The 123755-nt window shown below is 42.4% G+C and overlaps 2 protein-coding genes across 3 annotated transcripts; one reads left to right on the top strand and one right to left on the bottom strand.

Moving 5' to 3' along the window:
* Positions 1 to 14216: 14216 nt before the first annotated feature.
* Positions 14217 to 31376, bottom strand: COIL (coilin). 2 transcript variants are annotated; one of them, XM_007176161.2, is made up of 7 exons: positions 31114 to 31376; positions 22320 to 23424; positions 22110 to 22196; positions 21566 to 21613; positions 19604 to 19673; positions 16849 to 16937; positions 14217 to 15172 (listed from the first exon to the last, which is right to left on the bottom strand). In XM_007176161.2, the coding sequence occupies exons 1-7, from the start codon at positions 31356 to 31358 to the stop codon at positions 15062 to 15064; spliced, it is 1755 nt and encodes a 584-aa protein (XP_007176223.1). In that variant the 5' UTR covers positions 31359 to 31376; the 3' UTR covers positions 14217 to 15061. The 2 variants fall into 2 exon arrangements, with proteins under 2 accessions (XP_007176223.1, XP_057392419.1); XM_057536436.1 differs by lacking the exons at positions 14217 to 15172; positions 16849 to 16937 and adding an exon at positions 16944 to 17399.
* Positions 31377 to 41325: 9949 nt separating this feature from the next.
* Positions 41326 to 78832, top strand: SCPEP1 (serine carboxypeptidase 1). Its single transcript, XM_007176159.2, has 13 exons — positions 41326 to 41453; positions 44271 to 44419; positions 48955 to 49044; positions 51113 to 51268; positions 51958 to 52032; positions 63945 to 64017; positions 67752 to 67789; positions 68677 to 68805; positions 69401 to 69494; positions 70274 to 70387; positions 72832 to 72969; positions 73980 to 74143; positions 78033 to 78832. Exons 1-13 carry the CDS (start codon positions 41390 to 41392, stop codon positions 78093 to 78095), a joined length of 1347 nt encoding a protein of 448 aa, XP_007176221.2. The 5' UTR covers positions 41326 to 41389; the 3' UTR covers positions 78096 to 78832.
* The last annotated feature ends 44923 nt before the right edge of the window (positions 78833 to 123755 follow it).

Raw genomic sequence — 123755 nt, 5'->3', positions numbered from 1 at the left:
TTTTACGTTTTTTTCCCTGTAATTCATTTCTAATCTCATAGCGTTGTGGTCAGAAAAGATGCTTGATATGATTTCAATTTTCTTAAATTTACTGAGGCTTGATTTGTGACCCAAGATGTGATCTATCCTGGAGAATGTTCCGTGTGCACTTGAGAAGAACGTGTAATCTGCCGTTCTTGGATGGAATGTCCTATATATATCAATTAAATCTATCTGGTCTATTGTGTCATTTAAAGCTTCTGTTTCCTTATTTATTTTCATTTTGGATGATCTGTCCATTGGTGTAAGTGAGGTGTTAAAGTCCCCCAGTATTATTGTGTTACTGTCGATTTCCTCTTTTATAGCTGTTAGCAGTTGCCTTATGTATTGAGGTGCTCCTATGTTGGGTGCATATATATTTATAATTGTTATATCTTCTTCTTGGATTGATCCCTGGATCATTATGTAGTGTCCTTCCTTGTCTCTTGTAACATTCTTTATTTTAAAGTCTATTTTATCTGATATGAGTATAGCTACTCCAGCTTTCTTTTGATTTCCATTTGCATGGAATATCTTTTTCCATCCCCTCACTTTCAGTCTGTATGTGTCCCTAGGTCTGAAGTGGGTCTCTTGTAGACAGCATATATATGAGTCTTGTTTTTGTATCCATTCAGCCAGTCTATGTCTTTTGGTTGGGGCATTTAATCCATTCACGTTTAAGGTAATTATCGATATGTATGTTCCTATGACCATTTTCTTAATTGTTTTGTGTTTGTTTTTGTAGGTCCTTTTCTTCTCTTGTGTTTCCCACTTAGAGAAGTTCCTTTAGCATTTGTTGTAGAGCTGGTTTGGTGGTGCTGAATTCTCTTAGCTTTTGCTTGTCTGTAAAGCTTTTGATTTCTCCATCAAATCTAAATGAGATCCTTGCTGGGTAGAGTAATCTTGGTTGTAGGTTCTTCCCTTTCATCACTTTAAGTATTTCATGCCACTCCCTTCTGGCTTGCAGAGTTTCTGCTGAGAAATCAGCTGTTAACCTTATGGGGGTTCCCTTGTATGTTATTTGTCGTTTTTCCCTTGCTGCTTTCAATAATTTTTCTTTGTCTTTAATTTTTGCCACTTTGATTACTATGTGTCTCGGCGTGTTTCTCCTTGGGTTTATTCTGTATGGGACTCTCTGCGCTTCCTGGACTTGGGTGGCTATTTCCTTTCCCATGTTAGGGAAGTTTTCGATTATAATCTCTTCAAATATTTTCTCTGGTCCTTTCTCTCTCTCTTCTCCTTCTGGGACCCCTATAATGCGAATGTTGTTGCGTTTAATGTTGTCCCAGAGGTCTCTTAGGCTGTCTTCATTTCTTTTTATTCTTTTTTCTTTAGTCTGTTCCGCAGCAGTGAATTCCACCATTCTGTCTTCCAGGTCACTTATCCGTTCTTCTGCCTCAGTTATTCTGCTATTGATTCCTTCTAGTGTAGTTTTCATTTCAGTTATTGTATTGGTCATCTCTGTTTGTTTGTTCTTTAATTCTTCTAGGTCTTTGTTAATCATTTCTTGCATCTTCTCAATCTTTGCCTCCATTCTTATTCCGAGGTCCTGGATCATCTTCACTATCATTATTCTGAATTCTTTTTCTGGAAGGTTGCCTATCTCCACTTCATTTAGTTGTTTTTCTGGGGTTTTTTCTTGTTCCTTCATCTGGTACATAGCCCTCTGCCTTTTCATCTTCTCTGTCTTTCTGTAACTGTGGTTTTTGGTCCACAGGCTGCAGGATTGTAGTTTTTCTTGCTTCTGCTGTCTGCCCTCTGGTGGTTGAGGCTATCTAAGAGGCTTGATGGGAGGCTCTGGTGGTGGGTAGAGCTGACTGTTGCTGTGGCGGTCAGAGCTCAGTAAAACCTTAATCCACTTGACTGTTGATGGGTGGGGCTGGGTTCCCTCCCTGTTGCTGTGGCGATCAGAGCCCAGCAAAACCTTAATCCACTTGACTGTTGATGGGTGGGGCTGGGTTCCCTCCCTGTTGGTTGTTTTGCCTGAGGCAACCCAACACTAGAGCCTACCCGTGCTCTTTGGTGGGGTTAATGGCAGACTCTGGGAGGGCTCACGCCAAGGAGAACTTCCCAGGACCTCTGCTGCCAGTGTCCTTATCCCCACGGTGAAACAGAGCCACCACTCGCCTCTGCAGGAGACCCCCCAACACCAGCAGGTACGTCTGGTTCAGTCTCCCCCAGGGTCACTGCTCCTTCCCCTGGGTCCCGATGCACACATTACTTTGTGTGTGCCCTCCAAGAGTGGGGTCTCTGTTTCCCCCAGTCCTGTCACAGTCCTGCAATCAATTCCCACTAGACTTCAAAGTCTGATTCTCTAGGAATTCCTCCTCCCTTTGCCGGACCCCCAGGTTGGGAAGCCTGAGGTGGGGCTCAGAACCTTCACTCCAGTGGGTGGACTTCTGTGGTATAAGTGTTCGCCAGTCTGTGAGTCACCCACCCAGCAGTTATGGGATTTGATTTTACTCTGATTGCGCCCCTCCTACCGTCTCACTGTGGCTTCTCCTCTGTCCTTGGACATGGGGTGTCCTCCTTGGTGAAGTCCAGGGTCTTCCTGTCAATGATTGTCCAGCAGCCAGTTGTGATTCTGGTGCTCTCGCAAGAGGGAGTGAGAGCACGTCCTTCTACTCCGCCATCTTGGTCGGTATCATATTTTTTTCTAGATAGGATCATTTCTATTGATCTGATTTCAGGTTTACTAATCCTTTCTTCTGAAGTCTCCAATTTGCTGTTAATTCCCTAAAGTTAAATTTTAATTTCAGATATTTTATTTTTCCATTCTAGAATTTCCACTTGGTTCTTTTTTTATAGTTTCCATTGTTTTGCTGAAATTTACCATCCATCTATTCATTATACTATATTTTTCTTTAAGTCCATAAAAATATTTTAATAGCTACTTAACATTATTGTCTATTAATTCCAACATTTGGGTCATCTTGGAGTCTGTTCAATTGATTTTTATTTGTTTTTCTTCATCAGGGGTCAAATCTCTGGGCTTTTTCACAGTAATAATTATTTTATTGTATGCTGGACATCGTGGGTGATATATTTTTTTAATATTTATTTATTTATTTATTTATTTGGTTGCACCGGGTCTCCCTTGCGGCATGCAGGTTCCTTAGTTGCAGCTCACCACCTCCTTAGTGGCAGCACTTGAGCTCCTTAGTTGCGGCAGGCAGGATCGTTAGTTGTGGCTCTCTGGCTCCTTAGTTGCAGCATGCAAACTCTTAGTTGTGGCATGCATGTGGGATCTAGTTCCCTGAGCAAGTGATTGAACCCAGGCTCCCTGCATTGGGAGTGCGGAGTCTTAACCACTGTGCCACCAAGGAAGTTCCCATTGTAGGTGATATATTTTAAGAAGTCTGGATTACATTGTCTTCCTTTAAAGAGTATTGATTTTTGTTCTGGTAGGTAGTTAAATTACAGGCATATCCTTTTGGCCATTTTAGCCTTGGTTTTATTCTTTATTAGAGTGGGTGTATTTCAGTTTGGACCTTTTTTTTTTTTTAAATAAATTTATTTATTTATTTATTTATTTTTGGCTGCATTGGGTCTTTGTTGCTGCACGCAGGCTTTCTCTAGTTGGGGAGAGTGAGGGCTACTCTTTGCTGTGGTGCACGGGCTTCAGTAGTTGTGTCACGTGGGCTCAGTAGTTGTGGCTTGTGGGCTCACTAGTTGTGGCACACGGGCTTAGTTGCTCCACGGCATGTGGGATCTTCCCTGACCAGGGCTTGAACCTGTGTCCCCTGCATTGGCAGGTGGATTCTTAACCACTGCACCACCAGGGAAGTCCCTCCGTTTGGACTTTAATCTTAGGGCTCAGCCCTTAAACTAAGACATATTCCTGACTCCTAAATTATGTCTTTTCTGGAGTCTCACCTGAAAGCCCAAAGTGCTCATAGAAGTCTCTGCACTCTGGCTTGACCAGACACTAATACCTCTCAGAACAGCACAACCTCTAGTATCACCGTTCAGCTCTCAGCCCACAACAGCTCATCTTTGCTAGGCCTCACAGAGCCTCACCCTGTGCCTGTGCAGCCTAGCCCTCACCCAGGGACCATGGTGAATTCCTGTGCAACTTCCTCTTCTTTAATAACCTGCCCCCAATTTTCAGCTGCTTCAGTAGCCCAGTAACCCGCTCCCTGCCCCCTCAGCTCAGCAAGCCATCCTTCCACTTAGGATTCACCTCCACGCACCACAGAAGAAATCTGCGGTGACTGTGAGGCTTAGTTCACGTGTTTCTTGTCTCTCCAGTATCATACCCCTACACCAACCATCTTTTGCTTGAAAAAAGGTGCATCACATATCTCGTTCAGTTCTATAGTTGTTCAATGAGAGGGAATCTTGTGCCAATTACTCTGTTATAGCCAGAGGTAGACATTATTATGTCTTATTTTACTTTTTTTTTTAAATTTATCTTCTCATTTCTAATTTCTCTTTATCTATTTTATTTATTTGTTTTGGCTGCATAGGGTCTTAGTTGCAGCATGCAGGATCTTCGTTGAGGCATGTGGGAATCTTTCTTGTGGCACAGGCTCTTCATTGTGGCGCCCAGGCTTCTCTCTAGTTGTGGCATGCGGGTTTTCTCTCTCTAGTTGCGGTGCTCAGGCTCCAGGGCGTGTGAGCTCTGTAGTTGCGACACGCAGGTTCTCTCACTGAAAAGTGTGAGCTCAGTAATTGTGGCACACGAGCTTAGTTGCCCTGCGGCATGTGGGATCTTAGTTCCCCGACCAGGGATCAAACCCATGTCTCCTGCATTGGAAGATGGATTCTTTACCACTGGACCACCAGGGAAGTCCCCTATTCTGTCTTTTTTGACATCAGATTCTTTCAGAAATTTTTGTTTCTCATGTTTTTTGTTTTTGTTTTTTTAATATTTATTTATTTAGGCTGCACTGGGTCTTAGTTGCAGCACATTGGATCTTCGTTGCGGCATGCGGGATCTTTTAGTTGTGGCATGTGGGCTTCTTAGTTGTGGCATGTGGACTCTTAGTTGTGGCATGCATGTGGGATCTAGTTCCCCAACCAATGACTGAACCCGTGTCCCCTGGGTTGGGAGCATGGAGTCTTACCCACTGGACCACCAGGGAAGTCCCTGTTTCTCATGTTTTTGATGCTCCTTTCTACTGGGGCCCTAAGCTTAGGCCTAGTCCACCATTTGGATAATCCAGCACCACCCTGTCTCCTATTCCAATTTTTTCCCACTCTATCTTCTAATCCTAAAAATGGATTAGGATCAAGAGAATAAGGAGACAAGCCACAGAATGGCAGAAAATATTGGCAAAACACATAGCTGACAAAAGACTGTTACTCAAGATATACAAAGAACTCTTAAAACTCAATAATAAGAAAACAAACAACCCAAATAAAATATGGGAAAAGACCTGAATGAGCATTTTACCAAAGAAGATATACAAATGTCAAATAAGCATATGAAAAGGTGCTCCACATGATATGTCGTCAGGGAAATGCAAATTAAAGCAAAGAAATACCAGTCTACATTGATTAGAATGGCCAAAATCTAGAACCCTGACAACACCCAACAGGAACTCTCATTCATTGTTGGTGGGAATAGAAAAATGGTACAGCTACTTTGGAACACAGTTTGGCAGTTTCTTACAGAGCTAAACATAGTCTTACCTACCATTCAATTCAGCAATCATGCTCATTGACATTTACCCAAAGGAGCTGAAAATTTATATCCACACAAAAGCCTACACACAGATATTTATTTCAGCTTTATGCATAATTGCCACAACTTGGAAGCAGTCAAGATGTCCTTCAGTAGGTGAATGGGTAAATAAACTTTGGTACATCCAGACTATGGAATATTATTCAGTGCTAAAAAGAAATGAGCCATCAAGTTACGACATGGAGGAAACTTAAATGTGTATTACTAAGTGAAAGAAGCCAAGGCTACATACTATATGATTCCAATTATATGACTTCTTGGATAAGGCAAAATATATGGAGACTCTACAAAGGATTAGTGGTTTCCAGAGGATTTTTAAGGTTATGAAACTATTCTGTGTGATACCATAATGGGGGGTACATGTCATTTAGTAATACATTTAGTAAATGCATTTAGTAAAACCCATAGACTGTACAACACCAAAGTGAACCTTAGCATAAACTATGGACTTTGAGTGATAATGATGTATCTATGTAGGTTCATCAGTTGTAACAAGTGTACCACCGTGGTCTCTGATGTTGCATGTGTGGGGTCAGAGGATAGATGGGAACTCTCCCACAGCACAGTTTTTTGCTGTGACCCTAAAACTGCTCTAGAAAGAAAGTCTATTTTGAAAAATGGATTAGGAGTCAAAATGATGCTGGATTAAACAAATGCTAGAGGGAACTCCAGCTAAAGGAAATGTAACACACTTAGGGAATTTCCAGGAGAATGTGTTGTTTACATGGGTTATGAAGCCATCTAAAGCTAGACGGAATTCATTTATACTTAGAACATTAGCCCATTCTTTTAACTGGACTCACAGAGGAAGCAATAGGTCTATGAATTCAAAACATCAAATAATTGCTTAACAACAAACAAACACGATGGGCATTTTGGAGCCCAGGAGTTTATCATCCTGAGTAGTACGCTTTAGACTAATTTTAAAAATGAGTTGTATTTCTATGCACTTTATCCCCAGTGATATTCATTGTGGCTTTTTTTCATAATAACAGAAACCTGGAAACTATCTAAACATTTAGTAATAAAGGACTGCTTAAGTAAATTGATACATCCATGTGATGTGACAGTGTACAAACCTTCACAAAGATGCTAAAGGCGAATATTTAAGGACATGGGGGAATACTTTCATGATAGCTTTATTTTTTGTTTAGTTTTTGAGGTGATTGTATTTTTATTCTAGCTTTAATTCCAATTTAAGAAAACAGTTTGCTGAAATGTTTTATTAAAAATTATAAAACATTTGGGGAAAACATATTTTTACTTTGTTTCCCTATCTCTCTTTTTTTTTTTCTTTTGAGAAAGACCAAAGACACACCATCATTTTGCATCTGTTATATTTACTTATATTCTTTTTTGTTGTTATTGTTCTAGCCATGATGTGATATTCTAGGTGAAGTTTGTTTGTTTTTTTTAACATCTTTATTGGAGTATAATTGCTTTACAATGGTGTGTTAGTTTCTGCTTTGTAACAAAGTGAATCAGTTATACATATACATATGTTCCCATATCTCTTCCCTCTTGTATCTCTCTCCCTCCCACCCTCCCTATCCCACCCCTCTAGGTGGTCACAAAGCACCGAGCTGATCTCTCTGTGCTATGCGGTTGCTTCCCACTAGCTATCTATTTTACGTTTGGTGGTGTATATATGTCCATGCCACTCTCTCACTTTGTCACAGCTTACCTAGGTGAAGTTTTTAACCACTTTATAGCAACATCATTTGGGAGTAGGTTAAATAGCCATTTGCGTGTATTGATTTTATATTTCTAGATATTAATGTTTTTTCTTTTTTCCTTTTTGGTTTTCTTGAAGTATAGTTGATTACTGTTGTGTAATTTCTGCTATATAGCAAAGTGATTCAGTTATATATATATATATATATATATATATATATATATATATATATTCCTTTTTTATATACTTTTCCATTATGGTTTATCACAGGTTATTGAATATTAGTTCCCTGTGCTATACAGTAGGACCCTGTTGCTTATCCACTGTATATACAATAGCTTATATCATGATAACATTTTTAAGTGAACAAAGCAACTTGCAGATAACATTTTTAAGTGAACAAAGCAACTTGCAGAAAAGTATATACAATTTGATCCTGTTTCATTTAAATTTATTTGTGTGTAGAAAGAGGTTATACATCAAAATGTTTAGTTATTTGTGGGTAAATGTATTATGGGCATTTTTCTTCTTTATCACTTATGCATTTTCTAAATTTTTACAAACAATGTATATATTGTTTTTAAGAAGGAAAATATATAATTTTTAAAATGAGTTGAATGATATGAACAAAAAGGAGTTAATGTTAGAAATAGGGAAGATGGTTGATTTTTATCAACTTTATTTCCACAGAAGAATGATGGCTCATGACATTAAGCAAAATGTTATTACATTAAATTAGAATCATACTAATCTTCTCATAATGTGCCCCCCGCCCAAAATAAGGAAGTAGTAAGTGGAGAGTATTTTCTATAGTTTACCCTTCTTCTATAGGAAATGGCCGGGTATGCCTCTTATATACCAGGAGTTTTGTATCAATTTTTTAGGAACCCTCACAGCTCTGAGTTTGCGTTCTCCCGGTTTCTTCAGCTCCCCGTTTCTTCGGAGCTGTTAAGTGACTTGTCCAAGTTCATATATGACTTTTATATGAGACATCTGTTAAAAACAAACAAAACAAAAAACAAAAAAACCCCCAACAACCTACATTATAAGATTCCGAAATACACACTTAAGTGGCTTAAGATTCTTGTCGGTATAGCACAGTGGTCAAAGACACCAACACCAGCTCTGGAGCTCAGAATAGCTGGTTTCAAATCCCAAATCCGCCGTTTATTCTGTGCGTCTTCTGGACAAATTACTTGGCTTCTTGGTGCCTCCGTGTGTTAGCCATAAAAGGGAGGCAACATGACTTTGGGTTTCTGTGAGGATTAAATGAGTGAAGGTATGTAAAGCACTTAAAACAGTAAGAACTCAATAACTGATAAATGTCAGCTGGAGTCCAATGTCACATCCATTCTCTTCCATCCTAGGAGCCAGACAATTGCTCAGATGCAGTATTGTGACTGGAAAGCAGGCTCCAACTCTGCTGATCTATTGTTCTTAGCTCCTGTCTGCCAGGGAGCCCTCAGTAGTTTAAATCGCCATGGCCTCTGAGGGTGTGCGACCTACAAAAAGCCACCTTGAGGGTATGATTGGAGCATTAGTATACTCCTTCAGTTAAATGAGCCAAAAGAAATTCTCTAAAGTTGGAGTTTTTCATCTGAGGTCCTTGGATCTCCAGTGTTACCAAGGTATTTAAAACTGTGTTTGTGGCTGTCCTTCAAACCCACACAGTAAAATCAGGGACATTATATTATAGTTGTACCTCATTTGGAAACAAAGATGGTATCTCCACTTTGTCCACCAAACTTGGCTGTTTCCAGAAATTAAATCTGGAATTCAAAATAGAAGATTAGCCATATTTTTATCACTGTCATTACTGTAATTATTTGACTAGCTTTCTCTAGATTGTTGCCCAAAAGGAGATCCAAATAGGGTTGGCAGACTGGCAGCTTTAATACAATAAGTGTTTGTAAATCCAAGGGTTTTATAAGACAGCATTTGTTTTAAAAAATGGGAAGGGGGAGCATGTTACCTATATTTCTTCTATTTCTATATTGTTGTTAAAAATCTTAATATGACCACGCATGACACATCATACATTTGGATTTATATGGAAGGGGAAAAAAAAAACTAAAAATATTGCACTGGTTATTATCATAAAGAAATTAAAAAAAAAAAAGCAGCAAGACCCTTATTCATGTTGCACACAGAGCAGCTCATTCTAATTGTCTATTAAGAGGCCAAAAACACATTCTTGAACTCAATTGTGCTTGGCTTTTTTTACCTAATGATTTTGCAAGAGCGCATTCTTAAGAGATTTAGCTCCAAACCTTTTGCTCAGCTCCTAATGGTGGAATTTTGTTTGTTTGTTTCTTCTTGCTCAGCTACTAACCAGGTGATGGGGAGGTGGGACCCTGCACGTTTGGCCACACCCCCTCAGCCGCTGGCAACTGGCCACTGCCAGGTCTGGATGTCTGCGGAGGCACCATGATTGAGGCCCTGGGTCACATTTCCTTGGTGTCCCCCAGGCTCTCCACCCCCACAGAGGGTTATGCTTTTGGACAATTGCAGATCCCTTATTCTTTCCCCCGTCGCCTGGGGTAACTGTGGAGCCTCAGGAAGACAGAAACATCTATGACGGTCAAGGTTTGCTGTACATTTCTTACTCCATGTTGGAAATCCATCAGGGCCTGTATCACTAGCTGCTTCTGCATCTTCTCTCCCCACGCCCACCCCAACCCTACAACTTCTCTCCTTCCTGTTGCCCAGTAGTTCTACTTCCTGACGTTTTCCTAAGTAACATTCCTACTGATACCATATCCCTTTAAAACATACTACAAAATTATACAGGTATGGCATGCTTGTGGCAATACATTTACAGAGAGGAAGGATTAAAACAGTGAAAAGCCCCCCTCCATCAGTCCCTCTGTGCAGAGGTGACCACTATCAAGTTTCACAGAAGTCCTTCCAGAATATTTTTATCCATATCCTGTATCAGGAGCCTCTTTTTTAATGCAAATGGGAAATATACTCTATAAATATATTATGTGCTACAATTTGCATTTTCACTTAATACTACCTCTATGTCTTCCCTGGAATCTTCTACTGCTGGAGAGTTGGTAGAGCTTAGTGGTTAAGAGGACAGACCCTGAAGCGGACGACCTAGATCTGGACCCCGGCTCCTTCATCTGCTAGCTGTGTGATCACAGGCAAGGGACTTAACCTCTGTGCCTCAGTTTCCTCTTCTGTAGAAAGGAAATACTAACAGTTCCTATCGCATGTAAATGAATTAACACATGTAAAGTGCTTAGAAAAACAGCGGGCCCAGAGCTATCGTCATCATCTCTATTCTCCAAACTTCCCTGTCACGATTCTCATCTCCAGCCGTGGGTCTCAGTCTGGGGCCAGAATGGCAGCAGTGGCCCCTCCTAGGCTATGAGGATGACCAGGCCAGCATGGTGGTAGGGCTGCTCAGAGCCGCTCAGGCCATGCTGGGTCCATTTCCTGCTCCTGAATGAACAGCTGTGTCATGAAACAGCGTCCAAATGCGTGAGGTACCCAAAGGGCTCACGGCACCTGTGTTCCAAGACCTGGATCCCCACAGCTCTGGGCCAGCCAGAACCCATGGGTGGTCACCTCTGGCCACTAACAGCGTCATTTTCTCCTCCCAGTATGCCCTACCAATATAATTTTCTATGTGAGCCCCTGTGTGAGAAAGGTCACAAAGTACTGCTCACAGCACTCACTGAATAGATCAGTCCTGGCCCAAATAAAACATTCAGCCTCTGAAAGTCCTGAGCCAGCCCCCAGTTGGAGTAGCTGCATCACTGCCTTTTTCCTCTGCAATGAAAGAGAATCTCAGGTTTGCCAGGTCAGCCCCCAGGAGAAAGCTTCACAGCAGAGAGCAAGTGTAGTCAAGCAGAAGTCCCTCTGATTAGTCTGATGGGCAGGGCAGTGCCAGCGTTCCGCCTGTGTCCTCCTCTGCCTCAGTACTTGGCAGATCTTCCTGTGCACGCGTCCTCTGTTTGGTTGGGGTTTGGTTAATGCAACTTTCGACACAGCAGGTCTGGGGTGGGCGGAGACCCTGCATTCCTAATCAGCTCCAAGGAGGGGGCCGCTGCTGATGTGTGGACCCACTGGAGCAGCAAGGTCTTGGCTTAGCCCACTGAACCCTTTCCCTTAGTGTTTGAAACCCAGGAGCCAAGAGAGTGGCCTGTGCCGTTGACCCTGAGGCTGTATCTCAGTGAAACTGACCTGGTTCAGTGGAAACTTGCTGGCTGAGATGTGTAACCAACACAACCAATGCCTTTGGACTCTGTTATGATGGGTTTGTTTTTTTTTTAAAAAAAATTCAGACATTACTTTATAGCCACATTTCATATAGTAAAACCCTCCCCACACCCTGCCCCAATCCAGTCACTCAACACGTGGGGTAGCATTACTGTAAGGTTAACAAATTTACCAGCCTGTGTGTCCTGCAGAGCAAACTGCCAATCCCCTTGTATCCCAAATGCATTTTTTCTGGGGTTTCATTATACTTATGTTCCCATAATCTCTCACTGGTTCATCTCCGAATGACTTTTCTGTTAACAGAAACAAAACAAAACAAAACAAAAAACCACCTGAGTTGTTTTCTTAATATAACCACTTTGAAAGTGGAGATCATGTGTTCTAAGTGGCTAGAGCCCTGGGAGAAAAGCTGTACCACTCAAACATTAGAATAAGACACAACAGTTTGGAGATAATGGGTGGATGTGCAGAAATCTCCAAGCCTCCTATTCTAAAAAGCATCACTGATGAGAATTAGATGACTGACTTCCTCCTACCTGAAAGAGGAAATTAGAGAAAATCTAAACATGACAACTATGATATGAAATATGACACAAGTTATTTCTAACAGGTGAAAATAAATTAAGAATAAGGGGGTTCAAGTGCTACCAAAAATTTGGAGCAGGACCTTGGGCAAGTCGCATAATGGAAACATAAATGATAACTAATGTCTCATCAAGCGCTTACTACGTGCCAGGGCCTGTGCTAAATGCTTTACATGCATTATTATCTCACTCAGTCCTCACCACACTCCTATTGGTGGGTATTGTGATGAGGAAATCGAGGCTCGGAGAGGTTAGATAACTTGTCTTATGAAAAAACGACTAAGAAGAGTACAAGGCAGAACTGTACCTGGTTCATCAGACTCCAGCGCCCATGTTCTAACCACAAGCATCTCTGTTATTTCACCTACGCTGAGTCTGCCGTTTCAGGGTAAAATGGAGGTTGGGCTTCATTATTCCAAAGGTGGCTTCTGGCTTTAACATTTTGTGACCCTACAATGACCGAAGATTTTATGCTTAGATTCCAGTAAAGACTCACAGTTCAGACCGGAGCTTTATTTCTCCCTTGAGTCCACTGGGACACGGAAGAGATGATATTCTCCTGGCTGACCTATTCCCATGGGGGTGCCTGGACTATTTAAAGAGCTGGGTGCTCCCTGTAACCCCACTCTCATTTAGGCAGTCAATCTTCAGAATGAACATTTTAGAACAGGATTCCTAAATATTAACTTGAAAGTGAAATGAATCCACCATAAAGAATATCCAATGCTAATACTCAGTAGTGACTTTTCTTTCTGAAGGTTAAGCTGGAGTTTACTTCATTTTTATTTATTTATTTTCTGGGGCCGTGCTGCGTGGCATGGAGGATCTTAGTTCCCTGACCAGGGATAGAACCCGTTCCCCCTGCAGCAGAAGCACAGAGTCTTAACCACTGGACCGCCAAGGAAGTCCCAGAGTTGGAGTTTATCATTATTATTATTATTTTTTGGCCACTCCACACGGCTTGTGGGATTTAAGTTCCCTGACCAGGGATCGAACCCAGGGCCTCAGCAGTAAGAGCAAGGAGCCCTAACCTCTGGACCACAAGGGAATTCGCCAGAGTTGATTAATTAGCTTCTTTTGAGTCTTATTAAAGTCTTAAGAGTAGACCAATACTTTCTGAATGTAACATTTTCAAGCATTACTTTAACCTTTCATTATAAATCTAAGGGTGGGTTACTCTCATTCTACAAGTGAAGACACTCACCCTTTTGTTTTGTTTTTTTTTATTAATTAATTAATTTTTGGCTGTGTTGGGTCTTCGTTTCTGTGCGAGGGCTTTCTCTAGTTGCAGCAAGCGGGGGCCACTCTTCATCGTGGTGTGCGGGCCTCTCACTGTTGCGGCCTCTCTTGTTGCGGAGCACAGGCTCCAGACGCGCAGGCTCAGTAGTTGTGGCTCACGGGCCTAGTTGCTCCGCGGCATGTGGGATCTTCCCAGACCAGGGCTCGAACCCGTGTCCCCTGCATTGGCAGGCAGATTCTCAACCACTGTGCCACCAGGGAAGCCCCAAGGGGTTCCCTTTTCTGCACACGCTTTCCAACAATTGTTATTTCTTGTCTTTTTGATGAGAGCCATGCTAACAGGTGTGAGGTGATATCTCATTGTGGTTTTGATTTGCATTTCCCAGATTAGTGATGTTGAGCATTTTTTTTTTCATGCACCTGTTGGCCTTTACTATTTGTCTTGTTTTCCAAACCCTGGAAAGAAAGCATGCTTACACAAGAAACCCAGTGCCAAGATTCCATCATTCATGCTAATCTCACTCTTTCTGGAGTCATACCTCTCGAATCAATAAATACACACTTTGATACGTATTGATGTCATGCAAATTGAAACTGGACAGCATCTCCTTTGGTCCAATAGCTCCCAAATCTAACAAACTCCACTGGACTAAACCTTGCAACACCAGAGTCTTTAGTCAAGGCAAACCTTGTTCCAGAAATTTTTAATCTTTTGCATTATTATAAAACAATATAAAGCAATTTGCAAAACTCAACCGCACAAGATGACTCAGCACGGAAGTTTAGTTCAATATGACTTTATTTAAAAATCTGCAAAGCTGAAGGAGGGATCTGATGTTTTGTTAAAAGAAAACAATTTTCACACTATATATTTTAGCCTTTTTAGCTCTGTGCTGAATAATAACAGAAAAGGAAGTTTCTGTTCAAGATCCTCACTCCAGCACACTCAGCCAGGTGCTCGGCACCTTGTAGCAAGATAACCCTGGTCTGAGCCCACAGTAAATCCTCTCCCCCGAGTGGAGCCCCAGTTCTTCCCCAGGCACACATACTTATTTCCACTGCTCTCCACAGGCCCTAAGAATCCTTCATTTTACAGTTGAAAAGAGTATGAAAGGATTCCTTAACTCATTGCCTGCAATAAACCCAACTACTGGTTAACTCTTGACAATTACAAGTATAAAATACTTGAAATGTATAAGATGTTCCATATTGAATGGAACATCTTAAATGTTAAAAAATTAAGTCAAGTAACATGCTTTCACGTTTTAAAATGATACTTAATAAAACTTACTGAGACAAGATATGCAGCACTTTTTTGTACTTGGTATTATAAACGCCTACTGACAATGGCTACTCGACGGTCCAAAAAAATAAAAAAGAGAAGAAACCATACATATTGCTTTATAAACAATGCCTGAAGAATGTCATGTTTTGAATTTTGTTACTAAAATTAAGCCTGCGGAAAAAAAAGAGGTCTAAAAAAGCAACACCCATGTTATTTTAAATGATGAGGTAGATTTTTTTCCTATGCGATAAAGATAACCAAAAATGCATACAACTCTCAAATCTTCTTTAAAAAAAAAAAAAAAAAGGTTCAGGTTATAGTCACTTTCACAAATAAGACATCTATAAACCATGAGGTGGCGCGGTCATACTCAGGGAAGCTCCGCACTTTGTGTTACTTGGAGATTCGATAATCAGTCTTGGATCAATTAATTCTCTCCAAAAAATGGTGATCTGAGGAAAAACAGAAAATATGCAGTTTAGAGACTTCATTTTGAGGTCGTATGAATTGTAGTCATTTAAAAAGTCAATTTCCATTTGTGCAGAATGCTTGAAGACCTGGAGTAATTTGAGTCCCAGTAAACTCAGTTCAATTAGGGTAGAAGGTCTTTTTTACCTAGAATGCAGCTAAATTTTACATTAAACATATTTCATCTTTCTTTGATTTAGAGCTGGGGCTGTGCGGGGAGGGGTAGCTAGCTGGTTACAAAGCGGTCAGGAGGATTTGCCCAACAAGCCTCTGTGGAAAGGCAGCCCACAGATCTCCTGGGAGGCAGATGTGGCCCAGGAAGTTTATCACTATACTGTTGATGCCCTTTTGTGCAGCTCTGTAGTTCTCTTCCTGTGCTGCCTAAAAATAGGAGGTATTTCACATTTTACCAAGAGAAAGCAAAGCTAACATTGGCCATATGAATAATGAGAGCCATCTAGTGTCAAAAAAGGTAATTACAGGCCCTACTTCAGGCCGCTGTTTAGTAAGGCCTCCAAGAGGAAAGCCTTCAACATTTAATTTTCCAATGTAGTTTCCAAGAACACATTTCAACAAAAAAGTGGGGCTGCATATATTGCAAATGAAGAAGTACAGGAGACTGGGCAAAATCTGCTGAGCCTACCACAGACCCTAAAAATGTGCTTTTGGAGTAAATCCCTGAGTGTCATCTATCCCAAAGACAAAGCAAAACATACAGTCTGCTTAGGGTTTCCACAAATTCACGTTTCAGATAAAACGTGACTCTGCAATACTAAAACTCAGAATAATATCATAACATTTCAAGTATAAGCACCTTAAGAAGTGGTTTCTTAAATATAAATTCTCTTCCCTTTAATGCTACCATACTCTAATGAGGCAGCCATTCCAGCAACTCTGAAGTCTGGCTGCCTACAAAGCTCTAAACCATGTACTTCCTAAAATGGAAATTTAAGGACTGAAACAAAATCAAAAGACAGATTCATCATTTTACGTCATTCTTCAAAATGACCTGTGCTGTTATAAGTCAGAATCATGGTTAACATTTGAGAGGTAGTAGTAACTGCAAGGAGGCGTGATGGAGATTTCTGGAGGGGCTGCTCAGGTGCTATTTCTTGATCTGGGTGCTGGTTATTACATGGGGTATGTTCACTGGTGAAAATCGCCCAAGCTGTACATTTATGTGTACTTTTTTTTTCAATAAAAAGTTGTTAAAATACTACTCTTTTCTACTGACACCCTTATAAAACTGTGATTTGATCTGATTTGATTTGATATTGATTTTTGGCAGTGCCACATAGCTTGTGGGATCTCAGTTCCCTGACCAGGGACTGAACCAGGGCCATGGCAGTGAAAGCCCAGAATCCTAACCACTAGGCCACCAGGGAACTCCCAAAACTGATTTTATGCAACTGTACCCTCTTAAATAAGATTTATTTGTGCATCTTGTCTTATAGGCTCTCTGACATTCAAGATGGCATCCTAACTTGGCACTGGGCACTGTTACAGCCAACCTGTAGGCACGACAGAGATCCCCAAGGCTGAAATCCTTTATGATTTTAATACAGGCAGTTCAGGAAGCTGCAATGTCACCTTCCAGGCCACCAGTAGCCAGTCAAGAGAGTGGACGACCAAGCAATCCCAAGAAGAGAAGCGTGCCTACCCTCTTCTCCTGCGTCACAGCGTACTCCACTACCTCAGCTCCATTTTCGTTGTGATAAACCAAATCAAATTTCCCAGGTTCTTTCACGGCTGAAACCAGACAGTAGGAAGGAGAGACAATAAGTCATTTCCCAGTAGTGAAATGTTCCTCTACAGGGAATTCATATCATTAGAAAAACAACCACAAACACACTGTCCATTGATGTGGAGGCTGGGGACACACATGGAAGTATGGAGTGCTCAGTGACGGGAGAGCCTTCGAAAACCCTGCATCAACAGACAGGAGCTTCTCGGCTCTTGATCAGTGACAATCTTTCCTTCATCAAAAAGAAATGAGCTTGATACGCTACCACTAGTAATCCCGGAAAAGAACGTGTAACCACAAGATAATCCCCAAAATAGCTGGTATGTTTCAACAAGGGAAGGTAATGTGAATTCTGCAAAGTTCTTATATCTTGCTGTGTCCTCAGAAATCACACAGGCGTCCTACCTGGTAATACAGCAGTCCTCACTTTACATGGTAGGGTGGGGCCGTTAAAGTGACCATGCAGGCTGAAATCATGCAAAACAATCTTAATCAATGGGAAAACTTATGACTGTCTCATGATCTTTTAAATTTTTTGTCAAAACTTTAAAACCTTTACTGTATAGGGAAATGAAAAAATACTAAAACGGCTATTTATGTAGTACACTGATCTAATTTAAAACAGAAATACTGGGAATTAAAGTGTTCTATGTCTTTGTAAGAAATTTATCGAGGGTAGTTTGAGCAGTGCTCACCTTCTTGTCGTGTAACCACAGTACAGAGTGAGAATCTTTTCTACGCCTTACACAACTGTCATACTCCTCTCAGTCTGTTATTCTTCGAGCTTTTAACGCCACGCAATAGCTCTGAGAGTTTCTTTTTCACAGTTTTGCGAAGTTTTTGCTGATGTCACTTCTAGGACGTCCTCATCCCTCTCATTACAACCACTTTCCTCGCTGACGGCAAGAAGCTCACATAAAGCTCAATGTCAACATTCCCACAGTGAGCTATTTCTTTTATGATTTCACTTAAACTCGATTTGGGTGTCACTTTTAGCATTATCACTTTTTGTTTCTTTGTTGTGCTTTCATCTTTGTTGGCCAATTCCCTATTTCAATTATCCATTTTTGTGAACTGTCACGTGGGTTTATCACTGAGAGACAAGGAAGCAGCACAACGACACACCTTGCTGTGTTACGGGAACTGAGTAACAGATGCACAGTGACCAACCACCAACAGACTTTGAAAGAAGTGATGTGACTTGTCACTAATCATATGGCCATGTGTTATTTGTGCAGTGATTTGTGGACGGGAGAGCTAGCAGTACTCTATACAATTACTCACAGTTAAGAGTTAACATACCAATGTCACTGGGGAGCTGGTTTTATTTAACTAAACCATGGTAACTGAAATTCATGTATATTAGAACCATGCAAGGTGAGGACTACCTGTACTTCTGCTAGAAAACAGATAAAGTGTTTCTTGATGCTCCCAAAAAGACAAGTTCTAACTGGATGTCATCACTGTCAATCACCTGACAAGAAGTGATCAGGCTGTGTCCACAGAATTTGACCATGGACAAACCTCTGTCCACCATTCCTAAGAAGGGGGATTTCTTCAAATGAAACCTAATCAGAAGAAAGCTGGAAAACCAGTGGAAGTTTGTGTGTGTGTGTGTGTGTGTTTTCTGGCCGCACCGCAAGGCTTGTGTGATCTTTGTTCCCCGACCAGGGGATGAACCTGGGCCCCAGCAGTGAAAGCACTGAATCCGAACCACTGGACTGCCAGGGAATTCTCTGAAAAAACTTTTTGAATGATTTCTATGTACTGGAGTTTTGAATCTTTTACTCCCTACCTTATTTAAACACGAACAGAAAATAATTAATTCCTTAGAGTCTGCTAAAGAAAAAGAGATCTCCTCTACTCCCTGGCCAGGGACCCCTGCAAACACAACCCCAGTTAAGCCATATATAGTAAAAGCCCTCTTATTCCAGGATTTCAGAACCAATAATGGGTGGGGTGAATCAGGGATAAAGCAGGGAACCATTTAAAATAATGTGTGAGAGTGTGGATACACTTATACTTCAGACATTTTACTTTGACTTAACACACAGAAGTATGTTCATTTGCCAATCTTTTGAAACAGAGCTAGTAGGTCTTATGAGTCCACCAACTAGAGCTGTCTTTCTTTTATAAATCATATCCTTAAGGTAGATATGCAATTTCCACAATTTTTGAGTTTTGAGGGTTTTTTTTAAGTGATGCAAGAATACAAAAGCTGGCAACGCAATGCAAGTGCAGAATCTTCCCAGATTTTTACCAAATTCCTCCCAATCTCTTATAGCTAGCTGACCCACCACATATAATTCAAAAGGGAATTTTTCAGTAACAATCCTGAGTCAGCATTCAACTTAGGTTTCACAGACATAGTTTTTTTTGCCATGAATTTTCATCAATTTATGTAATTTTACGAAATTACATAACTACAGTAACAAGAACAACGTGCCTAACAGCTCTGGGAACAAACCCAACAACTCTTAGTAGACACGCACCTCCACTTGTGGGAGTGCAGCACCCACCCACCCGGCCACTCTGTGCTGACAGAGGTATGCAGAGTGCCAGGCAGCCACGGGGGCCAAGGAAGACGGCAGCGCCTGTGTGTGAAAGCTGTTTAGAAACCAGTGTAGATGTGAAGAGCCTACACTGCCAAATTCTTTTCTAGAACACTCACCAGGTAAAGATGAAAGAATTTCTATATCTACTTGCTGGGTCTCCGGATTATGGCTTAATATTTTTCCTTCCTTTCAAAAACAAAAGTCCAAGTCAAAAATCAACATGTGAAATATTATGAATATACTAAAACCACTGAATTGCACACTTTAAAACAGTTAAATAGTGAGTTTTGTTATGTGGGTTTTCTCTCAACAAAAAAAGTTTTTAAATATATCAACATGCATTTGAAATAAAACTCCCACATACCAAGCCAGCATCTCCCCTGGTCTCAATCATCCCAGGAGCAGGTACCAAACAGGGACAGCCCCTATAGCCCACAGCCTGCTACTTAGTCAAACTAGCCGATCCTAAGCTGTCTCCCTCACCCTGCCTTGCCTACACCAAGGAAACCCCAATAAAAGCTCCTCCCTCCTGCTTCTGCCTCCCAGCCACAACCAGGTGCTGTCACCTGTGGTCCTGCCTGGTGTGGCATCCCCCCTCTTCTCTCGGGAAATGTAAGTATTAAATTCCTTTCTCAGTAGCACCGACTTCTCTGTGTCATCACTCAGTCACCTCCATAAATTAAAATCCCACGGATACAAGTGAGACAGGTTAGGGGCTGAGGAGACTACATTCTTTGAAGGTAGATTTGACTTTTAAAGACAAGCTTAATGAATAAACCCGATGATCTAGCTGGATAACAGTACTTGACATCAAAGCAAAAAAGTGGTACTGATTTTCACCCTTGAAACGGTTTTGAAAGCAACTTCAAAAAAGTTCCAAAAATACTGGGAAATAAAGTAAGCAAATAGCTTTCCAAGATGATAACTATAATGACCAACATCCATTTAATGAGTTTTAAAAAAATCAATATCATCTACAATCAACAACTGGTAGAGGCTGTGGGACATACCAATTCATGTTTATCTCCATTTCCTCACGTATCACAGAATTAAATTAGTCATCTATGGTAGGGTGAAAAAACATCCTGGTTTGCCCAACACAGGTCCATTTACATTTCCTTTCAGTATAATTATTAATACAATATTAATCCTTTTCACTCACAAGTGTTCTGATTTATATAAGTTATGTGGTCACCTATATTAAGGGGCTAAGATGAAAAAGATGATAAAACACCAGTTACCCAGAACTAACCAATCAAATCCCTTCATGAACTGATTCTTCTTCTAGCCTGCTTTTGAAGAAAGATTCTTACCAAGATTTTAAAAGGCTACCAAGGTATCAACTCAGATTGAATCAAATCTTCTTATACCTTATCTGTATTACTATATTAACGTTATCAATTATTCCCTTAAAAAAATGGACTTACATTCTGAATCTCACATCAAAATAAGAAAGTATGCATTTTAACAAGATTTTCAACAAAATTTTGAATGGGTGAGAAAGGGAAGGAAACATGTAATTACTGATTGAGTCAAACTTTTACTGAAAACTGTGATAAAGTTCATATGCCAATATGAAGTCCCATACAAATATTAAGTGAGTAAATTCCAAGGATAGTATTTGTGAATTACCTGTGGTTAACTGGTAAAGCAAAACAAACCATATTAGACGATAATAACCAGTAGTAATTCACAAATATACGAAATAGGTTCCTATGCTGAAAATAATCATATTTTCTGGCTGAGAGCTATCTATTTTTCTCTTTCAAAGTTTAGGATCATAGGAGAGGGGTACTCAAATAACTTTGTGTATCTAAGCTGATTAGAAATAAATGAGTAATAAAAAAAAATTAAATTTGTCATTCTCATTCTATATTCTTCCCAAGTATTACGAAAAATAACACTGGGAGACTTTTTGATACTATCAAAAAGTTTACATTTTGAAAATATTTTTATTTTCTACTTTATGACATTATTTACTCCATAAAAATCCATGTTATCCATATTAGCAGTATTAAATATGACTTTAGCTTCTTTAATATACTGACATTTGATTACTTTCAAATAAAGAACCTTACCTTGTAGTCAGAAACATCAGGAGAATAATCGGATGTTAGTTCCAAAAGCTAAAAAAGAAGGAAAAAACTCACAAATACACTTGCCCTGTGGCTCCTTTCCCCTACTCCTGAGAAAAGAAAACACGCAGTATTGGGGTGCCCACTCCCCCACTGTGGGAGCCCTACCATGAGCCTGTGGCAACACAGGGGTTCCAGTAGGAAAGGTTTTTTTGGATTTGGGAGGTTTTTGGGGTGATATGTAGAGCCTTTTTTTATTGAGCACTTGCTATGTTCCAGACACCAGGCTGAGCCATTTCTACTCATTCAGAAAACAATTACTAGGCACCTACTACATGCTAGGCAAGAGAACACGAAAGATATGATCCAGGAAGAGTTATTATAAATATGATATAATATAAATTAGTTTAATAAATTTATTACATTTTATTAATATAAATTATATTAAATTAAATATAAATGTAACCTGACATGCTAATGAGTAAGTTTATTTAGAGGGGGAATAATCTTTTTTGTTGTTAACTATTGTTGTTTTTAAAAAATATACCTTAAATGCAATCTTTTCTCCAACTTGAGGGGCAGCTGCTAAAAGCGGTAAGAGACTGTAGTCCTTCTTGTGTGTCTCTATGGGATTCTGAAAAACAGTATTGGTCATGTGATTTTGTTACTAGTGAGAAACTGTGAACCCATGACGTCAATTCCAGAAACACTACGTGAGGAAAGGGGAAGAGGTAAACTCACGATAAATAATACTTACCTGGATAACAGTAGATGAGTTTGTCACCATTTCATTCAACTGCTGTTGCTTCTGATAATCAGCATTTCTATTTAAAACACAGGGAACAGCATGCCCTCGTCCTCGACCTCTGCCCCGCATACCCCGACCCCTCGCTCCCTTCCAAGAAAGAAGGTCCTCTCCCCTACTCCAACCTCTTCCCAAAGTGATGGGGAGAGTCACGTTGGGAGGAGGACCAAGGGCCTGTCTGCCACCATTTGAGTCCGACTGCTTCCATCCAGCAGCATTTGGAACCTGTGAGGATGGCCCTGGACAACGTTTTCCTGCAAAGAGACCTACAGTCTTTAAGAAATCTGCAGTACACACTGGGGTACTCTTTGACATCACACATTGGTCATCTGACTCTGAACTAGAGTCTGAACTAGAAGATGATGTTCTGGAGGTCTTGCCCTTGATGCGGGTAGAGGGAAAACCAGTTTTTGCAGCCACTTTGTCTGCAGTTGTGGTTTTCATAGAGGATCCTTCCTTTGATACTTCAGTCAAGATTTCCTCTGGGGAATGTCTGACCTCCAAGATGACATTGCTGAGACCATCACTGGTTGATTCATGATAAGACTCAGACTCTGAGGAGGAATCGGGACTATCTTTTGTATGAATGCCTGTGTGACCTTTTCTTTTGGCTTTCACAAGGCTGTTTCTAGCAGGAGGACCTTTTGGAGGACTGCACTTCAGGATGGTCCACTCTTTCACTGACTGTGCTTTAGAAGACTTGGGAGTCTTTGCCTGCTTTTTATATTCACATTTCTCCTTTTTCTTTGGTGATTTTCTTTTGGTCTCTCCACCATCAGCATCCACTACACCACATGTGGCTTTGTTTTTCCTCTTGTTTTTTTTACTCACACTCTGATCTGTGACAGCTTTTGGTTCTAGATCCAAGGTCTTCTCACTGTTATTGTTCTCATGCCTCTTCCAATGCTTCTTTGAATTTTTGTAATCTAGTTCGGTTTCTTCATCTTCCTCCAGCTTAAATGCCCGCTTCTTTGCTTTTCTAGGTAATAAACGAGTACTATCACCATTACTAACTGTTACAGGACTCTCAGCAACTCCTCTCTCTTCTAATTTAACTCTATCAAAAGAACAAGAGAGAAAGCTTTAGTAAGTAATTCATAAGCATGTCTCCAGGATGTAGTTATATACTAAGAGGACTGCAAACTGTCACTGTCATCAGGCAATGAAAAAATGTCAAATCACTTAAGGACAAAAGACTCTTTTTAACAAAATGGCCTATATGGCATCACTTATGGTCAACTTTCAAATGACTAGTTTTATTTATTGATCAACTACTGCATCCTAAACATTTTCTATAGATTTTCCCTAATCTAAACACCACCACGAAGTAGGTATCTTTCATTTTAAAACAGATCACAAAATTACGGTTCAGACAAGTAACTGCCCAGGATCCACAGCTAATAAGCCACAGAAATAGGATTCAAACCTGTTTGTCTAACGTCAACGTTCACAATCTTTCCACTACATTATGTGCCTACGCTAAATGGTGATAAGGCTAACTATCCATTTTTGTTTTTAGCTGTAAGCCACTTTTTTAAAAATCAGATTTCATTTTTATTTTGTTTAAATTTAGGAAAACACCAAACAATTTATAATTTATGTTCTCTGGGGTACTGACAACCATCGTAAAATTCCGTAACATTTGGTGATTCTTAATTTTATGTGCCAACTTGACTAGGCCCTGGGGTGACCAGATATTTGGTTAAACATTGTTCTGGGCATGTTTGTCGGGGTGTTTCAGGATCAGATTAACATTTGAATTTGTACACTAAATAGAGTGCCTTTGTGAGCAGACGGTCCCAGCGTGAATGGCCCTCACCCAATCCACTGAAGGCCTGAACAGAATAAAAGGCTGAGCAAGAGGGAATTCGCTCTCCCTGCCTGACTATCTTTGAGCTGGGACATCAGAAGAACTTCTCCTGCCTCAGACTAGGAATCAGACTGAAACACACCATCTGCTTTCCTGGCCTTTGCACTTGGGCCGGAACTTTATCATCAGCTTTCCCAGGTCTCCAGCTTGCCGACTGCAGATCTTGGGACTTCTCTGCCTCCATAATCTCATGAGCCAGGTCCTTATAATAAATCTCATTTCTGTACCTAGAGCTATAGCTATGTCTATATCTATATCATCTCCTATTGTTTCTGTTTCTCTGGAGATCTCTGACTAATATACAGTTCATCCAAAATCATTTCACTATAGTAAAGGAATTCTGTTCCTCCATGAACTGGCAACAGCTAATTCTAATAGGCACAGCCCAGTGACAGAGAGCTGAGTGAGTGTCGTCAATGTCAAGCACATACTGGGTGTTTAAAAATGCCTGCTGGGGCTTCCCTGGTGGCGCAATGGTTAGGAATCCACCTGCCAATGCAGGGGACATGGGTTCAAGCCCTGGTCCAGGAAGATCCCACATGCCATGGAGCAACTAAGCCTGTGCGCCACAACTACTGACCCTGCACTCTAGAGCCCGTGAGCCACAACTACTGAGCCCACATGTCACAACTACTGAAGCCCACATGCCTAGAGCCCGTGCTCTGCAACAACAGAAGCCACTGCAATGAGAAGCCCACTCACTGCAACAAAGAGTAGCCCCCGCTCACCGCAGCTAGAGAAAGCCCATGCACAGCAACGAAGACCCAACGCAGCCAAAAATAAATAAAATAAATAAATTTATTTTAAAAAAAATGTCTCCTAAAAACATACATTATTCTTTCAATACATTTACATCCAGCTATATCTTTCATCAAGTACTTTTAGTGACCAGGGAAAGATGTCGACAATCATATTTGAAAATAAAGTACAGGGCTTCCCTGGTGGCACAGTGGTTAAGAATCCGCCTGCCAATGCAGGGGACACGGGTTCGAGCCCTGGTCCAGGAAGATCCCACATGCCGCGGAGCAGCTAAGCCCGTGTGCCACAACTACTGAGCCTGCGCTCTAGAGCCCGGGAGCCACAACTACTGAGCCCATGGGCCTAGAGCCCGTGCTCCGCAACAAGGGAAGCCACCGCAATGAGAAGCCTGTGCACCGCAACGAAGAGTAGCCCCCGCTCGCCACAACTAGAGAAAGCCCGCGCGCAGCAACGAAGACCCAACGCAGCCAAAAATAAACAAATAAAATAAATAAATTTATTTAAAAAAAATAGAAAATAAAGTACGATTGGTGAGTAATAAGATAGATTATAGGCATTCTTTAAATTTGTTTAAGGTATAGTAATCCTGTGGATTTATCTCAATGTGGTAGTTGAAAAAAATCCTCAATTATTCTTCAGAATACATAAATACACAGATACATACAAATGAAGATAAAATAAAAGCTACTGATACCAGGAGTAGGATGAAGAGAGAAATAAAACTCTGAAAGAGCAGGGACTTAAATAAAAACTCACTACTCCCTGTTCTCAGCTGTGGACCTTGGCACCTAGCAGCAAGGAAGTAATTCTTAAACGGGCAAAAGCTAGTTTGGCATCCTGTGAATCTAAGAACTACTTAGGAACTTCCTGGATATGGAACTTTCCATAACATTCTTGATCAATTTGTTTTCACTTGTAGCAACGCTATGATTCAAGTTTCAATTCAGAGATGACAATTAGTACCAAACTTTCCATCACACTTTGAAAATGGATGCAAGACCTTCTGTTCAGTCACTGTGGTGCATTAATTCACCGGAACACTGCACGCGCTGCATCCCGTGTAGGCAGGACCCCTGGCTTTCACAGGAGCCTACAACAGCATCATGCTTTCAAGAGCAGCTCCTGTCATCAGCTCACCCATTCTGAAGATCATGGATCTGTGGATACTTGACCTGTGATTGCTGCAGCCTCGCTATCTGCTACTCCTGAAGAGAATAATTTCAGTTTGGAACATATTAAGACTGAGAAACAGAACACCATCCAGAGAACAAAAAACGTTCCACCTGGGTCTGCTCAGTTACCGTTCTTTTCAGGGTGGACACTTTCCCTGGCAATGTTCTTCATTTCTCCACTTGGATCACAGACAACAAATGTAACTGTCCTTTTACAAAGAAAAGTGAATTACCTGTATAATTAGCAATGAAAGAGATTTGATTCCAAGAAATGTTTAAAACAGACTCTCCACTGTTCATTCAAACTCTTTGCAGGGCAAACTGGGCACTAGTATCAAAATACAAGGTATTCCCTTTAAATCTGTAAGTGCACCTCTAGGATTCTTTCATACATAAATAAGACATGCCCATCTGCACTGCCTGACACCTCCCCACTCCCACTAGCCATTGCCTGCCAAGGCCAAAGCGACTGGATTCAAATCCTTCTTCTGCCTTTAGTTAAAATTTTAAAATACCATTACCTCAACTTTTCTCATCTGTACAAATGGGGGTAACAGTAATAATTATAGTACTCAAATGAGCTATCATATATATTTAGAGCAGTGCTGGGCTCAGAGCAAGTGCTATCTACACATTAGCTCTAATTTTTATCAATACAGTGAATGTTGTTAGTCCTCTGAGGGCAGGAGTTGGTGGGCTTTTAATGAACTTGTCCCATCAAATGGAGGTGAAATTCAACAAAAAGGGTGAAAGCAGGGACCTGCAATCTCTTTGGGTCCCACCTGTTCCCTGCAGCCTCCCTCCTGTCTAGCTGCTGCTTGCAGTGCCCTGCGTTACCACCTTCAGAGAAGCAAGTTACCTGACCAAGGGCACACAGCGAATGAGTCATAGAGCCAAGATCTGAATCCAGGGTTCTGATTCCAGACCCTGAGCTCTTAATCACTCTGCTCTCTTACCTTTCACACCATACTGAACAAAAGTAACTCATATATTTTTGGCATAAATACAGACCTGTACAACTCTTCTGGAGGCCAACTTGACAGTACTTATCAAATTTTAAAATTTGACCAAGGAGTACCCCTTCTGGGAATGTATCTTACTGAATCATTGCCCAAGGACACAAAGATATAGAAGAATACTCACCACAGCAGTATGTAACAGTGAAAACCAGACGACAACTGCCAAGGTCTGAATGTTTTGGTGTTCCCCCCAAATTCGTATGTTGAAATCCTAACCCCCCAATGTTATGGTGTGAGGAGATGGGGCCTTTGGGAAGCGATTACACCATAAGGGTAAAGCCCTCATGAAGGGGATTAGCGCCCTTATGAAAGAGACCCCCAGGGCTCCCTAGTCCCCTTCCACCATGTAAGGACACAGGAAAAAGGGACCATCTGTGAACCAGAAAGCAAGCCCTCACCAGACCATGAGTCTGCTGGCACCTTGATCTTGGGCTCCTCAGCCTCTAAACTGTGAGAATTAAATCTCTGTTGTTTATGAGCTACCCAGTTTATGGTATTTTTATTATAGAAGCCCAGCCAAACTAAGATTACAACCTAAAATGTCCATTAATAAGGGGCTGGTTAAATAAATTAACATGGTCATGCAAAGGAATAACATAGCATTTAAAAAGAATGATGTAGCGATTGCATCACATATCGTATATACTAAAATGAAAGATACCCAAGATACGTTAGGTAAAAAAAAAAGTGGGGTGCAGGAAAAAATGTATATTATAATGACATGTGTATTTAAAAAGTGTTAAGTATATATGTTTGTATATGTATGGAAAGGACACTCCAAATTTAACTGAGGATACTTCTGGAGAGTGGGGTGTAGGAAGAGTACGTGAGAAAAGAAACAAGGGATTTTGTACCCTGAACTATTTTGAAGTATAATTTTTTTTTAACAATAAGCCTTTTTGTTTGCTTTGTTTTAATAAAAGAATAGGAAGGGACTATGAATGTTCCACAATGAAAGCAGCCCAGGCCTAACTTCCACTGGTCTCTGTTTACCCATGGGCATTGGACAAACACGCTCCTGAACATGAGAGAAGAGCTCTCAGTATTCTAAATCCCCAAAACCATCAGCACGCTACAAAACGAGATTTAGCGTCAAGAGACCCAGAGCTGCACAAGGATCGGCAGCCTTAATGGCAAGTACCTTCTCTGGCTCCCGAGGTTTCAGGAAACCAAACTGCCCTCAGCCTGGCTCAGACACTCTGTCTTCTTCACTCCCACTGCCAGCCTCACAGACATGTCAAGAGGGGCTTGGCTGGCTGTCCAAGGAGCCACTGATCACAGCAACATGAAATGAGAGCTCATCTCTAATGTTCAGTATTTAATAATCAGTATTAAATGCCGCACAGTCAAAAGAGTGCCAGAGGAGAGAAGGCATTCTGTTTCCGCACAGAATGACTCTTCAACAGGGAGCTCTCACTCCAGCTGGTTGCTCTCCAGGTGCTGCAGCCAGGCCTCTGTGAAGCTCTCTTCAGGGAGTGTTATGGGATGAACTGTGTCCCCTCAAAATTCTTATGCTTAAGCCCTCACCCATAGTACCTCTAAATGTGACTGTATTTAGAGACAGGGCCTTTGAAGAGGTAATCAAGTTACTATGAGGCCGTTGAGAGCGGGCCCTAATCCAATCTGACTGGTGTCCTTATGAGAGAGAAAATCTGGACACACAAAGAGACACCAGGTCACGTGCCTTTTTCTGAGGACAGAAAAAAGGTCATGTGAGGACACAGTAAGAAGAGAGACACCTACTAGCCAAGCAGAGAGAAACAAAACTTGCCAACACTTAACCTTGGACTTCCAGCCTCCAGAACTGTGAGAGAGAAATTTCGGTTGCTTAAGCCTGTGGTGTTTTGTTAGAGCAGTCCTAGCAGACGGATGGGGCTCTAGGCAAATGGGAGCACTTCCTCCTCCCAGGGGAGATGGAGACCGCCTTCAGGAGCTCCATGTTAGCAGCCTGGGGGCACAGGAAGTCAGATTCTGGGGGCTCAAAAGAAGGGGCTGTGAGGAAGTGGCCGTGGCACACAAGCGTGGAGATGCTCGCACCTCCAGGGCTGGGTCTCAGGATTCCCACAACCAGGCCCCGCTTTTCCTCATGAGAGCTCTCTCAGCACTCCTGGCAATCCCAACAGAATTCTTCTGCTGGTCAAACTCATCCCTTCACCAAGTCAGGGTAGCTTTTGCCTCCACAACTGTACGAGGCTATCCAACCTTCAAGGTACTGTGAAATTCCCTGACCATTTGCGTTCCACGATGATCTCTTCTTTCTCAACCATCTTCTGCACTTAGCAGCAAAACCTGGTATGATTATCCGGTCAGATAATTATCCACTCCACATGACACAAGAAGATAATACACAGAAACACAAAACTAGTTATTTTGGTCTACTCCAACAATATTGGGTACCTTTGAGAAAAGAAACTGTTTTCTTCTGTAGCTCTGAAGAAAAGTGAGTCTGTCAGGGGAAGACAGAGAATGACTATGGACATGAAACCACAAAAACATACAAAACTTTTCCAAATTCAACTTTTTCCTAAGGTCTGCCCCATTTACCACTGAAGCTAGCTGCAGAGGTATTTCTTGCCATATGCAATTGTGCATTCTGGTGTTTAGGAGGAATTCTGCCTGCCATTGTGCTGTATTTATTTCCCATAACAGCTTTCATGGTTTGCTTTTGACATTGTTGACTTCATTATAAAGAGTCTAATTTCCAGATGATTCATTAAATGAAGTATAACTGCAGTTAGCCATCAGCAAGTTATTAATTCATTAGACAGGAGATAGATCAGAAAGCAAACTTAACAGGAGAGGATGCAGTCCTTACAAGTGCAATATTTAAATAGTCCCTGAATTGCAGAGAGAATGGAGATCTATTTCACAGTGAATAAAAAGGAAAAAGACCTCTTTTGAAACTTGGATTATTTCAAATTGTCACTGGAAACAGCTAAACATTATTAGTAAATCAGTGTTCCTGCTTTTAAAAGAGAGAAAGACTCACATATGCTCAAAGATATAGCAGTTGTTCCAAGTTAAATTCCCTGATGCTCTGAAGAAATCTTATGAATCTGACATACTCTGGGGAAAGGAATATTCAACATGCAACAAATGGCAAGCAGAAGTAGCCTCGTTCACAACTCTAGAATTTTTTTCACTGTAGATGAAGCTTTTAAAAAGAAGCCCTGAATAAATCAGTCCAAGATATGAATCCGAACTGAAATGATCGTGTCTTACCATTTTATTGAGACAAATCAGCCACACGTGAGCAATTTACACCACAACCGCTCCTTGATACTCATCTCAGTATCATTTTTTAAAACTTCCAAAAGCATATTTAAAACTATTTTGTTTCCCAATTCACAACCCAAAAGGTTCCAAACACCTATTTAAGTGAACTCAGGTGAGACACAGAATGACGCCCACCAGTCCCAGGGGGTATCACAGGAGCTCAGAGATTGGACACGCTGCAAGTGGTGAAGAAAACATGACTGTTGGTCCGTTTGCTTGGGTCTCCGGCACCTGACCCTGCGAGCTGCCGGGAGAAGGCGGGGTCTCAGGCACGCCCGGCACCCCGCGCACCTAACACAGTGCCCGGCTAAATGAGCGCTTGCTAAGTCAAGGCTGGAAGAAACGCGAGCCCTGCCCACACCCAAGATCAGGGTTTTTCCAAGTGTGGTCCACCAACCTTCTGCATTAGAAGCTTCCCGGGGAAAGATGCTCGTTACAAGGCAGATTCCTGAGCCCCATACCTGACTGGACCAATCAGAATCTCCGGGGTTCACGGAAGTGCAGTTTGACAGCGCCCCCCCCCCCAGCTCACCCCGACCCTCACCCTGACCCACACCCACACGCGCTCTCCAGTCGCCGGAGGCGCCCCCCGGGCGTGCGCAGGCGGGTCTCCGGCGCCCCACCGCAGCGCCCCCATCCCGCCCGCGCACCTGAGGCAGTCGTTGTCTCGTACCAGGCGCGCGCTCTCGGTGGGGGGCAAGAGCCCCCCCTCCAAGTAGAGGCCCAGGAGGGCCCCAGAACTGAAGCCGAAGCGCTGGCGGATGAGACTGATGAGATCCGTGACTACTCGGCATCTGTTCAAGTCGATGAGAAGCCAGAAGGACGTGCAGTGCGGGGTGGCTGGCGGCGGGTAATCGAATTGAAGGCGTAGCCTAACCGTCTCGGAGGCTGCCATCTTGCTCGATGCGCAACGGAAGCCGAGAGACTCCACTGGGCCGCCGAGAGGCGTGCGCGGGGCCCGCCCCCTGGAGCCTGTTAACGGGTGCCACCTGTTGGTGGCAAATGGCTGCTCCAGGTTTTGTGAATGACGAGAACGCGGAGCGGGATTGATTCAGGTCCGCTCAAGACAGGGCTAGGGAAGAGAATAAGCGAAATGCCTTTATTCCTTTCCTGCTGAGCCCTACGTAGGGTCCGAATTTAGGCAACTCTCTAGATAAAAAAGCACTGCTCAGCTGTGGTCTTCTTCTAAGATATTTGCTCATATACATAAAATAATTTCAAAAACGTAACTCCCAATGCATCTAGTTTACAAAATGTTTCATCATACAGAGTTGCAAAAGATGTAATTCCTAATGTATTGTAAATATTGACATTTTAAAATAAAACCATTAATCACTCTTTTAAAAGTATCCAGTGGAATTTAAATACCTTAGCAGTTTAATACCTACCACCATGCAAATTTTAAAATATAAAAAATACGTCCTCTTATTAACTCTTAGGTAAGTGAATCAGAAATTTTACATCACTTGAATTTCCATTCCATTTCTTCGACATATAACTCCTTTAGTTTTCATGACAAAGGTATGAATTATGAGCTATTCTTATTCCCATTTTGAAGATTAAAAAACAACAAAAAGTTCAGAGAGGTTAAGTAACTTCCCCAAGGTCACTGGACTAAGTACGTGGCTAATACCTTGCAGTCAGTAGATACGTTTAAAAAAATTTTTTTTTTAAGTTTTATTTTCCTGTGACCCTAATGCTTTAGGTCTTCTGGATTGAGTTATTACTATTATTAGAGGTACACAATTGATCAAAATAGCATAAAACGCCACACATTTTGTTACATAATTATTAAACGGAGAAAATAAAATGGACATGGACCATATCTATTAATAAAATAAATGGAGCTCTGTGTGGGGTTTTTTAATTAGTCAAGTCTCTGTGAATGGATATTGCTAAATGAGACAGGGCTCCCCATCAATTCTGGACCTATTTTTTGTTTTTATAGATGTGACGCCCTGAGAAAACATGTTCATTTATGTAAGTAGATAAGAATGGAAGGACTTATGTTATTGGCTATATCAGTCAATTCCTTAAAACTCTTTCCAACTTACATGCTAAAATCACCTAGAGATCGTTCGTTAAAAATTATTTTCAGTACTCCTTCAGTCAACAATTCAGTTAGGTTCAATAATGTTAAAAACAAAGAATTGGGAATCACATGACTTTCAAAGAAAGTGTTTACCCAGTCGCTAGAGTTGTTCAGTTTCTCAATATCTGGGAAGGCTCTACTAAGATTTAAGTGATTGTTATACCACTTACTTTTACAATTAGAGGTGCCTGGTCTATGGCGCTAAAATTAGATGAAACTGGGGTAAAAATAACAATTCCATAAAAATGGGGATTATGATCAAAGACCTGTATATTGATGACAGATGGATAGAGATGGATGATTGTCAACTATTATATATAGATTTATTAGCAATTTAATCTGATAGTTGAAATCAATTATGTTTATAAATATTCATTTGATAGAATTGGAAGAGCATATCAACATCTAAGAAAGAAGAGTTAATCCCAATAAAATGAAGCTGAGTTCTCAAGTTCAGGGCATTGTTACATTTTTTGTATGAATGATTGCTGTTATGGACATGATTTACAGCAGAATCCACTACATGTTTCCCTAAAATTAATCTAAATTTAACAATAGCTTGTGGAAACAAACAAGTACAGTAGGTGCTGTAAGGCTATGTGGATGGGGTCAGGAGGGAGAAAGACACTTTGAGGAGAACAGAAACAGTGCACAGGCACATTCTCAGGCAATCAGCTGTAGGAAGGAGTCCCAGTAAAGGAGGGAGATGAACTGAATTCTCTTAAAACCACACAGGCCTACCTCTCCTTAGAAAATGCGTGCGACTCCTCAGGACACATTTACGCCCAGTTTGAAGACTGCTACTCCAAAACATGGAAAGTTACCTAAGCAGTGTTTACCTGGCTAGTCTTGTTTCATTTCTGGAGATGTGCAAAACACCACCATTCCCCCTATTATCGGGACCTCGAGTGTGTCCTCTGTGGTTTCTGGTGAGAAATCTGCTATCCTTGGAATTGTCTTTACTTTATAGGTAAGGTGTCGTTTTTCTCTGCTTTCAAGATTTTTTTTTTGTCTTTGGGTTTCAAAATTTTAATTATGCTGTGTCTTGGCATGGATTTTTTTAGGTTTATCCTGCTGGAGTTTCACTCAGCTTCGAGAATCTGTAGGTTTATATCTCATGTCAAATTTGGGGCATTTTCAGCCATTATTTCTTTGGGTACTTTTTCAGCCTCTCTTCCTAGGATTCCAATCACTTAAACATTAGATCTCTTATTATAGTCCCACAGATCCTTGAGGCTCTTTTTTTTTTTTTTAACTTTATTTTCTCTCAGTTGTTCAGATTGTGAATTTTCTATTGTTCTCTTTTAGATCACTGATTATTTCCTCTCTCCCCTCCATTTTGTTGTAGAGTCCATCCACTGAGCTTCTTACTTTGGTAATTGTATTTTTCAGTTCTAAAATTTCCTTCTGGTTCTCCTTTACATCTTCTATTCCTTTGCTGAGACTTTCTATTTCCTTGCTGAGTCTTTCTTTTCTTTCACTCATTTCAACATGTTTATCCTGTCTGCTTTAAAATATTTGTCAGATAATTCTAACATCTCCATTATCTCTGTGTCGGCATCTATTAATTGTCTGTTTTTCAGTTTAAGATCTTCCTGGTTCTGGGCATGAAATTGAAGAAGTTGAATTCTGAACATTTTCATATTATGGTCTGAGATTCTGGATCTTGTTTATTCTGTTTTAGCTGTCTTTCTCTGACACTGCTCTGGTGGGGGAGGGGAGGTACTGCAGGTGGGGATTGAAGTCCAAATTCCTTACTTGGGCTGTGTTAACACCTGAAGGCCTAAGTGGCAGAGAAGCTCCTCCTTGCTGCTGCCACTGGTGGGAGTTCCCATCCTGGTTGACATGTAAGAATGGACTCAAGCAAACTCATTTGTCTCTGGTCCCTGATTTATTTTTATCTGAGTTTGGAAATTTGAGAAACAAGGTGCATTCTGATACACCCCACATATAGAGTTGAATTCCTGTTGTTGCACCTACAGGATTTAAATTTAGAAACTGAAGCTGAAAATAAGGAGCATGAAAAATAGCATTGGCCTCTCTGGGTTTTCCTTGCTCCTAAGAATTATTTCTAGTCCATTTCTTCTCTCATATTTTCCTGTTCTCACTCAGCTTTGTCAAGCGCACTTTTATCTTCCCTCCTCCTTGACTTGGGGGCTTTGTTATGATTCCCTGCCTGCTATCATCCTGTTTGAGTTTTGGAAATAGTTGCTATGGCGTTTAGCCCGGTTCCTTCAGGAAATTAGCCCTGAAGAAGAGAAAAAACACTTTTTTTGCAACTATGAAACAAAATTGCCTGCCCCCGCAGATCTGGTCATGTGACTGCCTGCCTAATCCTCTTCCCCGGATTCACACCACCTGCAGTGAATCTTGAATTAGTAGCTTGTCAGCAGTAGCTGCATTCTGATCCAGACCGACCAAGACCCCTTGTACTTTATTCTCCAACAATTCCCCTATTACTTATAGCTCCCTGAATATGCTGGTGCCTCTGAGGCCCTGCATACAATAAAAGAATAATTTATCCCAAACTTGGAAAAAGGCAAAATGCTGTTTGCCTCTCTGATATCACGGCAGAGGAGTTTCAATAGGGCTGCATGGCTCTCATAGGATACTCAAATACTACTTCATGGTCAGGGTCTGTGTGGCCAACCATCCAGGACGGCCTGGTCCTCAGTCTCATGGTGTCCACAGTTTAGTGAGGAAAATAAAATAAATAACCACACAAACGATTATTTTAAAACAATTATGATGAGCATCAGGAAGTAGAGGTACAGGATGTTGTGAGATCCTATGTAGACTTCACCTAGTCTGCAGTGTTGGGAAAGGCTTCCCTGGGAAGTGACATTTAAACTGACAGCTGAAGTCTCAATAGTAACTAGTCAGGTGCAGGGGAGAGAAAACATGCAAAAGGGCAGTCCATACAGGGAGAACAGCACGTGTAAGTGCACAGAGAAAGACACACACAGAAGGAAGATGGTGTGAAGACACACAGGGAAGAGACTGCCATGTAACAGCCTGGATTGCAAGCCTATGCTCTGAAAAATCACTGGGAGGGCCTTTAACGAGCCCTCAGCCAAAGAGCCTCCATCAGCTTCTCATACCCTTCCCCAACATATAATTAAAAAAATAAAGTATTGTTGCAAACACAGTTTTGAGATAAGTTCCCAATAGATTTCTTCCAATCCTGTTGCCTCCCCCAAAGCTCTATTACATTTTTGATCTGTCCTGAGAAGATGAGTTTACATCACAGAAATGCAAGTTCAAACTGAACCACAAGCATCACCTTAAAAAATGTTCTTTTGCCACTCTCCATGAGAGAAAATTCCATTGGCTCTTCAGTCTTGACTCTCTTTTGCTGGTCTTTCTGCACAGTCCCCTTCTTTTCATCTATCTCTCTTCTTTCCTCTCCTAGAAGGAAACCAAATTCCTCTCATATTCCTGTGCAGCACAGTTTAGCAATTCTTTGTTTCCTTGCCTGATGCCCCTATACTCTCAGCTCCCACCTCCTAATGTCAAGGAACCAATAGGTTTCTTTTTTTCTCATTATGGTTTATTACAGGATATTGAATATAGTTCTCTGTGCTATACAGTAGGACCATGTTGTTTATGTATTTTATATATAGTAGTTCGTATCTGCTAACCCCAAACTCCTAACTTATCCCTCCCCACACGCTTTTCCCTTTTGTAATCATCCATTGGTTTTCTACGTCTGAGTCTGTTTCTGTTTCATACATAAGTTAATTTGGGTCGTATTTTAGATTCCACGTATAAGTGATATTTGTCTTTCTCTTTCTGACTTACTTCAGTTAGTACGATGGTTTCTAGGTCCATCCATGTTGCTGCAAATGACATTATTTCATTCAAAAAGATATTTTTCTTAAACAAAGACCATTCCAGTTCTTGGGAGGAACTTTACTACTGGCTCTTAGAATAATAATCTTTCACTTGGTTCCCAGGTGTGTTTTGTTGCTTTGATTCTAGTGATTATAAACTGTAAAAAAAGGGAATATGTTAGTGTTTGCCCTCATAAAAGACCACCCAGTGTTGAAGGCCAGATTAAAATGGAGATTATAGGGCACCTACTCACAGTTTGCCGTACTTAACACCACATTTATCTACACAGCCACTGTAAGTGACTCATTGTTTGGTGATTCTTGTGTCATAAGAGCATTTTGGGGGTTCCCTTGTTTGGTTAGCCTTTGCTTATATCGTCAAAAACTTAAACAGATGAAATAGTATGCATTTCAAGTCCTAAGGCATTTTAAGAATGGACTTCTACAATCCACCAGAGGTCTAGTCCTACTTTTTCCTAGCTGACTTTTTCCTTATATCTTATTATAAAAATTTCCGGACACATATAAAGGTTGAAAAAAATATATAGTGAACACCCATATACCTGCCATCCATATTCTAACATTAACATCTTACTATAATACTTGCTTTATCACATATTTATCCATCTATTCATTGCTCTTTCCACCCATCATTCCATCGTATATTTTGGATTCATTTTAAAGATTGCATACGCTTCCTCCTAAACACTTCAAACCCATATGATTAACTAAAGGTGAAGTTTTGTTTACAATTTTTCCTTTTCAAGCAAAATTTGCCTCTTATGAAATGAACAAATCAAGTGTATGTTTGCTGAGTTTTGACAAATATATGCATCTGTTGTAATCCAAACACCTGTTAAAAACAAGACAACAGGCCCCAAATGAAATCACTTATGCTAAGCCCCACATCACCAAACCGAGACTTAATTACAGTTTTGGCTGTCCCAGAAATGGAATCTTAAACCAGTCCATCAGGATTTGCCTATTCAGCCCTAGTTAATCTGCCTGATAGACACCTGCCATCCCGTAAAGGCAAGTAAACTTGCAATAACCACCCCACTTTTTTGTCTGTATAACTTCCTCATTCTGCTCCTTTCTGCCTATAAAATTCTTTCATTTTGTACATTGGAGCTCCTTTCTATCTGCTAGGTTGAATGTTGCCTGATTCATGAATCACTGAATAAAGCCAATAAGATCTTTAAATTTACTCAGTTGAGGGGACTTCCCTGGCGGCCCAGTGGTTAAGACTCCACCCTCCCAATGCAGCAGGCACAGGTTTGATCCCTAGTCAGGGAACTAAGATCCCGCATGCTGCAAGACGTGGCCAAAAAAAAAAAAAAATTTTACTCAGCTGAATTTTCTTTGTTAACACACCTATCAAAATGTGCAATATTACCACTACCCCCAGGAAATTTCATATCCCTTCCCTGTCAATGCCTGCCTCTTATCCCTTTGATCCCTGCCTTTTATCAACCACAGTTTCTAGTTGATTTTTACTCCGTCACTTTATCAGGGAATTCCCTCTCCTCCATTACTTCTGCTGAATAAGCCCATCCCATGATTTAAAAATAACACTTTTAATGTTATATTCAGTCGCCCCTCAGTATCTATAGGGGATTGGCTCCAAAACACCCCACAGATACCAAAATTCACAGATGCTCAAGTCCCTCATATAAAATAGTGTGGTATTTGCATATAATCTCCCATATACTTTAAATCATCTCTAGATTACTTATAATACCTAATACATGCTATGTAAATAGTTGTAGATACAGGTGTGCCTCATTTTATTGTGCTTCACGGGTATTGCATTTTTCACAAATTGAAGGTTTGTGGCAACCCTGTTTCAAGGAAGTCTATTGCTGCCATTTTTCCAATAACATTTGCTCACTTTGTATCTTGTGTCACATTTTGGTAATACTTCACAATTTGCCAATATTTCAAACTTTCATTATTATTATATTTGTTACGGTGATTTGTGATCTGTGATCTTTGGTGTTACTATTACAAAAAGAGTATGACTTGCTGAAGGCTCAGATGATGGTCAGTATTTTTTTTAGCAATAAAATATTTTTTAATTAAGGCATGTACATTTTTTAAGGCATAATGCTATTGCACACTTAATAGACTACAGTACCTTGTAGACATAACTTTTACATGCACTGGGAAACAAAAACATCCGTGTGACTCTATTGTGGTGGTCTGGAATCAAACCTGCAGTATCTCCAAGGTATGCCTGTACAATGTTAATGCTATGTAAATAGTTGCCTGCATGCAGTAAATTCAAGTTTTGCTTTTAGGAACTTTCTAGAATTTTTTCCAAATATATATATATATTTTTATAAATTTATTTATTTATTTATATTTTTTTATTTTTGGCTGTGTTGGGTCTTCGTTTCTGTGCGAGGGCTTTCTCCAGTTGTGGCGAGTGGGGGCCACTCTTCATCGCAGTGCGCAGGCCTCTCACCGTAGTGGCCTCTCCCGTTGTGGAGCACAGGCTGCAGACATGCAGGCTCAGTAGTTGTGGCTCACGGGCTTAGTCGCTCCGTGGCATGTGGGATCTTCCCAGACCAGGGCTCGAACCTGTGTCCCCTGCCTTGGCAGGCAGATTCTTAACCACTGCGCCACCAGGGAAGCCCCCAAATATTTTTGATCTCCTGTTGGTTGAATCCACGGATGTGGAATCCACAGATATAGAACCAGCCAATAGTGAGGGAGTGCTGACTTGCAGAATAACGGTTGCAGCCTTTAATGCAATAGTACCACTTCTATTTTATCTTAGAGAAATAACCCCAAATATGAAAAATACCATATGCAAAATATAGATATTTATCATAGTGCTATTTTTCTGTGACAAAGTGAAGCCGTAGAGTCTAATTATGGAAGAGTTTAAGTGTATTTGAGGCTCTGGTGACACAGAACAACTTTGAATGTTTAGATAGGAAAAGTTTAGGACAATCTTTGTTACATCACTACTTCTGTTTGACTAACGGTGTAACTTTTATATAAACAGTATCTTTCAAATGTTTCTCCAGAGGCTCATCCCCAACACCAGCATTATGGGATTTTACTCATTCTGGAGCATCCCATGCTAAAGTTGCATCCCATGCAACGAGAACCTGGTTGCATATTTCTCTTCTCTGGCCCAAATCTCAGCACCCTCCCCCTTCATCTGCAGGACTCTGCCATTTCACAAGGCTGCAGATGAAAACATCTGTCCGTTAATGACCTGCAGGGGCAGAAGGTTAGAGAAGGGAACAGGAAAGAGAGAGTTGTCACATGTACTTCGTTTTTCTGTTTTGTTTGTCATGTGCACCTTTGAAGCAGAATATTTAGAAGTAACCTGACCGTCATACCGCCCTGCACAATCTTGTTTCCTAGCTCTGAGGTGAGTTATTCTGTACACCCTAAAATAAAAATGATATTTAGATACACATGCACACACACACACACACAAGAAAACACCTCTCCCATCCTTTTTCTTCCCTTCCCCTTCCCAAACCTCTAAATGCCTCTTTAAAATGACTGTTGTCATGTTAACGAAACAGGTGTCATTTAGGGGGCTCGGTCCTTTATGTCTCAGCAGTAAGAATTCAGCGAGAGGCAAACTGATAGATAAGAAGTGATTTATTAGAATAGGACGCTTTCGAGGCTTAATAAGCAGTCAGGCAAGCGTTGCGATGCCCCCGAGTACTTAGTGGGTTATATTTTTATAATCAGGAAGAGAGAGGAGGGGGAGAAGACCTTCTTTGTCTTTCTTGAGTAGATGTCACGCTTTCCTCATCAGTTCCTCCTCCAGATTGGGTTTTTCGTCCCTACGTGGTCAGGCCAGGACTGTCATGGCACTTTGGAAAAATTATTTCAGGTCTCAGTACAATGAGGACCTTTCACTTTGATATGTCACCTTTCCATAAATGATTGTGTGCACAGAGCATGTGCCGGTTGTCATTAACTTGATGACACCACTGGGCAGGATATAGGTCTCATGCCACCATTGTTGTATTGTTCCGGGGCATGTCTCATGCTTCTGTTGCATGATTTTGTTGCTAATCAAGCTAGCTTTATTTTGTTGTTAAGCAAGCCAATCTGGCTTTGATGCTAAGCCACTTGTTCTGCTTTATGAGTCAAGCAAGCCCACATTTTTTCAGGATTTTCCCATTACTTTCTTGAGTGATCATTAATCTTACTGCCGTCTCCCAAAGTTCCCTAAAGTTCCCTATCAACAATCCCCTAACGGGGTTTCTAAGCTAACTATTTGATTATCCTACTCAATCCCTATCATTAACAACACAGAATTATGCCAATGACAAATTATTGAGAAAAAAAAACAGAATAAAAAATTTTATTATCGTATTTAAAAAGATGACGTAAAAGACTAGAGGAAAAAAAATCCCAAATGCCAACAATGTTTATGTAGTATCTAATTTTTCCCCCAAATTTCCAAAATGTCCATTATATTTGTAATTTTGTAAGAAAAATAATTTTAAGAACAAATCTATGAAAATGGAATCCCCCAGTTTCCAGATTAAGCTGGTCAGGTTTAATCTGATTTGGGGCAGATGCAGCAGTTTGAAAGGCCAGGTCTTTTGTTGGGGAAGGAAGAGATAGGCGGGGCAGGAAGGACGGTCCTCGTGGTTATTTCTCTGTAGCGTCTCAGTTCTGTCGCACAACCCAAGTCAAATCAATGCATTAAACGCCTCTTCCTTTCTGCTTGTCCCCAAAACGGCAAAGAACCACGTAGTGGGGCAAAAACAACACCCCGAACGCCGTTGCAGGAAACCTAGTGGGCAGGTTGGGCAGAGGGCGCGCGAGACGTCGCTAGCCGCTCCACCCTCCCAAGCCCCGCCCTCCCCTCCCCGCCCCCGACGCCCAGGCCCCGCCCCTGACCGCCCAGGTCAGGCCCCGCCCCCGTCCCGGCTGGGCCTCGCCCAGCCCCCCCTACCGTCACGTGGTGAGGCGTGGGGTGCAGCCCGTAGCTGATGCTGCCGCGCGGTATTCATCATGGAGCTGGCGCCGCGGAGTTGTTGTCCGCGGCTGCTGCTGCTGCTCCTGGGCCTGAGCGCGGGTAGGTTCGGGCAAAAGGTGCTTCAGCGGCCGGTGCCTCCTTCTTTTCTTTAGGGATGAGAATCTGTTAGTGGGTTTGTGCTTTTTAAAGCATATTCCTTTTCCCCTGTTTCTACCTTGCGTAATTATTTCGCTTTTGAGGCTTACTCTATTTTTTTTTTTTTCCTGATTTAAAGTTCTTTTTCTACTTTATTCTGGCTCTGGGTGGTCTGCTACCTTGTTTCTTCCCTGCGCGTAGGTAGAAGCAGTTTTGCAAAATGTAAGATTTGGAGAAGCTGCTGATCAATGAGGTTTCCACGATCTTAAGGCCACCTCCCTTTTCCTGCCGTGATTGGCTGCTAAATGAGATTATAAGGTCTTTTTATTTTGAGCTGAAACACACGGTACCAAAAGACTCTGAAAAATCCTACCACGAATGGGACGTTTAATTGATGGTAAGCCTTTCTCCCTCTACCTGATCAGAACAGGCAAGATAATATGTCCCCTCACCGCAGTCCTTTTTGGCAAAAACAAATTCGTGTTTAATGGGATGACTTGCAAATTGATTTTCAGTCTTTTCTTTAAGCAAAATGAGCCCTGGTGTGAATCAAGAACTGAGAATTCGAACTGGCCACAAACTTGCCTTGTGATCTTAGGCAAGTTGCTTAACTTGTTTTCCCTTTTGTAAAATGGGGATATGACCCTTCGGCTTGTGTCTGGGAAATGTTGTCGAATAGGTTGCCCCCCAGATTTTTTTTTAATATAAATTTATTTTATTTTATTATTATTTATTTTTGGCTGTGTTGGGTCTTTGTTGCTGCGCGCGGGCTTTCTCTAGTTGCGGCGAGCGGGGGCTATTCTTCGTTGCGGTGCGCGGGCTTCTCATTGCGGTGGCTTCTCCTGTTGCGGAGCACGGGCTCCAGGCGCCCGGGCTTCAGTAGTTGTGGAACGCGGACCCAGCCGTTGTGGCTCGCGGGCTCTAGAGCGCAAGCTCAGCAGTTGTGGTGTATGGGCCCAGTTACTCCGCGGCTTGTGGGATCTTCCCGAACCAGGGCTCGAACCTGTGTCCCCTGCGTTGGCAGGCGCATTCTTAACCACTGCGCCATGAGGGAAGCCCTGCCCCCCCCCCCCCCCAGATTTTAACAGTGGTCACGGGCAGGAAAGGGAGGAGGAGGAGTGCCAGGGGTTAGGTAAAAACGGACCAAGCCTTATCTATCATTTTTAAGAAGACTGTAATCTTGTGTTACTTGAATGTAGGATCTTATAGCCACGTCTATAATAAATATTCTAGCCTTTCTATTCTGCTCATCAGACCACTTTCTGCTTGTCTTAATCTTCATCCTTAACAAGTTTCAAAACAGCATTGTCTCCTCATATACTCCCTTCTCTTATTTTGGGGACCAGTTTTTGTTTTTTCACTTGCCACAGGGGCAATGAAATTCAAAAAAGGAGGAAGTAGAGGCAGACAACTCCAGTCACCAAGGATCACCCTCTCATCACCTTTCAACATTAGCCTTCTTTACCCACAGAGTAGTATTGGAGAAAAAAAGATACTGTAACTTGAAAGTTGTTACTTTAGCAAAGGTGACATAGAAAATGAGTTCAACCTACTCTTATACACATTTTGCAGATGCTAGAAAAGTTAACTTTGGTTAACTCTAAATTGGAAGAAAATTGGAGTTGCGGGATTAACGAATATATATATGGCTTTTATAAATTTTCTGCCAAACTGCCTTCCCAGTGTGCACTTTTGCCAACAGTGCTGAGGGCTGGTCTCCTGTCTCATTGTGGAGGTTGAGCCCCTGCCATCTGTCAAATAAGCAAAGGTTTTTCTAGTGACCTCATTATTGCTTTAATTTTCATATCTTTGAATATTAGTGATGTTAAACATTCTTTCACGTATTTATGACATTCGTATTTCCCTTTTCATAAATTATTTTCTCGTGACGTTTATCCATTTAATTATTAGGATCTTACTTTTTTTGTTGTTGTTGTTATAATTACTGTTATTTATTGAACGCCTAGTAAGTGCTAGGTATTGTACAACTATCTTGATTGTTGCAAGGCTCTTGCATTTTTTAGTTGGTCTAACGATTAAGGAAATACCCTTTTTCATATTTGTTGCCGATCTTTCTTTGTTGTTTTGCCTTTTATTTTTGTTGTACAGAAATGTAACAAGTTTCTGTCCTCAACTCTTGATATTTTGTTTTATAGTCTCTAGGGTATGCTTTAATCGTTTCCCCATCCAGCGGTCAAAAAGACATTCAACTCTATTTTCATGTTATTTTTCGCATCTAAATTTTAAAATTGAAATATCTGATCCACTTGGAATTTATTTTGGTTTATAGTGTTAAGAAAGAACCTACATCTCTATTTTTTTTCTTCAAAAATCTAACAGTTGCCCCAGAGTAATAGAGTGAGTAATCTTGCCCCACTAACTTGTGATGCTTCTTTAATCGTATATTAAATGAGGAACAAAAATCAGCATGCTGCATTTTGAGATTTTTTCTTTTTTCCCCCAAGTGTAAATCTCTCTCTCTTTTAAACAGAATTATAAACACGTTTTATGCTTGCTGTTAAAAATCCAAACATTACAGAGGGTGTAGGTGAAAACGTGAAAGCCTCCAGCCCCCTGTGCCACTATTAAGTTTGGTATGTTTTTTCATAACTGAGTTTTTGGTTTTTTTTTTTTCCTTATCTCCATAATATATTGGAGTAAATAAATTGTCTGAAATATAAACCAAATCATCACTAGCCTAGCCCAGCCATGTCTCCTGGGCTGGGAATTTAACTGGACATAGACATTCTTCCGGAAAATCGAATTGTGCTTCTGTTTCAGGAGCTGTCATCAGCTGGCCCATAAAAGAGGGCAAGGAAGTATGGGATTATGTGACTGTCCGGAAGGACGCCCACATGTTCTGGTGGCTCTATTATGCCACCAGCCCCAGCAAGAACTTCTCAGAACTGCCCCTGGTCATGTGGCTTCAGGTAAAATTGGTTTCACTGCCTGGCCTGAGGTTGAGGCCAAGTTTCCCCCACTTACCACCTTGCTTGCCCTTAAAGGCTCACAGCTCAGCAGTGAAGAACTGATGTGGTGCAGCAGCCAGCTGGGGCTCTCCTAGGCTTGGGGATTCAGCATCCTTCTGAGGCAGGCAAAGGCGATGGTACAGCCAAGGAAGCCAAATCAGAGTGAGAGGTTCTAGCCTTTTACGGGGGTCTTTTTCTGTTGAGCCCAGCACAGGCAGCGGTAGGAACCCTTACTGGAAGCTCCTGAAGACACATTTGACAATATGCTGACAGAAAGTGTTTCTGGAAGGTTCCAAAGCAAAGACTGAGGTACCCTGACCAGCCCTTCCTCTCCCTCCCCTCCCAGTCCTTTCCTAGACCTGAATTCCTTGCCCCTAGAAAAACTGATATTTTGAAAGAACTCAGCCTTTTGTATCTTAGCATTAAGTGTTGGGCCCTATCCTTCTCCCTGAAGAGTGTTTGCATTTTAATCTTGAGCTCTAGTGGTAGGATTGAAGACAGGAAACTGGTTGAAAATTATTTGAGGGCAGGCAAAGGATCCTTCCTTTCATTCCTGAAATGTCTGTCCAAAGGTGGCCCACACCCACCTGGAAGACCAAGATCTAGGGAGGGGTTGAGGAACGCGGGTCTTGCTTCACCTTCTGGAAACTGTAAGCATGGCCCAGCTGGGGCGCCAGGTTGCTCACCAGTAAATAGGGCGCCCTGATACTCACCCCCATGGGATGTAAATGTCACTTCCTCCAAAAATGTCATTATTCATAAGCAACCTCCCAGTGCCCCCAGCTTTGCCTTCCAGACCAGTGGCTACAGGCTTCCTGATGAGATAGTGAAGAAGAGCAGTTTGCAGGGAGGGGCCTTTCTCTCTTGGGATTATCGCAAGTATTTTCTTTGAAGGCTGCGGTGAGGCTCAGCCCGAGAGTGCAGATAGGAAAATGTCTCAGAAGAAGAACCTGTCTGTGTGGCCCAGGGAGCTTTTGTGCATCCCGGGCGGCTGGAGATGAAGCTGTGACAGGGCTGTCAGGGAGAGCTGTGCAGTGGACAAGCCCAGTTCTGCCTTCCTGCCACTTACAGCCGTGGCAAAACACTTACCTTCTCTGGGCTTTGGTTTTCTAATCTGCAGGATTTCAGCGCTTTTCAAACTTTTTATTAATCAGCAGAACTTTTTCCACTCCCAAGTGAAAGCTTGCAGACCAGCCAAAGCAGAAGAAAGAAGTGCTGGGGCCGAGGTTGGGGCGGAGTGCCAAGTCCCACCCACTCAGCCTCCCCTTTGTCACATGCTACCCCTCAGGTACTTTTTGGGCTTCCAGGAACACAATTTGAAAACCACTGAATTTCAGAAACTGCAAACCTTCCTTCTGGTTGATTGCAGAATAGGGCAGTTGTTTTATTTGAATGAGTTGCCAACATTTACAAATCAAGACGTTTCCTTCCTTTTTCCAAAAACCAGGAGACATGATTACTTGGGGCCTGAACTTGCTATCCCGGAGCTGAGCGGTGGGGGCCCTCTTGCACACAGGCAGGAGCTTCTGGAGGAGGGGACCCACCTGCCCTCCTTGCTCCGTGTGGTGCACTTCTGGCCCCTCAAGACCGTGCAGTTTGTGACCTTTGGTTTCTGTGATCTGAGATGCTATTTGATGGTTATCAACGGGCCAGCTGGCCTGCTCTTCATCTCCTCAGAGGCCCAAGGGAAGAGGAAAAGCGTATGATTAAGGAAGAAATAATTAATTCAGGTTAAAAGGAAATCTGTCTTAGCAGCCTACTGAGAATCCGTACACTGACTTCTCTGGACAGGTCTTTGGGAATCAAGGTCACGTCATCTGAGTGAGGTAGCTCTGAGTGATGTAGTGTGCTACTTTAGGTACACTTTCAAGCCATTTAAGCGTTTTAGTTTGTCCTTTGACACACTTGCCATATTTCAGAGTCACTGCATAGTCCCGGGCCATGACAGTACCCCATCCCAGAGTTCTAGATGAAGAGATTTTGCAGTGGTATGTTATCAAGTAGAACAGAACAGGAGAACGGGATTTCTCCCACAAAGACCATACCTCTAGGATTCCAGCTTCTCTCCTTTCACTTTGGTCCTATCCCAGCCCAGTAAGTCCACTAGGAAAAAGGGGCCCAGCTTTCACTCAAGGACCCTTGCTTTTATTTTATTTTATTTTATTATTATTTTTTTTTTGCTTTGCTTTTTTTTTAAATTGAAGAATAGTTGGTGTACAGTATTATATGTTACAGGTATACAGTATAGTGATTCACAATTTTTAAAGGTTATACTCCATTTATAGTTCTATAAATACTGGCTATATTCCCTGTGTTGTACAATATATCCTTGTAGTTTATTTTATACATAGTGGTTTGTACCTCTTAATCCCCTTCCTTTACATTCCCCCCTCCCTTCCCTCTCCCCCCTGGTAACCACTAGTTTGTTCTCTATATCTGTGAGTCTGCTGCTTTTTTGTTACAGCCACTAGTTTGTTGTATTTTTTAGATTTTCCATATAAGTGACATCATACAGTATTTGTCTTTCTCTGTCTGACTTATTTCACTTAGCATAATACCCTCCAAGTCCAATCATGTTGCTGCAATTGGCAAAATTTCATTCTTTTTTATGGCTGAGTAGTATTCCATTGTACATATATACACCACATCTTCTTTATCCATTCATCTGTTGATGGGCACTTAGGTTGCTTCCCATATCTTGGCTATTGTAAATAACGCTTCTATGAACATTAGGGTGCATGTATTTTTTCAAATAAGTGTTTTTGTTTTTTTCAAATATATACTCAGGAGTGGAATCACTGGATCATGTGGTAGTTCTATTTTTAGTTTTTTGAGAAACCTCCATACTGTTTTCCACAGTGGCTGCACCAATTTACATTCCCACCAACAGTGTTACAAGGATTCCCTTTTCTCCACATCCTCACCAACATTTGTTATTTGTTTTCTTTTTGATGATAGCCATTCTGACAGGTGTGAGGTGATATCTCATTATGATTTTGATTTGCATTTCCCTGATGATTAGCAGTGTTGAGCATCTTTTCATGTTCATGCTGGCCATCTGCATTTCCTCTTTGGAAAAATGTCTATTGAGTTCTTCTGCCCATTTTTTAATCAGGTTGTTTGTGTTTTTGATGTTGAGTTATATGAGCTGTTCATATATGTTGGATATTAACCCCTTATTGGTCGTATCATTTGCAAATATTTTCTCCCATTCCATAGGTCTTTTCATTCTGTCAATGGTGAGGACATTGCTCTTAATTTATTGCATGTTACGTGCATTTTTCAATGTTGCCACGTAGTTTATCGTAGTTTGTGATCCTAAATGGCAGTGTCACATTCCGTCCTGTAGACGTGTCATGATTTACTAACCCATTTCCGTACTGTGGGACATTGGAGTTTCATCCTTTTGCTGTTATAAATACCACTGCAGTAAACAGCTCCCTCTGACTTGTGAGCTTTTTACCACTGTATTAGGAAATCTTAAGATACAGAGTGCATATAATTAGAGGGATTTATAGCCTCCCAGTTTTATAATAGTTAGCTTGGTGTCAGTTCAAAACATTAGTTTCATAAAGTCTCTCTGTTGGGATCCTTTAGTTACCCCTGAGCCCTGACTCTATGTTGTCTTTTTTTTCCCTTTAGATTTCCCTGTATAGATTGCCCTGGCTTATGTTTTGCCTGAGCTGTTTCCTTCCATCTTTGCGTATCTCCCTTTCCTATGCATCTTGCACAGGGAGACAACATCCTTTTATTCAAGGCCCTCGGCCTATCCTGTTGGCTCAGATGGCCCCTGAGGTTTTGTCCAGAAAAGCACTGACCATCCTTTCCCCTGACCATCTCCTGTAGGACCTCCTCCCCTCTCTTAGCCCTTAGAACCCATAGAACCTCTGCCTCTCATAGTCTGGGGCCCCAGCACTGAGCTTCTGTTCAGAATCCTGCCTCGCCCCTGGCCTTGGATGCCCACGGTATTGAGTGCTTCCTGCCCTGGGACTTCTGCATTTACTACGTTATATCCTGGGGATCATCTTGATCAAACTGCCCCTCAGTCTGGGTCCCTTGTAAATCCTCAGGGACACTGAGGAGAGGGTGGTGGAGAGTCACAAGGCCCCGGGTCCAGTCCTGGTGGAGCCCCTAATTGCCACGTTCCCTCTCTGGGCCATACTGCTCATCTTCGAAGGGAGAAGGTTTGGACGAGATGTTTTGAAGTCAGCAAACCCCACGTGAGGCCAAGGCTCAAGCTCAGAGAATCAGAGGTAGGAACGTTCCCTCTGGGGGCTCTTAGCCTGGTTGCTTCCTCTTTTTAGAAAGACTTGAGCAGTTACCAGGGGGCTCAGTTAGTGCAGACACTGGATCAATTGTGTCCTGTGTGTAAGGTTGACCCAGCCATCACTGACTCATAAATTGTTTATAGTGAATGGGGTCATGGTTGTAATGACGAAGGTTTGACTAACATTTTCTCTGACTTTATTTTTGTTTGTTGTTTTTTGCTTTCACAGGGTGGTCCAGGTGGTTCCAGCACTGGATTTGGGAACTTTGAGGAAATCGGGCCTCTTGACAGAGAACTCAAACCACGAAGAACTACTTGGGTACAGTGAGGAAGGCCTCGAACTCACACTGCCGTGTGGCCTCCCCCAGGCTGAGTCCCACCCAGCCCTACCCCATTCTGGGTGGCGTCACAAGTTGAGCGATCCCACTCCACCCCCCTCCCTCTTCCTCTGTGTCCAAGGGGACCTTGCGTACTTGTCCACAGGCTTCCTCTCCAGCCGGCCTCTTCCATTTCTTGGGGCAGCTTAATCCCACACTGGTCACCTTCCCAACTCGGTGACCTTTCTCTCCACTTGCCTGCAGCAACCTCTGTCTACTCTAGCAGACCCCCTGGACCTTGTCGTTACCCACATATTGGCCATCCCTGCAATCTGAGATGCTAGGGTCCCACCCTTTGGCCACAACCTGCAGTCCTTTCCCCTCCTACTCCCCTGCTTCGATTCTTGTCTTCCTCAGGACTTCAAACCCCTTGTCCTCTGCCCTTTTGATGTCTCTCTAGCTCTCTGTCTCCCCCCGCCCCCTCATTCTTAGCTTCACTGCCTTACCTAACCCCCACCCCTGGTTCCCTCATCCTTCTCCCTCCACATCCTTGCCGCACCCAGCCTGGGGTCAGTCCCCCTGTCCACGTGCTCGGCCCCTTCCTCCAGGCCGCCAAACACTGGTGGGCAGCACCACCCCAGTGGGCAGGGTGGGGCTGTTGCTCCCAGCTGGTGGCCCCCCTCTGCTCTGTGCTTCTCCTCTGCTCCTCTCCCGTCTGTTGATGGACACTTAGGTTGTTTTCACCTTTTGGCTGTTGTGAGTAATGCAGGGAACATTAACGTGCAAGTATTTGTTTGGGCCCCTATTTTCAATTTGGCGGTGGGTGGGGAATTGCTGGGTCCTATGGTAGCTCTATGTTTAATACCCAAGTATTGTTAATGTTCTTCATCCACCCCTTTTCCATCGCCTCTCATGGGTGCTTTCAAAATGCACCCGCCCCCCACCCCCAATCCACTTCCCACATGGTGCTTAAGTGAAACCCTCCAATGGCAGTCACTCCTTAGTTTACCGTCTTTCAGTTCCCCAAAGATCGGATCCAGATTCCCGGGCATTAACTGGCTCCTGCTACCTCTAGCCACACCTCCCAGCTTCTCTCCATGTGCACTCTTCCTTGAGGCCTCTGCGTGGGCCATTCCTGGGCTTGGACTTAATTCCTTTGGTCACCCGGTCACACCTAGCTCACCATACTCACCTCTAAGACTCAGTGCGGGAGTACCTCCACCTGAAGATCCCCTCTGAGCCCTTTGATTTTCTTGTCTGTCTCCATACTGGTCTTCCTTAAGCACATTTTACTTACTCTTGCCTCAGGGTCTTTGCACATGCTGTTCCCTCAGCCTGGAACATTCACATACTCACTTCCAGTAGCAGAGTACCCCACTGGCTTGTCCCCAAGCCTCCCACGACTAATAGGGTAATGTGACTGGGGCAGAGAGCCTGAACAAGAAGTGAGGAGATGCTGGCCTTGGTCCTGATGCTGCCATTACCTATCCAACTTTGTGACCTTGGACAAGTCCTGGGCCTTTTCTGGGCTTTAATGTCCTGATCAGTAAAGGACATGGCTGTAGTGTGTCATCACTAGGGATCCTTCGGGATGTAAAATTCTATAACACTAAGCCTCTTTGGGAAAGGTGTTAGAATAAATTCTGTTCTTGTAGTGTTCAGCAAAGCCAGGCCAATGTGGAAACTGGATTCATCTTGAAGGAAACAGAGGTGTGGTATTCCGACCTCTCACTGCTTCGAGCTGTTGCTCAGACTGACACTGCATGGTTCTACCTGCACGAATGAATTACATTCAGGACATTTGTAGTGTGTGAAAGTAACAGCCTAGATGCTTCGATCCCTGTGTATATGTTAATCTTTCCTTCTTGCCTCTCCTTTTCTTTGCCTTTCTTTGCCATACTGGTCTATGTTCCTGTTCCAAATTTTTTTTTAATCCATTTTAGTAACAGATCATAACCACACTGATATCCTCACATGTGTGGTTTTTGCTGAGCTCATATAGGATGATCAAAAGGTAGTTGGTGACTGGCTGGCTGATTGCAACATTTGACTTTCCTCTGTGGCTTGTAGCTCCAGTCGGCCAGTCTCCTGTTTGTGGATAACCCAGTGGGCACCGGGTTCAGTTATGTGAACAAGAGTGACGTGTACACCAAAGACCTGGCCATGGTGGCATCAGACATGATAGTTCTCCTGAAGACTTTCTTTGAATGCCACAAAGAATTCCAGGTAAGCAAGCTCAGAGGGGGGTTAGCAGTTGCAGCACTGCATCCATCAGATGCAAACTTCCCCGAGAGTTACATGCCTAGCTGATTCCAGAGAAGACCTTTTTGCACCCAGGATCAGATTGTGGGCTTCTGTCTCAGTCATCACTAAAGGTGGTTTTAGCTTGAAAAAAATGACGCTGCAGCCAATATTCTTTTTTTTTTTTTTTTTTTAAATACCGTAAGCCTATTTTCTTTTTTTAAAGATTTATTTATTGATTGATTGATTGCTATGTTGGGTCTTCGTTTCTGTGCGAGGGCTTTCTCTAGTTGCGGCAAGCGGGGGCCACTCTTCAACGTGGTGTGCGGGCCTCTCACTATCGCGGCCTCTCTTGTTGAGGAGCACAGGCTCCAGACGCGCAGGCTCAGTAGTTGTGGCTCACGGGCCTAGTTGCTCCGTGGCATGTGGGATCTTCCCAGACCAGGGCTCGAACCCGTGTCCCCTGCATTAGCAGGCAGATTCTCAACCACTGCGCCGCCAGGGAAGCCCCCCAATATTCTAATTAAACATAATAATCAGATATGGGAAGAAAGATCAGCAAAAGCAGATTTGTTTTGTCTGGCCATTGCATGCAATAGAAATTTGAAATTGATTCGTGTGAATTAAAAGGCATTCAGGATATTTAATTCTTTGTAAATTCCTTTTCTTCCTAGACGATTCCATTCTACATTTTCTCAGAGTCCTATGGAGGAAAAATGGCTGCTGGCATTGCTCTAGAACTTCATAAGGTAACAAGGGAGATGACTTTGTTTTGGTGTTGGACAGAAACTGATTATCTTACTTGTTGTAGTCACCTGATAATTGAATATTCTTTGAATAGGACCTTGTACATACAGAGTAAGTCTGTAATAATAACCATGAAAAGTTTCAAAAAGAACAGTGAAGTTTGCCCCACCAGATATCGAACAGGCTATACAGCTAAGCGAGTAAAGCAATTTGGGGCTGGCATAGCAACAGAGAAATGCAGATACATACAGCAGGCTAAAGAATCTAGAAACATATTTTATGTATACTTATGTATATTTACATACATATACTTATGTATATGTATATATGTATCTGTGTATGTTTATAACACATACATATGTATCATACTTACATATGAACGTATATAAATGATAAGATGGTATTTCAAATCATTGAGGAAAACAGAATGTTCAATAAATGATATGGAGACAAGTGGCTATCACTTTGGAAAATAGTAAAGTTAGATTCTTGCCTTACATGAAACATCAGTTCTTTTTTTTTTAATTTATTTTATTTTTGGCTGTGTTGGGTCTTTGTTGCTGTGCACGGGCTTTCTCTAGTTGTGGCGAGCGGGGGCTACTCTTTGTTGCATTGCGCCGGCTTCTCATTGCGGTGGCTTCTCTTGAGCACAGGCTCTAGGCGTGCGGGCTTCAGTAGTTGTGGCTCACGGGCTCTAGAGCGCAGGCTCAGTAGTTGTGGTGCACGGGCTTAGTTGCTTCGCGGCATGTGGCATCTTCCCAGACCAGGGCTTGAACCCGTGTCCCCTGCATTGGCAGGTGGATTCTTAACCAATGCGCCACCAGGGAAGCCCTGAAACATCAGTTCTTGATAGATTAAAAATCTAAACATAAAAATCAAAACTGTAAGAGAACCAGAAAATATAGGAGAAAAGTTTTATAATCTTGGGTACGAAAAACTTGCTTTTCCTTCATAAGATGAAACACCCAAAAGCAAAAAGAGTAAGTTTGACATATTTAGACCACATAGAAATTTAAAACTTCTTAGAGTTTCATAAACAATTTTAAAAGATACACACACACAAATAAATATATAGTAGAAGTAGTATTCACATCAATAAGTCCATTAAAGAAGATAATATTCTAATAGGATATTGGCCAGAAAATACGGGCAAACAATTTATAGAAGAAATGCAAACTGCCTATGGACATGTGAACAATGTTCAACTTTTATTAGTAAGTCAAATCTGTGAGATTTGCAAATATTTTAAAAAATTGGTGGGAAGTCCCTGGGGGGTCCAGTGATTAGGACTCCACGCTTCCACTGCAGGGGGCACGGGTTTGATTCCTGGTCAGGGAACTAAGATCCCACATGCCACGTGGCATGGCCAAAAAAATAAATAAAATAAAATAAAGTAAAAATTTGGTAACTCCCAGTTTTGGTAAGAAGTCAGGGAAATAAGGGCTCTCATGCACGTTTGATGGGAATGAAAATTGGTAAATCATTTTAAAGGGGCACTTTGGCAGTATCTATAAACTTAAAATGTATGTGCCCTTTGACCCAATAATTTCACTTCCAGGAATCTGTCCTGTGGGAATACTTATACATGTGTGTGTGTCAGCGGATGTTAAGTTCATCGTTGCTTATAATGTCCATAAATGGAAAAACAAGATCAGTGGCTGTCTGTAGAGGATTACTTAAATGAAATATGTGGATCCTTCCGTGATGGACACTTTGAAGCCATCAGAAAGAATGGGTAGATCTGTGCATATGTATACATGTATGTATATATATATGCTTGTGAAAACAAGGAAAGGCGTTAGAAGGATATATACCGTGCTAACTGGTTAGTGAGCGTGAGGGTGCAGGTGGGGCAGAGGTAAAACTTTTTTCACATTTTCTCCTGTCTCCTTCTGTGATTAAATTTTTTACAGTGAGCTTGTATGAGCTTTTTTGTTTAATTGAAGTATAGTTGATGTACAATATTATATAAGTTACACATATACAATATACTGATTCACAATTTATAAAGATTATATTCTATTTATAGTTGTAAAATATTGGCTATATTCGTGTTATACAGTATGAGCTTTATTTTTTTAAGATTTATTAATTCTCTTTAAAAATGAACTTTTTATAAGAAGAAGTATAGGTGCATAACAGAAAATTAGAAAATACAGCAAGCACAAATTTAAAAAATTAAAAAGAGATCACCATTGTTAACACCTTAGTGTATAGCCTTTAAATCTTTTTCTGCGCTCTTAGAAATAAGTAAATTTTTTAACCAATAGGAGATAGTAGTATACGTAATGTCTGTAGCCTGCTTTCTTCCGTCATTAGTCCTCCCTTTCCTACTTCAGTAAATTTTCATCTCAAATATTCAGGCTTTAATGATCCCAACACGTCCTTTATGGTCAGTTTGTTTAAGCCAGGACTCAGTCCAGATCCGTGAATTACATGTGGCTGGGATGTCCCTAAAGTCTGTTTTCATCTAACACAGTTCCTTTCTTATGACCCCCATTTGGTAAAGAAACTAGACTACTTACAGAATATCCCATTTTCTGGATTTGTGTGATAGCATCTTCATGGTGTTATTTAGTTTATTCCTCTCTTCATGGTGTTTCCTACAAAACTGGAAGTCATAGTTAAAGGCCTGATGCATTCAAGGTAAAAGTTGGATAGAATATATTATAATAGGTCAGATTTCAGGAAACGATGGCCCATAGGTCAAATCCAGTCCACCACCAGCTTTTATACGACCCATGAGCTAAGAGTGGTTTTTACATTATCGAGTGACAGTGGTGAGGTGGGGTAGATTAAAAGAAGAATAATCTTTCATGACACATGAAAATTGTGTGAAACTCAAATTTAAATGTCCACAAATAAAGGTGTGTTTTTTTGTAATTTTTATTTTATTTTATTTTTTTAACATCTTTATTGGAGTATAATTGCTTTACAATGGTGTATTAGTTTCTGCTTTATAAAAAAGTGAATCAGTTATACATATACATATGTCCCCATATCTCTTCCCTCTTGCATCTCCCTCCCTCCCACTCTCCGTATCCCACCCCTCTAGGTGGTCAAAAAACACCTGAGCTGATCTCCCTGTGCTATGTGGCTGCTTCCCACTAGCTATCTATTTTACATTTGGTAGTGTATATATGTCCATGCCACTCTCTCACTTTGTCCCAGCTTACCCTTCCCCATCCCTGTATCCTCAAGTCCATGCTCTAGTAGGTCTGTGTCTTTATTCCTGTCTTGCCCCTAGGTTCTTCAGAACTTTTTTGTTTTTATGTTCCATATATGTATGTTAGAATATGGTATTTGTTTTTCTCTTTCTGACTTCAATCTGTATGACAGACTCTAGGTCCATCCACCTCACTACAAATAACTCAATTTCGTTTCTTTTTATGGCTGAGTAATATTCCATTGTATATATGTGTCACATCTTCTTTATCCATTCATCTGTTGATGGACACTTAGGTTGCTTCCATGTCCTGGCTATTGTAAATAGAGCTGCAATGAACATTTTGGTACATGACTCTTTTTGAACTATGGTTTTCTCAGGGTATATGCCCAGTAGTGGGATTGCTGGCTCGTATGGTAGTTCTATTTTTAGTTTTTTAAGGAACCTCCATACTGTTCTCCATAGTGGCTGTATCAATTTAAATTCCCATCAACAGTGCAAGAGGGTTCCCTTTTCTCCACATCCTCTCCAGTATTTATTGTTTGTAGATTTTTTAATGATGGCCATTCTGACGGGTGTGAGATGATATCTCATTGTAGTTTTGATTTGCATTTCTCTAATGATTAATGATGTTGAGTATTCTTTCATGTGTTTCTTGGCAATCTGTGTATCTTCTTTGGAAAAATGTCTATTTAGGTCTTCTGCCCATTTTTGGAATTGGGTTTTTAGTTTTTCTGATATTGAGCTGCATGAGCTGCTTGTAAATTTTGGAGATTAATCCTTTGTCAGTTGCTTCATTTGCAAATATTTTCTCCCATTCTGAGGGTTGTCTTTTTGCCTTGTTTATGGTTTCCTTTGCTGTGCAAAAGCTTTTAAGTTTCATTAAGTCCTATTTGTTTATTTTTGGTTTTATTTCCATTTCTCTAGGAGGTAGGTCAAAAAGGATCTTGCTGTGATTTATGTATAGAGTATTCTGCCTATATTTTCCTCTAAGAGTTTGATAGTGTCTGGCCTTACATTTAGGTCTTTAATCCATTTTGAGTTTATTCTTGTGTATGGTGTTAGGGAGTGTTCTAATTTCATTCTTTTACATGTAGCTGTCCAGTTTTCCCAGCACCACTTATTGAAGAGGCTGTCTTTTCTCCACTGTATATTCTTGCCTCCTTTATCAAAGATAAGGTGACCATATGTGCGTGGGTTTATCTCTGGGCTTTCTGTCCTGTTCCATTGATCTATATTTCTGTTTCTGTGCCAGTACCATACTGTCTTGACTACTGTAGCTTTGTAGTATAGTCTGAAGTCCGGAAGCCTGATTCCTCCAGCTCCGTTTTTTTTTCTCAAGATTGCTTTGGCTATTCGGGGTCTTTTGTGTTTCCATACAACTTGTGAAATTTTTTGTTCTAGTTTTGTGAAAAATGCCAGTGGTAGTTTGATAGGGATTGCATTGAATCTGTAGATTGCTTTGGGTAGTAGAGTCATTTTCACAATGTTAATTCTTCCAATCCAAGAACATGGTATATCTCTCCATCTATTTGTATCATCTTTAATTTCTTTCATCAGTGTCTTATAATTTTCTGCATACAGGTCTTTTGTCTCCTTAGGTAGGTTTATTCCTAGATATTTTATTCTTTTTGTTGCAATGGTAAATGGGAGTCTTTTCTTAATTTCACTTTCATATTTTTCATCATTAGTGTATAGGAACGCAAGAGATTTCTGTGCATTAATTTTGTATCCTGCCACTTTACCAAATTCACTGATTAGCTCTAGTAGTTTTCTGATAGCATCTTTAGGATTCTCTATGTACACGTCTCTATGTATCACGTCATCTGCAAACAGTGACAGCTTTACTTCTTTTCCGATTTGAATTCCTTTTATTTCTTTTTCTTCTCTGATTGCTGTTGCTAAAACTTCCAAAACTATGTTGAATAATAGTGGTGAGAGTGGGCAAGCTTGTCTTGTTCCTGATCTTAGTGGAAATGGTTTCAGTTTATCACCATTGAGGACGATGTTGGCTGTGGGTTTTTCATAGATGGCCTTTACTATGTTTAGGAAATTTCACTCTATGCCTACTTTCTGGAGGGTTTTTATCATAAATGGGTATTGAATTTTGTCAAAAGCTTTCTCTGCATCTATTGAGATGATCATATGGTTTTTCTCCTTCAGTTTGTTAATATGGTGTGTCACATTGATTGATTTGTGTATATTGAAGAATCCTTGCATTCCTGGGATAAACCCCACTTGATCATGGTGTATGATCCTTTTAATATGCTGTTGGATTCTGTTTGCTAGTATTTTGTTGAGGATTTTTGCATCTATGTTCATCAGTGATATTGGCCTGTAGTTTTCTTTCTTTGTGACATCTTTGTCTGGTTTTGGTATCAGGGTGATGGTGGCCTTGTAGAATGAGTTTGGGAGTGTTCCTCCCTCTGCTATATTTTGGAAGAGTTTGAGAAGGATAGGTGTTAGCTCTTCTCTAAATGTTTGATAGAATTCGCCTGTGAAGCCATCTGGTCCTGAGCTTTTGTTTGTTGGAAGATTTTTAATCACAGTTTCAATTTCAGTGCTTGTGGTTTGTCTGTTCATATTTTCTATTTCTTCCTGGTTCAGTCTTGGAATGTTGTGCATTTCTAAGAATTTGTCCATGTCTTCCTGGTTGTCCATTTTATTGGCATATAGTTGCTTGCAGTAATCTCTCATGATCCTTTGTATTTCTGCAGTGTCAGTTGTTACTTCTCCTTTTTCATTTCTAATTCTATTGATCTGAGTCTTCTCCCCTTTTTTCTTGATGAGTCTGGCTAATGGTTTATCAATTTTGTTTATCTTCTCAAAGAACCAGCTTTTAGTTTTATTGGTCTTTGCTATTGTTTCCTTCATTTCTTTTTCATTTATTCCTGATCTGATCTTTATGATTTGTTTCCTTCTGCTAACTTTGGGGTTTTTTTGTTCTTCTTTCTCTAATTGCTTTAGGTGTAAGGTTAGGTTGTTTATTTGAGAGGTTTCTTGTTTCTTAAGGTAGGATTGTATTGCTATAAACTTCCCTCTTAAAACTGCTTTTGCTGCATCCCATAGGTTTGGGGTCGTCGTGTTTTCATTGTAATTTGTTTCTAGGTATTTTTTGATTTCCTCTTTCATTTCTTGAGTGATTTCTTGGTTATTAAGTAGTGTATTCTTTAGCCTCCATGTGTTTGTATTTTTTACAGATTTTTCCCTGTAATTGATATCTAATCCCATAGCATTGTGGTCGGAAGAGATACTTGATACGATTTCAATTTTCTTAAACACCAAGGCTTGATTTGTGACCCAAGATATGATCTATCCTGGAGAATGTTCCATGAGCACTTGAGAAGAATGTGTATTCTGTTGTTTTTGGATGGAATGTCCTATAAATATCAATTAAGTCCATGTTGTTTAATGTATCATTTAAAGCTGGTGTTTCCGTATTTATTTTCATTTTGGATGATCTGTCCATTGGTGAAAGTGGGGTGTTAAAGTCCCCTACTATGATTGCGTTACTGTCGATTTCCCCTTTTATGGCTGTTACTGTTTGCCTTATGTATTGAGGTGCTCCTATGTTGGGTGCATAAATATTTACAATTGTTATATCTTCTTCTTGGATTGATCCCTTGATCATTATATAATGTCCTTCTTTGTCTCTTGTAATAGTCTTTTTTTAAAGTATTTTGTCTGATATGAGAAGGCTACTTCAGCTTTCTTTTGATTTCCATTTGCATGGAATATCTTTTTCCATCCCCTCACTTTCAGTATGTGTCCCTAGGTCTGAAGTGGGTCTCTTGTAGACAGCATATATATGGGTCTTGTTTTTGTATCCATTCAGCCAGTCTGTGTCTTTTGGTTGGAGCATTTAATCTATTTACATTTAAGGTAATTATCAATATGTATGTTCCTATGACCATTTTCTTAATTATTTTGGGTTTGTTATTGTAGGTCGTTTCCTTCTCTTGTGTTTCCTGCCTAGAGAAGTTCCTTTAGCATTTGTTGTAAAGTTGGTTTGGTGGTGCTGAATTCTCTTAGCTTTTGCTTGTCTGTAAAGGTTTTAATTTCTCTGTCAAATCTGAATGAGATCCTTGCTGGGTAGAGTAATCTTGGTTGTAGGTTTTTCTCCTTCATCACTTTAAATATGTCCTGCCACTCCCTTCTGGCTTGCAGAGTTTCTGCTGAAAGATCAGCTGTTAACCTTATGGGGATTCCCTTGTGTGTTATTTGTTGTTTTTCCCTTGCTGCTTTTAATATTTTTTCTTTTTATTTAACTTTTGATAGTTTTATTAATATGTGTCTTGGCGTCTTTCTCCTTGGATTTATCTTGTATGGGACTCTCTGTGCTTCCTGGACTTAACTACTTCCTTTCCCATATTAGAGAAGTTTTCAACTATAATCTCTTCATATATTTTCTCAGTCCCTTTTTCTCTTCTTCTTCTGGGACCCCTATAATTCGAATGTTGGTGCGTTTAATGTTGTCCCAGAGGTCTCTGAGACTGTCCTCAATTCTTTTCATTCTTTTTTCTTTATTCTGCTCTGCAGTAGTTATTTCTACTATTTTATCTTCCAGGTCACTTATCCCTTCTTCTGCCTCAGTTATTCTGCTATTGACCCCTTCTAGAGAATTTTTAATTTCATTTATTGTGTTGTTCATCACTGTTTGTTTGCTCTTTATTTCTTCTAGGTCCTTGTTAAACATGTCTTGTATATTCTCCATTCTATTTCCAAGATTTTGGATCACCTTTACTATCATTATTCTGAATTCTTTTTCAGGTAGACTGCCTATTTCCTCTTCATTTGTTAGGTCTGGTGGGTTTTTACCTTGCTCCTTCATCTGCTGCGTATTTCTCTGTCTTCTCATTTTGCTTATCTTACTGTGTTTGGGGTCTCCTTTTTGCAGGCATTAGGTTCATAGTTCCCGTTGTTTTTGGTGTCTGCCCCCAGTGGCTAAGGTTGGTTCAGTGGGTTGTGTAGGCTTCCTGGTAGAGGGAACTAGTGCCTGTGTTCTGGTGGATGAGGCTGGACCTTGTCTTTCTGGTGGGCAGGTCCACGTCTGGTGGTGTGTTTTGGGGTGTCTGTGGCCTTATTATGATTTTAGGCAGCCTCTCTGCTAATGGATGGGGTTGTGTTCCTGTCTTGCTAGTTGTTTTGCATAGGGTGTCCAGCACTGTAGCTTGTTGGTCATTGAGTGGAGTTGGGTCTTGGTGTTGAGATGGAGATCTCTGGGAGATTTTCGCCATTTGATATTACGTGGAGCTGGGAGGTCTCTTGTGGACCAGTGTCCTGAACTTGGCTCTCCCACCTCAGAGGCACAGCCCTGATGCCTGGCTGGAGCACCAAGAGCCCGTCATCCACACGGCTCAGAATTAAAGGGAGAAAAAAAAGAAAGAAAGAAGAAGATAAAATAAAATAAAGTTATTCAAATAAAAAATAAAAAATAATTATTAAAAATATTTTCTTAAGTAATAAAAAAAGAAGAGAAAGGAGAGAGCAACCAAACCAAAAAACAAATCCACCAATGATAACAAGTGTTAAAAACTATACTAGAACAAAAAAACAAAAAAAAAACGGACAGACAGAACCCTAGGACAAATTGTAAAAGCAAAGCTATACAGACAAAATCACGCACATAAGCATACACATACACACACACAAAAAGAGAAAAAGGGAAAAAAAAAAAAATATATATATATATATCTTGTTCCCAAAGTCCACCTCCTCAATTTGGGATGATTCCTTGTCTATTCAGGTATTCCACAGATGCAGGTACATCAAGTTGATTGTGGAGATTTACTCTGCTGCTCCTGAGGCTGCTGGGAGAAATTTCCTTTTCTCTTCTCTGTTCGCACAGCTCCCAGGGTTCAGCTTTGGATTTGGCGCTGCCTCTGCGTGTAGATCGCCTGAGGGCATCTGTTCCCGCTCAGACAGGATGGGGTTAAAGGAGCAGCTGATTCGGGGACTCTGGCTCACTCAGGCCGGGGGGAGGGAGGGGTACAGAGCGTGGGGCGAGCCTGCGGCGGCAGAGGCCAGCGTGACGTTGCACCAGCCTGAGGTGCGCCGTGCGTTCTCCTGGGGAAGTAGTCCCTGGATCACGGGACCCTGGCAGTGGCCGGCTGCACAGGCTCCTGGGAGTGGAGGTGTGGATAGTGACCTGTACTTGCACACAGGCTTCTTGGTGGCTGCAGCCGCAGCCTTAGCGTCTCATGCCCGTCTCTGGGGTCCGCACTGATAGCCGCGGCTCGCGCCCGTCTCTGGAGCTCCTTTAAGCGGTGCTCTTAATCCCCTGTCCTCCCGCACCAGGAAACAAAGAGGCAAGAAAATGTCTCTTGCCTCTTCGGCAGCTCCAGACTTTTTCCTGGACTCCCTCCTGGCTAGCTGTGGCGCACTAGCCCCTTCAGGCTGTGTTCACGCCGCCAACCCCAGTCCTCTCCCTGGGATCCGACCTCCAAAGCCGGAGCCTCAGCTCCCAGCCCCCGCCTGCCCCTGCAGGTGAGCAGGCAAGCCTCTCGGGCTGGTGAGTGCTGGTCGGCACTGATCCTCTGTGTGGGAATGTCTCCTCTTTGCCCTCCGCACCCCTGTTGCTGCGCTCTCCTCCGTGGCTCCGAAGCTTCCCCCTCCGCCACCCGCAGTCTTCGCCGGTGAAGGGGCTTCCTAGTGTGTGGAAACCTTTCCTCCTTCACAGCTTCCTCCCACTGGTGCAGGTCCTGTCCCTATTCTTTTGTCTCTGTTTTTTCTTTTTTTCTTTTGCCCTACCCAGGTACGTGGGGAGTTTCTTGCCTTTTGGGAGGTCTGAGGTCTTCTGCCAGCATTCAGTAGGTGTTCTTTGGGAGTTTTTCCACATGTAGATGTATTTCTGATGTATTTGTGGGGAGGAAGGTGATTTCCATGTCTTACTCTTCCGCCATCTTGAAACTCCTCCACAAATAAAGTTTTATTAGAACTCTCACTTGTTTACATATTGCCTGTGGCTGCTTTAGCAGTACAGTGGCAGAGTTGAGTAATTGCAACGTAGTAGACTTTTGTTCTTCAAAGCCTAGAATATTTAATATCTGCCCTTATAGAAAAAATTGCCAACCTCTGATGTAGGGGATGTTGTGTACTTCATTTTGCTTTGAATCAGAGGGCACGTAATATCCAGATCTAGTCTGATCCCTCCATTGAACTCCTATACCCTCCGCCTGGACAGAAAATGATCTGAGTGGTGTTATTTTCACACGACATGGATGTCCAGTTCTTCATGCATCTTTCGCTGAATAATGGTTTTAACATCAATTTTTAATTCTTACGCAAGTCGGTAATTCCATTAGGAGTTTCCAAATGATGGTTTTCTCCTCCCTTCATTTAGTTCACATTTGTTAGCTGGTATTCTCCTATAAAGTGGAACTTTTCCTCATCAGCTGGGACTATTTAAGTAACTTGAAATAAGTTCCTTTTGGAAAAGCCAAATAATGGCATAATTTTTTCTCTTTTATTACCAGTGTTCAAAGTCAGGCTATTCATTGTTTTCTTATTTGAGATCTCTGAATAGCTTGCGCATTCACATAATTCAAAATTCAAAATATGTAAAAGGTATTCTATAAAAATTCTCCATCTTGCCTCTGTCCCCCGCCCAAGGCAACCTCTATTCGTTTTTTCTGTACCTTTTCAGAGCATTTCATGCCTATATAAACTAGTTCATGTGTATTCTTTTCCTCCATTTTTATACAAATGATTGTATATACTGCACACTATTCTACATGTCTCTTTTTTACTTTAACAATATACCCTGGAGATCTTTTTATATTCGACCATAAAAAGCCTTCTCATTCCTTTTTTTAAGCTGCATCATGCACTATGGAAATAACCATAATTAATTTAGCTCATCCTATTGATAAATATTTCAGTTGTTTCCAATGTTCTGCTACTGGGCAGATGAATTCCTTTTAAGTGGATAAAAGCAGCAAGGGGCATGAGTTCCCAGTCCTAAGGCATCCATCCCACCCTCAAGGACCTTCTGAGGAGGCCTCCCAACTCTCCAGTCACGGCCACTCAGACAGTGGCGATTGTACCCAGAGAGCCCCCAGAGCACCTTGTGAGAAATCAGAGACCTCCAGGGGAAAGGGTGCCAACGTCCCTTCTGAGGAAGAGATAGGGACTACACCAGATCCCCCGCACATCCTGCCAACACCCTTGGGAAAACTCAAACAGTTCCTACTCATTTTGCAAATGGCAGCAGGAAAGAGTTACTCTTACCCTCTAGTGGGCATCTGTTGTCTTTGGATATCCAGAGTATCCTGGATGGGCGGAGCTTTCTCTGCTCAGGAAAGGCAGTGTATAAAGGCTTGGCTCCCTCATGTTGAGGAAGGGATGGAGGCCCCTGGGTCTTCTTTTTTTTTTTTTTTTAATACTTTATTTATTTATTGTATTTATTTATTTATGACTGTGTTGGGTCTCTTAGTTTTCGTGTGAGGGCTTTCTCTAGTTGCGGCAAGTGGGGGCCACTCTTCATCGCGGTGCGGGGGCCGCTCTTCATCGCGGTGCGCGGGCCTTTCACTATCGCGGCCCCTCCCGTTGCGGGGCACAGGCTCCAGACGTGCAGGCTCAGTAGTTGTGGCTCACGGGCCCAGTTGCTCCGTGGCATGTGGGATCTTCCCAGACCAGGGCTCGAACCCGTGTCCCCTGCATTGGCAGGCAGACTCTCAGCCACTGAGCCACCAGGGAAGCCCCCCCCTGGGTCTTCTTGACAAGGATATTTCTTGGCTTCTCTTTCAGGCCATTCAGCAAGGGACCATCCAGTGCAACTTTGCCGGGGTTGCTTTGGGTGACTCCTGGATCTCTCCCATCGGTAAGTAGGGAATTTTCAGACATTTTAAAATTCCCTTTCCCTACTCTTCGGGACTTTGGGCTGTGGTGTCTAGATCAAAGAACAAGGCAATGGAATTCTCTGGGTCCTTGAAGAAGTCAACACAGAAAGTGTTTGCCCCAGGAGTATTCCAAGAAATTCGGGGGTGAGAACTCATTTACAGAGCACCTACCATGGACTGCTACAGGCTGAACCGAGGTCTCTTATTTGATTTTCACAACAAAAGAATCAAATTTTACAGTTGAAGACATTCTAGAGACTTAGAAAGATGATGGAATTTGCCCTCTGACACACAGAATGAGTTGCCTGGGCAGGATTCAAACCCAAGTCTGTTTGTCATCTCGTCCTGTCCACCATCCTTATGCTAACATGAGCATTTGGGGTGAAACTCCCACCTGTTGCTCATTTTGATGGTGAGGCAGGGCTACCATCTGGTCCTGTAACTCAGAGGTCGAAATTTCATAACCTGAGCATCCTTGTTGGGAGTATAGGTAAAAGTTGTTTGGATTGTATACACCCAGGGTGTGGCTTCAGGCATCTGCAATAGTCACTGTGGTAGGGTTAACTCTAGTGAGGATTTCTAAATCTCAGCAATGTTGATGTTTTGAGCATCATGTGATTCTTTGTTGTAGGGGAGTGTCCTGTGCAGTGGAGGATGTTAGCAGCACCTCTGCCCGTTAGATGCCAGTATTTCCACCCCAGCGTGGCAACCAACAATATCTCCAGACATATTGCCAAATGTCCCCAGGGGACAAAATCACCCCAGTTAAGAACTACTGCCCTAACCTAACAAAAGGTGACTTTTCACAGGCAAAACCAAACTGTAGAGTTAGATTTCAGAAGAGAAGTTGCCTCTGAAGGAGGGAGGGGAATAAGCTGGAAAGGGTCACGAAGGAACTTTTTAGGCTCTCGTTGGGTGGTTGTTACATGAGTGGATGTGTTAATCGAAACTCTTCTAAATGTACGTCTATGGTTTGTGATGTGTGATTATGCCTCAGGTTTTTAAAAATAATAATTTATAAAAGGTAATATTTTCCCGTTAAAAGATAGAGATTTGGCTTGTTACAGAGCCATGTCCCTGATGGATTCAAGACATTCTGAAGCTGCTTGGAATGGTTATTTCTTGCCCTCGTTCTTGGCATCTCCAGGGCAGGACTGAAAGGACAGAACTGAGAGCTCAGTCCACATTGTGAAAAGGGCTGCTCTTTGTGTTTCCTTCCTGGATGTACTTCCTAGGACGCCAAGATGTTGCAGAAGCCTTGACCTGAGGCGTGAGGGGGCCAGCAGGTTTCCTGCCAGGTGTCTCACTCAGAGTGACAGTACTGGCCTCACGCTTCCTTCGAGGGTCTCATCACAGCTGTGTTAATAACACTAGACACTTTTCATGTGTTAACTTCACTTAATGCTTGCAACAGCTCCATGGGATGCATGGTATTATTATCCTAGTTTTGGAGGTGATGAAATGGAGACTCAGAGAGGTTAAGCAATCTTCCTAAAGTCACACAGCTAAAGCCAGGATGCACATGAAGGCAGCAGGCACTGGAATCCGTGCACTTAACCATTACCCTGCATTCCTTCCTGAGACCAGTAAGTTAGCCTCATGGCTTTGCATGTGCTCTTCATCTGGTCCAAAATCTCCCGAATTCACCTTGTTGTGACCCACCTCCCCTTTTGAATCTTCCTGCCCAGCTCTTAATCCCTCCTTCCAGGTCCACCTTGATCCGTCCTTCCAGATCCACCTTATGTATCACTCTTCCACCCCAGAAGTACTCCCATTTTTGAAGAAGTACTGTTAATTTTCATAAGCAATTATTAATTGCTTGCTAGGGAGTAGTTGTTTTGTTGGGTGCTAGGAAAGATACACAGACATGCTTCATTTCTTCAAGAAGATCTGCACGGTTTAATATGGTAGCCATAGCCGCATATGACTACTTAAATTAATTAAAATACATAAACTTTTCCATCTTTCATTTGTACTACCCACAATTTCAAAGTGCCCAATAGCCATATGTGGCTGTTGACTACTGTTTTGGACCACACAGATATAGAACATTTGGGGACTTCCCTGGCGGTCCAGTGGGTTAGGACTCTGTGCTTCCACTGCAGGGGGCACAGGTTCAGTCCCTGGTCAGGGAACTACGATCCCACAAGCCTCGCGGTGTGGAAGAAAAAAAAAAGAAAAAGAAATAGAACATTTCCATCATTGCAGAAAGTTCTGTTGGACATCAGAGGTCCACATCAGAGTTCAGCAAACTACAGCCTCCAAGTCTGTCCTGCCACTCTGCTTTGGTAAATAAAGTTTTTACTGGGACACAGTCACCCCTATTTATTTACATATCCTCTGACTGTTTGAAGGCTGCAAAAACAGAGTTGAGTAGTTGTAACAGAGACCAGCTGGCCTGCAAAGCCAGAAATATTTATTATTTATCTCTTTCTTTCAGAAAAAGTTTGTCAGTCCCTGGTCTAGATCAAGCAGGGAATGGGATGCATTGGAGAACTGCAGATGATTCTTTATAAGAAACTGAGGCACAGGCTTGATGGTTTAGGGTTTAGCTGGAGAGGTGAATGACAGCTAGGTCCTGAAGGACCTGGTGTGCCTGTATTTCTCAGGGTGTGCTCTGAAGAATACCAGTCCAATGAAGTGCTATGCAAAGGGCTCCATGGCCAAATAAGTTTCAGAAGTGCCAAATACTGGTCCCACTTCCTCAAGGTTCACAGGCACATTAAAGGCTCTGAGAAGTCCTGCAGTTAAAAAAAAAAAAAAAGTGTTTTCTTTTGCATAACCCCAAAGGTATTTCACCAGCAAGTCATTTTTCCTTCTAATACTTAGGTTAACATTCTGTAGAGCTGGGGTTATTTGAAACAGACTTTGAGATACTTGGGCTTAGGGGGAACCATTGAAGGCTTTTAAGCAAAGGAGTGATGTGTTCAAATGTGCTCTATAAGTTGTGGTCCTTGATGTAAGTCAACTATACTTCAATTTTTTTTTTTAATTACAGAAGAAAAAAAAATCACATAAGCCAAAAAAAAAAAAGTTGTGGTCCTTGCTACTTTTTTAGCACACCTCTCAATGGCATTAGCCGTACTTAGTGTTATGGTAGTTGTGACCTTGTCCAAACCAAGCCCAACTATTCTCTTTGAAGTCAGGTATTGTCTTACTCAGGTTTATATCTTATAAAGCTCCTTACTGGCTTTAGGCCCATAGTAAACTCTCAGTACATTTTTGGAATTGAAATGAATCGATTGGCAGTACAGCACAGACACTTGTTGTGAGGTCATTAGTCTTCTTCCTTAATTAGGAAGCTGGCGTCCCCACATTGGAGGAGCAGGCAGGATGCAGAGCAGAACTGTGAAGGTGGGGAAATATTTTAGGCTGTCACAAAGTCTAGAAGTCTGCAGATGAGAGCCTCCACTGCACACGCACTGCTTGCCTGTGGTGCTATCCCTGGCGATGACTCACTGGCTGTGCCAGTGTCAGGCCAAATTAATGTGGCATTTAGTCCTGAGTCACCAGAAAGACCCCCACAGCCTCGCCCCACCTCCCAGCCACCGAGACATCAGCCCTGCATGGGCCCTGGTGAGTTAAGGAGCCTTCAGACCCAAAGCCACTGCATTTCTTCTGTCTCTTTCTGCTTTGGAAGGAAAACTAGTTAGGTATTTTGGGGGGAGGACAGAGCCACAACAAACTTACTTTATGCTTGTGTGGTTTCCTTTAGATTCAGTGCTCTCCTGGGGACCTTACTTGTACAGCATGGTAAGTAGATGAGTCCCCAGCTCTGCACCTTCTGTGGTTAACAGCCCAGCTGACCTCTTCTGGCTCTGTCCGAAGGAAGGACAAAGCTAGCTGGGTTTGCCTATGTGGTTGACACTGCCCCTTAGGGACTTATCAAATAATCCATATCAAATCAAAGACCCTAAGCAACAGCCGGCCTTGGGGACAAATTTAAAGAAATATCAGCACAGTTATCCCATTTCTCCAGGTACAAGAAATGCACATTTTTAAAATCCCCCCCCCACCAGCTTTTTATTACAGACGTTTTTTTTTTAAGTTATTTTATTTATTTAATTTTGGCTGCGTTGGGTCTTCGTTGCTGCGCGCGGGCTTTCTCTAGTTGCGGTGAGCGGGGGCTATCCTTCGTTGCAGCGCACAGGCTTCTCATTGCGGTGGCTTCTCTTGTTGCGGAGCACGGGCTCTAGGCATGTGGGCTTCAGTAGCTGTGGCACGTGTGCTCAGTAGTTGTGGCTCGCGGGCTCTAGAGCGCAGGCTCAGTAGTTGTGGTGCACGGGCTTAGTTGCTCCGTGGCATGTGGGATCTTCCCAGACCAGGGCTTGAACCCGTGTCCCCTGCATTGGCAGGCGGATTCTTAACCACTGCGCCACCAGGGAAGCCCCAGACATTTTCAAATATGCAGAAAAGTTGAAAGATCATGGTGAACACCCATATACCCATCACTTAGACTCAGTTACCATTTTCCTATATTTCCTTCATCAAGAAACACAGCGCTTGTAATGCTGTGCTTTCATATGGACGGTCCCCTTTCTCCTTCCTGCCACTCTTTCTGTTAGCCATCCCTAACTGGAGCAATGCCAGATTTGTGTCTCTCACAAAGTGGGCCTTTTAGTTCTTGCTTTGCGTTCCAGTCTCTTCTCGACGACCGAGGTCTGGCAGAGGTGTCTCAGGTTGCAGAGCAAGTCCTGGATGCCGTAAATAAGAGACTCTACAAAGAGGCCACCGAGCTGTGGGGGAAAGCAGAAATGGTCATCGAACAGGTAAGAGGGGACACGCTCGGGGCCAGCCTGCTTGGCTTTTCCCCTTGGGTGAAGGGACCTTGGTTGGTGTTGTTAGGATTGGGATCTGTCCTGAGACTGCCCACAAGTCGAGAAATGATGTCAAACTAAACGATACATCTGACGAGTCTGAGCAAAGACAGGGTCAGAAAGCCACCCAGCCTGCAAGACTTGCCTGCCCCTCGACTGAAGGTATGGCTTCTATAAAAAAGAATATGTCCCACAGAGGCAAGTGTTTGGATCCTTGCCGAGCAGTGCTCTGGCCCCAGTGAGCCAGGAAAGAAGAATGCACAGGCTGAGGACTTGAGTGTGTAGGACACTGTAGCTCAGTTTTCCCTGGTAATTAACACACAGGCCCTTGATTTTCTCCTGCGGCATCGGAGCTCACTACCCCAGGAGACCAGTCTGACACTGCTGGTATCTGAGCCTTCAGGGCTACATTTCTTTCTGGTCCGAGCAAATGTACAGAGTTAAAGCTGTCCTCGGATAAGGTGGAGAACCAGGTGCCGTTCTGTTTTGCAACTTTGATAATGAATAAATAAAACAAACAGCCAAGTATATTTTTTCTGTATTTCAGAACACAGACGGGGTGAACTTCTATAACATCTTAACTAAGACGTCTCCCATGTCTACCGTGAAATCGAGTCTAGAATTCACCCAGAGCCACCTAGGTGAGTGGACCTTGAAGTTGCTAGACCCTGTCTCCGCCTCCGTGTGAGAGGAAACCAATTTTTTAAAAAGCTTTATTGATATATAATTTACATACCATAAAATTCACCCATTTTAAGTGTGTAATTTTCCATGGTTTTTAGTTTATTTACAGAGTTGTGCACTCATCACCACAATCCAGTTTTAGAACATTTCCATCACCCCAGAAAGATCCCACATGTCTGTCTGCAGTCAATTTCTGTTCCCACTCCCAGCCCCAGGCAACCACTAATCTGCTTTCTGTCTCTCTAGATTGGCCATTTCAGGACATTTCACATAGATGGAGTCATGCACTAGGTAGTCTTTTGCATCCGGCTTCTTGCACTTAGATAGTGTTTTGAAGTTTGGAAACCAGCTTCTGCACATTGAATTACGATGTCAGTTGTCCTAAAGGCTGGATTGAGTTGTCTTCCCTGCGGGTGCTGAATGCCTGGTATCCTTCCGCCATGCAGAAGCTGCAGGAGGCCTCTAGATTCCACTCAGCTGATTGCCTTTGGCCGTGCTGGATAATCTCAGTGGCCCCAGAGTACATAAAATGCAGCAATCAGAACCAATAAAGCATCTCCACTTGGAACATGTTCCTGACTCCCCCCGCCCCCCCACCATCTGGGGGGAATCAGGGGGACACCTTTCTTTTTCCAGGTGCAGGCCTCCCTCTTACAGCATCCCCGGCAGCTTAGAAAAGAGGTTCTCTTGGTCTTATTTCCAGTCCTTTGACTCACCGTGTACCAGTTTGTTTTAGTTCATCTTTTCCAGCGCCACGTGAGACACTTACAGCAGGATGCCTTAAGTAAGCTCATGAATGGTCCCATCAGAAAGAAGCTCAAAATTATTCCTGAAGATTGCTCCTGGGGAGGTAACTTGTGTGACCTAATTAAAGCGTCTTTTGTAGAGCTGGGGGGTGAAAAAGGTGGAAATTCAAAGGCCTTAATTTGTTGAATGGGTTTTGGTGGTGGCGATAGTATGTTGCAGGTAGAACAGTATCGACATTGATAGATGAGCAAACATAGAAAGACAGTAAATAACATGCCAAAATTGGTTCAAAATCGGGGGTTGGTAAGGGAAGTGGGTGGGGAGAGAAATGAAGCAACTTTTTATAAGTGGAAGCCAGGAGTGAGTACATGGGAATCATCACACCCTCCTCTTTACTTCTGTATCAGTGTGAGGTTTTCCATAATAAAAAACTGAGATTAAAAAAGCCATGCCCAAGGCCACAGTTGGTTGTGGGTAAGACTTCCACACAAAGGTCCTTTCGGACAGGGTTTGAGAAGCTCTCTCTGGCTGGCCTCTGCAGGCATCCTGATGTAGATGTGGTCTGGCATCTATTGCATTCTGGTCTGAAGGTCATAGTGGGGAAATACTGGGGTCCTCAGGGACCGAGACCAGGTAGAAATCTTGCATAAGTTCCTGCTCAGTCTTATAGGGAAGCCATGAGTAAGTGGGACTCCCAGACTCCTGGAGGGGAAACACTCAAGCTGAGGAGGGTTTTGTTCATGTCTAAGAGACCCCAAAGCTATGCCTCTGTTAGGGCAGAACCTTGACAGCGGCGGAGAGGCTGGGACTTGGCTCTGGCCCTGGCTTCTTCAGGGGACACGGCCATTCTCCCAACACGCAGTCAACAGAGGACTCGTCCTAGACCTAGTGTCTTCATTTCCCCCTCACCCCTTAGAGTTTTCTAGAAATGAGGGGAAAGTTAGCTCAAATAAAAGAATGTGGTGTCAGAGCTTTAAGGGGTACAGACACCCACAGGAGGTTGGACGCTGAGAAGGAGATGTGAGCACCCCCAGGAGGGCAGGTGAAGGTCAGGCTCACAAGAGCACATCTTTTCAGCTCAACCCCCTCATCTTACCTTCATGACTGTGTTGTCCAGCCCCAGCTTCTCGCGTTATAGGGACCCTCCCTCCCTGCCCAGTGTGGCTGGACGGGCGAGCCAACTACACTTTTGCAGATGAAAACTGATAAGAGCAAACTCTCCCTGGCTCCGGGTGTGCCTGTGTATGGGTCTGGAAAGGACAGACTGCACTTTCCGGGTACCCTCAGTGTCCCAAGTCCAGTTTGTAGTTAAGGCCTACGTACTTCGGAGTCAGCCAGCCCTGCATTCTGGTCCCACCTTGCCACTGGCTGTTTCGCCCGGGGCATGTTTCTCAGCCTCTCTGAGCCTTATTTTCTTTAGCCATTGCACAGGCTAAAGAACCTAACCTCGCAGGGCTGGTGAAGGAAGGAGGCAATAGGGTGTTGCTTACAGAGTGCTTACTTAGCACAGTGACTGGCAACTAAAAATCAATGATGGCTGCTGCCGTTGTTCAGTACGATGACAGTGGTGGTCAGGGATCCAACAGGAAGGCTGTGCGGACCGCCTCCTCTCTTGCCTGGGGCTAGTCATCCACGCGACTTTACCAGGGGCCGGCTCCGAATTGGTTTAGGGCTGATTTGTTGGTTACTAAGGTAGCCCTCCTGGTTCAGAGCTTAAACCTTGGCCCTGAAAAAGCAAAAACAAAGCAAAACAAAAAAACCTTGGCCCTGGTATTACTCAGCAAAGGAGGAAAACTAATGTTGGCCCCAAATCAGTTTGTCCCCTGAGAGGACCAGCCCAATGGGTATTTTCTTTTTTTTTTTTTTTTTTTTTTTTTTTTTTTAGTTTTATTTATTTTTTGGCTGCATTGGGTCTTCGTTGCTGTGCATGGGCTTTTCTCTAGTTGTGGAGAGCGGAGGCTACTCTTTGTTGCGGTGCGTGGGCTTGTCATTGTGGTGGCTTCTCTTTTTGTGGAGCACGGGCTCTAGGCACGCGGGCTTCAGTCGTTGCGGCATGTGGGCTCAGTAGTTGTGGCTCGCGGGCTCTAGAGCACAGGCTCAGTAGTTGTGGCGCACGGGCTTAGTTGCTCCGCTGCATGTGGGATCTTCCCGGACCAGGGCTCGAACCCGTGTCCCCTGTGTTGGCAGGCGGATCCTTAACCACTGCGCCACCAGGGAAGTCCCTCAAAGGGTATTTTCTAAACCTCCCTGTTTCCTTGGGTGTTAGCTTTCTCTGGGTTTCCATCCCTCATGACAAATGGCATCTGCTGTCATCACAAGCACCTGGATGAACAGACACGTGTGCTGTTTGGGCTCCCCTTCTACACGGCCAGCTCGGGGCACAGATTTCTGGGCCAGCTCGTCCCTGTTGGCGAAGCATCTGTGTATTCGGTCTTTGTGAGGTGCTGCATGGTGGTCACTTTTGGGTGCTGGATGCTTTGGGCTGAAAGGTGCCTCTTGTTCTGGCAGGTTCCAAGCTGCTACCTCTTTCTCCTTCCCCTTGTACAGGCCAGGCTTCCAGTGTCTTCCTGAACATGGAGGGGGACTTCATGAAGCCAGTCATCAGCATTGTGGACGAGCTGCTGGAAGCCGGGGTCAACGTGACCGTGTATAATGGACAGCTTGACCTCATTGTGGACACCATGGGTAGGAGCCACTCAGGGCCCATGGAGCCAGTGTCGTGGGTTGAGCTGGAAGGGAACTGGCCTCTTGGGGGACTGTTGACATTGAAATGGCAGGAGGAAGGCCATTTCCTGTTACATGCATCCACCCCTGACCTGACTCTTTGAAGAAGGTAGGGCTGCCCGAGGTTGTGACCCCTCAGAGAAGCCTGGCCTGTCCAGCTTTTGAGGCCTTAGGTATGATTACAGAAAAGGATAATACCCACCCCCACCTCGAAATTTAAAAAGAAGACATTTCCCTAGCCACTGGACAAAGGCACCATTTAACTGAGGGAAAACCTCGTTTTTGTGCAGCGTCACAGGGGATGGTAAGCACTGCAGCATGAATCAAGACGGCCCTGCTGACCCTGTAAAGATGAAGACCCAGGGGAAATGGTCTTGGTGGGGTCCCTCCCGCACTGGCTGCCACCTGTGCCCACCTCTGGTTTCAGGGAGGGCCAGGGAGAAGCTCAGGCAGGTTCTCAGAACTGGCAGAAAAATCGAGGCACGTGGTCTGGCAGATGTGAGTGCGCCTCAAAGTCAGCAGGATTGAATATTTTTGCGACTTGGGAGCCAGGGTTACTGAGGACGATGTGAAAAGGTTCCATGTTTCTTCCATGAGCTCCCCCGTGTGATCCACCATCTCCTTACCCTGAGGCTTCTCCGTCCTCCTGGCAGCCGTGTCCACCTCCAGAGGTCCCCGATTTCCTTGCTACAGAGCGTAGGGCAACGGGAGGGTCAGGGGCAAAAAGCAGTCACAGCTATTAGGTTTCTCCCGGGCAGCCTGGCTGTGGCTGGGACACCCAGTGCTACAAATGCAGAGTTCCCAGGCCCTGCCCAGACCTACTGCATCGGAATTTGCATTTTAACAAGATCCCGGAGTGAGTTTTATGTACACCCCAGCTTGCAAATTCCATGCTGAATCATGGGACCCAGATTTTGGTTTCTACTCCACTCAGCTCTTAACGCTGGGCCCTTCTTCATCCCTCTCACCAGGTCAGGAGGCCTGGGTGCGAAAACTGAAGTGGGCAGAACTGCCCAAATTCAGTCAGCTGAAGTGGAAGCCTCTGCACAGTGACCCTAAGACTTCAGAAACGTCTGCCTTTGTCAAGTCCCACAAGAACCTGGCTTTCTACTGGATTCTCAGAGCTGGACACATGGTGAGAGAGGGTCAGCGTTTGTTCCAGATTTGCCACTCGAGTTGGGGGTGGAGGGGCCACACGCACTGGTCTCATAAGTGCGTTGGGTTTGGGGGTGTTTTGGGTTCGCTAATGAAACTCTATTTGAGCTTCATTGAAAAAGTAAATCCTCCTGAGAGACTCACGCTGGGTTCTCTATCCTCTGCTCTTTAGGTTAAATGAGTTGAATGTTACTTTCTTCTGGACAGTTTGTCCTGAAGGAACAACTTGTCCCGAGGGAGGCAGGGAGAAATCTTCTTTCCCTGACATTTTCAGGGAGTGAAATCAGAGCTCGGTGGTCTGTAAGGCTGAGCACAGTGCAGAGTACAAGTGTTTGTGAGGAGTGGTGGCTCTGGAACTTCAGTTCAGAAGAGGCTTCACCTGCAAAGACGGGGACGGAGGCTGCAGCACTCTTGCACTTGCCTAGTGAACACAGTGTTTTCCCTTACGCTGTAGGTGGACTGAGTAACTTTCCCTGGGCTGAGGGAGATTATGGAGGGATGAATACACTATGCAAGCACATGCACACATGTGCACACGCATACACACACAGACTACCTGCAAAAGAGCCAAAGGCAGGAATGCCCAGGAAGCAGAAGGGGCCCAGGTGTTTCCCTCATGGTTATGCTTTGGTCCAGCCATTTAAATGCAGGCTCTCCTTTCGTCCCAGATGGTAGTTTCCTGGAGGAGATCTGTGGGAGAGATGGTAAGGCTTGGCGCCATTGTGCTAAGACAGAATCTCCACAGAGAAGGGGCTGAGGGACAGCTGTCTGGCTAGAAAGGGGGGCCTGAGGAACTGGCCTTAAAGCTTCATTTGCACAGTGAGCACATCATAGAGCATTCACTTGGACCGCCAAGGAAGTGCTGAGGGACTTGGGGGTTACCAATAGTGGTTCTCAACTGGGGTCAGTTTTGCCCCAAGGGGACTTCAGCGATGTCTGGAGACATTTGGGGTTGTCACAGCTTGGGGAAGGTTGCTACTGGTATGTGGTGGGCAGAGGCCATGGATCCTGGTAAACATCCTGCCGCACACAGGCCGGCCCCCCACCACAGAGAATTGTGCCGCACAAAACGTTAGTCGTGTCAAGGTTGAGAAACCCTGATCTAGAGGAAAGTGGGAGCTTGGGTATATGGTATACTTGTTCTTACTATATTTATTAGGTATCTTGACCATGGATAACTTATCCTCAACCTCTCTGACCCTTAGTCTTTTATTTATTTATTTATTTAATAAATTCATTTTATTTATTTATTTATTTTTGGCTGCATTGGGTCTTTGTTGCTGCACGTGGGCTTTCTCTGGTTGCGGTGAGCGGGGGCTACTCTTTGTTGCAGTGCGTAGGCTTCTCATTGTGGTGGCTTCTCTTGTTGCAGAGCACAGGCTCTAGGCGCTCGGGCTTCAGTAGTTGTGGCGCACAGGCTTAGTTGCTCTGCGGCATGTAGGATCTTCCAAAACCAGGGATCGAACCCGTGTCCCCTGCATGGGCAGGCGGACTCTCAACCACTGTGCCACCAGGAAAGCCCTTCCCTTAGTCTTCTCTTAAGAACCTCCCAGAAATGTAGATGCTGCAAGCTTTAAGAGAAACCAAAGTTACTCTTTGGTTCCTTTATTCACTGAGCAAACATTTGAGTGTCTCATAACCACTCATCCCTGTGCCAGGTACTGGGAGTACAAAGATGGATGATACACCATCTCTGTCCTCCGGGAGCTCATGGACCAGAACGGCAGACAGGCAAAGACTCTAGTAACATGGGGTGAGAAATCCCAAGATGGGGCTTGGCCCTGGGAAGGGAGCCCAGCCCAGGCTTGGGGGTCAAAGACGAGGCCCTAAGGATGGGCAGGAGTTAGCTGGGTAAGAGGAGAAGGTGTGGGGTCAAAGAGAGCAGTGTGTGCAAGTCCAGAGGTGCCTTCAGGCAACTGCGGCCTCGGAGGGTTGTCTCCGCATCACTGAGGAGACATGAGGCTGGAGAGGGAGAGTTTGCATACCTCTGTAAGGAGCTTAGACCTACCCTGAAAGCAATAATGTGCCACTGGGGGGGTTTTAAGCAAAGGAGTAAAATTACTAGATTTGTCTAAGAAATAACATTCTAGCAATAGAGGACATGGGACAAGACTGGAGCAGAGAGCTGATCTAAGATGCTTTTATAATAATGCAGACGGGAGAGACATAGAGGAATTTGATATTAGAAGGGAGAATAAGCAGGACTTGGTAACTGTTTGTCTATAAACTAGCCGAGTGGGCTGTCCATAGGCAATTGACTATATAAACTGTGTATTTGTGGGTCTGGAGTTAAATGTTTGTCCTTAGAGATAGAGATTCGGGAGTCAAATATGGAAAAGGCGAGGGTCAGGGCCCTGGATACACCAGTATTTAAGAGGCAGGAGGGAAAAGAAGGACCCACAAATGAGACTTGAGAAGAGAACAGCTAGAAAAGTAGGAGGGAGACCAGAGACATCCCCAAAGCAGAGAGGGGCCAGTGGTGTCGAATGCTGCCAAGAGCTCAGATAAAGGACTGAAGTGTAAGCAGTGATTTGGGTGCACCGGTGTTGGTGGTAATTGTGGCAAAAGCATGTTTAGTGGATTGGCAGGCTCAAGCCAGCACGGAAAGGACAGAGCGAATGAATGAGCAGTGAGGGAGGGAACACAACTTCCCTTAAGAAACTGGAAGGAAGTAGTAGCCCACCCTTTTAATAAACTTGATCCGAAGAGACAGTGGACAAGGCAGCAGGACACAGGGTTAAGAAGGCATTTTGTCATGGCTCTGAGTACCTTCGGTGTTGACTGGGAAAAGGCAGTAGGAGGTCTTAGAGCACAACACTATTTCAAGAAAGGGTCTCTGCGGAGTCAGAGGGGAGGGGGAGGCAGGAGGAAGCAGCTGTGGGCTGTCACTGGTGTGAGGAGTTCAGGCCCGGTTCCTCTTGGTTTGTCACCGGTAGAACAAGGCATCAGTTGGGGGCAGCCTTAAAATAGCTGTTGGAGACTGTTATTAAATCATCCCCCAACCACTTCCTCTTTAGTTGATTAAGTGTCGTTTTGGCATACCCCACCGTGCCTGTGCCTCCTGGGGACCGAGCCTGGCAGGAGAGTCGGGGGCAGGAGTGTGAGAGAATCGTGGAGCCTCAGAATTTCAGAACTTGGAGCCATCAACTCTACCCCCATCTTTGTGGGGGACAAACTGAGGCCCATGCCCCTCCCCCTTTTGATGGTGTGTGGGAAGGAGATTTTTTACAAGAATTATTTGAAAAAATCTTACAGGAAAACAAAAAGTTGAATAACCGTGTAAAAGCAGGGGTGCCCCAAACAAAGGGTCTTGTTGGTTTACAGATTTGCTGTTAGTTTCCCTTCCACTCTGGGACCCTTCCTACACAGAGAATCCTTTAAAATATTTACAATCTTCCCTCTTCCTTGAACAGTCTGGATCCTAGTAACATAAGCACAGCCCTTATAAAGAAATCAACAGGGACTTCCCTGATGGTCCAGGGGTTAAGACTCCACGCTTCCACTGCAGGGGGCGAGGGTTCCATCCCTGGTTGGGGAACTAAGATCCTGCATGCGGTGTGCCCAAAAAAAAAAAAAAAGAAAGAAAGAAATCAACAGATCAGCCCCAAATGGAATAGAAGATTCCTTCCTAAATGCTGGCTTCTCTAGACCCCTGCAGCCCAGCAGGTGGGGGCCCAGAAGAGGATTTGTCCAGCGTAGGGTCATTTCACAGAAGGGACGCTCTCTTGAGGAGTGGCACCCAGGTGCAGCTGTCCTCCCTGGTTGCTGTCACAGAGCTGGCCCCCCCAGCTCTGTCTCGGGATGATGGCCCTGACCCCAGCCCCAGGCGTGGAAACAGGAGTGCTAACGCGGATACTGCTTGCTTCCAGGTTCCTTCCGACCAAGGGGACATGGCTCTGCAGATGATGAGGCTGGTGACTCAGCAAGAATAGGATGGTCTGGGCTGGAGGTGAGCTGCTTGGCCTCGGGGCACGGAAGCCGAAGCAAGCACCCGGAAGGTGTAGGAACCACTCTTCTCCCTTCGAATCTGACTCGGGGGGAGAACCTGACTTGGGCTGTGATTGTGAAGGGTCCCATCAGCTTCGACAGAGGACAAAATCATTGCCTCTGTGACAACTTGGAAATCATTACTGCTTCTGAAAACTAAGTTTTAAAAAAATGGGTTTGTTTTCATCAAAATGAAGGGTTGAAATAGATTAACATTTTCTTATTACAAAAGCAAGTTATGCGATTTATAGAAAAAACAGGAAATACAGGCAAACAAAGAACAAAATGAATGCTCATATGCTCCCTTCCCAGGGATAAGCACTGTTACCACTTAAGTGTTTATCCTTGCAAATCTTTTTTTGCTATATATACATATATATTTTTTACAAAAAACGCAATCATTGCTATGTTATTTCACAGTCTATCTTGTTCACACATCAGTATGATGTCTGCTGAGCATTCCATTTTATGGATGTACCATAATTTACCTACCAAATGCCCAGTTGTTTCCCATAAACAGTGTCTAGTTTGTCGCTTTTATAAATGGTGCTCTGGTGATTTATCCTGTTAGTTACATTTTTACACACATCCTTATCATTTTCTTACAATAATTTCCTAAAAGCATACTTGTTCAGTCAAAAAATTGTAACATTTCTTTAAAATTAAAATGATGAGTACGGGACTTTTGAGTTTTAATTCATGGCTCAAGATCTGCAAAGGGACCTGATAGCTTCTATGATAGCCCTGAAAGAAATACCACTTCCTGTAGTTGTGGGGCTGAGATTTTGAAAACCAAACCCGAAGTCTCGTCCTGCAGTGTGTGAGGAAAGAGTTACTAACAGGTTACGCCTGCGTGACCAGCCCCTTCTGACCTGAGACTAAAACAGGCTTCCTTGGGTGGTACTCCACGCTTTCCCCACAGTTTGGTTTGCTGTTGGGAAGAGAGGGCTCCTGTACTCCTGTGTGGACGGGGAAGAAGGCCAGAGGCTTGTGCTGGGTCCCCCTGGATCCACCAGTGCGTATCGTTCTCCTGCTGCTTCTGCCGGGTATCATTTGCTGGAAAAAAATTGAACTATGAGTATAACTAGTTGCTGAGTCTTACGAGTCCTTCGGGCGTTGAATTACAGCACAAGTTGAATTCCCAACCTCACAGAGTCTTTTTGTTAGAGGTTAAGGTATTTGGGGGGAAGGAGTGCAAGTTTGAACATTAGGATATGTCATATGGGCAGATTCCAATGAACCTGGCACCTCAAAGCTTTTTTGCCACTGGAAGCAGCCCTTCCATCCCTGTCTGAGGAGGTGAGTCTCTTGCCCTAAGATCCTATAGCAAATTCCCAGACTTGCCTAAGGCCTCTGTTCCTGCTACATTGTATTCTCTCTCAACCCACACCCATGCCTTCATGGGATTCCCTATGATGTGTTGACTGAGGAAGAAAAGTCTCAGGCTTGGTTTGTAAATGGTTCTGTGTGATAGGCATGCATCACCTGAAAGTGGACAGCTTTGGCACTGGAGTTCCTCTCTGGGACAGCCCTGGAAGGTGGTGGTGAAGGGAAATCCTCCCACTGGACAGACCTGGGCGCAGTGCACCTGTTTATTTTGCCTGCAAAGAGAGATGGCCAGAAGAAAGCGTCTGCCCCAAGTCATGGTTTGGTTGGGTCGTTGAACTGGAAGGAGCGCAACTGGAAAATCGAAAGGTCTGAAGGAGAGAGGTCTGAGGATAGAGCTCTCTGATTGGCAGAGCGTGAAGATATTTGGGTTCCATGTGAATGCTCACTGAAGGGTAGAGGAAGGTTTTAATAATCGGGTGGATGGGATGACCCATTTGGTAGACAACAGACAGCCCCCTTCCCCAGCAACTCCTGTGGACTTGTGAATAGAGTGGCCCTGGTGACAGTGATGGAGGCTATGCATGGGCTCAGCAACATGAACGTGTGTTCACCAAGACTGACCTGGCTACAGCTACTGCTCAGTGCCCAGTCTGCCAGCAGCAGAGATAGCGCTGAGCCCCTAATGTGGCACCATTGCCGCAAGGAATCAGCCAGCTACCTGGTGTTAGGTTGATTACATTGGACCACTTTCATTTTGGAAGAGGCAGCAAGTTGCTCTTACTGGAACTGACACTTGCTCTGGACATAGATTTGCCTTCCCTGCCCACAATGCTTCTGCCAAAACTACCATCTGTGGCCTTGCAGAATGTCTCATCCACCATCATGGTATTCACAGCAAATGAAATACAGCGGTGGGTTCATGCTCTTGGAATTCACTGGTCCAACCCTAGTCTTCATCATCTCGAAGCAACTGCTTTGACAGACAATTGAATGACTTTTTGAAGATTCAGTTATATTGCCGAATAGGTGGTGACATCTTGCAAGGGCTGGGGCAGTGTCCTCCGGTTTGTGGTAAATTCTCTAAATCAGCATTATGTTTCTCCCATACCCTGGATTCAGAAGTTCAGGAATCAAGGGATAAATATGAAAGTCAATCCTCTCAGTATTAACCCTAATGATCCAATAGTCAAAGTTTTGCTTCCCATCTCTGCAGTTTTAGCATCTGCTGGTGTAGAGATCTTCATTACAAAGGGAGAAATGCTTTCACCAGGAGACACAGTGAAGATTGCATTAAATTGGAACTTGAAGCTGCCATCTGGCCTCTTTGGGCACTGAATCAATAGGCAGAGTACTGGCTGGGGTGATTGACCTGACTATCAAGGGGAGACTGGGTTGCTGCTGCACGGTGGGGGTAAGAAGGGGTACTGCAGGAGACCCTTTGGGGTGCCTCTTAGTACTCCCATATCCTCTGATTAAGATCAATGGAAAACGGATAAACAACAAGGTCCTACTACTGTATAGCACAGAGGACTATATTCAGTATCCTATGATGAACGATAATGGAAAAGAATATTAAAAGAATATATATATATAACTGAATCACTTTTCTCTACAGCAGAAATTAACACAACGTTGTAAATCAACTATACGTCAATAAAACAAACAAAAGATCAGTGGAAAACTACAACAACCCAATTTAGACTGCTAATGTCCCAGATCCTTCACAAAGGGCTTGAGTCATTCCACCAGGCAAGGAACTATGACAACGGAGCTGTTTGCTGAGGGCAAAAGAAATATGGAATGAGCAGTAGATGATGATAGTTATAAATACTAACTGTGGCCTTGTGACCAGCTGTAGAATGAGGACTCTAATAGTTTAAAGTATTTCTTCCTTATTTTGATGTGACTATATTTTAATAAATATTAACCAAAAATTTTTTATCTCCTCTCTCAATCTCTATCATCTAACCTGAGATGTGCTCATAATCACTTTATATGTAAGTATTTTAAGTTACAAGATGTCCAAACAGGAGTGTGAATCAGCTAGGAAAAGAATGAACGTTATCCAAAGACAAAAAAGGGACCTTGATGATCTCCTGGGGATGAGGTTAGAATGGTTTTGGTTGTAAGAGGGATAGTGTGTCATGTTAAGCAGAAGCATAGCTTTGTTTTTGTCTTTATTTGGAGATTAAATGGGGTTTCAGGCAACGTGTGGGTGGCCAGTTGAGAAGGGGTGGACTGTAGTCTTTGTAATGTTTCAACTTGCCTTGGCCGAACTCTGTTTTCTGGAATTAAATTTCCTCTATGTTTCTGATTAGAGTGGCCCAGAAGACTGGAGATTCTATGACCTTTGGAGGATGGAAATTGATTTTTCCTAGTTATGCCAGCTGCTGTTTCACCTTATTAACTGTTGTCTTCTCATCTGTTTCTTAATTTCTTATTTCATGAACTCAGTGTTTGCTTTAATTTCCTTGAGAGGAAGCAAAGTGTTTAGTTTCCTAGTACAAACTTTCCAAGGAATGTTTCTCATCTGTTTCATCTATCTTTAGTATTTTGTGTTGATTTCCTACATTTTAGTTGAGGTTGGTTGTGTGTGTTTTTTCTTGTTTATTGTGTTTGCTTGTTTATGTATACTTATCTTTGAATGAGGGTAGTTACAGAATAATCTCATTCCCCATCCTGTTCGTTTGGTTAATTTTTAGATTGTCCCCTTAGTTCTTATTCTGGAAGATTGGATGTTGTGGGTCCATATGGTCTGTTTAGTTGTTCAGGTGCCTAAGGGAGGTGGATGCTGGGATCTTGAGCAATAAGAACAGATCTTCCTCGACTTTGATGGGGTTATATCCTGATAAATCCATCGTAAGTTGAAAATAAGTCAAAACTGCATTTAATATACCTAACCTACCTAGCTTACCTAGCGTAGCCTAACCTACCTTAAACGTGCTCAGAACACTTCCATTAGCCTACGGTTGGGCGCAATCATCCAACACAAAGCCTATTTTATAATAAACTGTTGAATATCTCATGTAATTTGTTGAATACTGTACTGAAAGTGAAAGACGGAATGGTTGTCAGTGTCTCATGATCACATGGCCGACTGGGAGCTGTGGCTGCTGCTGCCCAGCATCACAAGAGAGCATTGTACCAGGTATCGCTGCCCGGGGAAAGATCACAATTCAGAATCTGACGTATGGTTCCTACTGAATGCATATTGCTTTTGCACCATCTAAAGTCGAAAAGTTGTAAGTCAAACCATTGTAAGTCGTGGACTGTCTGTATTGGGAACCTTCCTTAGGGCCCTTATTCACTAATGGCAGAGGCACCTAGATTTTGTTGTGGTCGCCTGCTGCAGGATGGACCAACCACTTTGGTTTTTTTCTTTGTTTGTTTTTTTGGACCAACCACTTCGGTAAGAAGCAAAGTCCAGAGAGACCTAGGGACTCCTTATTTGATGGATTAGTATTAGTTACCTATTGCTGCATAATAAATCACCCAGAAATGCAGTGACTTAGAACATTATTATCTGATCGTTTCTGTAGGTCAAGTTGGGGTCTCTCCTGGGGCTGCCATCAAGGTATTAGCCAGGGCTGCAGTCATCTCAAGGCTCAACTGGGGAAGGGTCTGCTTTCAAGCTCGCTCCTGAGATTGTTGGCAAGACTCAGCTCGTCACGGGCGGTTGGACTGAGGGCCTCTCTCAGTTATTTGCCATGTGAATCTCTCCGCAGGGCAGCGCATGACGTGGCAAAGTGAGAGAGAAGAATCAGGGAGAGAAAGTGAGCAAGGTACAGGTCACCGTCCTTTATAGCCAAATCCCAGTGTGCTATCTTATCATCTTTGCCTATTCTATTCTTAAGAAGCAAGTCAGTATGTCCTGCCCCGTTCAAGTGGAGGGAATTACACAAGGGCGTGGAAAAAGGAAGCAGACATCGCTGAGAGCCATTGAGAGACTGTCTACCAGGTGGGCCAGCACTCATTTTCTCATACCTCCCTCTGTCTTTCTTCACCTCAGAACTCTTCTTGTCATGAGAGGGGTCAGAGGAGAAAGTATGGTGATGTGTAGACTTTCAGGCTCTCCTCACGCCTCACACTCCTGAGATGGAAGAATGGGCTTCCCCATGGCCTTAGGTTCAAGTCCAAAATCCTTAACCAGACCCAAAGACCTAATAGAATCAGGGACCTCTTCAGCCTTATTGGTGTCTCTACCCCTTTCTCTTTTCACTGCAGTGCTATTAGAAGTTGGGTTCCTGGAGAGGGCCCTATAAATTGTATCCTCTTCCTTACCCAAGTTCTGAAACAATTGAAAACAACACAAAGTCAGCATATAAGAAAACCAAAATAAATTGGAGGACATAGCTTAGTGTTTGAATCAGAACACACTTGCTAATTCCAAATCCCCAGTCTTGACCTTGGACCAGCCCATCCAAGGGAAAGGTACAGTGCATAGGGCAGACACTGCCTCCTGCTCATCCTGGTAGAGAGGGAAAAAGAAAGCCAAATCCCCCCAAGCCAGCATTCATGCTAGATTGGCTCTACCCAGTCAAGAAATGTAGACCACCATCTGTGCCCCAGTGTGATGAACACTATGAATTAGCTTTTAACTGCCAGCCCACCCTCATAGGCACCTTCCAGAGTGCAGAGGTCAGAAAGCCAAGACTATACTCACAGATGCCTTTGTAGCTAGGGTTCATGTTGTAAATAAGGTGGAAATTAGATGGTGGCCCTTTTGGTTTTTGTTTTTTGTTTTTTTTTTCTCGCAAGCCAGGTTGTAGAATCGTGAGATTTTTCAGCAGCAACGTTCCAGTACCCATTCTTCCTGTGTATGAAGGATCTTTTGGGGTGGCATCTTCTTGCCTGAGGGCTCCTGGTCCCTGACGTGCAACTATGGAGGTCTATGTTAAATCAGTGTTCCAGTGGTAGGAGCTACAGTAGTGGACGAGTTCTTCCATGTTCTTGGACTCACCTCTGGAGACCCTATCCTCGAGCCATTTCCTCCCTCCTTCCAGTCTTTCCAATGAAGTAGTGAGCACTGATACTGATAAATCCTTTCCTACCCAAAATATCTACAGCGCTTTCTATTTCCTGCACTAAACTTTGGATGATATTGTAGTGTAAGTGCCTTGACAATTAGCTTATTTGATTGTAATGTAGGTACCTGACAGTAAACTTTCGATTGGATAAACACATTGCCAGCTACACAAGTACATAAAGAGCCAGGCCACCGCACCTATGAAGTTCCCCCTTTAGAAAGCCCTGGGTGACCTAGATGACTGACCGCTTGAGTGATCCTGCTTTTTCCCTTCCTGCTCCTTCATTCCCAATCCTGTGTTCTAAATTAACCAATAAAGAGTGAACTCATGCAACCCTAGGCACCCCACCTTGACCCCAGTAAAGGCAGAACCCAGGTATGCACTCTCTCTTTATCCATGACCTCAGTATGTAGGCCCCAGGCATGCCTGTACCCTCTAGGCCTTGTGAGTAATCAACCTTGCTTTTTCAAAGTTCCCTGAGGGTTGCTGTGAGGTGCATCTTGCAATCATGATCAGAACCACAAGAGCTAATCCAGCCACAACACTGGCTCCAGTAGGGGAAGAGTAGGCTCACCACAAGTAGCAGGGGTCCAGGTGAGTGCCCGCAGGCATTCCTAGCAGATAGGTAGCATCACTGTCAATAGGCTGAGACTGCCACAAAACAGATACCCATCAGATAACTCAGGCTTCCTCATTGTGGAGGATTAAAGTGGGGCAAGAGCTCTGAGTCTTCAGGAAGACTTAAAGCCAGAAACAGGGAAGAAGCCTTTCCCCTCTCCACTCTTCAGCACCCAACACTGGACTTCTCATGTGTCCTTCTTATTGAAAGCCCTCCTGCCCCTCCCCACGTAGCTACTTTCTTACTCATCTTTCAGGTTTCAGCATAAACCTGACCTTCTCTCATAAGCCTTCCCTGATTCCCCTGGGAAGTTAGGAGCCCCCTTACTCAGTCTCACAGCCCTCTACCTGTGCTCTGTGATCCTCAGTCTTCTAGTGATTACTTTCTGTGGCCCTGGTACAGGGTAGGCCTTCAGGCTTCGCTAGTTGTTTGGCTGACTGGCACTCCAGAGCGGGAATGAGGAATGAACACAATGGACATCCTCCAAATTGTGCAGTCCCTGAGCTGCACTTGAGTTTGCTTTGTTCCAGGTGCTTACCTTCCTCATTGGCTCTGACTGGGATTTCACCATTCAGTGATACCCACTTTTTGCCGTATCTGTGCATGAGAATTTGCCACATTTTCTCGTTTCAGAAACTTGACCTTTTCATTTGTGCTGTTCTCTTTCCAACTTTGTTGGCAGATGTAGTTCACTGTTGCAGAAGTCTTGGGAGCAACGTCTTCAATGATAGCAAGAACAAGAATTGTATTTCTCACGAGGAATTGTGCCCCTGACTTAGGGCCGTCTGTTGCAAGGTTAGTTACACTTTATGGAGGTCTATCTATGCTGTAGGATAGGTAATCAAGCAGGTTGTAGGCTGAGTGTGCCAAGATGAAAGCCCTTCTGAATTAGGTATCACCTCACACTGGTCAGAATGGCCATCATTAAAAACTCTACAATAGGGCTTCCCTGGTGGCGCAGTGGTTGAGAATCTGCCTGACAATGCAGGGGATACGGGTTCGAGCCCTGCTCTGGGAAGATCCCACATGCCGCAGAGTGACTAGGCCCGTGAGCCACAATTGCTGAGCCTGCGCGTCTGGAGCCTGTGCTCTGCAACGAGAGGCCGTGACAGTGAGAGGCCCGCGCACCGCGATGAAGAGTGGCCCCCGCTTGCCGCAACTAGAGAAAGCCCTCACACAGAAACGAAGACCCAACACAGCCATAAATAAATAAATAAATAAATAAATAAAATTTTTAAAAAAAGAGTAAAACCTTTATAAAAAAAAAAAGAACTCTACAACAATAAATGCTGGAGAGAGTGTGGAGAAAAGGGAACCTTCCTACATTGTTGGTGGGAATGTAAATTGGTACAACCACTATGGAGAACAGTATGGAGGTTCCTTAAAAAAACTAAAAACAGAATAAAGATGCAGACGTAGAGAATAGACTTGAGGACATGGAGAGGGGGAAGGGTAAGCTGGGACAAAGTGAGAGAGTGGCATGGACATATATACACTACCAAATGTAAAATAGATAGCTAGTGGGAAGCAGCCACATAGCACAGGGAGATCAGCTTGGTGCTTTGTGACCAGCTAGAGGGGTGGGATAGGGAGGGTGGGAGGGAGCCGCAAGAGATATGGGGATATATGTATGCGTATAGCTGATTCACTTTGTTATACAATAGAAACTAACACACCATTGTAAAGCAATTATACTCCAATAAAGATGTTTAAAAAAAAAAACACCTAAAAATAGAACTACCACATGATCCAGCAATCCCGCTCCTGGCCACATATCTGGAGAAAACCATAATTTGAAAAGATACATGCACCCCGGTGTTCACTGGAGCACTATTTACAATAGACAAGACATGGAAGCAACCTAAATGTCCATCAACAGAGGAATGGATAAAGAAGATGGGATATGTATATACAATGGAATGTCACTCGGCCATAAAAAGAATGAAATAATACCATTTGCAGCAACATGGGTGGACCTAGAGATTATCATACTAAGTGAAGTCAGACAGAGAAAGACAAATATCATATGATATCACTTACATGTGGAATCTAAAAAGATGACACAAACTTATTTACAAAACAGAAAGACTCACAGACTTCGAAAACAAACTTATGGTTACCAAAGGGGAAAGGTTGGGGGGAGGGATAAATTAGGAGTTTGAGATTAACATATATACACTACTATATATAAAATAGAGGGAGTCAAGATGACGGTGTAGGAAGACGCGGAGTTAGCATCTCCCCACGACTAGGGTGCCTGCCAGCTGCTGGTGGAGGACTCTGATGCCCAAGGAGACCGGAGGAATGCCAAAGTGAACCGGTAGGATGTAGGGGGACTAAGGGGGGAGGAGAAGTGGAGGCCAGACAGGATTGGCACTCCTGAGGGTGGGTAGATCAGGAGAGGCAGGCGGGAAGGACTCTCCAGGAAGAGCAGGAGAGGAGCAGAGGGCGATCGCCTGGCCCACTCGGGCCGGGGAGCCTGCTGAGCTCCCAGGCTGGTACCCGCCTCTCCAAAGCCCCATCCAGGCCACGAAGGTCCTGGGGGCATAACAGGGAGGCTGGGGAGATCAGGAGAGGCAGGTGGGAGGGGCCATCCAGGAGGAGCAGGAGAGGAGCGGAGGGCAATTGCCATGCCCACTCGGGAACAGAGAGGCTGCTGAGCTCCCAGGCTGACCCCCTGCCCTCCAAAGTCCCCTCCAGGCCACGTGGGTCCTTGGGGGCATAGGAGGGAGACCGGGGAGATCAAGAGAGGCAGGCGGGAGGGGCCCTTCCAGACCGAAGGAGCAGGAGAGGAGCGGAGGGCGTTTGCCCTGCCCACTCGAGCCCAGGAAGCCTGCTGGGCTCCCAGGTGAGGTCCCCTGCCCTCTGAGACCAGGGATGCGTGGTACACCTGGGCCCCTTCTGTTTCTTGAGCCTAAGCCCCACCCCCCACAGCCCCCAGGGCCTTTTCTGATTCTGTGGGTCCTGAGCATTGGCCCCACCCACCACCCAAAACTTGCTCTTGTTTAGTCCCTGCCCTCCACAGCCAAGGCCTTTCCCCACCCTTTTTTTTTCCTTTTCCCTCCTCCTCTTTTTTACTGTTGTGGTACTAATGTACCTTCTGGTTGTTGATTCATCTATATTTTTATTTTTATATCCTTCCTAACATATCTGTTTACTAGTCTAATTTTATTTTTTACTTTTTTTTTCTTGCTGCCCCAGGCAGCTTGAAGGATCTTGGTTCACGAGCCCAGGGTCAGGCCAAAGCTCCTGAGGTGGGAGCTCTGAGTCCCAACCACTGGACTAACAGAGAACCTCAGACCCCAGGGAATTCATAGGAGTGAGATCTCACAGAGTTCCTCATCTCAGCACCAAGACCCAGCTCTACCCAATAGCCTACAAACCCCAGTGTTGGAAGCCTCAGGCCAAACAACAAGAGAGGAACACAATCCCACTCATAAAAAAAAAAAAAAAAAGAAGGCAAAAAAATATGTCACAGATGAAGGAGCAAGGTTAAAACCTGCAAGACCAAATAAATGAAGAGGAAATAGGCAACCTACCTGAAAAAGAATTCAGAGTAATGACAGTCCAGAACATGATCCAGAATCTAAGAAATAGAATGCAGACATGGATTGAGAAAATACAAGAAATGCTTAACAAAGATCTAGAAGAAATAAAGAACAAACAAACAGAGATGAACAACACAATAACTGAATTGAAAAATACATGAGAAGGAATCAATAACAGAATAAATGAGGCAAAAAAAACGAATAAGTGAGTTGGAAGACAAAATGGTGGAAATAACTGCCAAGAAGCAGAATAAAGAAAAAGGAATGAAAAGAATTGAAGACAGGGGACTTCCCTGGTGGCACAGTGGTTAAGAATCCGCCAACCAATGCAAGGGACACGAGTTCGAGCCCTGGTCTGGGAAGATCCCACATGCTGCAGAGCAACTAAGCCTGTGAGCCACAACTACTGAACCTGTGCTCTGCAACAAGAAAAGCCACCGCAATGAGATGCCCACGCACTGCAACGAAGAGTAGCCCCCGCTCGTGGAAACTAGAGAAAGCCCACGCGCAGCAACGAAGACCCAACACAGCCAAAAATAAATAAATAAAATAAATAAATTTATTAAATAAAAAAAGAAGGCAATCTCAGAGACCTCTGGGACAGCACTAAACACACCAACATTTGAATTATAGGGGTCCTAGAAAAGAAGAGAGAAAGAAAGGGTCTGAGAAAATATTTGAAGAGACTATAGTAGAAAACTTCTCTAACATGGGAAAGGAAATAGGCACCCAAGTCCAGGAAGCACAGAGAATCCCATGCAGGATAAAACCTAGGAGAAACACACCAAGACACATATTAATCAAACTAACAAAATTTAATTCAAAGAAAAAATATTAAAAGCAGCAAGGGAAAAGCAAAAAATAACATACAAAGGAATCCCCATAAGGTTATCAGCTGATTTTTCAGCAGAAACTCTGCAGGCCAGAAAGGAGTGGCAGGATATACTTAAAGTGATGAAAGACAAAAACCTACAACCAAGATTACTCTACCCAGCAAGGATCTCATTCAGATTCGATGGAGAAGTCAAAAGCTTTTCAGACAAGCAAAAGCTAGAGAATTCGGCACCACCAAACCAGCTTTACACCAAATGCTAAAGAAACTTCTCTAAGCGGGAAACCCAAAAGAAGAAAAAGACTACAAAAACAAACCCAAAGCAATTAAGAAAATGGTAATAGGAACATACATATCGATAATAACCTTGAATGTAAATGTATTAAATGCCCCAACCAAAAGACACAGACTGACTGAATTGATACAAAAACAAGACCCATATATATGCTGCCTACAGGAGACCCACTTCAGTCCTAGGGACACATACAGACTGAAAGTGGAGGAATGGAAAAATATGTTCCATGCAAATGGAAATCAAAAGAAAGATGGAGTAGTAATACTCGTATCAGATAAAATAGACTTTAAAATAAAGACTGTTACAAGAGGTAAGGAGGGACACTACATAATGATCAAAGGATCAATCCAAGAAGAAGATATAATAATTATAAAGGTTTATGCACCCAACATAGGAACACCTCAATACATATGGCAAATGCTAAAAACCATGAAAAGAGAAATCACCAGTAACACAATAATAGTAGGGGACTTTGACACCCCACTTTCACCAATGGACAGATCATCCAAACAGAAAATAAATAAGGAAACACAAGCTTTAAATGACACAATAGACCAGATAGATCTACTTGATATTTATAGAACATTCCACCCAAAAGTGGCTGAGTACACTTTCTTCTCAAATGCACAGAGAACATTCTCCAGGATAGATCATATCTTGGGTCACAAGCAAGCCTTAGAAAATACAAGAAAATTGAAATAGTATCAAACATCTTTTCTGACCACAATGGTATGAGGTTGGAAATCAATTACAGGGGAAAAAAACTGTGAAAAACACAAATACATGGAGGCTAAACAGTGCACTAATAAATAACCAAGAGATCATGGAAGAAATCAAAGAAGAAATTTAAAAATACATAGAAACAAATGACAATGAGAACATGACAATCCAAAACCTATGGGGTGCAGCAAAAACAGTTCTAAGAGGGAAGTTTATAGCAATACAATCTCACCTCAAGAAACAAGAAAAATCTCAAATAAAACAATCTAACCCTACACTTTAAACAACTAGAGAATGAAGAACAAAGAAAACCCAAAGTCAGTAGAAGTAAAGAAATCATAAAGATCAGAGCAGAAATAAATGAAATAGAAATGAAGAAAACAATAGCAAAGATCAATAAAACTAAAAGCTGGTTCTTTGGGAAGATAAACAAAATTGATAAACCCTTAGCCAGACTCATCAAGAAAAAAAGGGAGAGGACGCAAATCAATAAAATTAGAAATGAAAAAGGAGAAATCACAACTGACACTGCAGAAATAAAATGGATGATAAGAGACTACTACAAACAACTGTATGCCAATAAAATGGACAACCATGAAGAAATGGACAAATTCTTGGAAAGGTACAATTTTCCAAGACTGAACCAGGAAGAATTAGAAAATATAAACAGACCTATCACAAGCACTGAAATTGACACCATAATTTAAAATCTTCCAACAAACAGAAGTCCAGGACCAGATGGCTTCATAGGAGAATTCTATCAAACATCTACAGAAGAGCTAACACCGATCTTCTCAAACTCCTCAAAAAAATTGCAGAGGGAGAAACACTCCCAGATTCATTCTATGAAGCCACCATCACTCTGATACCAAAACCAGAAAAAGATATCACACAAAAAAAGAAAATTACAGACCAATATCACTGATGAACATAGATGTAAAAATCCTCAACAAAATACTAGCAAACAGAATCCAACAGCACATTAAAAGGATCATACACCATGATCAAGTGGCATTTATCCCAGGGATGCAAGGATTCTTCAATATACGCAAATCAATCAGTGTGATACACTACATGAACAAATTAAGGAATAAAAACTATATGATCATCTCAATAGATGCAGAAAAAGCTTTTAGCAAAATTCAACACCGGTTTATGATGAAAACTCTCCAGAATATGGGCATAGAGGGAACCTACCTCAACATAATAAAGGCCATACATGACAAACCCACAGCAAGCATCATACTCAATGGTGAAAAACTGAAAGCATTTCCACTAAGATCAGGAAAAAGACAAGGATGTCCGCTCTCGCCACTCTTATTCAACATAGTTTTGGAAGTCCTCGCCACAGCAATCAGAGAAGAAAAATCAGTAAAAGGAATACAAATTGGAAAAGGAGAAGTAAAACTGTCACTGTTTGCCAATGACATGATACTGTACATAGAAAATCCTAAAGATGTCACCAGAAAACTACTAGAACTAATCAATGAATTTGGTAAGGTTGTAGGATACAAAATTAATGCACAGAAATCTCTGGCATTCCTATACACCAACAGTGAAAAATCAGAAAGAGAAATTAAGGAAACACTTTCATTTACCATTGCAACAAAAAGAATAAAATACCTAGGAATAACCCTGCCTAAGGAGGTGAAAGACTTGTACTCAGAAAACTATAAAACACTGATGAAAGAAATCAAAGATGACATAAACAGACGGAAAAATACACCATGTTCTTAGATTGGAAGAATCAATATTGTGAAAATGACTATACTAACCAAAGCAATCTGCAGATTCAGTGCAATCGCTATCAAACTACCAATGTCATTCTTCACAGAATTAGAACAAAAAATTTTACAATTTGTATGGAAACACAAAAGACCCCAAACAGCCAAAGCAATCTGGAGAAAGAAAAACTGAGTTGGAGGAATCAGGCTTCAAGCTATACCACAAAGCTACAGTAATGAAGACAGTATGGTAATGGCACAAAAACAAATATAGATCAATGGTACAAGATAGAATGCCCAGAGATAAACCCACGCACATACAGGCACCTAATTTACGACAAAGGAAGCAAGAACATACAATGGAGAAAAGACAGCCTCTTCAACAAGTGGTGCTTGGAAAACTGGACAGCTACATGTAAAAGAATAAAATTAGAACACTATATAACACCATGCACAAAAATAAACTCCAAATGGATTAAAGACTTAAATAAGACCAGACCCTATAAAACTCTTAGAGGAAAACATAGGAAAAATACTCTTTGACATAAGCCACAGCAAGATCTTTTTTGACCCACCTCCTAGAGTAACAGAAATAAAAACAAAAATAAACACATGGGATTTAATTAAACTTAAAGGCTTTTACACAGCAAAGGAAACTATAAACAAGACAAAAAGACAACCCTCAGAATTGGAGAAAATATTTACAAATGAAACAGCAGACAAAGGATTAATCTCCAAAATATACAAACAGCTCATGGAGCTCAATATCAAAAAACAAACAATCCAGTTAAAAAATGGGTGAAAGACCTAAATAGACGTTTGACCAAGGAAGACATACAGGTGGCCAAGAGGCACATGAAAAGATGCTCAGCATCACTAATCATTAGAGAAATGCAAATCAAAACTCCAATGAGGGGACTTCCCTGGTGGCACAGTGGTTAAGAATCCACCTGCCAATGCAGGGGACACAGGTTCGTGCCCTGGTCCAGGAAGATCCCACATGCCACGGAGCAGCTAAGCCCGCGAGTCACAATGACTGAGCCCAAGTGCCACAACTACTGCAGCCCACATGCCTAGAGCCCATGCTCCGCAACAAGAGAAGCCACCACAGTGAGAAGCCTGTGCACCTCAATGAAGAGTAGCCCCCGCTCACCACAACTAGAGAAAGCCTGTGCGCAGCAACAAAGAGCCATCGCAGCCAAAAATAAATAAATTTATTTAAAAAAAAAAAAACTCCAATGAGGTATCACCTCACACCAGTCAGAATGGCCATTATCAAAACTAGAAACAATAAATGCTGGAAAGGGTGTGGTGAAAAGGGAACCCTCCCGCACTGTTGCTGGGAATGTAAATTGATACAGCCACTATGGAAAACAGTATGGAGGCTCCTTAAAAAACTGAAAATAGAACTACCAGATGACCCAGCAATCCCAGTACTGGGTATATACCCTGAGAAAACCATAATTCAAAAAGAGACATGTACCACAATGTTCACTGCAGCTCTATTTACAATAGCCAGGACATGGAACCAACGTAAATGTCCATCAACAGATGAATGGATATGTGGAACATATAAACAATGAAATATTACTCAGCCATAAAAAGAAACGAAATTGAGTTATTTGTAGTGAGGTGGATGGACCTAGAGACTGTCATACAGGGTGAAGTGAGTCAGAAAGAGAAAAACAAATACCGTATGCTAACACATATATATGGAATCTAAAAAAAAAAAAAAGAAAAATTGGTTCTGAAGAACCTAGGGGCAAGACAGGAATAAAGATGCAGACGTAGAGAATGGACTTGAGGACACGGGGAGGGGGAAGGGTAAGCTGGGACAAAGTGAGAGAGTAGCATGGACATATATACACTACCAAATGTAAAATAGATAGCTAGCGGGAAGCAGCCGCATAGCACAGGGAGATCAGCTCGGTGCTTTGTGACCACCTAGAGGGGTGGGATAGGGAGGATGGGAGGGAGACACAAGATGGAGGAGATATGGGGACATATGTATATGTATAGCTGATTCACTTTGTTATAAAGCAGAAACTAACACATTGTAAAGCAATTATACTCCAATAAAGATGTTAAAAAAATAAATATAAATAAATAAACAAATAAATAAAAGAATGTGTCTTACTCATCTTCAGATCCCAAGTACCTGTCCCAATGCCTGACACATAAGAGCACGTGGTAAATATTCGACAAACCAAACTAAATTATGAGCATCACGCAGGAAGCCTGGAACCTACTTAAGAAGTGGAGAAGTGCCTTTCCAGTTTAATGTTTCCAGTTTTATTTGGGACTTAGGTGATGTCAGACTTCGCCTCACCATGCAGTCCATCCTGGACGTCAATGGGGCTGCCTTTATGAAAAAACAGTTCACCTGTTGTTTTGCCCATCTCTCACATCACTCTGTGACTTTAGGGGGACTCTTGCCTGGTGCACATTCATTGCATCATTTATGTTATGTCTATTTGACATTTAGCATGGCCCAACTTGAAACCTAGCTTGGGTTGCATTTTTTTCCATTGTCTCCTTAGGGTCTTTATGAGTTTCTTGATGTGTCAAGTCTTATTGGAGATACATAGGACTCCGATTAGTTCATCAACAGATACTTGGTATTTTATTAAGCTAAAAAATGTTTTCTTATAAATTTTTTTTCCTAAAACTGTTTGATCTTGAAACAATTTTACAAAAAAGTATTTGCCCTTCCTACCTCACCAGCTTACAACAATTTGCATTTCTTCATACACCATGCTAACAACTAACATTTATGGAATAGTTGCCATGTGTGAAATACTGGGCCAAGTGTTTACATGCCTCATCTCATTACTCTTCACATCAACCCCATGACATGGGCACCTAAAAAAACCATCCCATTTTATTTGTGAGGAAATAGATTTACTGAGGTTAAGTATAAGCTCTTCCAATTTTGATTCATAGTGGAATTTTTTCTCCCAGTTTTATTGAGATGTAATTGATATACAGCACTGTACAAGTTTAAGGTATACACCATAATGATTTCACTTACTACATCATGAAACGATGACCACAATAAATTTGGTGAACATTCATCATCTCATATAGGTTTAAAATTAAAGTAGAAAGAAACTATTTTTCTCTTGGAATGAGAGCACAGGATTTACTCTCTTAACAGCTGTCATATAAAACATACAACAGTGTTAATTATATTTATCTTGTTGTACATTACATCCCTACCTAATATTTATTTATCTTATAACAGGAAATTTGTAACATTTGATTACCTTCATCCAATTCCACCTCCCCCCATCTCCCCGCCTCTGGTAACCACAAATCTGATCTCTTTTTCTATGAGATTGTTTGTTTGTTTTTGAAGTATAATTACCCTAAAACACAATACTATGTTAGTTCCTGTTCTACAGCATTGTGATTTGATATTTCTATACATTTCAAAATGATCACCACAATGTCTAGTTACCATCTGTCACCATACACAAATATTATATAATTATTGACTATATTCCCCACACTATAATTTTCATACCCATGACCCATTTATTTTGCAACTGAAAGTGTGTGCCTCTTAATCTCCCTCACCTATTTCTCTCCTCCCCCCCCCCCACTTCCCCTCTGGCAACCACCTGTTTATTCTCTACCTCTATGATTCTGTTTCTGTTTTGTTATGTTTGTTCATTTGTTTTGTTTTTAGTATTCCACATATAAGTGAAATCATACAGTATTAGTCTTTCCCCATTTCACTTAGCATAATACCCTCTTTTCTTGTTTCACTTAGTATAATTCCCTCTAGGTCTGTCCATGTTGTTGCAAATGGCAAGATTTCATTCTTTTTTATGGCAAAGTAAAATTCCATTGCATATATATATGCATCACATCTTCTGTGTATATAGATCACATCTTTATCCATTCATCTACTGGTGGACACTTAGATAGCTTCCATATTTTGGCTATTGTAAATAATGCTGCTGTAAACATAGGGATACATATATCTTTTCTAGTTAGTATTTTTTTTTTCTTCAGATAAATACGCAGTAGTGGAATTGACGGATCATATGGGAGTTCTATTTTTAATTTTTTGAGGAATCTCCATACTGTTTTCCATAGTGACTGCACCAATTTACATTGCCACCAACAGTGCGTAAGGGTTCCCATTTCTTCACACCCTCACCAACACATGGTATTTGTTGTCTTTTTAATAATAGCCATTCTGACAGTTATGAGGTGATAACTCATAGTATAGTTTATTTACAGTGTTTCAGGTGTAGAGCAAACTGATTCATATATATATTATATATATACATATGTATATATATAATATATATATATGTATATATATATATTCTTTTTCAGATTCTTTTCCAATACAGGTAATTACAGGACATTGAATATAGTTCCCTGTGCTATACAGTGAGTCCTTGTTATTTATCTACTCACTGTGGTTTTGATTTACATTTCCCTGATGATTAGTGATGTTGAGCATCTTTTCATGTACTGGTTGGCCATATGTATATCTTCTTTGGAAAAAATGTTCTGCTCATTTTTTAATTGAGTGGTGTTTTTGATGTTGAGTTGTATGCATTCTTTGTATATTTTGGATATTAACCCCTTATAGGAGATATTGTTTGCAAATGTCTTCTCCCATTCAGTAGGTGGCCTCTTCATTTTGTTGATAGTTTCCTTCACTGTGCAAAAACTTTTTAATTTGAAGCAGCCCAATTTGTCTATTTTTGCTTTTGTTTCCCTTGCCTGAGGAGATATATCCAAAAAAATATTACTAAGACTGATGTAAAAATGTAGTGGTTATGTTTTCTTCTAGAAATTTTATGGTTTCAAGTCTTTAATCCATTTTGAATTTATTTTTGTGCATGGTGTGAGAACATACTCCAGCTTGAGTCTTTTGCATGTAGCTGTCGAGTTTTCTGAACACCATTTATTAGGCTGTCTTTTCCCCATGATGTATTCTTACCTCCTTTGTCATAGATTAATTGCCCAAACAAGTGTGGGTTCATTTCTGGGCTCTCTATTCTGCTGCATTGATCTGTGTGTCTATTTTTGTGCCAGTACCATACTATTTTTTTTTAATTTATTTATTTTTGGCTGCATTGGGTCTTCGTTGCTGTGCGCGGGCCCTCTCTAGTTGTGGCGAGTGGGGGCCACACCTCGCCATGGTGTGCAGGCTTCTCATTGTGGTGGCCTGTCCCGTCACGGAGCACGGGCTCTAGGCACACGGGCCTCAGCAGTTGTGGCACGTGGGCTCAGTAGTTGTGACTTGCGGGCTCCAGAACACAGGCTCAGCAGTTGTGGCGCACAGGCCCAGTTGCTCCGTGGCATGTGGGATTCCCCCGGACCAGGGCTTGAACCCATGTGCCCTGCATTGGCAGGCAGACTCTCAACCACTGCGCCACCAGGGAAGCCCCAGTACCATACTGTTTTGATTACTGTAGCTTTGTAGTATAGTTTGAAGTCAGGCAGCATGATACCTCCAGCTTTGTTCTTCTTTCTCAAGATTGTTTTGGCTATTCAAGTTCTTTTGTGTTTCCATACAAATTATAGAATTATTTGTTCTAGTTCTGTGAAAAGTGCCATTGGTATTTTGATAGGGATTGCATTGTATCTGTAGATTGCTTTGGGTATTATGGTCATTTTAACAGTATTAATTCTTCCAATCCATGAGCACTGTATATCTGTCCACTTGTGTCATATTTAATTTCTTTCATCAGTGCCTTACAGTTTCCACCTACAGGTCTTTTACCTCCTTAGTTAGATTTATTTCTAGGTATTTTATTATTTTTGATACAATTTTAAATGGGTTTATTTTGTTAACTTCTCTTTCCAATAGTTTATTGTTAGTGTATAGAAACACAACGTATTTCTGTATGTTAATTTTATATCCTGCAACTTTACCAAATTCTGATGAGTTCTATTAGTTTTTTGGTGGCATCTTTAGGATTTTCTATATTTAGTATCATGTCATCTGCAAACACTGACACTTTTACTTATTCCTTTACAATTTGGATTCCTTTTATTTCTTTTTCTTATCTGCTTGCTGTGGCTAGGACTTCTAATACTATGTTGAATAAAAGTGGCGAGAGTGGGCATCCTTGTCTTGTTCCTTATCTTAGAGGAAGTGCTTTCTGCTTTTCATCGTGGAAAATTATGTTCAGCTGTGTGCTTGTCATATGTAGCCTTTATTATGTTGAGGTATGTTCCCTCTATACCCACTTTCTGGAGAGTTTTTAATCATAAATGGATGCTGACTTTTGTCAAAAGCTTTTTTTGCATTTATTGAGGTGATTATATGATTTTTGTTCTTCAGTTTGTTAATGTAATGTGTCACATTGATTGATTTGTGGATATTGATCCATCCTTGCATCCCTGGGATAAATCCCCTGGATCATGGTGTATGATCCTTTTAATGTATTGTTGCATTGGTTTGCTAATATTTTGTTGAGGAATTTTGCATCTATGTTCATTCATCAGTGATATTGGCCTATAATTTTCTTTTTTTGTGATATCTTTGGTTTTGGTCTCAGGGTGATGCTGGCCTCATTGAATGAGTTCAGAAGCATTTCTTCCTCTGCAATTTTTTGGAATAGTTTGAGAAGGATAGATGTTAACTCTTCTCTAAACATTTGATAGAATTCACCTATGAAGCCATCTGATCCTGGGCTTTTGTTTGCTGGAAGTTTTAAAATTACTGATTCAATTTCTTTACTGGTAATTGGTCTGTTCGTATTTTCTATTTCTTCCTGATTCAGTCTTGAGAGGTTGTACATTTCTAGGAATTTGTCCATTTCTTCTAAGTTGTCCATTTTATTGGTGTATAATTATTCATGGTAATTTATTATGATCCTTTATATTTCTGTGGTTTTGGTGTTGACTTCTTTTTCATTTCCGATTTTATTAATTTGGGCCCTCTCTCTTTTTTTCTTGATGTATCTGGCTAAAGGTTTATCAGTTTCGTTTACCTTTTCAAAGAACCAGCTCTTGGTTTCATTGATTTTTGTTTTTTTGTCTCTATGTCATTTATTTCTGCTCTGATCTTTATGATTTCATTCCTTCTACTAACTTTGGGTTTTGTTTGTCCTTCTTTTTCTAGTTCCTTTAGGTGTAAATTTAGGTTGTTTATTTGAGATTTTTCTTGTTTCCTGAGGTTAGCTTCTATCCCTATAAACTTCCCCCTCAGAACTGCTTTTGCTATGTCCCATAGATTTTGGATTGTTGTGTTTTCATTTTCACTTGCCTCTAGGTACTTCTTTATTTCCTCTTTGATTTCTTTAGTGACCCATTTGTCACTTGGCTTAATTTTCTCTATTCCTGATGATCACTGTCTGAGTACAGTTGTAAAGAATAGCTACCTCCCAAATACTTTTCCTGGACTCATGGTAGTTTCACACCTTCTTTCGTAACTTCAGCCTTACCATCTGGGATCAAGAAGAAAGCAAACAAGCTCAGGCACCATGTGGAAATTTTATTTTTATGTGTTTTTAATCATCATGTATTTGTATTTTATATCCTACACTTTTTTTCATTTAATAGTATTTCATATAAAACATGCCAGTTATTGGAACTTCTGGATTGGTGAACACATCAAGGTGCTGGGAGGGTGATGTGTCTGGAGAGGACATGGAAGCTGTGTACCCCTCACCCCATACTGTGCCCTATGTATCTCTTCCATTTGACTGTTCCTAAGTTGTATCCTTTATAATAAACCAGTAATAGTAAGTAAATTGTTTCCTGAGTGAGTTGTTCTAGTCAATTATTGAACCTTGGAGATGGATTTGTAGGAACCCCCAAACTTTAGCCAATTTAGATAGAAGTGTGGGTACCCTGACCACCCAATTTGTGACCAGTGTCTGATGTATGGGACTGAGCCCTTAAACCTGTGGGCCTGATGCTAACTCTGGGTGGTTAGTGTCAGAATTGAGTTGAATTGTAAGACACCTAGTTGGTGTCAGAGAATCAGAGAATTGGTTGTTGGTGTGAAAAAAAAACCCCACACGTTTGGTATCAGAAGTATTGTGCGTTAAAACAGCTCTTTCAGTGTCAGAAAAAATGTGGGATTTGCTGAAACGGCCTTGCTCTCTAAAACATGTGATTTGGGAAGAGAAAAAGTGAGTGGAGTATAAGGAACCTTTAATCCCTGGGTAGTCATGTGGCCATCCACAGTATGAAGCAGCAGCTGTGGTGGGATAAATTACTAACAGTAAAAATTAATAGCTCCCAGGGAGCTGGTCCACTGGATACATAAGAGATGCAAATGAGGGCTTCCCTGGTGGTGCAGTGGTTAAGAATCCGCCTGCCAATGCAGGGGACAGGGGTTCGAGCCCTGGTCCAGGAAGATCCCACATGCTGCGGAGCAACTAAGCCCGTGCTCCAAGACTACTGAGCCTGCGTGCTGCAACTATTGAAGCCCGCACGCCTAGAGCCCATACTCCACAACAAGAGAAGCCATCGCAATGAGAAGACCATGCACCGCAACAAAGAGTAGCCCCGCTCGCTGCAACTAGAGAAAGCCCACACACGGCAACGAAGACCCAAAATAAAATTAAATAAATAAATTTTTATTTATTTTTGGCTGTTTAAACTTCTCTCTTTGAAGTTTAAACAGCCAAAAATAAATAAAATTTAAAAAGAAAACAAAAGAAATGCAAACGAATAAGAAAAAAGCAAAACACACAGTCCCTAAGTTATTGTTATCTGTAAAGACTAAAATGAAATTAAAAGAGAGTGCTGGGTCAGACCTTGATACTGAACCATGCTCACATTTCTATCAGTCTGAGCTTCAGCCTCAAGCCTCAAAGCCACCCCAAAAGAATGGATTATGGGGGGACAACAGAGAGTAACTCCAATACCTCTGGTCACCAAGGAGGTGGTCCACACTGGGGGAGGGCAAAATCAAGAAACTATTGAAACCAGAGGGTACAGCATGAAGAATCCGTCTTATTTTGTGGATTGGTATCATCAGCTTCCTGAAGAACCTTTACTAGAATAGATTATGAAAGTAATTTAGGAGCACTGTCTTTGGTTTTGAAAGCTGCAAAGTGGAAGAGCATGTTTGGGTTGATGTAGGACCCACAGCTCACGATGGAACAATCACAGGTGGCTGTACAAGATTCAGAAACATAATAGGCTATTCCCAAGGAAACACCAGTCTGGTGAATGACTAAAAGTGAATGTAAGTTCTTTTTACCCTGAGAAGGGAGACTGTCTGACTCTCCCTATAAAGGCCAAGTGAACACCCCACATGAAGCAGCTGATACGCTCTATATGCAAGCTGTGCGGGACTGGCTTTATGATGACCAGGGTATTCACCTGCAGCAAAATGGGTTTATTTGGGGGCAGCAAAGAACTACAATTCAGGACATAAAATCTTTGACGAAGCATCAGCAAGTCCGGAGAACAAAGGACAAGAATGTTCTTTTATAAAGGAAAAGGAGGTGTTGGGAGGGGCTGTTGTAAATAAAGAGTCCATTGGAGGAAACTGGGAGTTCCAAGTGTAGTGACTTTTCATTGGCTGAGTGGTGACAGCCTCTCATTGGCTGGGCTGTTGCTGAGCAAGAAGAAATTCTTCCTTCTCCTGCTGGGTAGTAAAGTAGTAATCTTCTTCCTGTTGGAGATGCAAAGGTATGTCTCTTCCTATTGGGTCTGCAACTGACTACAAGTGCTAGTGCATAAGAGCTCCCCCTTCTGGCCTCCTGGCTCCATTTTATTTAATTAATTAGTTTATAGTTCCCCGACCAGGATTTGAACCTGTGCCCCCTGCAGTGGAAACGTGGAGTCTTAACCATTGGACCACCAGGGAAGTCTCATCCTGACTCCATTTTAAATGAGGTTTCTGTTTATTAATTTTCACACCTGTAACCCAGGTCATGGTAAATTCTGTGGTTAAGGGGTGCCCTTTTTCACTGGGCACCCTGTGTAACTTTACTGCTGCAAAATCAGCAATAATCCCAGAAGCCTTATCGAATTTGCTGTCTCAGTTTCTCCTCATGGGCTTTACAGATGTTAATAAAAACTCTAGGTTAATGAACAAGAGAATGTGGAAAGGTGGGGGCGGGGGGGGGGCGGATCAAGGGATGCATCCCAGCAGGATGGAAGTCCTTAGAAATGAGATAAATAAAACTGGACATTGATGGGATTGAAACAAAAGTCTTAATACAGCACGCTTGAAGGTTGGGTGGACAAAAGGGACCCCCTGGTGGGCCCCAAACAAGTCCACTCTATTTACTTCAGTTTGAAGAAATTTTTGTAAATTTAAAAAGCTGGCAGACAAAGATTACAATGAGAAACCTGACCTGGAGTAGGTTGGGGCAATAGCTAGGCAGTAAACCAAGATGAAGACTGTTAAGGTAACCAGATTAGGGCCAAGCTGGAGTCACTCACGCTAAACCACATGTCATCAAACCAAAACTTCACTAAATTTTTATGCTGGGCTCTCCTGGAAAAGGAGGACCTAAGCCAACCCATCAGCTCTTGCCTGCTCAGCACAAATTACCTGGCCCAGCTCTTCTAAGACTTCCCTTTGCTCCATGTAAGGAGAGAAACCCTGCCTTAACAAATCTGCAAACGCCCAGTATAACTTCCTTGTTCCTGCTCACTTCTGCCTATAAAATTTCTTGCCTTGTATAGTTCTTTGAGGCTCCTATCTATCTATTACTAGATTGATGCTCCCCAATTTATGAATCTCTGAATAAAGCCAACAAGGTCTTTAAATTTTACTCGGTTGAATTTTGTTCTCTAACACGCCTGACAAAGGGCCAGGGTCCCCAGGCTCATCCCCTTGCTGGGTACCAAACTCGTTGTGTACTTGAGTGGGTGAAATGATCAGGGAGTGAAGGAGAAAGGGCTCTGGGACCTTTCTCCCAGACATGGAATACCCAAGCACTGTGGTACCAAAATGCATCAGTGAAGCCTGAGGTGGGATGGAGAGAATATAGTGATAAACCGATTGATAGAATTTAGATGGAGGTTTGGATGAAAACTGTAAGGTTGAAACTGTCTCCTTCATATGAATGGTCTGTGGGATGGATATCATGTCTGACTTGGGAACACCTCCCCAGCCTACAGTTAGGAATGTAAAGATTGATGGGATTAAGGTGAAAGTTTAGATGAAAATTCATATATGTGAAGTGGTTGCATCTCTTTTATCTGAATGATTATGGGGCTGGACATTGTGCCTGACTAGGGAACTGTTTTTGAAAACAGAAAATGTGTAAATCTGCCCTTCAGGCAGTATTAATTGGATGTGATAAATTGGAACCAATAAGACTGCCTGAGTGCTGACAACCTGGAGTGCTGACATGGACAAATTCTCTGTGCAATAGCTGTGTGTGGAGCAGAGACTAGGGTTTATTGCAAAAGCCTGTGAGCACCTCCCCGCGTTGAGTACTAGGACTTTAGCAAATTGCCATCTGAGGGGCAATTACTAGCTTGCTAGCAGACATTAATTAAAACTGCCCCTGTGACTGAAGGATAGAAAATAATTTTGAGACCAGAAATGCCTATGACGTCTTGGATGACATCAGAAAAACACTCTATCAGGGAGGGCAACGCCCAGAAGAGTTCCATAATAAAATGGAAATGAAAAAAAAAACTATACTTCAATTAAAAAATAAAATGGAAAAATGGTTTATACAGAATCATGCTACCTGTGGAATGTAAGGATCATGTACTCACGAGCAGGGAGCCTCTTTTCCCCTAGGACTGCCTTTGTATGAGGTGCTGCCAGATTCTGTCATCACTTGGCCAGTGCCCTGTAAACAGCTCTCAACCTACCAACAAAGAGCTGCTTGGTTTATGGATGGCAGCTGTAAGGTAAACGGATAACATCCTGTTTGGAAGGCCACCTCTCTGATCAAAGAAAGTAAAAAACAAATCAGCGAGGTGGGCTGAATTGCATGCTGTTTTCCTAGCAGTGGTGGGAGAATTGAAGAATGATAAAAGCCCCTGTGTTTCGAGTTTTATCTACTTATGGGCAAAGACCTATGCCTATGTAATGAAACCTCCACAAAACCCCTAAACAACAGGATCCTGAGAGCTTCCAGATTGGTGAACACATCAAGGTGCTGGGAGGGTGATGCACCCAGAGAGGGCATGGAAGCTGTGTGTCCCTCACCCCATACTGTGTGCTATGCATTGCTTCCATCTGGCTGTTCCTGAATTGTATCCTTTATAATAAACCGGTAATAGGGACTTCCCTGGTGGTCCAGTGGTTGAGAATCCACCTTCCAATGCAGGGGATGTGGGTTGGGTTTGATCCCTGGTGGGGAACTAAGATCCCACGTGCTGCAGGGCAACTAAGCCCTTGCACTGCAACTACCGAAGCCCGCTCACTCTGGAGCCCATGCGCCGCAACTAGAGAAGCCGGCACACCACAACGGAGAGCCCATGCACCAAAACGAAAGATCCCGCCTGCCACAGTGAAGATCCTACGTGCTGCAACTAAGACCCAACGCAGCCAAATAAATAAATAACTAATGATAAACCAGTAATAGTAAGTAAAACAGCAACAAACTCCAGTTATTTACGTAATTTTTGAAATTATGTAATTTATTGACTTGCAATTCCATGAAATTGATATATAATGGTTTATGTCATTCATCTATTGTTGGCTTCTCTTTATATTTATTGCCACAAGCATTCTGTATCTACAGCAAGATAATATTTTGAGATTATTAATCTTTGTGGCTTTCTTCTCTATTCTACTGAGTACATGATCCTTCACCTAATCATCCAGAGACATCTTAAATGCCTTGGGAAGAATTGGAGTTGTTAAAACAGGAATGCAAACAGAAAGGAACAGTTAACTTTTGACTTTCCAACCTAAGCTCCTGAAGCCTACTTAAGAAACGTTGGGAAACTATAGCTTTTGATTTTGCAATAGAAAAGAAAGGACATTTGAAGATCAAAAAGATCCTGCAAGAAAAGGGCAGAGAATGTGTGCCTGAACAACACATGGTATCAAAGATAAACAAAGCTGAACACTAGCTAAAGTGGTGAGGCTAGACTTTATTCAGTAATACTATTGCAACAGGAAAGAGAGTCCAGCATAAACTCAACTCAACTTCAATTTGTGCAGGGGTCTGAGATAGAATTATAAATTTGAGGTCAATGGTATATAAATGGTGTGTTGATTGCCTTCCCAATGTCATTTCTCTTCCTTTTTTTTCCCAATTGAGATATAATTGACATGACATTGTGTAAGTTTAAGGTGTACAGTGTGTTGGTTTGACACATTTCTGTGTTGCAATATGATTACTACAATAGTGTTTGCTAACACCTCTATCACGTCATCTAATTATCATCTCTTTTTTGTGATGAGAACAATTAAAATCTAGTCTCTTAGCAATTTTGAAGTTTATAATAGAGCATTGTTGACTATAAGTACTATGCTATGCATTAGATCTCCAGAACTTTTTTATTTACTAGTAGCAGGTTTGCACCCTTAAACATCTCCCAGTTCCCCCACCCACCCGACCCCAAGCCCCCAGCCCCTGGTAACCACCATTCTACTCTCTGTTTTTAGTTCAGCTTTTTTAGATTCCACATACAAGTGATATCATATAGTATTTGTCTTTCTCTGTTTGACTTATCTCTTAGCATTATGCCCTCAAGTTCCATCCATGTTGTTGGATGCAAATGGCTGAATTTCCTTCTTTCTCATGGCTGAATAGTATTTCATTGTATATATATAAATTTCCTTCATTCTATCAGAGTCTTAAATTTGTTCAGGATACCATGTGCCCAGTTAAATATACCTTCCCTGACTTCCTGGCTGCTGGAAATTGCCAGCTCTGACCAAAGAGGTAAACAGAAGTAGCCAGGTAAGAGTTCCAGGAAACTTTATACAAAATGATAGATTAGGCTTTCATAAATTTTTGTCATTCCCCCATTTACCTTCCTGGAATATGAACTTGAAGCTGGGGGCAGAGCATCTATCTTGTTATTTAAGGCAAAAGAGCATGAGAATGAAAGCTACATGTGAGGATGGTGGAGAGGAACAGTCAAGGGTCCCTAGGACGCTGATGACATGGCAGAGCCCAGATCATGTTTTTTTTTTTAACATCTTAATTAGAGTATAATTGCTTTCCAATGGTGTGTTAGTTTCTGCTGTATAACAAAGTGAATCAGCTATACGTATACATGTATAGCTATACAGATACATATATAGATATATAGTATTTTTAATCTTACTAGAAAAACAAGCCCCCGTTTGGTTAAGCTATTATAGTCACTTTTTTTTTATTACCCTAAAAATTCCTTCATTGATTCCCCAAGTTAAACAAAAAGCATGATAGAATTATTTTTTAATACCCCAATATTTAATACACTTAACAGCTCTTTCTTCTACTCAATTCAAAGTTGAAATGACAGCAAATTAAAAAGAAGGTCATTCGGGAAACATACACACACTAAAGGGAATTTCCAATTTGCAACCATTTCCTTTTTTTTTTTTTAACATCTTTATTGGAGTATAATTGCTTTACAATGGTGTGTTAGTTTCTGCTTTATAACAAAATGAATCAGTTATACATATACATATGTTCCCATATCTCCTCCCTCTTGCATCTCCCTCCCTCCCACCCTCCCTATCCCACCCCTCCAGGTGATCACAAAGCACCGAGCTGATCTCCCTGTGCTATGTGGCTGCTTCCCACTAGCTATCTATTTCATGTTTGGTAGTGTATATACGTCCATGCCACTCTCTCACTTTGTCACAGTTTACCCTTCCCCCTCCCCATACCCTCAAGTCCATTCTCTAGTAGGTCTGTGTCTTTATTCCCGTCTTACCACTAGGTTCTTCTTGACCTTTTTTTTTTTTTTTTTTCCCTTAGATTCCATATATATGTGTTAGCATACTGTATTTGTTTTTCTCTTTCTGACTTACTTCACTCTGTATGACAGACTCTAGGTCCATCCATCTCACTACAAATAACTCCATTTCATTTCTTTTTATGGCTGAGTAATATTCCATTGTATCTATGTGCCACGTCTTCTTTATCCATTCATCCGATGATGGACACTTAGATTGCTTCCATGTCCTGGCTATTGTAAATAGAGCTGCAATGAACATTTTGGTACATGACTCTTTTTGAATTATGGTTTTCTCAGGGTATATGCCCAGTAGTGGGATTGCTGGGTCGTATGGTAATTCTATTTTTAGTTTTTTAAGGAACCTCCATACTGTTCTCCATAGTGGCTGTATCAATTTACATTCCCACCAACAGTGTAAGAGGGTTCACTTTTCTCCACACCCTCTCCAGCATTTATTGTTTCTAGATTTTTTGATGACTGTACAGTCACTTTTTTAGCTGTACAGTCGTCCCTCAGTATCCATGGGGGATTAGTTCTGTTGCAGGAAAGGGGATCCCTCCCAGGGCTCTTGTCTGACACTCAGAAATGAATTGTCCGAGGAGACGCATGCTGACAAAGCAAGAGACTTTATTGGGAAGGGGCGCCCGGGCGGAGAGCATCAGGGTAAGGGAACCCAGGAGAACTGCTCTGCCACGTGACTCATAGTCTCAGGTTTTAGGGTAATAGTGTTAGTTTCCAGGTTGTCTCTGGTCAATCATTCTGACTCAGGGTCCTTCCTGGTGGCCTGTGCATTGCCAAGATGGATTCCAGCAAGAAGTATTCTGAGAGGTTGGTAGGACGTATGGACTAGAGTCTCCTCTCTCCTTTTGACCTTTACCAAATTCTTCTGGTTGGCGGTAGCTTATTAGTTCCACATTCCTTACCAGGACCTCCTGTTGTAAGATAACTCATGCAAGTGGTTACGATCATGTCTGGCCAGGGTGGGCGGTTTTGGTCAGTGGTTCCCCTAACAGTTCCAGAACCCTCCCCAAAAGGATGCCAAAATCTAAGGATGGTCAAGTCCCTTATACAAAATGGCAGAGTTGGCCCTCTGTATCCGTGGGTTCCACATCCATGGGTACAGAAGGCCAACTGTATGTAGGCAAATGCAGTCCTGATACTGATGGCAACTGAACCCAAGGGCCTTAATGCAATTGCACAGGGATAGAATCTAGACAGTGAGAGGAGAGGAGGGCCTAGGAAGAATCCTGTGAGAACTTGTAACACTTAACGGCCAGGTACTGGAGCCTGACTTGCAAGGGAGAGTGTTTGAGAAAGAGTGCTTGGAAGTATCGGCAAGACCAAGAAGGAGAGGGATTAAAAGAATGAGCTCTGTCACCAGAATTCAGTCCTGGCTCAGGTTACTACTAGCCAGATGACCTACAGTAATTGACTTAATTGTTCTGTGCCTCAACTTCCTCATTTGTAAAATGAGGATAATAATAGGCTTATTGTGATGATGAAATGTGAAGGGCATACAGTAAGCCCTCAGTCAGCACTAGCTGCTGTTATTGTTAATCATTCCACAGAAGGAGGAAGTTTGTTTTTTTTTTTTGTAAAGGTTTATCTCTTGGGAAGCCTGGCAAATGGTATTATCCCCCATGAGATTATCAGACGTTAGTCATCAGACAGGTCTAATGAAATTTCTCTCTATGGTGTCGCAAAATTCCTTTTCCAAGTCTTCCTGGTTGGCCCTGTAGTTGTACACTGGCAAAAAGTTTTCCATTCAAAAAAGCATTTAGAAGCATTTGTTGAACCCCTTTCATGTGCGAGGACTGTGTTGGGTGATGGTGGGATACAAAGATGAATATAATATTGTGTGTGTGTGTGTGTGTGTGTGTGTGTGTGTGTGTGTGTGTGTGTGTATGCATGGGGGAGGGGGCGGCAACAGCAACTGCTACTCTCTTGATTTTGCTAGACTTGAACCAGATCAGATGTGAACCTGAGGAAGCACCTTGTGAAGTCCAAGGATGAAGCTAACTTGGCAGAAGGCAGAGCCAAGAGACAGAGAGATATAGAGAGTCCCAGTGCAATGGCATGTTTGAACCCTGGCTCGAACAACGCCTTGTGAAAATTAATAAAGGGAAACCCTACTAAAATAGAGTCAGGAGGCCAGAAAGGGGAGATCTCATGCACATACAATTCAGATCCCAACCGGAAGACAGGTACCTTGCGTCTCCAGCAGGAAGTGACAATACTTTATCACCTGCAGAAGGAAGAAAAAAGATTCTCTTCGCTTGGCAACAGCTCAGCCAATGAGAGACTGTCACGACTCAGCCAATGAAAAGTGACTATACTGGGAAACTTCCAGTTTTCCTCTAATGGACATTTTGTTTGTAATAGCCCCTCCCAACTTCCCCTTCTCCTCTATAAAAGAGTTTCCTCTCCTTTGCTTTACCGGGACTTGCATGTGGTTTTCCGTAATTGCATGTCCCAAATTGCAATTTTTTGCTGCTCCCAAATAAACCCATTTTGCTGATAAAATAACCTGCTGTTTATTGTTTTAGGTTAACAAGCTGAAGAGAGTCGTATTTTCTAACTTTTCATGAATGGGATGCAATAAATTGCTTAAACCATTTTGAATTAGATTTTCCTTCACTTGGAATGGAAACAGCCCTAAATGATGCCATTGATAACATTTGCCTCCTGCCTTAAAATTTACTAATGACTTTGTTCCCAGTTGTTAATGCCCTAATTAAATGAACTGTTGAAGTTGCATAGTTAACCAGTTTCAGAAACTGGAGTAAATTCTAAGTATCTTTTTTTTTTTTAATTACATTATGGAAAATTTCAAACAAATACAAAAGTAGAGACAATGGTATAATGAACCACTATGCTTCTCTCACTCTTTTCAACAGTTAATCAACTCATGAACAAACTTATTTCACCTAGTCTACACTCCATCCCCTGAAATGGACTATTTTAAAGCATATCCCATGCTTCTTGTCATCTGATTAGTGTGCCCGGATCATAGGACTGCATTGTATCTGCCAAGGAGCAGGGAGAGGGGACATCTAGCCCGCTTTAGACCCCAAGACTCCTCCAGCAGAGGATTCCCCTTGATGGTGGTAAGTCAAAAAAGCTGACTTTCCATTTTAAGTGGTAATAACAGTAATACAAAAGAGAGAGAGGGTAATCAGGAAAAGCTTCTGTATAGGAAGAAGGATTAAACTGAGCTCTATGAGGTGGGTTGGATGTAGGTACCTAAAGAGACAAGAGAATAGGATTTATTTTTTATTTCTAATATAATAAATAAGTATAATAGTAAGAAAACTTGGAAAATAAAGAAATGTAGGAAAAATAGTCATTAAAATTCTTATTAACCAAAAAGCCATTGGGTTTTTTTTGTTTTTTTTTTTAATTAATTAATTAATTTATTTATTTTTGGGTGTGTTGGGTCTTCGTTTCTGTGCGAGGGGTTTCTCTAGTTGTGGCAAGCGGGGGCCACTCTTCATCGCAGTGCGCGGGCCTCTTACTATCGCGGCCTCTCTTGTTGCGGAGCACAGGCTCCAGACGTGCAGGCTCAGTAATTATGGCTCACGGGCCCATTTGCTCCGTGGCATGTAGGATCTTCCCAGACCAGGGCTCGAACCCGTGTCCCCTGCATTGGCAGGTGGATTCTCAACCACTGCGCCACCAGGGAAGCCCGCCATTGGGGTTTTAATGTTTGATTTTTAATGTTTGATTTTTTGGTTTTGTTTACTTGTTTTTTGTTTACTTGTTTTTTGTTTTTCTTTCTATATATAGGTTAATTGTAACTGTACTGCAAGTTTATATCCCTATATTTTTATTTAACAGGGTAAGCAGTTTTCTAAGTTACCGTGGACTCTTTGTAAACATAATTTTTTTTTTCTGGCTGTGCCACGTGGCTTGCAGGATCTTAGTTCCCTGACCAGGGATCAAACCTGGACCCCAGCAGTGAAAGCACTGAGTCCTAACCACTGGACTGCCAGGCAAGTCCCTGTAAACATAATTTTTAATAGATGCATATTTCATTAAGGATGTATAGCATGGTTTATTTGATCAATCTCCCATATTTTGCCATTCTGATCCCTTTTATTGTGTCTGATTATATATAACTATGTAATGAGTATTTTTTTTGTTTAAAACTTTTTCTGAATTTTGAGTTAATTAAATTGTAGCAAAATTACTGGTAAAAGAGTATGGATATTATAGAATGGGGCATTTCTAATACTGATTTTACACCATCTTATATTGTTATCTCAAAAGGTGATTCAAAATTCTTAAGGTAAAATTGATAGAAACATTAATTTTAAGAACATAAGACCTAGAGTGTATGTCATAGAAATATAATTTTGGGTTTGCTTTTTTTTTTTTCTGGCCGCGCCGCACGGTTTGTGTGTGGGATTTTAGTTCCCCAACCACCAGGGAATTCCCCTAGAAATATAATTTTTAAGTGGGCACACAGCCATCCAGAAAAAAGGACTACATTTCCCAGCCTCCCTTGTAGCTAAGTGTGATCATGTGATTAAGTTCTGGTCAGTGAGATATAAGCGGAAGTGTTCTCTTGGCAGTGGATGGAAACCTTCCCCAATAGGTGCTTTTTGCCTTTTTTTTTTCCTCTTCTTTTTTTACTTTACTGGCTGGTAATATGGATGCCATCATTTGGGATAATGAGCATAAGGACAAAAGCCTAGTCACGGTGGGAGACAAGCTGGAAGAGGCCAGGGTCACTGAGAACTTTGAGGAATGCACCCACCATTCCACTCCCTCCACTTCCCTCCCCTTTGCATGGGAGAGAGAAAGTTCCATCTTAAGCCACTGGTGGTTTGGGTTTTCTACCACATACAGCCAGACCTTATTCTAACTAAATACGTGTGGCTTTAGAAACTGGGAATAGCATTGTTACACTCTTTTTCATCAGCCCAGAGAAGGGAAGAGTTACTGCCCTGGCAAAAAGCATTTCAAATGTACTTCGAGAACATGTCATTAGGTTTGGCTTAAGTATTGCTGATTCCAACAAAAAAGAAAACTTTAGTGTCAACAGCAGGAAATCCCAAGTAATACTATAGGATTCATGATGTCCAACTTCCAATTTAGTTACCTCAAGTGTAAAAGAAAAAAAGAAAGGAGTAGGGGTAGGGTAAATATATCCCAGTTTATCTTGTTTCCAGAGATTACCATCCCTACTCCAAGAACTATTAAAAGGTCCTCTTGAGAGAACTGAAACCAAAAATAAAGTGGCATTGGCATCTCTCTGGGAACACATTTGACTCTGATCTGAGAAGAATAACCTGTTTTAATTTGCTAAAGCCCAAGTCTAGCTCTGTTTTCCTCTGAGCTGGGAAAAAGAAACCACTAAGAAAGTATTTTAAAACAAAAATGTCAATCTAAAAAAGAGAAACAAAATGCCAGGTCAAAAGAAAGTCATGTTAGAATGTATTTTGGTGAAAGCACAGATAACTTTGGGGCTCAGATATGTTGGGAATGGGGAATCAGGGACTTTTGTTGTTGTTTGTCAAAAAAAAGTGCTCATTTCTGGGGGCAGCAAAGGGAGTGAAATGTTTTGCTGGGATGTTTAGAAGCAATCCTGGCCCTTGCTTTTTCCTGCCATTAGGAATTTGTCGGCAGTCAAAATCAGGGTCGGATTCAAAAGCAAAGAGCAACCTGTAGGTGACCCTCTTCAGAATGAAATAGCATCGCCAATGACGTAGCTTAATTTGATGTCTTCTGATGTAAAGAACTCTCTCGACCAGACCTCCCCACCCACTGTCCTCTCTGCCAAACCACATGTGACAGGTCTGGCCAGTTCCTGTAAGATGCCCTCTTTGCCTCTAACTCATCCTGGATTGAAGCTTTGGGTGCTTGCAAACGAGCTATAGAGGGGCCATCCAGTCTGTGATTACACATGGCAAGATGTCAACCCGGGCCAGCTTCTTCCCGCCTGTCTGCACGCCTCTGAACTACTCCAATCAGTGTTCACCTGGGGAAAGCAAAGTTGAGTTTTGTCTTAGGCAAAGCCTAACAGAGGTAGCAAATCTGTTTCCAAAATAAATCATATAGTGCATCTCAAAGCCAATGGGATTAAAAAGAGACCTGCAAACATCCTCAGCCATTCTATTATTGTGATAAACAATTAACCTTCAGCAAGTCAAATTTACGTATGGACTTTAGGAGGTTTCTCATGTCATAAGTCTTTTTAAAAATAGACATTTCACCTCTAGGGTAAAGGAGAGGGTTGTAGAACTTGGCGATGAAATCTATACTCTCTTGGAGAAAAAGAAAAAAAGACTGGGGTGTATAACTTTAATCGTTGATGGGTTTTAGCATTACATTCCAGTGTGTTCCACCAGCGACACAGCTCATTATTACCTTGGGCTTTTCCTTCAAAAGCCACCTGCCTGCTGCCCCAGCGCCTGGAAGGTTGCCCTTGTTTCTTGCTCACTTTCCCTTTAAGACTCGTTAGTGTTTCAGCTGGTAAAGGTCCAAGTGCCCTCTGGAATAATTGGCATGACGTGCAAATTTTCCATTTCGGAAGCGAAAGAGCCAGTTCTCCAGGGAGGGCTCTTCAAGGTAATTGCTCTCTGAGAGATTCCTGCCACTACCTTTGGCAGCCTTCACCAGAGACAAATCCCTTTTGCTGTTAGGACAAGCTAGAAACCCAGAGATGGAAAAACAGGGGCTCAGAACAGACATGCCAAGACCTTTGAAACCAGTGACCTTTCCAAACAGAGGAAATGGGGGAAAGGCCAGCGCAGGCCAAGGCAGGTGAATCCCACCTCCCCGCTCCAGGCAAGACAGGCACAACAGCTCTGCCTCAACATTTCCATTGCCTTCCTTTCTCAAAAGAGCTTCCTTTTTCGAAGGAGGGTTGGTAGAGGAAGCTAATGTATTAATCAGGATTCCAAGCAGGGAGAGAACAACACTTATTTGGAATAAAGCCTTTAACAACTTGGGCTGGAGGGAGGCACCCAAAGGATGTGCTGGATGAGGAAAACTGGTTTGCTAACCCGAGCGCGGCTCCAAGAGGAATTTGGGTGAGAAAGGGAGAGTGAGAAGGAGAGACTTGGAAAAGAGGGAAGTCCTCCCTCAGCCACCACCTGCCACGCCAGGCAGAGGATGTGTGGGGGAGGGGGGAGGGAGGCTGGAGGGAGCGGTGACAGAAGAACGGGTGGCAGGCTGGAAAGAAACATGGAAGAATAGAAATGGAATTGTTGTCTTCTGTGAGTTGTGCGCTGGAGATCCCCTTCCTCAGCTCTGCTTTGAAATCTTCAGTAATGTTTCTGTTGTTCCCTGTTGTGGTGAGTGCATCCTTTCGGTTTTTTTGTCGTTGTTCCTTTGTCTGTTTTGTTTTGCTTTTTGTGGGGCTTTTTTTGGCCCTGCTGCGTGGCATGTGGGATCTTGGTTCCCCAACCAGGGCTCGAACCTGCACCCCCTGCATTGGCAGCGCTGAGTCTTAACCACTGGACGGCCAGGGAAGTCCCGAGTGCATCATCTTGGGGGACACTGGGGAGCTGCTGAGTTCTGTGGTCTGTCGACACTGGGTGAAAAGAGGGAGCGGCTGGACACAGGAGATAGGAAAGCCCCCGCTGGGTTATGGCACTTTTGTTCCTCTGTGTGTGCACATCACAATCCTGGAAAACAGCAGAAGGGAAATGACAGCCAGAGTTGTTTTGGGGTGGAGAAGGGAGGCTCGAAGCCCCCAAGGTGAGGGGAGATGTGAACTTGGAACTGCCTGACTCCAAAGCTCATGCCTTAATTATCTGTACAGTCACATCTTCCCCCACCCCCCTTTCCCAGCCCCTGCATGGAGCTTTGGGACTGTGGGAATTCATGTCTACGAGCTTCTGGCCCCTATTTCTGGTAGGAGGAGCATAGCATGGGGCATAAATGTGTGGGTTTTGGAGCCAGACTCTCTGGGTTTGAATCCTAGCTCGGCCATTTACTAGTAATGTGATCTTGGGCAAGTTATTCCGAGTCTCTGCACCTTTCTTATCTGCAAAGGCAAGACAATAACCATGCCTTCCTTATAGAGTTGTGAGGGGAAGTAATTGAGATGCGTACAGAAGAATTTTAGCACAATGCACTAAATGTTAGTTGTTATCATTATTTCTAACAACAACACGGGATCATGCCACGAACAGCCCTGCAGCTCAGTGATGATTACGGTACCCTTATATCCATCTTTCTGATCCACAGAGAGAGTTCAGGTTCTGAGGCCAAACAGACTGGGTTCCAATCTCAGCTCTGCCCCTTCTGGCTGAATCACTCTGGGCAAATTACTTAACCTCCCTGTGAAAGGGGTAAAAAAACACCTCACCTGAGGTGCAGGCTTGTTGGGCGGGTGAACTAACATGAAAAGTAGCTGACCAAGACCTGTCCATCTGTTTTGATCATGACACTGTCTGGGAGCTCCCCTGCCCTACTATGTTTACTACACACATATTCTAAATAGTTCTGGGGGCTCCTAGCACATCAGACTTTTCCCACATTTGGTTAAGTTTGACTGGAGTCAAACTCAGTGAGAACTGTTCCCTCTGTTTTGTCTGGAAACCCAGTTGGCCTCATCTTAGCATCTTGCTGGGCAGGTTGGCTGAAGTATGACAAAGGCTATTTTGAGATTGCTGGGAAAACTAAACTGGCTAAGATGGAATAAACTAAGTCAAACACATTTATTATGAGACAGAGCCTTTTCCTCTAGCTTTGGGCAGTTCTCCACGTTAGCTGCTTCCTCTTCCCCTTCCAAGGACCTTCCCAAAGGCTTTTGTCTCTAATTGCCACAATCTGTAATGTTTATTCCTCCTAGGATACCAAGCCCCATTATAGTCCCTCTAGAAGGCTTGATTTCCCTTTGTGTGTTGCCCAGGGACCAAGACATTTTGTTTGGCTGTTGAAAGAGTAACCCCAGAAAGTTGAAGGACTTGGGAGCATATATATCCCTATATATATATGTGGGTAGAGATGCATTGAAATTGTCCTAGAAGAATACATCTGAAGGCTAATGCAGCTATCTCTAAATGTGAGATAACATGTTTTGTTTTTTTAATCTGTACTTTCTAATCTTTTCTACAACGAAAAATATGGCTTTTGCAATAGGGGAAAAATAATTGTTAAAGACAAAAGTGATATTTTTAGCTAGAAAATCCATCCAACAGATGTTTATCAAGGCTGTATTGTGGCCAGCACTGGGCGTGGTGCTGGATTAACAAAAGGGATAAGACCGCTGCACTCAGAGAGACTGTAATAAATCGAGGGAAACCTTGAGTAAACTAATAAATAGGTCATGATAAAATGAGATGCATGCTTTGAAAGAAATGACCTGGGTGCTATGGTTGAGAGTGATGGAACCTGCTTGAGAAAGCAGTTCACTAGGCTCAGATTTTTAGGAGGAAAAGGAGGCTGCAATGCACAGAGTGGGCAGAGGACAGTTCCAGACACCGGAAGTGCCTGCAGGATGGTCCTGAGACAAGAGCAAGCTTGACACGTGGGAAGGAGTGTTTGGAGAGTGGAGGGGAGATTTGGAGGGGAGGGGCCAGTTCATGCAGAGCCCCTAGGCCTTGATAAAGAGTTTTTTGGTCTTTATTCTAAATGCAAGAGGAAGACTGTTAGGAGGCTCTTGAAAGAAAGGAGGCTGGGATGGTGCCCATGGAGATGGAAAGAGGTGCGTGGATTTAGGGCATTTTGAAGACAAATCATGCTGTTGGACTGGAGGTGGGGAATGAGAGAGGGCAGTGCCACAGATGGCTTCCAATTTCCTGGCTGGGAATTATCCATCAAAGTGAGACAGACTGTGGGAGGAACAGGTTTGGACTTAAACTTCACATGACTGGGTCTATTAAAAGGGCAGCATTCAGAGGTGGCTCAGACCTCTGATGTTATAAAGTTCAATGCAAACAAGAGAAACAATTCACCCAGTTGATTTGGCACAAGTTAACGGCTTTAAAAAGGTTTAGTTCCTTATTTATAGAACTGTTAAGGACTTGAAAGAGTCATGTATATGTTTGAGTTGTACTTGATTTCATTTTATGGCTGACAGTACGTGCTAGAGGGGCAGTTGGTGGTTTGAGGTTTCACAAAGATAACAGGTATAACCCTTGTGAAATAGAAGTCTTATTTTTATGGCAAGACAAGAAAAATTTAAACAAAACTCTCTGCCCTTTGACCTCTTCTCTCCCCCACTGTGCATTGTGTATCTGCATTGTACATTGACCAGACCTCCCCCATCGGTGGAAATACCTGCTCAGCCATAAAGAACAACATTCTCCCAGCATCAACAAGACAACTCCTTAAAAGATAGCATTCCTTCTTGATCTTGTAAGGGGTCCCATGACCCACCACGATGAGGCTTACATCTGGATTATGTAAACTGTCAATAATACGTCATTTGAGGTACAGTCCCCTGTCTCAAAAAACTTATGTAACTGTGCCTTGACTTCTAAGGGGGTGGAACAGTTCTCAGAGCTTTCTGAGATGCTCTTCCCAGGTTATAATCCTCAAATTTGGCTTGAATAAAATTTTCCATTGTTTTCTTAGATTGAATGATTAATTTTTTATCGACACCCTCATGAAAATCAAAGGTCTACTATAGATATACTAGACAACATATTTTGGACAAATTACTGGAATAATTTCCAATAAAACTTTATGGAAAATATAAAGTGGCTAGTTGGTATATAGTCTACGGATAGACAATAGTTGTCCTTTATCTAGCACTTACTATGTGTTGCTCATTCTGTTATACACTGTAAATAAAAATCCTGTTTGAGCCCCACGTTATTTACCATCCAATTTACATGTGAGAAAAAAAGGCTCAGAAAGGTTAAGTAACTTCCACAGAGTCACAGAACTAGCATGGGGCAGAGTCTGTATTGGACCCAGGTCTGGGCTGACTAGAAAGCTTGGGCTTCTGTGAAGCAGATGTTGTCTTTGGTTTGCAGAAAGGGTTATCTGGGAAGCATAGGCTGAGATGGGATTGGGAACAAGAAAGGTTTATTGGGGAGTGACACCCATGGAAAGGCAAGACTCCAGTGCAGACCTGTCAAAGTCTCTGGAGCCCAACATGGAGCTCTGTAAGCAAAGACAGAGATGGAGATGGCCAAGCCCTTGTACCACTACTTCAGCTTACCTGTTGGCTGGGGAAGGCACTTAAGAAAAGTGTGATCTCAGCTTGACATCTGGGCTGGACCCCAAAGGCTGTCAGTTAATTGTACTCCTTGCATCTGGGCAGGAGTCCATCCTTAAATGGGGATCTGAACACTGCATCTCCTTGTTTGCCACATGCTCTAAAAATTGCCAGTGCTCCTTCATCCAAGAAAAGGCAGTGTATTAGTCATCCATTGCTGTGTAACAAATTGCCCCCAAATGTAGTAGCTTAAAACAGCAAACATTCATTATCTCATAGTTTCTGTGGGTCAGGAATCCAGGCCCAGTGTAGCTGAGAGCCTCTGGCTGAAGGTCTCTCAAGAGGTTGTAGTCAAGCTGTACTGGGGCCACGGTCTCATCTGAAGGCTCCACTGGAGAGGGAATACGCCTCAAAGCTCACTTGTGTGGTGGTTGGCTGGCCTTCGTCCCTCATCCCAGGGACCTCTCCTCAGGACTACCTCATTACATGGCAGCTGACTTCCCCCAGGGACAGTGAGAAAGAGGACCCAAGGTGGAAGTCATGGCCCTTTATAATTGAATCTTGGAAGTGACACCTTATCACTCCTGCCACATTCTATCAGGAGGCAGGGACCATTGGCAGCCATTGCAGAGGCTTCCTCCCATAGGCAGGTGCATATTCAAATAAACAACACTGATGACAATAATAATTTTAGCCACCATGTGTTGACCATTTGCTATGAATCAGGTGTGGGATTTGGCCCTGAATACATCATCTCACCACGACGCCTTCATTCACACAAGATTCATCAGGTATCAGGCCCTGTGAGCTGCTGAGAACAGAATGATACATGAAGTGCACTTCCTGCTCTTGAGGTGCTCATGTCCAGGGATACAATTTGACAAAGGAGGAAATGAGAGGTCACACAGTTAGTGGGTAAGTGGCTGAGCCTGGAGGGCAAAACTGGTTAGTGTGACTTCAAGGCCAGTAATTTTTATGAAGACAGCCTACTCCAGAAAACATTGCTAGTCTAAGAACAATTGGGAGGAAGGAACAAGTCACAAAGAATATATGCAATATCATTCCATTTGTATGAAGTTCAAAAACAAGGGCTTGCTTAGCGGTGCACAAATCGTCATAACCCTAAAGAGAAAAGCATGGAAATGATTTCCACAGGTTAGGATAGTGACCATCTCTGGAGGAGGAGGGGAATATGATTTGGGATGGGGGCCTCACAAGGCTGAGTGCCCTTTTAGACCTGGTTGGTTGTTATATGGGTGTCCAGTTTATAATGATGCATTAAACTGTACATGTATTTTTATTTACTCCTCTGTATATATCAGATATCTCACAATAAATAAAATGACAATAAAAAACCAATTGCATTGAGTGGGATGTTATTTGCCAGGTGCAGGCACCTGTGATGGCAGGTAAAGAGCTCTCTTTTATAGACATGAGGGGCAGAAGGTCTTTTTGCCTTTGTCACAGATAGATTCACAGCCTGGCTCACCCCTATGTTCTTAACATGTGTTACACCCAAAATAAATTCTGAGGAGGACAGCGCTTGGTGAGATCATCTTGCAATTTGATACAGCAAGTCTGAGCAAGTGGGGTTTTCCTATTGCAGAAAGGGCTGCTGGAGACGATTCCCATTATAACAATGGCCACTTAGATCAGTACAAAGCAAAGAGCAACTTTGTAGAAAAGTGCCAGGGAAAGCTCACTCCTGGGGTACCTCAGATTAATTAGGCTTTAATTTATTCCCTTTTAGAATCTGTCCAAAAAGCAGAGGGGTCTTTTAGGGAGGGTTCTGTGTGAGGCTGTGAAGCCAGACCAGCTGGAAATACTTGAGAGGGATTTGGAAGCCAATCTCTGTCCATGGGTAGGAATAGGGGCCTGGGGGTGGGGAGCTGGGAGATGTCCTATCTCTTTGGGGGATTTTGAGCTCCTTCTAACCAGTCCCACCTTAGTCAGATGGAGCTTTGCTCTCTGAATTACCAGCCCTCCAGATGCCCTGGACTCATGACAGCGTCCTTCCACCATCAATTGCAGAGGAGGTAGGTTGCCAGATAAAGTACTGGACGCCTGTTAAATCTGAATATCAGATAAACAATGAATAACTTTTTAGTATAAGCATGCCCCAAGTATTGCATGGGACATACTTATACTAAAAAAATTATTCATTGCTTATCTGAAATTCAAATCCAACTATTCAACTGAGCATCCTCTATTTTTATTTGTGTATTTATTTGGCAACCCTAGGGGAGAGAGTACCCAGCATCTAGCAAAGGAAAGGACAGCTGGATGCAGGCAAAATGCTCCTGGGCTCTGTGCAGCCAGCAGTGCCTACGCTTGCTTGATCTGCTCACGTTTCTCTCCCTTTTGCCAACCCTTGGGGGTTTCTACCTAGTGTGCAGGATGCACACCTGCTTTGCACTGGATATTTGATAATATTCAGGAATTACTGTTAATTATGAAGTATAATAATGACATTTGGGTTTTTTTCATTTTGTTTTTTACTTTTTTTTTGGCCACACAGTGTGGCATGCAGGATCTTAGTTCCCTGACCAGGGATCGAACCCATGCCCCCCTGCAGTGGAAGCACAGAGTCTTAACCACTGGACCACCAGGGAAGTCCTGACATTATGTATTTTTAAGGAGCTCTTATCTCTTAGAAATGTATAGTAAAATATTTATAGATTAAACAATATCTGACATTTGCTTCAAAATAATATGAGGAGGGAACGTATGTTATCCAAAAAAAAAAAAGAAAAGGCAGCTCATGGTTGCCTGAGAATGGCAGCAGAGGGAGGGATGCACTGCACATGGGCACAAGAAAATTTGGGGGATGATAGAAATGTTTTGTGTTTTGATTATGGCAGTGGTTTCAAGGATGTATACATCTGTTAAATCTCATCAAATTGTACACTAAAATGGATGCAATTTATTGTATATAAATTTTACTTTAATAAAGGTATAACCTCAATAAAGGCATACCTCAATAAAAGTACTAGTTGAAAAACTAAAATATGGAGGGGACATGGCTGGGGGTATGGATGAGACAGGGTTGGTCATGGGTTCCTGGTTGGGGGGTGGCGATGCTTACACATAGGATTCATTAACACTGACCATCTGCTCTTTGAACTATGTTCAGAATTCTCCATAATAAAAAGGTTTTCAAAAGATAATAAGGAAAAAAGAAGAAGAAAACTCCGAATTTGATGTTTTGGGATTTCTCAATAAGAGACAGCTGCTAAAAAAAAATTGGATTTGATTCAAATAACTGCAAATGACTGAAAGATCATTATTATCTGGAAAAATGCTATACTTAGATTTCCTCTGACTGCAAATTCTCACTGCACATTAATGAAAAAAAAAAAAAAAGAGAATCCAAAAGAGTGGGAATGCAAAATAATACAGCCACTTTGGAAGACAGTCTGGCAGTTTCTTAAAAACTAAACATAGTCTTACCATATGATCCAGCAATCATATTTCTTGGTATTAACCCAAATGCGTTGGAAACTTATGTCTACACACAAACCTGTATACAATTGTTTATAGCAGCTTTATTCATAACTGCCAAAACTTGGAACCAAGCAAGATGTGCTTCAATAGGTGAATGGATTAAACAAATCATGGTACATCCATACAATGTAATATTATTCAATGATAAAAAGAAATAAGCCACTTGGGGGCAGGGGTGGGGGAAATATTGGTCAAAGAGTACGAACTTCCAGTTATAAGATTAACAAGTTTGGGGATCTGAGGTACAACATGGTGATTATGGCTAATAATACTGTTTCATTTACTTGAAAGTTGCTAAGAGAATAGATCTTAAATGTTCTCACCACACACACAAAAAAAAGGTAGCTATGTGATGGGTTGGAGGTGGTAGCTAATATTATGGTGGTTATCATTTTACAATTTATAAATGTATCAAATCAACACATTGTACACCTTAAAGTTACACAATATTATGTGTCAATTTATATCTCAATAGGCCGGAAGGAAGGAAAGAAGGAAGGGAGGAAGGGAGGAAGGAGGGAGGAAGGAAGGAAGAGAGAAAGCAAGCAAGCAAGCCACCAAGCCAGGAAAAGCCATGGAAGAACTATAAATGCATATTGCTAAGTGAAAGAAGCCAATCTGAAAAGATTACATACTGTATGATTCTAAATATATGATGTTCTGGAAAAGGCAAAACTACAGAGACAGTAAAAAGATCAGTGTTGTCAGGGGTTGGGGGCAGGGGACGAATGAGTAAGTGGAACACAGGGGATGTTTAGGGCAGTGAATCTATTGTCTGATACTGTGCATGACATTATGCATTTGTCAAAACCCATAGAACTGTATGTCACAAAGAGTGAGGCTTAATGTCAGCTAGGACCCTTAGTTAATAATAATGCATAATTATTGATTCATTAATTGTAACAGGTATAACACACTAATGCCAGATGTTAATAACATGGGAAAGTGTATACTTGGGGAGAGGGGGTTATATGGGAACTCTTTGTACTTTCCGCCCAATTTTTCTATAAACCTAAAACTGCTCTAAAAAATGTCTGCTAATTTTTTAAAAGATAAGGAAAATAGAAGAAAAAATCCAAATGAGATGTTTTGGAATTTTTTTTTTTTAAATCTTTTTTTTTTTAAAGACTTTTTTTTTTAAAGGAATTCCTTTATTTTTATTATTTATTTATTTATTTTTGGCTGTGTTGGGTCTTCGTTTCTGTGCAAGGGCTTTCTCTAGTTGCGGCAAGCGGGGGCCACTCTTCATCGCGGTGCGCGGGCCTCTCACTATCACGGCCTCTCTTGTTGCGGAGCACAGGCTCCAGACGCGCAGGCTCAGTAGTTGTGGCTCACGGGCCCAGTTGCTCCACGGCATGTGGGATCTTCCCAGACCAGGGCTCGAACCCGTGTCCCCTGCATTAGCAGGCAGATTCTCAACCACTGCGCCACCAGGGAAGCCCTGGAATTTTTTAAAAAATAAAAAATTTTGGAATTTTTAAAAAAAAATCATTGGAATTAGATTTGGTTGAGATAACTACGAACGCCTGGAAGAAAATTATTACCATCTAGAAGGATTGTACATGCAGATTTTCTCTACAAATGTGCCCTTTGGTCTCTCTTTGTTTAGCCCAGCGGCATCTTGCCTATAACTGTCCAGTGTTTGCACCATTGTTCTCTGGTTCAGAAGGGTGACTCCTGTTCACAAAGGGTGAAAGGGCAGGGTATGCAGGGAGGCCTTCCAGAAATTTGACAAGAGTGAGGGGGACTTTGAAATATTAATCCAGCCACACTCACAAATCCTGCTGACAAGGCTGGGAAGTTGGGATACTGAGCTGCTCTAAGCCTTCTCTCAGCAGGGGTGGCCTCCTTTAGCTGTTGGGAACCAGCCTCCAGCCTCGTGTCCGGGAGGACACACCCAGTTCTGACTAAATGAGAAAATGAAAGGTTCTGACTGGATTCTGCTGGCTGGGAAAGGAGCCACCTGTCTGGAGGAAGAACAGGTCGTGCCTAACTCAAGGGTGCTCCCAAGTGGCTGTGGACCAGCAATGGTCCCCTGCAGAGAGGCAAGAAATGTGAGCCCAGCTCT

Source organism: Balaenoptera acutorostrata, chromosome 20 (genome assembly GCF_949987535.1).
Source record: "Balaenoptera acutorostrata chromosome 20, mBalAcu1.1, whole genome shotgun sequence".
Taxonomy (NCBI): domain Eukaryota; kingdom Metazoa; phylum Chordata; class Mammalia; order Artiodactyla; family Balaenopteridae; genus Balaenoptera; species Balaenoptera acutorostrata.
Note: the sequence above shows the minus strand (reverse complement) of the source record. Positions and strands in the feature narration are given on the sequence as shown.

Excerpts from the sequence above, each read along its gene's own strand:
- COIL (XM_007176161.2), bottom strand. The coding sequence starts at position 31,358 with ATGGCAGCCTCCGAGACGGTTAGGCTACGCCTTCAATTCGATTACCCG. Across the intron at positions 21,614-22,109 it reads GAGAAAAGATTGCATTTAAG|CTTTTGGAACTAACATCCGA; the intron begins GTATATTTTTTA and ends CTTCTTTTTTAG. Across the intron at positions 16,938-19,603 it reads AATTCTTTCATCTTTACCTG|CCGTGAAAGAACCTGGGAAA; the intron begins GTGAGTGTTCTA and ends GTCTGGTTTCAG.
- SCPEP1 (XM_007176159.2), top strand. The coding sequence starts at position 41,390 with ATGGAGCTGGCGCCGCGGAGTTGTTGTCCGCGGCTGCTGCTGCTGCTC. Across the intron at positions 44,420-48,954 it reads CCCTGGTCATGTGGCTTCAG|GGTGGTCCAGGTGGTTCCAG; the intron begins GTAAAATTGGTT and ends TTGCTTTCACAG. Across the intron at positions 64,018-67,751 it reads CTCCTGGATCTCTCCCATCG|ATTCAGTGCTCTCCTGGGGA; the intron begins GTAAGTAGGGAA and ends GGTTTCCTTTAG.